Consider the following 143,228-nt stretch of genomic DNA (forward strand, 5'->3'; position numbering starts at 1 on the left):
AGCTCTCCAGAGCAAGTGTGGGATACTTGAGATGCAAAGCAGCCTTGTTGAAGATAATCTGGAGGTGCCTCCAGCAAGTCGAGTAACTGTTGAGTTGACTGCCGTGACGGAGGGCGGAATGGAGGCCTTGGGCAGGACCCGACCAGAAGCCACCGTTGGCCTCCAGCAGTTGAGCCACACTGAGGACAACGCAAGGCCTTTCCCTGCCTTCTCCTCTCCTTAGCATTATCTCCCCCCCACCCAAAAAAAAATCTGTGGCTTTTGTGTCCTTCAAGCCGTTGTCTCCTCCGGCTCTGCCACTTCTAAGCAAGCGGGGCAACCCCAGTAGCCAACAGCTGCTTTCCCCAAAGCTGGGAGACCCTGGCCCTCAGCAGGCAAGCGGAATGGCCGGAACCAGCTTCTTTGGGGTCTGGGTGGCCCGTTGTGTTCCCCCTTCCAGAGTCTGTGCCTTCAAGGCCGCCAGGAGGCCCTTTTTGTCTCTATCAGAGGCTCAAGGGCTTAAAACTGACTGCAACTGCGTGACTGAATTTTTGCGCTGGCCGCAACACGCCTGCATCCTGAAACCAGACACAACGGCATCGCGTTTCGAACACCTGCTCCGGCCTCCAAGACAGCGGTGGCCTTGTTTCAAAGGGGTGGCGAGGGCCTTGTGGCTTCCTTTGATTTTTAGCTCATCCAGGCACTCCTTGGCCTCCACCAAGTGCCAAGGCATTCATTTGCAGCCGGTTCCTTCTGTCCAAGCGGGAGATTGACAGGGCAGAGAAATCCACAAGGAACCCAAAGGTCTGGTGAGTTAGGGACAGGAGATGCTGCGAAAGGACGCTGGTACGGCTTCTCATCGACTGCCTGTTTTGTGATGAGGGGATTTGTAGCACAAGGTGGGGGTGGGGGAGAGCACCATCAATAGAGACTCGGCTTGTGAGCTCAATAAAAAAATTTAAAAAAATCTGATAAATGGGCTGCCGGCCTGTGTCTCTCCTGGCGGTCCCTGGCTCACTTAGGAGTCATAAGAACATTAGAAAAGCCCTGCTGGATCAGACCAAGGCCCACCAAGTCCAGCAGTCTGTTCACACAGTGGCCAACCAGGCGCCTTTAGGAAGCCTACAAACAAGATGACTGCAGCAGCATCCTGCCTGTGTTCCACAGCACTTAATAGGCATGCTCATCTGATCCTGGAGATAATAGGGATGCATCGTGACTAGTCTCCATTTTTACTAGTAGCTTTGGATAGCCCACTCCTCCATGAATATGTCCACTCCCCTCTTAAAGCCCTTCAAGTTGGCAGCCATCACCACATCCTGGGGCAGGGAGTTCCATAATTTAATTATGTGTTGTGTGAAGAAATACTTCCTTTTGTCTCTTTTGAATCTCTCACCCTCCAGCTTCGGCAGATGACCCCGCGTTCTGGTATTATGAGAGAGGGAGAAAAACATCTCCCCGTCCACTCTCTCCATACCATACATAATTTTATAGACCTCTATCATGTCTCCCCTTAACCGCCTTTTTTCCAAGCTAAACAGCCCTGAGCATTTTAACCACTCCTCATAGGGCAGTTGCTCTGGCCCCCCTGATCATTTTGGTTGCTCTTTTCTGCACCTGCGCAACCTTTGCAATATCCCAACGTGGTGCCTGTGAGCACCATGGTGCCTGCTAGTACATTGTAAGTCAGGGCTTGTTATTGACTGCCCTCATTCAAATGAAAGGGTTTTCCGCTGGAGGTGCCGGAGGACTGGTAAGCAGCAGGTCTTTCCCTAGTTAGTGTGCCTTGAAAACCCTACGGGGTCGCCTTAAGTCAGCTGTGACTCGAAGGCACTTAAACCAATCACAACTCCCACAATTGTAGAGGAAAACCGTCATTCCATTGTGGTCCTCTAGGTGGTGACACGTTCCCAAACAAAAATGCTTGCGGGGATGGAAAAATTGCTCCGCAACCTCTAAGTGCCTGCTCTTTCCTCCCTGTGGCGAGGTGTCTATATGTACTCATTTTCAACTTGCGGCTAGCAGCTTTTTTTAAAATAAATGTTTGAGTTATCATATTTTATATCTCCCCCGCAATGTAAAAACCTCCAGGAAAGAGGGACTTTGTTTATGAGCGGCCCCTGGGGTTTTCTTGCTCAAGCCTAGACCGAGGCTGAATGGCCCATTGTGCAAATTTCTGTTTTTATTCATTTTATTTAACATATTTCTATGCTGCAAACTTCAGACGGCGAACAAAGCTGCAATGCCTGCAGGACGCAGGCATCACAAAACCAACACACAAAATAATACACACACAAACCAATATACAAGCCCAATACACAAAAACCAGCACACAAAACACAATTCAGAGCAAGTATGTAAAAGTTTAAAACTGATACACAGGCAAAGACAGTTTACCCTCCACCAGATGCCCTCCAGAACAACACAACCTCACATTCCTTCCTGAAGGCGGTAAGGGAAGGCACCCGCCGCACCTACTCTAGTAGGCCGTTTATGAGAATGGCCTTATCCTGAATCAGACCATTGGTTCGAACCGGCAAGGTCAATCTTGTCTACTCTGACTGGCAGCAGCTCTGTGGAGTCTCAGGTGGGGAGTCTTTCACATCACCTACTTGCCTAGTCCCTTTAACTGGAGATGCCTGGGATTGAACCTGGGACCTTCTGCATGCAAAGCAGATGCTCTACCACTGAGCTACAGCCCCTTATGTGAAGCTACCTTATGCTGAACCAGACCATTGGTCCATCCAGGTCAGTATTGTCTACAAAGACTGGCAGCTGCTCTCCAGGATCTCAAGCAGGATCTCAAGCAGATCACCTACTGCCTGGTCCTTTTAACTGGAGATGTTGGGGATTCAACCAGGGACCTTCTGCATGCAAGGAAGAGACTCTACCACTGAATCACAGCCCCTCCCCAAAGGAACAGGCTTGCTACAGAAAGTTACTGGTTCAATCCTTGGCATTGCCTAAAAATAGAGGATCTCAAGTATCAGCTGCTGCGAAAGACCCTTCTCTGAGACCTTGGGGAGCAGCTGCCAATCAGAGAAGACGTTATGGATCTAGATAGACCAATGGGCTGAGTCAGGAAAGGTTGCCCGAGCCCTCGAGTTCAAGTCCAAGCACCTGCAGTTCAAAGACTCAATTCTCTCTAGTTAAGATTTTGGAGAGTTGCTGCCAGCCAGACTGGACAATATTGAGCTCAATGGACCGAAGTTCCCTGTGGTCAAGGATATCATTTGGGGGCAGGGCCGACAGACCTGTTCCTGTACTGCGTTTCTGCACCAGAGCAACCCAATTTATGCAACAGCAACCACCTGTTTGAGAGTCTTGCAGCACCTTGAAAACTATCTCATGTCTTGCGCCAGGAGATTTCATGGACCACAGCCCATTTCCCAAATGCAAAAAAGCGCAGAGAAAAAGAATGAATTGCTTGATTTGTTTGCAAAGTGTGACCAGGCAATCCTTCTGCCTTTTTTCTTCTCTCTGTATCCAGGAGTTTATGTATATGTGTGGGTCACATGTGCATGTTTTCTCAGCATCTATTTTACAAAACATATCCTGAATAACTGATGAAGCCACGTGCCACATGAAGGAGTAAGTGAACCATGGGATAAGAGGACAAGTCCTCTTATGGATTGAGAGCTGGCTGAAAAATAGGAAGCAGAGAGTAGGAATCAATGGTCAGTTCTCCCAATGGCGGGATGTGAGCAGTGGGGTGCCTCAGGGATCTGTGTTGGGACCGGTGCTTTTCAACCTGTTCATCAATGACCTGGAGTTGGGGTTAAACAGTGAAGTAGCCAAGTTTGCAGATGACACCAAATTATTTAGGGTGGTTAAAACAAAATCGGACTGTGAAGAGCTCCAAAAGGATCTCTACAAACTGGAAGAATGGGCATTAAAATGGCAAATGAGATTCAATGTGAGCAAGTGTAAAGTGATGCCTATTGGGGCAAAAAATCCCAACTTCACATATACACTGATGGGATCTGTGCTGGCAGCGACAGACCAAGAAAGGGATCTTGGGGTGGTAGTGGATAGCTCAATGAAGATGTCAACCCAGTGTGCGGCTGCTGTAAAAAAGGCAAATTCCATGCTGGCTATAATTAGATGAGGAATAGAGAATAAAACTGCTGATATCGTACTGCCCTTGTACAAATCTATGGTGAGACCACACTTGGAGTACTGTGTACAATTCTGGTCACCACACCTAAAAAAGGATATTGCAGAGCTTGAGAAGGTACAGAAAAGAGCAACCAAAATGATTAGGGGACTAGAGCAACTGTCCTATGGGGAGCGGTTAAAGCGCTTAGGGCTATTTAGCTTGGAAAGAAGGCGGCTAAGGGGAGACATGATAGAGGTCTATAAAATTATGCATGGTTTGGAGAGAGGGGACAGGGAGACGTTTTTCTCCCTCTCCCATAATACTAGAACACGGGGTCATCTGCTGAAGCTGGAGGGTGAGAGATTCAAAACAGATAAAAGGAAGTATTTTTTCACACAACGCATAGTTAAATTGTGGAACTCCCTGCCCCAGGATGTGGTGATGGCTGCCAGCTTGGAGGGCTTTAAGAGGGGAGTGGACATATTCATGGAGGAGAGGGGTATTCATGACAGAATGTATATTAGTCATGTTGCATACCTATTTTCTCTAGTATCAGAGGAGCATGCCTATTTTGGGTGCTGTGGAACACAGGCAGGACGGTGCTGCTGCTGTCATCTTGTTTGGGGGATTCCTGGAGGCACCTGGTTGGCCACTGTGTGAACAGACTGCTGGGCTTGATGGGCCTTGGCCTGATCCAGCAGGGCCTTCCTTATGTTCTTATGTAACCCTGCCCTTCAACCCCTAGAAATCATGTCCATCTACTCCCTGGGCCTCAGAGATTACCCAGGCATTGACACACTGTTGAAATACAATCTTCACAGCCAGAAACTTGATTTTGCTGCAGATATAAGGGCATTTTAAAGAAAACGAAACCTGAGTTTTTCAGGATGCTAAATTTCACCTATTTCGTGACTTCCCTTAGAAAGGCATACACACAAGTTTGGATGTTGCCCAGCAGCTGTGAGCTAGAGAGTCCTCAGTTCAAATACTTCCTCACTGGGACGTCTCAAGAGAGCCGTTCTCTCTCGGCTCCATGCCTGCAAAATGGGAATATCATGCCTACTTTAGAGGGTTGTAGTATGAAAGTGGAAAGTACCTTTCCAGACCTTCAGACCCACTGAACATGAGGCCCCCTTACATGCAATCATGCGACAGGAAAAGGTTTGACATCTAAGTGACATGACAGGAAGAGAAGCCAGAATGATGCCCTCGCCAGTGTCAAGAGGGTCAAGAAAGTCCACGGGCCACAGTGAGGCACAAGCCAAGGGTCAGACCCAGGGAAGATCCTCTCCAGCTGCCAAGTGGTCTCACCTCTTCACGCTGTGGCTGCTCTCAGTGTGCATGCAGGGACAGGAGGCCTAGCTTGCTCTCTGTGCAAGCATGCTAGCGGCAGGTCTGAAAGCAGCCAAGAAAAATGGTGGATCTGTAGAAGGGTCCCAACCTGTGGGTTGGAGATAAGTGCAGTAGGGGGCCCAGATGGAGCAAGGGAGAGGGGGACCAGCAAAGGACCTATGGGGCGGTATATGTGGTAGCCAGATAGATTTAAGTATGGCAGCGTGCATGAAAGAAGAAGAAGAGTTGGTTTTAATTTGCTGACTTTCTCTCCCACTTAAGGAAGAATCAAACTGGCTTACAATCACTTTCCCTTCCCCTCCCCACAACAGACACCCTGCGAGGCAGGTGGGGCTGAGAGAATTTGGAGAGAACTGTGACTAGCCCAAGATCACCCAGCAGGCTGCATGTGGAGGAGTGGGGAATCAAACCCGATTCTCCAGATTAGAGTCCGCCGCTCTTAACCCCCACTCTTAAATCACTACACCACACTGGCTCTCATGCATGTCTTTGCATGAGGCTTTGCATGCATGTCTGTTCCCACATGCACCTCTAGGGATCTCATGCTCTGTTAGGTTAAAACTGCCGCCTTATTTCCGCTAACCCCCCAGCTAAGCAGTTGGTAGCCACCAGCCATGAGGGGGTCATTCAGCAAGCCCCAGAGAGAGCCAGTGGATTGCCTTCTCTGACACACCCACCACAACATTCACATCTCCACTTGAGAGCTTTGTTTTTGTGGCTCTCCGCTACAGAGCTGGAGCACAGAAGCAAAGGTGGCATTTGAGTGCTGTGATTAGAACCCCAGACCTGCCTTTTGGCAGTGCCTGGTTCTCTGACCAACCAAGAGATCACCTTGAGGCACCACAACAAGGGCATTCTGGAAACATCACATCCTGGCATCTCTCTCCTGTGTCCAGGCTACTTCTGGGTCCGGAATGGATCTTGCTTTGAACCGCTCCTGATTTTGGGCCTGAAAGGTAGCCATGGGGGATGGAGGGGGGGCAGTGTGGATCCATGTCCCTCCTGGTACCATTTCCCCAACTGAAAATGTTCCCTCCCCACCAGCTTTCAGCCCCGGGAGTGGGGAGAGAATCAATCACAGGATGGGTTGAAAGTTTCCTTAACATGATTAAAAGCAAGTTGTGGAGGACACTGACACGTGGAAACGTTTGGGGGCAGTTAAGACTTCCCTCGGCCAGCACTATGGTCATGAGCCACCAAAGCCCACCCTGGCCCTCCTGAGACCCCAAATTCACACCTTGGCTTTCACTCATCAAACTCTTAACATCATCTGCAGCTGTGGTCTAAAAGGTTTCGGGTTAGGATCTGGGCCACAGAGGTGCCATAGGCAGCCCACTCTCTCACCAATATAGGAGTAATCCAATTGGCCTACCTCGCAGAGCTGTTTTAAGGATTCCAGGAGCAGTGTCTGGGAAACCCTGAGGACACTTCATACTGGCTATCATTAATGTGGAGTTCGACGTTTGAGGTTTGGCAACTCTTGTTTGTGGTGCCAGACTGAAGGTGGCATTTTTCATATCTGTAAATCCTCCCTACAGGAAATGTATGTGAGAGAACTCATCCTGAAGGGCCTGTTCTCACATTACCATGGTTTCTGCCTCCCTATGAACCCAACCCCATGTCGTCCCAGTCTTGCTCCGCACACAGGGCATTTAAAAATGTGCAACCAAACGCAAAATGTGCCGTTCGGCAGTGCGTCTGAGCGTAAATGTTCCAACAAGCTGTTTGCGCAATTTAGCAAGTCTGGCCTTTTTCTCTGTCCTAAGTGCGAGATTTGAGTCTAGTAGCACCTTGGAGACAAACAAGATTTTCGGGGCATGAGCTTCCGAGAGTCAACGCTCCCTTCGGCAGATACAAGTAGGAACGGCGATCCCTCCACGCTTGCATCTATTGAAGGGAGTTTTGACTCTTGAAAGCTCATACCCCGAAAATCTTGCTGGTCTTGAAGGCACTCCCGGACTCGAATCCGTGTCGTCTAATTCTCCCACCCTCTCTGGGCTTCTGTGACGCTAAGCAACGCCTGTGCGAGCTGGCCAGGACGATAGACCAGTGTGCAGTAGCAGCACATATTCCATGTGCCAGTTGGAATCACATGCCATTAGAGAACTCCAAATATCCATAAGAACATCAGAAAGGCCCTGCTGGATCAGACCCAGGCCCATCAAGTCCAGCAGTCTGTTCACACAGTGGCCCAACCAGGTGCCTCTAGGAAGCCCCCAAACAAGACGAGTGCAGCAGCATTATCTTGCCTGTGTTCCACAGCACCTAATATATAAGGCATACTCCTCTGATCCTGGAGAGAATAGGTATGCATCATGACTAGTATCCCTTTTGACTAGTAGCTATTGTCATGAGAACATAAGAAAGACCCTGCTGGATCAGACCAAGGCCCATAACGTCCAGCAGTCTGTTCACACAGTGGCCAACCAGGGGCCTCCAGGAAGCCCACAAACAAGACCACTGCAGCAGCACCATCCTGCCTGAGTTCCAATGCACCTAATATAATGGCCATGCTCCTCTGAACCCGGAGAGAACAGGTACGCCTCATGACTAGGGACCATTCTGGCTAGTAGCTCTAAGGCCTGGGAAACCCTGTGCCAAGAAGATGAGGGCTGCAAGCGTGTGCCTGCAAGAGAAGCGCTCTGTGGGCCAATCCGCCTGCCGCAGGGTCTCCGCGGGGCTCCAGGTCCCCCGGTGCCGTTCCTGGACTCTGCCCCGTGGCACCCAGGACTGCCCTCCCGTTGCCCAAGGGGTGCGTGGCCGCCCCCCGCCGCCCGCATCCCCACGCTCTGCAGCCCTAGGGGGGCTTGGAAGCGAGCCCGGGCCCCATCCTCCTAGGGTGAAGGAAGGGGGGAGCTGGGGGGGCCAGGCCCCCTTCTGGGTCTGGAGTGGGAGGGGAGTGTGCGGGGGGGGTGGGCTTCGGGAGGCCGCTTTGCGGAGCGCTGCTGGGGGGGGGGAGATCCCGGCGGGGGGAGGGAGTCCAGTGGTGTGGGAGGGGGAGAAGGCGCTGTTTGGGGAGGGGGCTGCGGCCGCCCCCTCCGGGGCCCCCTTGGCGTTGGCGGCGGCGCGACCCCCGCCTCCCTCCCCTCCCCGTCCGTCCGTCCGTCCGTCCGTCCCCTGGAGTCCGCTCCTCCCCGGATGATGTCAGCCTGCCCGGCCCGGTGGCTCCAGCCTCCTCCTCCTCCTCCTCCTCCTCCTCGTCGTCGTCGTGGTCCTCCTCCATCCCTGGGGAGGCGGCGGCGGGCGGCATGGCCCGGCTCGGCCCGGCCGGGGGCGGCGGGGGCGGCGGAGGAGGGGTCCCGGTGCCCCTGCGGCCGGAGGCGGCGGCGCCCCCCTGGCTGGCCGTGCTGATGGTGCTGCTGCCGGACGGCGACGGCCCCGGCCAGCCGCGGCCCGGGCGGCGGCGGCGGCGCTGGCGGCGCGGGGGGCGGCGCGGCGGAGGCGCCCCCTCCTCGCCTCCCCCGCTGCCCGCAGACCCCCGCCGCAGGCTGCTGCTCCTCCTGCTGCCCGCCGGACCCCCGCCCGCCCCGGTGAGCGCCCCCCAGCCCTCGCCCCCCGGCCCCGCCGTGCGCTCCTGCGCCCTCTCCCAACCGGGCCAGCCTCGCCGCCGCTCCTCCTCCTCCTCCTCCTCCTTCTTTCTCCCCCGCCCCCCTCCCTCCCTCCCTCCCCTCCCCATCGCTCGCAAAGCAACCGACCCGCCCCAAAGACGCCGCCTCCCCGCTTGTCACCCCCGACACCTCCGGGCTGCCGCGGAGCTGCTCACGGGCAGGTGGCCGAGCAGCCGCTGCTGGCCGGGCGCAGCCCCCCCCCCCCAACCACCCACCCGCCCATTGGAACCAGAGGACCCCCTCCTCCTCCCCCCCAAAAACTTTTGCCGCACGCTCCGCTCGGGGGGGTTGGCTTCGCTTTGGGGAGAAGACCGCCCGCCCGCCCCCCGGTCTCCAGCCCGCCGCCTGCCCCTGAAACGGCTTTTTTGATGTTCTCCATCCAGGAGGGTCTCCCCAGAGGAGGGCTGACCATGAAGGAAGAGCCCCTCAGCGGCGGAGGGCTGTCGGCCGTCCGGTCTTGGATGCAGAGCACCGGGATCCTGGATGCCAACACCGCGGCGCAGAGGTAGGCTGAAGACACCCCCCCCCCTTACCCGCTGCCCCTGCCTCTGGCTTCCCCTGCAGAGGTGCCTTCCCCAGTCGGCAGGCAGGAGAGGGAAAGTCTCTCCTCCTTTTCGTGGGGGACAAGTCTCCTCTTTTGGGATCTTTTCTTAGTCCTCCGGGTTGGGGCGGCGTCTGCTTGCCCTCATCCCATCAGGCTGGATTCGAACCGGCGGCTGGAGGAAGGTGGAAAGCCCTCTCGCTTCTCTGGGGCAGGTGGGTGGGCTCCGCTCCCCGTGGCAAAGTTGCCTTTAGAAGTTGCGCACATTTTTTAAACTGCTGTCGGGTAGCATCTTGCGGCGGAGTGGAAAAGAAACAAGAATCAGGGCTGGGACTGACGGGCATTTTTTGTGCGCGCACCTCCGGCATCTGCCGTTCTATAGATGGATGTATAAAATCCTGGAGCCGGTGTTAAATTTCTGGTTCTCAGGCTGTTGAGAAGTGTTTTTGGAAATTAACACTTTCCGGATGGAACAGGGATATGGTGTTGGGGGAAAGGATGCTGGAGACGTAGGGGAAAACCCCCCCCCCTTGTTTTTTAACACCCCCTTTTGCAGTTTTACAACTCTTAGGCTGTCCCTCCTGCTTGTAAAGTTCTTACTCACATTTGTTGTTGTTGTTGTTTTAAGTACATCTAACTTCCTAACCCTCCTCAGTTTTCCCCGCTGATGTTTCCCTTTTGTGTTGGCTGCCTGGCTGGGCTCCCTTTCCGCACATCCCAAACTCATCTCTCTCTCCCCTATCTGTCTCTTACAATTATTTCTGCTGGTCGATAATCTGGGATGTATGAATCATTTCTCCCAAGGCTTGGACGGGTAGGGGGCCTTGGCTCCTTTTGATTTAAATTGATTTTCTATCGATCTCAAATGTTCCCTGACCTCTGACATCCGATCTCGCTTGACATTTCTTTGAGGTTGGTTAAACAAAGGAAATCGGAATTAAGCGGCAAAGTGGGCGAGCCTAGTGGGTAGAGGCAGCAGTTGCGAGTTTCCCCCCCCCATCCCAGCACATTGAGCACCTGAGATTCACAACCCCCCAGCCTGTCCTTGTCCCCACCACACACACATCTATTGCTGCTATAGGGCTGAGCAGAGCTGACCTGAAACCTTTGTCCATGCCATGTGATGAGGAAAAGGTTCTCTGGTCTCTTTGGGGACATTGGCAAGGGTCTCTGGACACTCCTTGCAAACTGCAAGCCACCTTGAAAATACTGCTGCCTTCTCCCTGGTTCTGGGTTGCTTGTGAAGTCATACTGGGCCTGGAACCAAGTCATTGCAGGGATCCGGACAGCTTCTATCAAGAACTGGAAGCATACGTGATGTAGTACAGTCTGGATTGGGGGAGAAGGTGGCATAGTCTAGCCCGATCTCGTTAGATCTTGGAAGCTGAGCAGGGTCAGTACCTGGATGGGAGACCACCAAGGAAACTCTGCAGAAGACGGTGATGGCAAAAACCACCTCTGCTTCTCCCTTGCCTTGAAAGCCCCTTGGTAGTGCCTTAACGGCACTTACGTCCGTACAGGCTGGATTCAATCTCTGCCCCCTCCTGTTTAAATTGAGTGGCTGGATGCTGCCAAGACCTTTCTCTGCCGGAGATGCTGAAGACTCATTGTCCATCAGACCGTGGACAGGAGAGAGCGAGATGGAATCGGTACTGATCCCATCCTCCTTTCCAGTACAAAAAGGATACGATCACTCTGAATGTCCTCCTGAGTAAGTCCTGCTAGAATGAATCCGGTGGGTAAGAGGACATCCAGGTGGGCCTAGCTGAAACTGCTTTCCAGCTCTGGTCATGTTCTGCCCTCCTGACAACTGCATGAGCTGACTAAACAGCAAAGGGGGTGGCTGCAGCCGAGGCTAGAGTTTTCCTGAGCAGGGATTTGAATCCCTGGCCTCTCCGGGCTGAGCCTCAACTCTTTTGTCATGAGATTTGGGCTCAGGTGCAACCCTGCTCCTCAGTCACTGCTTGTAGCCACCTCAGGCCAAAAACATTGGGATTCAGGCTGAGTTAGCTCCACAGAGATGCCCTGGAATGAGGGCATTCACAACCGGCAGTTTTAGCAGCGTCCAGATCAAATTATAGAGTTTTTTGCCCCAGTGACCTAAGAAGAGGCTTGGAAACAGATTGAAACTGGGACCGAACATGGGAGTGTTTTTTATCATCTTCACAGCTGGCCAGTAACACGGTGGAAAATTTCTCCTGACTGAACTGATAGAACCAGAATACCCAGGATGGACTGTGGAAGAGACAAGCAAGATCCATTTGGACCATGAGGATTCACAGTTTAATTTCCCCCCTTGTTTTCATTTGAACCATCAAGTCTCTATTTATTCCTGAAGAACCTGTTCTAGTTTATTTGGCTTTTTATGAATGCTGCTTCTTAAACCAAAAAAAAAAAAAAACCCTCCAGAATGAAACAGAGCCAGTCCTTGGGAAAGAGGCCCTAAAAACTCTTTTACCATAAATTATATGAAGGTTTTTTTTTAAATCTCTTAAACTTTAGCCTATCATATCCCTAGCCTATCCCATGCAGCTAATATTCAGTTTTTGCATCCCATTTCCTCCTCCTGCTTTCTCCCCTTGCCATATATGTTTTCTCAGGAGTAAACCCTATTTAATTCAGCGATGCTGACACTTTAGCAAGCTTGTGAACCATTTCAAGGCAACTCATTCTATCCTTTCCCCGCTTTCCTCCCCACTCAGATCTGTGCTTCTCAACTGGCTATTTAACCTAGTCTGTCCACCCATCCCCTGGCTCTCCACTCTATCCATTCTCTGTGTTTGTTCATCTGTCCCCGAGATCTGTCCCCCCCCCCCCACATCCACGGCCACCTCTGTTGTATTCTGTCATAAGGGTACCAATCTTGCGAAGCAGGAGATGCGATTCCCAGAACGTAGGGGGTTGATGGAATGGCAAAGAATAGGAAGTTGCATTGCCCTTTCTTAGGGCAGATATCGGTAGCCTGGAGAGAAAAGGGTTAACGACCCCAATTCCATGGGGTGCCTAATGGGGTTCTTCTCCTTGGAAGCCTCCCTTCCCTTGTGTTGAGCGGTCATGCCAGGATATCACGGCCTGAATTTTCAAATAATTTTTGTAGCTGTCCTGTAACTGCTTTCTCTTTCTGATTCCATTATGTGGGATAGTCTTGGGGAGACTTGGCAATTGTGGCACTGGTGGAAGCAGCTGTGTTAATTGTTCCCAACTCTTTCGTCAGTAGGATAACTTTGCCTTTGTTCCCCTGGAGCCAAAGACAGCCACCTTCAATTTCATTCCCAGATACATGAAGACAGGCGATTGGTATTTGAGTGAATTTCACCCTGATTCTAAACTTATTTTCGTAAGCCATTCCCATTAATTTCAATGTCACTGGCTTCAGAAAAGTGCATTTAGTAGCGAGGTTTGTGAATCAGTGGGCATCGAAACAGATTCGTTTGACTGGTGTGCTTTGGGGGCTGGGAAGTTCGGCATGCACCCGTGCAGGTGTTGAACTGGTTATCCAAACTGTGCTTCGCAAGAATGCATCATTCAGTCGCTGTAGGCAGTTCCATGGTGATGTGCAAAATTGTGTGGCTTGTGGCTTGTGGCAAATGATGCTGAGGTTCACTGTGTGTTGAGCATCATTTGGCTGGAAAAACAGAGTAGTTGTGTGAATATGTCTGGAGCCTCAAGCGTTTGCCTTAATTATCTTGCGGATCAAGGTTGCCATTTGGAGCGTCTGCTGCTTCCAATACTTTCCGGCAGTTTGCAGATAATCCTTGCCATTGCAAAAAACAAAAGAAAGAAAGAATATGTAAAACTATGCGAAACTTCAAAAGTGAAAATAAATGCATTCAAGCGCCTACTAATGTAAAAGTTCTTTTTCCTGGTGCACTGGATAAATCAGCAGAAGAGGCCAGGCACTGACAGAAATGGTTTTGGCTGCTCTTACAGATTTTCATGAGCCCTAAACTGTATCTCCTACCTGGTCTACTGAGAAGCCCTGAACATCCTCCCTTAGAGTAAAAGTCTTCTCAGGTGATATACTGCTTAAAATTCTACTCAGCCAAAGAAAAGGGTTTCCAGGTGGGCAGATTTTATTTGCAGATGTGTGGTGTGGATTGGATCCTATTTGGGGAACTGACATTTTTGGTAACAGAATTAATTGCCCAAGGCCGGTTATATCAGGCATGGATAGAAGGAGGGAGGGGGGAAAGGAGAAGACCGTCTTGAGGGGCCCAAGCATTACTTTTTAGCTCAAATTTCTCTTTCATGGGGGTCTCAGTGCAGAAAGATCTCCATGGACAATGCCTGCCCTTTTCTTTAAGACGTTCCTTAACTTTGAGCTACCCTGGATTCATTCACACCCACAGAAGATTTTTAAGGTAAATAGGATTGTCAAGCCCTGTTTGAGCTGAGGGCAAAGTTCATTTGTAACTCTGCTTCCAGTTTCTCCGGTAGCTGGACCGATCAAGTGATCCAAGACACACTTTGGATCCCTATGCTAGGTGCACCAGTGGTTTGTCAAAAAGGTTGTACAGATTTTCCATGGTGATGCTTGTGTTTTAGTGATGGGATTACCTTTTTTGTTGGGCTGCTTGGCCAGACAGTTCAAAAGCTTTGGCCAAGGCAGAATGCCATGGCTAGCATGCTTGTGGCTACAAAGCCCTAGTGCGCCCCATTCTGGTGTTTACATTTATGGCTTTAAATGGTCTAGATCCTGCCTACTGAAGGAGTCCCTGCTCCCCTATGTTCTGTCCTGTATGTTAAAATCAAGCAAAGATGCTTTGCCATGGGGCTCTACCTTTACAACAAAGCAGAGCCTTTTTAGCAGTGGCTCCCTGCTGAAGGAGATCCTTCTGTCCCTGATGCTGTGTGCCTTCGGACACCAGCTGAAAAGCCACCTTGTTATGCCAGGCTGTTGTACGTTGGCGCTGCTGCTGATGGTGCTGAGAGCCAGTGTGGTGTAATGCTGAGAGCCAGCGAGGGGTAGTAGTTAAAATCAGTGGTTTGAAGTGGTGGACTCTGATCTGGAGAACCGGGTTTGATTCCCCACTCCTCCACATGAGCAGTGGACACTAATCTGGTGAACTGGGTTAGTTTCCCTACTCTTCCACATGAAGCCATCTGGGTGACCTTGGGCTAGTCACAGCTCTCTCAGCCCCACCTACCTCACAGGGTATCTGTTGCGGAGAAGGGAAGGTGATTGTAAGCCGGTTTGATTCTGCCTTAAGTGGTAGAGAAAGTTGGCATATAAAAATCAACTCCTACACCACCACCTCCTCCTCCTCCTCCTCCTCCTCCTCCTGCTTCTTCTTCTTCTTCTTCTTCTTCTTCTTCTTCTTCTTCTTCGACTAGTATCTGGGAGACATGGGTTCAAATCCCAACCCATGCCATGGAAGCTCGTTGGGTGCCCTTGGACTAGTCACAGTCTGTCAGCCTAACCTATTTCACAAGGTTGTTGTGAGGATAAAATGAAGGAAAGGAGAATAATGTAAGCCGCTTTGGGTCCCCATTGTGGAGAAAGGTGGGGTACTAATCAATTAATTTAAAAAATAAAATAACATAAACTAAAGGTTGACTGGTCTTGCTTTGAAATCACATTCAGCGCTTTTTTAAAGTTTTGTTGCAGTTTGAGTTTTAACAGTGTTATGGCGGCTTAGCTGTTGTTTTGGATGAAATGTTTTGTAGGAATGTATTTCTTTTTATATATATATATATATAAATTTTTATTAATTTGTATAACACAAAACCAAAACAAACAAATACAATGAAATTAACATAAAAATACAAAAAGAAAATACAAAATACAGAAGGGTATCTATATACCTTAATTATTACATTCATGATTACTAAATTATAAAATCCAAAAAGATACCCCTTCACCCTCCACCCACCTAAAAAGTGACCTTTCACCCGACTTCCAAAGAAGTGTCTAAGTATTTACAATACTTATTAACACAATAATATAAAGTTATTAAAACTAGTTTCTATAACTCGCTAAAGTAGGAATGTATTTCAAACATTTTAGGAGCAAAACAAGAAAAATCGTGCCTCCTTGCGTTCCACTTGTGCTTCTGCCGTAGCCGTGCCCTACGCTGGCACAGCGCAAGGGATGCTGCCGCCTGGGTGACTCTCCTGCCACCTGCCTTCACATGTTAATATCTAAGTAATGACCAGGAAAGAGACAAATCAAGTCTCAGCACTCAAGCTGTGTAGGGCAGCGCTATGGGGAATGTACAGCTCTCTTACCCTTTCTGGGACAAGGAACACATGAAGCTGCCTTATACGGAACCAGACCCTCGGTCCATCAAAGTCAGTCTTGTCTACTCAGACCGGCAGCGGCTCTTCAGGGTCTCAGGCAGAAGGTCTTTCACATCACCGATTTGCCTACGCCCTTTAGCTGGAAATGCCGGGAATTGAACCTGGGACCTTCTACATGCCAAGCAGATGCTCTACCGCTGAGCCCCAGCCCCTCCCCAAAGAAAAAGGAGGGAGAGAATCGCCAAAGGCAGTAGGAGCAGGGAAAGAGAAATGCCAAAGGCAAGTAGGACAGACAGGGTTGTTCTGTTATGTAGCCAGCATGGTATAGTGGTTAAGAGTGGCGGAGTCTAATCTGGTAAACCGGGTGTGTTTCCCCACTCCTCCACATGAAGCCAACTGGGAGACGTTGGGCTAGTCACAGTTGTCTCGGAACTCTCTCAGCCCCACCTAACTCACAAGGAGTCTGTTGTTGGGAGAGGAAGGGAAGGTGATTGTAAGCCAGTTTGATTCTCCTTAAAAGGTAGAGAAAAACGGGGTGTAAAAGCCAGCTCTTCTTCTTATCTCTAGTTTGCATTTCCAGCTGTTCCCTTTCCAGTCTCCGGCTTAAATTGGTTGACAGCCTGTACCACTGTTCACTTTGTTGGCTGACTAAGAAGTGTTACAAACAGCCAAGGGTTTTGGGGAAGGATCAGGGATTTGGATACTTCCGAGTGTGGAAGGACCAGGCTTGATTCAAGTTTGCAGGGCTGGCAGAGGGTTCGTTGGGAAGGGCATAATCGTGGAGTGGATTTCGTAAGGAGAACTGGCTTTTAAATTTGTTTGCAGATTTTTCTTTTGTGCTGCTCCGGGGGGGGGGCTCTTCCCTCTGCCCATGGAGCTTCATAATTATCATAAATCAGCTGTGACTTGCCCGCATTTTTCTCCACCAATAAAAGGTATTACATGGACTTCGCTGTTGTATTAAGGTGTTTATAAGTCTGTCATTGAAGTGAATATGGGCTGCTGTTCAGGAAGGGCCCATGGCTTAGTGTTAGAGCACCCGCCTTGCAAGCAGAAGGTTCCAGGTTCAATCCCAGCCATTTCCAATGCAAAGGTCTAGAAAAACTTCTCCATGCCTGAGACCACAGAGAACCACTGCTGGTCAGAGTAGATGGCCCTATCCATTAGCAGGTAGCTCCATAAGTAGCAGCTCTGGATTAAGAATTTTTTTTATTCTTTCCCTAATGTTTGTGTATGGCATCAAGCCAGAGTAGGCTGGGTCTTCTGTGCTCCAACGCGGCTTACATAGGTCTCCTGTCCTCAATTTTATCTTCACAACAACCCTGTCAGGTAGATCAGGCTGAAAGCATGTGTGACTGGCAACAGCTCACCCAGAGAGCTTCCAATGGCAGTGGGGATTCGAACTTGGGTCTCCCAGAGACCCTAGTCTAATCTTCTAACCACTATACCACTCTGGTAACATGTTTAGACACAATAGAGCTTTGCTTTTCCTGTGTCAGAAGAATTTGGCCCAAGCAGCAGCACCTGTGCCTTAGGGCTGCCAACTCACTTTGGGAAATTCCTAGAGATTTTTGGGGCAAACCCTAGAGAGGGCAGGGTTTTGGGAGAGGAAGGCCCTCAGCAGGGTGTAATGCCATGGACTCCACCCTCCAAAGCAGCCATTTCCTCCAAGGGAACTGGTCTCTGTAGTCTGGAGATGGGTTGTAATTCCAGGAGGTCTCCAGGCCCAACCTGGAGGTTGGCAACCCTCCTTTACGCCCCCGGCAGGCAAGGGGATGGGGAGCAGCCATCTCATGGACCCTAATGGAGCACAGCTGATTTGCACACACGCACACGCTTCCTGGCGGCCTAGCGCCTGGAAGAGGTGGCTTTACAGGAACAGCCCTTTGCCGGTCTCCTTTGCTAGGAAATGCTCAGATTTTCTTCAATAATTAATGGGAGCCGAGCCCAGCCGCTGCTCCGGCGTGCGGAGGCTCGGGGAGCGCAGAGTCATTACCAGCAGTGCGCCTGCCGCCTCTCCTCTCTCCTCTGTCTCCCCACTCCTGCTCGCCTTTAAGGGCCAGCGCTTTGGGGAAATGGGAATAGAATTAAATGCAGGTGCGTCTGCTTGGCAAGGGGAGATGAAGAATTATGGAGCTTTGAGGCAGGAAGTTTCCAGCTTCTTCGGAGCTCTTTCCTGAGAAATCACAAAGAGAGGATTTTAAATGTTCTCTCTCTCTCTTTTTTTTTGGCAAGAGATTCTGGAGGAGCTGCCGGACTCACGTTTCCCCACCACTCTTGAGCAAAGGTGTAGGATTTTAGATGATCCATATTTGTTCTTCTGCTCACAAGATTTGGAGGCAGAATCATATTTTCAGTGCCATTCATTAGCTTTGAGGCAGAGAGGCATGCACAAGGCCACACAGTAGGTTGGTGACAAAGGGAAGATTTGAACACAGCACTTTCCTCCATCACAGCTCCTGGCACTGGCGACCAACACTTCTGATGCTGTCTTGAAAACGCTCACAGTGGCAGCTCAACTCAGCCTTGCAGAGGCCATGGAAAGAAAAAAGAAAAGAGACTGCTTTTATAAAGAGTAAGATTCAAGTTCAGTAGCACCTTAGAGACCAACAAGATTTCCAGGGTATAAGCTTTCAAGAGTCAAAGCGCCCTTTGTGAGATACCAGATGGCATGCGATGAAGGGAGCTTTGGCTCTCGAAAGCTTATACCCTGGAAATCTTGTTGGTCTTTAAGGTGCTACTCTGGGCACATCAAGAGTCCCAGGCACTATGTGTTTAGAAAGTCCATTTTCCTGGGCATGAAGAGTCATGGCTCAGCAGTAGAGCATCTGCTTGGCATGCAGAAGATTCCAGGTTCCATCCCCGGCATCTCCAGTTAAAATGATCAGGTAATAGGGGATGTGAAAGACCTCCGCCTGAGACCCCTGGAGGGCCACGGCCAGTCTGCGCAGACCATATTGACCTTGATGGGCTGATTCAGTAGAAGGCAGCTTCAAGAGGAACCCACTAGATTTATTCATTTGGGGAAGGGCCACGGCTCTGTGCCAGAGCATCCTCTTGGCATGCAGATGGTCTGAGGGTCCGTCCCTGGCATCTCCACTTAGAAGAACCAGGCAGTAGGCGATGTAAAAGACCTCCACCTGAGACCCTGGAGAGCCGCTGCCAGTCTGAGTAGGCAATACTGATCTTGGTAGACCAAGGATTTGATTCAGTATAAGGCAGCTTGTTCTGTGGCACTGTGCTAGAGGGACGAACAGTCTGTCGGAATAAGGCAGTTTCATGCATTGCCATGGGTCATGGAAGGACCGAGACCATATGGTGCAATCTGGGGGGGGGGGGTCACTTTTAGTGTACACACAGCTGCTTCTACTTTTTTCTTTCTTTTCCCAGAGTCACTACTGTCCCCGTTTTAACAGAACATAAATATTGCTCTGCTGGATCAGACCAGTGGTCCATCTAGTGCAGCATCCTGTTTCACAAAGCGGCCAGCCAGTTGCCCCGGAGGGCCAGCAGAAAGGGCATGGAGGCTGAGGCTTTCCCCCAGTGTTGCCTCCTGGCACTCATATTCAGAGCTTGACTGCCTCTGGATGTGGAGGTTCCCTTTAGTCATAATGGCTAGTAGCCGTTGATGGACCTCTTCTCCATGAATCTGTCTAACCCCCTTTTAAAGGAAACAAAAAAGGAGAGAGGAAACCGCTCAAAGACAAGAACAAGGGGTACAGAGTAGCAGAGGTCTAAAAAATAATTGTAGCAGCATAAAAAGGTGTTTATACAAAAAGTTTTGAAGTCCAGTTTCTCAGTAACAAAGAATGATAGACCACTGATTGACCCTCTCCTCCATTAATCTATCTAATCCCATTTTAAAGTCATTTGTACCTGTGACCATGATATCTGCTGGCAGTGAATCCCACAATTTAGAAGAAGAAGAAGAAGAGTTGGTTTTTATATGCCGACTTTCTCTACCACTTAGAGCAGAATCAAACCGGCTTACAGTCACCTTCCCTTCCCCTCCTCCCAACAGACACCCTGTGAGGTAGGTGAGGCTGAGAGAGCTGTGACTAGCCCAGGGTCACCCAGCTGGCTTCGTGTGTAGGAGTGGGGAAACGAATCCACCAGATTTGCCTCCGCCGCTCATGTGGAGGAGTGGGGAATCAAACCCGGTTCTCCAGATCAGACTCCACCGCTCCAAACCACCACTCTTAACCCCTACACCACGCTGGCTCTCTCTATTTCAGTGGTTCCCAACCTTTTTTTGACCAGGGACCACTAGGACTTTTTTGTTCGGTGCAGGGACCCCCAGGTTCAAAATAAAAATTCTGGGAATTTGAAAATAAACTTTAATCATAACTGTTAGTTAAACATTAAACTTCGAATAATATTTGAATATATATATTTTATAATAGATAACTTTTAATTGAAAATATTAATTTATTATGGGTTTATAACTTTGTTTTGCGGACCTTAATTTAGTTCTCGCGGATCCCTGGGGGTCCATGGACCCCTGGTTGGGAACCAGTGCTCTATTTAATCACTCATTGAATAAAGAATTATTATTGCTGTTGTTGTTTATACCCCACCCTCCCCAGCAACGTTGGGCTCAGGATGTCTTACAACAGAATGAAAACATATAATACAAATGCACAATGGTAAAACATATCATATAAAACTATTTAACCTTTCTTTGGAGAGAAGGCATTCTAACCCCTTAGTCATCTTGGCTTCCGTTTTCTGGTACTACAGTATCCTTTTTGAGAGAGAGTTACTAGAACTGTACACATACAATACAAGGGCACTACAATATTACCCTGACCTGGATGGCCCAGGCTAGCCCGATCTCATCCGATCTCGGAAGCTAACTAGAGTTGGCCCCGATTAATACCTGGATAGGAGACCAGCGAGGAATTCCAGGGTTGCTTTGCAGAGACACCACCATTCCGATATTGGCCATTTCATTTTCAAGCTCTTTCCTAATAATCACTAAGAACATTAAAACGTAGGGGCTCTTCCTTATCAGACCAGTAGTCCATTCACACTGCTCTCACACTTACTTACTCAGAACTTAGACAGCCAGCATGAGGCCACCGAGGCTGAAATCCTGCAGGCTGGCCGGCTGCTTGGTTTTCATGAGATTTCAGTGTTCAGTTGCTTGGGAAAGTCTTTGCCCGGTGCTGATTCAGCTCGAATCTGAACTTGGATCCCTATCCCCCAGAGCTTGATAAGGTGCAGAAAAGAGCAACTAAAACACTGGTTCCCAACCAGGGGTCCGTGGACCCCCAGGGGTCCCCGAGAACTAAATTAAGGTCCGCGAAACAAAGTTATAAACCCATAATAAATTAATATTTTCAATTAAAAGTTCTCTATTATAAAAAATATATATTCAAATATTATTCTAAGTTTAATGTTTAACTAACAGTTATGATTAAAGTTTATTTTCAAATTCTCAGAATTTTTATTTTGAACCTTGGGGTCCCTGCACCGAACAAAAAAGTCCTAGTGGTCCCTGGTCAAAAAAAGGTTGGGAACCACTGAACTAAAATGATCAGGGGGCCAGAGCAACTGCCCTACGAGGAGCGGTTAAAGCGCTTAGGGATGTTTAGCTTGGAAAGAAGGCAGTTAAGGGGAGACATGATTGAGGTCTATAAAATTATGCATGGTATGGAGGAGAGAGTGGACAGGGAGAAGCTTTTCTCCCTCTCCCATAATACCAGAACGCGGGGTCATCTGCTGAAGCTGGAGGGTGAGAGATTCAGTGCAGATAAAAGGAAGTATTTCTTCACACAACACATAGGTCAATTGAGGAACTCCCTGCCCCAGGATGTGGTGATGGCTGCCAACTTGGAAGGCTTTAAGAGGGGACTGGAGGAGAGGGCTGTCCATGACTACTAGTCAAAATGGATGCTAGTCATGATGCATACCTATTCTCACCAGGATCAGAGGAGCTTGCCCATTATATTAGGTGCTGTGGGACACAGGCAGGATAAATGCTGCTGCAGTCGGCTTGTTTGGGGGCTTCCTAGAGGCACCTGATTGGCCCCTGTGTGAACAGACTGCTGGACTTGATGGGCCTGGGTCTGATCCAGCAGGGCTTTTCTTACCTTTTGTGAGTGTGCGTGTAGAATAGTTAATCCTGCCTTTGTGAGATACCTGTTCTACAACAGGCATGTCAAAATCAGGTTCTAGATTTTTTTTTTTTTTAAATAGGGTTTCTGCTATATGCTTGTTGGAGTGATCCTTAAACAAAGAATACCTAATTCTTGGGCGTTTGGGTTTGTTCTGAAACCATTTTTTCCCCTCCGCTTTCTGGTGCCTCTGACTTTTAAAGGGTGAAATCTGAGACTGTAATAAATCCAGCGGCCTCCAAACGCTTAACTGGTGCGTCTCATGGTGATAAAATCGGGGTCACGTTTCTTGCATTTTGTCACCCTGCTGGTCCCCACGCAAATCTCTTGCAGCATTTCTCCCCTTAAAAAAAAGCCCTTCCCCTTCCCCATTTCCCAGAAGGGCCCAGGGTTCAAACCTGTTATTTTCCTTTTGTTCCATGCCCAGAGAATTCAGATGCAAAATGCACTGAGCACGTATAAACAATATCCGAAATCCATTTCTTTATTTACAGATGAAAAATTCTAAGTGCCTTAATGGGCATTACTATTACAGGGATTCTGGAAATACCTCCAAGTCTCCACTTTGGAGCTTTAAACTGAAGTGCAGAACATGTGATTGATGTTACAAGAGTCCGGAAATTTCCGAAGAGAAAGCCATTCCATTTACATGTATGTTTGCAAAATATCCCTGGCCAGAATAACACCCAAAACATGCCAGACCCAGAGCAAAAAACAGGATTTCTATAAATTTTTGTGTTTTATTTTTTTGTATAACAACACATTCATATAACTGATAGGAGAGTTGACAATCTCCAGGTGGGGCTTGCTGATCTGATGTATTAACTGATCTGCAGACTACAGAAATCAGTTTCCCTGGAGAAAATAGTCCCTTCCCTCCCCAAACCCAGCCCTCCTCAAGGTCCACCCCCAAAATCTCCAGGTATTTCCCAACCCAGAGCTAGCAACCCTACACCCCTCCCACCTTAGGGTTGCCAACTTCCAGGTACTAGCTGGAGATCTACTATTACAACTGATCTCCAGCCGATAGAGATCAGTTCACCTGGAGAAAATGGCTGCTTTGGCAATTGGACTCTATGGCATTGAAGTCCCTCCCATCTCCAAACCTCGTCCTCCTCAGGCTCCACCCTCAAAATCTCCAGGTAATTCCCAACCCGGAGCTGCCAACTCTAGGCGTTACCCAAAGTTCAGCATGTCTAAGGACCATACTTCCCATGACAAGGAAAATGTGCAAATGGATTTCCTGATGTCTTTAATTTTACTTGAAAGCAGCTGAGGGCCTCCCAGCTTTGATGGCTGCCAGGGCCAATCTAAGGTATTTTGTTGTCGCAAGCAAGGTACACCTTACCCTAGGCTGCTTTGGAAGGTGGATATGGCATTATACCCCACCAAGCTCCCTCCTCTCCCCAAACCCCATCGTCTCCGGGCTCCATCCCCAAATGTCCAGGTATTTCCCCAGCCAGAGTTGGCAACCCTAAACAGCAGCAAAACAGAATGAAAATTACAAGTAAAGACATGTCAAAACAGCAGAGAGGATCTTAGAGCCATGAAAACAATTGTGATAGGGAAAAATAGAGAATTCTGAAACAGTCATGGGATAAAAGCAAGACAAATAAACTGCACCAGGGAAGATGAATTAAAAGACCTGGGATAATTAAAAAACAAACACCAGAATTATATTTTTAATGGGGGAAAGATTTGCAGTATGAGTATTTATTTATTTAGTGATTTATAGCCCGCCCTCCCCAGCCAAAGCCGGCTCAGGGCGGGTAACATCATACAAAAGCATTAATACATCAGTACGGTAATAAAAATCTAAATTTAAAACTATAAAATCCCAATTAAAACTTAAAAATACAGAATTACAGATGGCACCTAACCACTACTCGTATTACGCCCCCCCCCCCGCCTAAATTACAGATGATTTGAAATAGGCTACTTTGAATAGATGGACGTTCAGGTGTGTTCTAGCACAATTAGTCAGGCATAAATACCATTTTTAATTGAGATGCATTTGTTTTGTGCATGAGTTATCAGTTTACTAAACTGTCTGTTACGTAAGCAAAACAGTGCAAGGCAGTTTGCTCTCCCATAACAACGCTTTTCCCTCCCTTTAAAAAATGGTTTTTCCCCCCTGGAATGGCCAGTCTATCTTCTGCACCTCCTCAAAGAGAGACTGCATAATCTAAAGCAGTGGTTCTCATCCTTTTTTTGCTCCATTCCTACTTTTCACCATTGTTCAGAATATAATTCCCCCTTCCCAAGATAGTCTAACTCAAAAAAACAAACTACAATTTTACAGATTGTACATAATCTACAGGACATCACACTTTGCTGAATAGTGGTCCTAATTTCCCCCTCGGAAACCTTAAAATTCCTCCCCGGGGGGGGAATTCCCCCCTTGTTGAGAAAGCCTTTTGGAATCTGAGCACTGGGGTAGCTATTTTCGAGTCCAGTAGCACCTTAGAGACCAAGAAGATTTTCATCGCATAAGCTTTCGAGAGTCAGTGCTCCCTTCGTCAGATACCAGTGGCGAGCACTGGGGTGTTTCTACCCCACACTGCCCACTCCCCCACCATTACGTCCGCATCGTTATCTTCTTCTTCTTCTCATACCAAAATAAATGTTGTTCATTTTTAAAGTGCCACTGGTTTTTGTTTTTTTTAAATTTTGCTACGGCAGAGTAACATGGCTATCCGGGGTATCTGATGGAGGGAACGTTGACTCTCCAAAGCGTGTACACCCTGAGAATCTTGTTGGGCTCTAGAGGTGCTGCTGGACTTGGATCTAGCATGGCTACCTATTTGCAGTCATTTATAGAAATAGACCCTTTGGCACCTGGGCAGAACATTCGGGTGAGACGGTTCTTCCCGGCACTCATTAACATGAGGTCCAGTCAGTTGGGGAGTTCAACTTTCTCTTCCACTGTGGACTCTGCAGGATGGAGACCATCCTAGTAGGTTGTGCCTGTCCATGGTCTTGTCAGTCTCCTTCCCCTCCAGCTGGTAAGAGGAGTGCTTCAAACAAGCCCCACAACTAAGAGTGTTATTTTCTCCCAAATAGCCTGTATGCCTTACAGATCTCCCACCCACCCACTCTCTAAGTTTTATAACCAGACGGACACAAACAAAATGGTTGTGGGTGAGAAGGTAATTTACCTAGGAGATTATACTGAAGGGGAAGAGATTCTCTTGTTGCTCTTCTCTGTGGGTTGAAGGCTGGGAAGAAAATTCGCTTTGTGCTTTCAAAGAGGACCTACTTCCCGTCTGCTTTCCCTGGGCCACTTTTAACTGTAACATAGGGGTTTAAACAGCCTTTTTAGAGGATCTTGAGTAGGGTTACCAACACTGGGTTGGATAAATCTTTGAGATTTGGGGATCGTCACTGGGTAGGATGGGGTTTGGGGAGGGGAACGAGTGGGGTCAAGTGGCATTGAGTCCACCCTCCAATGCATCCATTTCCTCCAGTGGAACAGATCTCTGTAGTCTGGAGATCAGCTGTAACTGTGGCAGCTCTCCAGGGCCCTCCTGGAGGTTGGCAACCCTAGCAAGGATGGTTGAATGAAGTTGTCAAAATTGAATCACCAGATAGTGGGGAATCAGTAACTGCTCTTTTTTAAAAACAGAATTTCTTCTAGAGCCAAAACATTGTTCGGAATCCAGAAATTCAAATCTTTAGAATTACAAAACTTCGCAGCTGATTTTCTGATTTGGGCACAGAGTTACCAGTTTTGGGGATGGGGTTTTGTGTTTGCATCTGTGCTCATAAACCAGTAAACGGCCGTGCATAAAATGGGACCATGTGAAGAACTGGTAGGTCATTAATCATCTGTCTTTTGACTGATTAATTGATTGGGCAATATGCAAATGTATTCAAATGCAAAGCTCTGTCGGTGCCTTTCTGAGATTCCGAAGGAAATACAAGATCGCTTACGGTTAAATAAACAAAAGCTACCAATTATGGCTAGACAGAAAGACTGCTGTTAATGCTCTCATTTCCTACTGACACCTTCCAAAAAAATTCAGAAGTGGATCATTAACTCTCAGCTTCATCCCTGGATTACTTCACTTCCTGGGAACCACAACCTCTCTGTCCCTTTCTCTAATATATGAGAGTCTCATTTGGACCCCTGACTTACTTCCCTAGGAAACAGGGTTGTCAACCTCCAGATGCAGCCTGAAGATCTCCCAGAATAGCAGCTGATCTCCAGACTGCAGAGATCAGTTCCCCTGGAGAAAATGGGTGCTTTGGAGCGTGGCCTCTATGGCATCATATTCTGCTCAGGTCCCTCCCTTTCCCAAACCCCTTCCTCCCTTGGCTCCACCCCCAAAATCTGCATATATTTCCCAAATCCAGAGTTGGCAACTCTACTAGGAAATGATCCTGGCTCACAGTTGAAGCAAGCTAGGGACCTGTTAAGAACATAAGAAAAGCCATGCTGGATCAGACTAAGGGCCCATTAGGTCCAGCAGTCTGTTCACACAGTGACCAGCCAGGTGCTTCTAATAAGCCCAAAAGCAACACGACTGCAGCAGCAGCATCCTGCCTGTGGTCCACCCAGCACCTAACGTAACAGGCCTGCTCCTCTGATCCTGGAGAGAATAGGTATGCATCATGACTAGTATCCATTTTGACTAGTAGCCATGCATACCCCTCTCCTCCATGAACATGTCCACTCCCCTCTTGAAGCCTTCCAAGTTGGCAGCCATCACCACATCCTGGGGTAGGGAGTTCCACAATTTAACCTGTTGCTCTGCTTTGCTCAGGGTTTCAGTTATTTTGGAAAGTATATTTTTCAGCCAAAGCAGATATGAAGCTGGAAGGTCCATAACTGGATCTTCACTAAATTTGTAAAGGGAAACAACAGTGGGGCGGGAAAAGGGGAGGTTTAATCCTCCTTGGTGTAGTTTTGCCACCCAAAACTGAAGAAAGGGGAAAAACCAATAGTTGTCAGTCTGTCTTGTTTTTTACTTTTCCTTCCCGGGTTAATAACAAGCAAGGAGTTAGATTCCAGTCCAGTAGCACCTTAGAGACAAGGAAGATTTTTTGAGAATAAGCTTTTCTTTCCTTCGATACGATGAGGGCAGCTGACCAAGGGAGCTCTGACTCTCGAAAGCTCCTACCCGGAAAACCTGGTTGGTCTTTAAGTTACTCCTGAACTTGAGTCTAGCTGTTCTACTGTAGACCAACACGGCTACTCTCTGAAACAAGCAATAAGTTGTTTCAGTGTGTCAAAAAGGGCATGAGGGTCTCCTAGGGTTGCCAACCTCTAGGTGGGGCCTGGGGATCTGGAATTACCAGACTACCGAGGATAAAATGGCTTCTTTGAACCCCTGTGGCAGTATACCGCACTGAGGTCCCTCCTCTCCCCTACCTCTACTCTCCCCAGGTGCCACACACAACTCTCCAGGAATTTCCCAAGCTGGAAAACTAAATGAATTTTTTGCTGAAAAACTAAATGAATTCTTCTCATCTGTCTTCACTGTTGAAGATACAGGGCAGATTCCTTCTCCTGAACCGAGATTTTGGAGAGGGGAGAATGAGAAACTGAGGCAAATAGTGGTAACAAGGCAGGAAGTCCTAGAACATCTAGACAAACTGCAAACTAAGAAGTCACAGGGACCAGATGGTATTCATCCTAGAGTTCTTCAAGTACTCAAATGGGAAATTGCTGAACTTCTAACAAAGATATGCAATATGTCCCTTCGATCAGCCTCTGTACCGGAGGACTGGAGAATGGCCAATGTAACACCCATTTATAAAAAAGGTTCCAGGGGGACCCAGGAAATGACAGGCTAGTTAGCTTAACGTCTGTTCCAGGTAAATTAGTGGAAAGCATTATTAAAGATAGAATTGTCAAGCATATAGAAGGGCAAGGTCTGCTGGGCAAAACCCAACATGGCTTCTGTAAGGGTAGGTCCTGTCTCACTAACCTATTAGGGTTTTTTGAAAGTGTCAATAAGCATGTGGACAGGAATGAGCCTGTGGATATTGTGTATTTGGATTTCCAAAAAGCTTTTGACAAAGTCTCCCACCAAAGACTGCTAAGCAAACTTCATAGTCACGGGATAAGAGGACAAGTCCTCTTATGGATTGAGAGCTGGCTGAAAAATAGGAAGCAGAGAGTAGGAATCAATGGTCAGTTCTCCCAATGGCGGGATGTGAGCAGTGGGGTGCCTCAAGGATCTGTGTTGGGACCGGTGCTTTTCAACCTGTTCATCAATGACCTGGAGTTGGGGTTAAACAGTGAAGTAGCCAAGTTTGCAGATGACACCAAATTATTTAGGGTGGTTAAAACAAAACCGGACTGTGAAGAGCTCCAGAAGGATCTCTGCATACTGAAAGAATGGGCATTAAAATGGCAAATGAGATTCAGTGTGAGTAAGTGTAAAGTGATGCATACTGGGACAAAAAATCCCAACACATATACACTGATGGGATCTGTGCTGGCAGCGACAGACCAAGAAAGGGATCTTGGGGTGGTAGTGGATAGCTCAATGAAGATGTCAACCCAGTGTGCGGCTGCTGTAAAAAAGGCAAATTCCCTGCTGGCCATAATTAGACGAGGAATAGAGAATAAAACTGCTGACATCATCCTGCCCTTGTACAAATCTATGGTGAGACCACACTTGGAATACTGTGTACAGTTCTGGTCACCACACCTAAAAAAGGATATTGCAGGGCTTGAGAAGGTGCAGAAAAGAGCAACCAAAATGATCTGGGGACTAGAGCAACTGTCCTATGGGGAGCGGTTAAGACGCTTAGGGCTGTTTAGCTTGGAAAGAAGGCGGCTGAGGGGAGATATGATAGAGGTCTATAAAATTATGCATGGTTTGGAGAGAGTGGACAGGGAGAGGTTTTTCTCCCTCTCCCATAATACTAGAACACGGGGTCATCTGCTAAAGCTGGAGGGTGAGAGAGTCAAAACAGATAAAAGGAAGTATTTTTTCACACAACGCATAGTTAAATTGTGGAACTCCCTGTCCCAGGATGTGGTGATGGCTGCCAGCTTGGAGGGCTTTAAGAGGGGAGTGGACATATTCATGGAGGAGAGGGGTATTCATGGCTGTTAGTTAGAATGGATATTAGTCATGCTGCATACCTATTCTCTCTAGTATCAGAGGAGCAGGCCTATTATATTGGGTGCGGTGGAACGCAGGCAGGATGGTGCTGCTGCACTCATCTTGTATGTGGGCTTCCAAGAGGCCCCTGGTTGGCCACTGTGTGAACAGACTGCTGGACTTGATGGGCCTTGGTCTGATCCAGCTGGGCCTTTCATATGTTCTTATGAGTTTGCAACCCTCGGCTGGGGAGTTAAACAAGCTCTTTCAAAATCTCATTGAATTGGTGCTGACAGATCTTTTTGCCTCTGTTCTGCAATAACCCTGTTCTGGTTAGGGGTGTTTTGTGAGCTTCTTATGTTTTTGCTAGGTAAAGGTCTGTGAACTTTATGCCATAGTACCAAAGGCGAGGTGACCAAGGAAGGGGGATCGTAGAGAAATGCTTTCCTGTGGTGTTGTGGTGGCCCTCTCTTCCCACAAGGGCTGTTGAATCTGTGCCTGCATACTTTCTCAAAGAACTCTAAACATTTCCTCTTTGGACGAGCTTTCTTTTTGGCTTTCTTTCAACTGCTGGTGCTCACCTCGAGCCCCTGAGCAGGGGTAGGATAGCATTTGTCAATCAGATTAAAGAACGTGTACATTGGGCACCGTTGGTTGCCCTGTAGGGTTGCCGAAATCGAAGTGGGAGCTGGAGATCTGGAATTACCCCTGATCTCCAGATGACAAAGATCAGGTTCCCCTGGAAAAAAAATGGCTGCTTTGTAAATTGTCGGGGGGTTAATTGTGTTTAGAATGCAAACGAGTCAAATAAAATAAATAAATAAATATTTGGAGGGTGGACTCTCTGGCGCTATCACCAACCGAGGTTGCGGCCATCCCCAAACTATGCTCTCCACTGGCTTTGACCTCCAAATCTCCAGGAATTTCCAAACCTGGAGTTGGCAACCCTCTGTTGGCTTCAATTCACCATTCCCCGGAAGCCAGGCGTAGAGCTGATTCAGAGTCGAGATTTCATCCCTGCCTGGAGAGGGTTCTTCAAAGGCCCGGGGAGGGGGTGGGATGCCAGAGCTCTTGGAGAGCTTTTTTTCAAAATCCTGACAGCGCAACAATCGACATGATAAGAGTGAGAAAGCCCAGGCGACTCTGTTACACGGCACGTCAGATTTTATTACAAGCTGGTTGGAGCTTTGAGCAGCCAGTCTCCCAGGAGAGAACCTGGGGGGATACAATAGTTGGCTCAGAAAGCTCCTGCCAACCTACTCTGAGTGTTGCAGGGAAATTCAGCATTCAACATGTGAGCCTGGCTTCAGAATGGACCTTTATATGTTTGGGTTATTACTTTTTTTTAAATGGGAGGAGTCCTAAAAAAAAACCTCAGGAAGCCAACTCCTGCCCTGGAAGCAAAATTGTTTGCAGAATGCAATGCTGCCCTGTGCCCCAGGCCAGACCATCACGCAGCACTGTGTGCGCCGTTCTCCTAGTAGGGTTGCCAACTCCAAGTTGGGAAATCCCTGGATGTTTGGGTATGATTGGAGGTTTATATGCTAACGCTAGTTATGGCATGCTGGGTCACATAGATCCGGCTGAGCAGGACACTTCTTAAAAGCCCTTGAGTTAATTATTTAGTGCAAGGATCTCTGACATGGTGCTTGTGGGCACCACGGTGCCTGCCGACACCTTTCTTGGCACCTGCAAGAGACACTGAAAGGCAGAGATTTTTCACAACCACTCTTTTCCCACGCTTGACAGAACGGTGATTTGCAGAGCAAAGCATCCAACCTGGCCAAAGCTCAGTGCAGCTGTACTTGTTAGGGCGGTTTTCTAACAGTTGGAGTGGTTCCTTCCTCAGTGGAACAGGCTTCCTCGGGAGGTGGTGACCTCTCCTTCCCTGGAGGTTTTTAAGCAGAGGCTAGATGGCCATCTGTCAGCAAGGCTGATTCTGTGACCTTAGGCAGATGATGAGAGGGGAGGGCATCTTGGCCATCTTCTGGGCATGGAGTAGGGGTCACTGGGTGTGTGGAGGGGGGAGGTAGTTGTGAATGTCCTGCATTGTGCAGGGGGTTGGACTAGATGACCCTAGGAATAAGTACTATTGTATTGAGTGGGATCTACTTCTGAGTAAGCATGCTTAGGATTGCACTGTTGCAGTTGCGCTAGTACTTAAATATTTTCCACTGTCAAAAACATCATTAAAAGCCAGAACGGACTCCAAGATCCTAGAAGGGGGAAGACCTGGGTTCAAATCCCCACTGAGCCCTGAAACTCACCATGTGACCTTGAGGCCATCCCTCTCTTGCACCCTAACCTACCTCACAAGGTTGTCATAAAGATACCCTGTATGCAGGGAAAACCAAATATGCTGCCCAGAGGAAAGAAGGGAGAGTGAAAAATAGCTGGACTGCAGCTGGATTAATTTGCATCATGCGTAAAATAATAGAATGAAATGAGAGTTATTTGATGCTCCTTTGCATTCAGTTGCATCTCCAAAACTTGTTTCCGTCATGCTTGGACAGAACAAGTCTGTTTTCATTTCAACCTGAAAGATTTTGGCTCAGGAAGCAAACACGGAGTCCAGCTCTTGGATCTTGCAAATGGTTGCCTCCCTCCGCCTCGCTTGACTGTCCAATGCTGAATTGTTGGGAACTGGATCTGGCAGCCTTGTTAAAGTGTTCTCAGCTTGGACATGTTCATATTTGGGTGGGGTGGGATGAGTCGTGGGGTTAAACTGGATGTCCGAGAGCTGAACCGTGCGTCCTGGGCTTTGGGGAAATGCGTGTTTTGAAGCCAGAAGCATTGCAAAAATTATTCGGAAGTGTCCTCAGGCGAGCCGTTCCCACTTTAACATACGGACAGGTCTTGCCACTTTTTGAAGACAGCTACACTGATTTCCAGGTTGTTTCTAATCCTGATTCAGTGTGCTGGTTTTGAACCTGAAAGCTTTCAACATTCTGGATCTTGAGTATCATGGTAGTACCATAAAGTTGCAGCCAATTTATAGCAACCCTGTAGAGTTTTCAAGGCAAGAGACGGTCAGAGGCGGTTTGCCATTACCTGCCTCTGTGTAGCACCCCTGAACTTCCTCTGTGGTCTCTCATCCAAATACTAACCAGGGCCAATCCTAAGCTTCTGACATCTGATGAGATCGGGCTAGTTTGGGCCATTCAAGTTACAACCCTGAGTACTATAGAGAGCTCCTTTTATACGATCACCTGACCTCCCCATAGTAGACCATGAGGCCTAGTTCTGCATGCCACCAATTTCCAAGGCCAGATTGTCACCCCCTAGGAGCAGGGTCTTTTCTGCATTGGCCCAAAGGGTTTTGAACTCCCATGCTCAGGAGTCTCAAATGGCACCTTCTCTTGTCTTCTTTTAAAGGCTGGTGAAAGCCATCATGTTCCGCCCAGCTTTTGATTTTCTTGCCATTTGGGTTGTGTGCTGCTCTGACTTGTATATTTTGCTGTAAATTCAAGTCCTGTTTGTTATCACTTGCTTTATGGATTTAGATTTTGGGTTGTGTGCATTTTAAATAGCTGTTTTTAAAAAAATACTTAGTGTAAATTGCCTTGGGGATAGTTTTGATGGAAAGGTGCTATACAGATACTGCGAATAAACAAAATAGATGAAATACCTCGTGACTAAATAATCAGAGTATTAAGTATTCCAGAAGTCCAAAATGAACGCTTGTAGAAAATAAGCATTTTTCACCCACTCTGTAAAACTTTGTACCTCAAAATCTAATTCTTATTTCTAGGAAGATAGTTTCAGAGGGTAGCCGTGTTGGTTTGCAGGAGAAAAGCTAGATTTGAATCTAAGAGCACCTTAGAGATTTTCAGGGTATGAGCCTTCCAGAGTCAATACTCCCTTCAGGGAGCTTTGACTCTGGAAAGTTTATACTCTGAAAATCTTGTTGGTCACTAGAGTGCTACTGGGCTTAAATCTAGCCATTCCTAGGAAATGTTTTTAGCCCCACTTACTAGGGTTGCCAACCTCCAGGTAGCAGCTGGAGAGCTCCTGCTATTACAACATCTCCAGCAGATAGAGATTAGTTCCCCTTGAGAAAATGGCCGCTGTGGCAATTGGACTCTATGGCATTGAAGTTCCCCTGAAACGGGTCACTGGGTTTCAGTTGACTATGCTCTTAGAATTGACCCCTTCCTGAGAAGTGGTATGTTATCTTATTCAGTTAGTCACCTACTAAGCAGGACTCAACTTACTTACTCACAAAAGTAAGTCTTTTTATTGAATAGCTTCAATGTAATAAATATGTGTATATATGTGTATATGCAAGCATTACAGTCTTAAAAGCAATAACAATGTATACAGTAAAGCAAGCAAGTTCTACATACTATTTAGTTTTAAAATCCAATACTTTAAATATAACAGTTAAAGAAGTCTGATTTAGTTAAAAGAATCTGATTCACACTATCTAGAATAGTATATAAGTAAATCAATACATAAAAGGTAAAGGTAAAGGTCCCCTGTGCAAGCACCGGGTCATTCCTGACCCATGGGGTAACGTCACATCCCAACGTTTACTAGGCAGACTTTGTTTGCGGGGTCATTTGCCAGTGCCTTCCCCAGTCATCCAATGCTGTCATGAATAAAGCCGTCATCAGCTGCCTCCTAAAGACTGAGAGTGAGTGGGCCCTGGGGCAGCCACCAAAAAGGCCCTGTCTCATGTACCTGCCAGACACACTTCTTTGGTGGATGGGATAGTCAAAAGAGCCTCTCCCTGTGATCTTAGTCCCTGGGCAAGAACGTATGGGTATGGGTACAGTAAATCATGATAATTTGCTTGTATGGTTTCCAGGCTTTAGGGTTTGACCTAAACGTTCAGGGTATCAGCTTCTTTCCTAATGAAGGAATTCAGTCTCATTTTGAGGGACAGAACCAGTGGGTGGCTGGCTGGCTGGGTGCTTTCTGGCTTGCCATTTAATGTGCTCCCATGTTAAGAAAAGAAGAGCAGCTGTGCCAGATTTGACCAGAGGCTAGAGGTGCAACCTCCAGACTGGGAAATTCCAGGTGGTTTGGGGGTGGAGCCTGGGGTTGGGGAGGGGAAGGATCTCAGTGGGGTAAACTGCCATAGAGTCCACCCTCCAAAAAAGCCATTTTCTCCAGGGGAACTGATCTTTGTTGTCTGGCGATAAGTTGTAATTCTGGGAGATCTCCAGGCCCCACCTGAAGGTTGGCAAGCCCACTATTGGCCCAACTAGTCCAGCATTCTGTTTGACAGAATGGCCAGCCAGATGCCCTGGAAAACCTACAACCAGGACGAGACCAAATCCTGATGTTTTCCCTCCCTCCACCCAGCACCGGTATTCAGAGGGTTACTGCCTCTGGTTGTGGAAGTTCCATTCAGCCATTGTGGCTGATAGCTCCTGATGGAAAATCTCCTTGTAAAGCTAATGAGCAACTTGCAGCAGTGAGTTCCACAAAATTATTCTCTGAGTACGGAAGTGCTTCCTTTTTTCTGACCCGAACCTGCTGCCCATCAGCTTCATTGGGCGTCCATAGTCTTGCCAAGCCAGCATGGTGTAGTGGTTAAGACCTGTGGTTTGGAGCGGTGGACTCTGATCTGGAGAACTGGGTTTGATTCCCCACTCCTCCACATGAACAGCAGAGGCTAATCTGGTGAACTGGACTTGTTTCCCCACTCCTCCACATGAAGGCAGCTGGGTGACCTTGGGCTAGTCACATTCTCTCAGCCCCACCTCACAGGGTGTCTGTTGTGGGGAGGGGAAGGGAAGGTCATTGTAAGCCGGTCTGATTCTTCCTTAAGTGCTAGAGAAAGTCAGCATATAAAAACCAACTCTTCTTCTTCTTCCACGTGGGGCCTGAAGTTCTCCCAGAATTTCACCTGATCTCCAGACAGCATTGCCCCTAGAGAAAATGGCAGCTGTGATGTATAACGTCACATCCCTGCTGAGCTCCCTTCCCAAACTCTCCCCTCCACAGGCTCCATCCCCAAATCTCCAGGAATTTCCCAACCTGGAGTTGGCAACTTTAGATGTTCATCAGATTCCCTGAGCCACCAGGTATGAACAGTCTCTGCCCCCTGCCCTCTTGGTTTAGTGTCTAGCACGGAGGTGATCACGGACAGCCGCATTTGCAATTACCATCAGTCCAATGAACCACATTTCCTTCCATCCCTGGCATGAGTCCTGCACTTTAGGGAGGTTTGCAGCTCACCCATTCGTCCAGCTGTGGCTGTTTCAACGGGGTAACCACCTGCCAACCACATGCCCCACTGGGCAACGGCCTTGCCCACTTTCCTGAAACATGATTCAGGCGGGTAGCTGTGTTGGTCTGCAGTTGAACAGCTAGATTTGAGTCCAGCAGCACCTTAGAGACTGACAAGATTTGGGGGGTATCTGACAAAAGGAGCTTCAGCTGAAATGGGCAGGCACCACATTGGACAAGAGCCACAGGTGCATCATCTTGGGGTATGGGTGGACCATAAGTTAAATATGAGCAGCCAGTGTGATGCAGCGACAAAAAAAGCGAATGCAGTCTTGGGGTGCATCAACAGAGGCATAACATCCAAATCGCACGATGTCATAGTCCCGCTTTACACCGCATTGGTCAGGCCGCACCTGGAGTCTTGTGTGCAGTTTTGGAGGCCTCACTTCAAAAAGGATGTGGACAGAACGAAGCGGGTGCAGAGGAGGGCGACGAGGATGATCAGGGGCCTGGAGACCGAGCCCTACGAGGAAAGGCCGAGGAACTTGGGAATGTTCATTCTGGAGAAGAGGAGGTTGAGGGGGGGACAGGATCGCTCTCTTGAAGTATTTGAAGGGCTGCCACTTAGAGGAGGGCAGGGAGCTGTTCCTGTTGGCAGCAGACGATAGGACTCGCAATAATGGGTTTAAATTGTGGTTGGAAAGGATATTAGGAAAACATTTTTTTACAGTAAAAATTGTTCAACAGTGGAATCAGCTTCCTAGGGAGGTCTCTGGCAGTCTTAAGCAATGCCTGGACAAACATTTGTCAGCGATTCTCTAGGTTGATCCTGCACTGAGCAGGGGGTTGGACCAGATGGCCTGTCTGGCCCCTTCCAACTCTGGGGAAGCCAGCATGGTGTAGTAACCAGTTCTTCTTCTTCGATTATATCACTGCTCTAATATGTCGGGAGACTCGGTAGGTTACTTGCGAGTCTGTCTGGACCGTGACATGTCAGAAGGCTCCTTGGGTGTCAGCACTTGGGTGTCAGCCTTGGGTGTCAGCACTTCCTTCCCGAGTCCCGCATTTCAGGGCTCACAGCCTCAGTGCTGAGTAGCCAACACTGCCAGAGTTTCCCCTACCACAGCAGCCTGCAGCTGTCCCCTGTACAGTTGGAGGGGACTGCACCTGTTGAGACCCTGGGGCGCAGCCCTGAAGGGCAGCAAATCTCTGCGAGAAGAAATTAAGGGGGAAGCAGCTTCCCCTGCTGCTTGTGCATCTAATGGATGCAGTGACAGCTACAAGCCTAGACACCTTTAAAGGGGGATTAGACGGATTCATATAGGACGGGTCTATCAGTGTCTCCTAGCCCTGGGGACTGAAGTTAACCAACACGTTCAGAGGCAGTTAGCCTCTGAATCCCAGTGCCAGGAGGCCTTGGCCTCTATGCCCTGTTGTTCGACCTCCAGAGGAACTGGTTAGTCACTGTGTGAGGCAGGGTGCTGGACTCGACGGACCGCTGGTCTGATCCAGCAGGGCTCTTCCGATGTTCTTGTGTGCAAATTGGGTGTAAGAGCCGAAGCCGCTGGGATAATCCTTCTGCAGTTGGCACGGAAGACCAACAGGTGGCATTGTTTTATCAACCGTGCCCGGGAACGTCACGTTTCGATGAAACCGGGAAGTTTGGGGCCAAGTTTTGCATGGGGGGGGCGGGGGAAGCCCTGCGTGTGGCCATCGATCCGCTGGCTGCTTGTCGCTCACACACGTGGTGTCTGGGTAGAGCCGCATACCATGCAAGAGCGATGTCCGAGGGTCCCTTTCCAACACTGCAAAGAACAGTGAAATGCCACTCGCAGTGGGATGTAGGCTTTTGCATCCTGCCAGGGGTGTGGTATGGCTCCCCCCGCCCGGCCCCGCATGACAAGGTACTGCAGAGTGCATCTTTCAGAGCCTGCAGTGCCCCTTTTTAGGGTGACCAAAAGTGTGGGGAGAGCACAGACAGACCATGACCGTGAGCCAATGCTCTTTCAGAAACGGCTTTTGCTTTATATTCTCATTGTCCAGCTTTATCAGGTTTCTGACTTGTTTATTTGTTTTTTTAAATGTCATCTGTATATATATATTGCCAATTATTGGCTGGCAATGGATTTGCCCTTCTCTGGTCAACAGGTTTGACAGTATTTTGAAGATTGTGGTTTTAATTCATAGCTTCTTATGTATTTTGATGTTTTTTTCTTCTGTTGGTACTGTAAGCCGCCTTGAGTTCCATGAAGTAGAAAGGCAGAAGACGCATTGAGCTACAGCAGAATGGGGCCCATGGTTATGGTATAAGTTTAACATGAGATTGTATTGATTTATTGTAGAACGAAATTTGAGTCCTTGAAGACTACCAACATTTTCCAAGGTATAAGCTTTCATGAGTCAAAGCTCACTCCATGAGTTACATTTTCCAATAAGTCAATGAAGGAGGCTAGCCAGATCTCATTAGCTCTCTGAAGCTAAGCATGGTTGGCCCTGATTAGTACTTGGATTGAGGACTGCCAAGGAAGTCCAGGGTGCAGGCAATGGCAAAAGAAGAAGAGTTGGTTTTTATACCCCAATTTTCTCTACCTTTAAGGAGTCTCAAAGCGGGTTACAATCACCTTCCCTTCCTCTCCCTACAACAGACACCTTGTGAGGTAGGTGGGGCTGAGAGAGGTCAGAGAGAACTGTGACTGGCCCAAGGTCACCCAGATGGCTTCATGTGGAGGAGTGGAGAAAGCAACCCAGTTCACCAGATTAGAGTCCGCCACTCATGTGGAAGAATGGGGAACCAAACCCAGCTCTCCAGATTAGAGTCTGCCACTCATGTGAAGGAATGGAGTATCAAACCTGGTTCTCCAGATTAGAGTCCGCCACTCCTAACCACTACACCACACTGGCTCTCAAAACCCTATGGGGTCACCATACGGTGGCTGTGACTTGATAGCACTTTCCAGCACCCATGAAGGATATCCTCTCTATGGTAACTGATGAAGTGAGCTTTGACTCATGAACGTTTCTACCCTGGAAAATGTTGTTAGTCTTTAGGATGCGCCTGGATACAGATGTCGTTCTGCTATTACAGACTAACATGGCGACCCACCTGAAATGATTTATTTATTGTTGCCCTTCAAAAGAAAAGCAGTTCTTTGCCATTCCATACGAATGAAACTCTTTACGAACCATATCAGTGCAATGCTATAGTATTCCTTCAGTCCTGCCCCACACGCAGGTTGAGAAGACATGGCTTGGAATCCATGCAGAAGACCTCCAATTCCATTCCTGGCATCAGATGCCAGGGCATCTCTTCTGCCTGTTTGTATGGTAGGCAGGCTTTCTCACCCCTGCTTGAGAAGCCACTTTTGCCAATATGCCCGCCTCTCCACGAGGCCCCAAGAGCCTGGCTGTCCTCTCTGGCATTTGGTCAGTCTGCCCAGCTGCAGAGAGTGAAGCGGGCATGGATTGGAGGGTGGCTGTTCTTCCATTTGGGTGCTGAATCTCCTGTTCTTTAGACTTCCTAGAAGGGACCCTGGAAACCTTGTGTGCCCTGACCCACTAGAGGATACCTTTATCCTCAGATTCATCACATGAACTCATAAAGCTGCCTTATACTGAATCAGACCATTGGTCCGTCAAGGCTAGTATTTATGTTTTTATTTACATTATTTCTAGTCCACCTTTCTTACTGGGACTCCAGGTATATTTCACAGAGTGAGTCAATACACTCAACAGGATGGGACATTAAATAAACAATGAAATAGGATTTGGGTTGTAGAACCAACCAGAAGTCTAAAACGCAGAACTGAAGCAAAGCATAAGTATTAACGGTGGTTTGGAGCGGTGGACTCTGATCTGGAGAACTGGGTTTGATTCCCCACTCCTCCACATGAGCGGCAGGGGCTAATCTAATGAACTGGATTTGTTTCCCCACTCCGCACGTGAAGGCAGCTGGGTGACCTTGGGCTAGTCACAGCTCTCTCAGCCCCACCTACCCACAGGGTGTCTATTGTGGGGAGGAGAAGGGGAGGTGATTTTAAGCCGGTTTGATTCTTCCTTAAGTGGTAGAGAAAGTCGGCATATCAAAACCAACGCTTCCTCGCCGCCTTCTTCTTCTTACCATGACACATTAAATGATGCAAAATTATACAATGTGATCCAACCTAAGCAAACTATACACTGTAGTACAGACCACAGTCCCCAATAATTTTTCCAAGTCACTCTGTGAATCATTTAGTACAGTGCAACTCTATTGCCTGCGTAGAAAAGCCTTCTTGAATAATTCAGTCTTTCATAGTTTGTGGAAGGCCAGGAGGGTGGGAGCTTTCCTGACCTCCTCAGGCAGGCCATTCCCAAAGGTGGGGGCCACAATAGAGAAGGCACCCCTATGGGCAGTTGTTGATTTTGCCCAGTTGCAGGTTGGCACGTACAGAGGGCCTTGCATAGGTGAAGAGACTGTCTCACAGATATGAGGGTCCAAGGACATGAAGGGCTTTGTATGTGACAGTCAATACTTTAAACTGAGCCCAGTAAACTGATGGGCAACCAGTGGAGTGACTGTAGAATGGGAGTAATATGGGTGCTTCATCTATCTCCCGATAATAGCTGAGCCGCGGCATTCTGCACCAGCTGGAGTTTCCGAATTGCTTTTGAGGGGAGACCAATGTACAGTGCATTACAGTAGTCTAGTCTCGATGTCACCGTGTCATGGACCTAGGTGGTCAGATCAGCAATATCAAGACCTGGGGCCATTTTTCAAGTTAGGCTGAGTTGGAAGGAAGCTTTTTTTATAACTGCATTAACTTGCTTCTTCATCAATAACGTTGGGTCCAATATACCGTATTTTTCACTCCATAACACGCACTTTTTTCCTCCTCAAAAGTGAGGGGAAATGTCTGTGCGTGTTATGGAGTGAATGTACTGGTATGAGGTCCCTCCCAGCCGCCCAGCGCAGCGGCAGCGGGGCGCAGAGCCGGGTCGCCCCGGGAGCCGGCTAGGGCCGCCAACCAGCTGGGAGGCGGGCGGGCTGCACAGAGCCGGCTGGGCGCGTGCGCTGGCTCGCGCCGTCCCGACAAGATTTTTTCTTGTTTTCCTCCTCTAAAAACTAGGTGCGTGTTATGGTCAGGTGCATCCTATGGAGTGAAAAATACGGTAACCCCGAGGCTCTTAACTGAGTCGGCAAGGGTCATCTGAACCCCATCAAAAGTGGGGGTCATACTGTCCTTGAAGACATCCACCTTCCAATGAAAGTATTGTCTACTCTGACTTGCGGCAGCTCTCCATGGTCTCAGGCTGAAGTCTTTCATATCACCTTTCACCTGATCCTTTTAACTGGAGATGCTGGGGATTGAACCTGGGACCTTCTGCATACCACCCGATGCTCTACCACTGAGCCACGGCCCCTCCCTGTGCTTCAAATGGATATCACAAGATGTAAAGATGGTCAGTCATTTCAATAGCATTGTAGAAGGGTAGATTCTGGGATGAGAGAGCTATTAACAGCCATCAAACATGATAGCTAACTAGAACCTCCATGCTCAGAGACACTCTACCTGTGATTCCCAGATGTGTATGGGGGCAGCAAACACTACACATGAATACATGAAACTGCCTTATACTGAATATGACCATGGGTCCCTCAAGGTCAGTATTGTCGACTCAGACTGGCAGCAGCTCTCTAGGAGGTCTTTCACATTACTTTCTACCTGATCGCTTTAATTAGAGATGCCAAGGATTCAACCTGGGACCGTCTTCATGCCAAGCAGATGCTTTTTCCACTGAGCAACAGCCCCTGCTCATTACATTGCAGCCTCGGATGCTGCTATTATCATTCAGATCTGTCAGGGAGACGCAGATCCAAGTTTTTTGAGAAACAGGTGATATGACATGAGGGTGTATTGGCCTTCAGGTGGTGCATGCCATCCCCTCCATGACCATTAATAGTAGCAGGAGTGGCTAAGCTCCACTTTCTGCCCTTTGGGGAAGTTAAGTTTGTGGATTATTGGACTGGGGCCTTTTGAGCTTTAACCCTGACCTCCTGGTTTGTGTTCCTGAGCTCAGGGTTCAGCCTTGATGGCATCAGAGAAGGTTTGTAAAATGTCTTGTTTTGATAGGCCTTCCAAGAGGAGCCACCTCCTTAGCCTGATTTGACCCTGTTGCATTGACGGTTAATTTGATGTGTCCAGATTTTTTTTTATTCAAGTTGGTTTTGTGACCTGGCTGCTCTTGAGCACATGGATTTTAATTGCAAGGTTTTTTTCACAGTGTGTGATCTGTATACAGTCATGTTTATTCATTTATTATTTATTAAAATATTTATACCCTGATTTTTCACATGGTTCAAAGTGGCTTACAATATAAGTTAAAAAACATTTCCAACTGGACCCATCTTCAGCACGTCTCCAGTTCACTTTGGCTTTTTGGTTACTGATAATGTTCTGGCGAGTTCCCCCTTTGGGCCAGACTGTCCCACTGCCCAGTTCCTTCTCTAAAGATCTCTTTCTTACTCTCTTTCCCTCCCAGCGGCATCGGACTGGCTCGGGCCCATTTTGAGAAGCAGCCGCCTTCCAACCTCCGGAAGTCCAACTTCTTCCACTTTGTGTTGGCCATGTATGACCGGCACGGGCAGCCAGTGGAGATTGAGAGGACGTCCTTCATTGACTTCGTGGAAAAGGACAGAGTAAGAGGCCCGGCCGGGTGTGGCTGCTGTCTGTTCCCTCTAGGGTTGCAAACTCTGGGTTGGGAAATTCCTGGAGAATTTGGGGGTGGAGTTTATAATTCCAGGAGATCTCCAGTTATAATTCCAGAAGATCTCCAGGGCCCACCTGGAGGTTGGAAATCCTACTGTAGTAGTAGTAGTAACAACAACAACAACAACAATAATAGAACAATCTAACAAGGCTATCCCTTTGCAGTCAAAATGCAGCCTTTGGTTTGGCTAATATGGACTCCTGCAGCTTTTCCATTCCTTTCCTTTTTCTTTTCTTTTCTTTGCCATCAAGTCGCAGCCGACTTACGGCGACCCTGTAGAGTTTTCAAGGCAAGAGACGTTCAGAGGTAGTTTGCCATTGCCTGCCTCTGCGTAGCAACCCGGGCCTTCCTTGGAGGTCTCCCATCCAAGAACTAACCTAGGCCAACCCTGCTTAGCTTTCCAGATCTGACGAGATCAAGCTAGCTTGGGCCATCTTGGTCCGGTTTGTCCTGCAGCATCTGGCTCTCCAGGTCAGATCTGCAGTTCTCAGGGGTCAAGCAGAGGAGGGATTTTCCAAAAAGCTGCTAATTCTTTTTTGGAAGAAGCCGGGGACTAAGCCAGGACCATCTGCATGCCGAGGGCGCTTTCCTGCTGAGCTTCAGTATCTCCCAAGGGAACAGAGAGCAGAGTAAATGTCTTTGCTAACAGCTGGACCACCAGAAAAAAATTCAGATGCAAACAGTGCAGGGGGTGACTGCCTTAGGCTGGAAACACGAGGGGGGGGGTCCCTGCTTTTTATTTATTTATTGTTTGGATTTCTATCCCACCCTCAATCCCTGGCCAAAGCCGGGCTCAGGGCGGGTAACAACAATCAATCACAAAAATACTGTAAAACCACAGTACACAACCATTAAAACTCTTAAAACATACAATAATGTAACTGTTTTACTCTTAAAATACACAATAATATTAAATAACAATAGATGTTTAATGTTATGTATTGTTAATTAATATTTAACAACAATATTAAATAACAATTACAATAATATTAAATAACAATAGATGTTAAATCTTAAATAACAATAGGGGAGGGACTGTGGCTCAGTAGCAGAGCATCTGGTCGGCATGCAGAACGTCCCTGGTTCAATCCTCGGCATCCCCAGTTATAGGGACTAGGCAAGTAGGTGATGTGAAAGACCTCTTACCTGAGACCCTGGAGAGCTAATGCCAGACTGAGTAGACAATACTGACTTTGATGGACCCTCAAGGGTCTGTTTCAGTATAAGGCAGCTTCATGTGTTCATGTGTGTTCATGGTGCGCAGTCAAATCCTAGTAGCCGCTGAGGGCCCGGCAGAGCAGACCGTCCCCCACACAATTTAATAGATGGATAAGGTGGAGGAACAGCCCTGGTTAGTATTTGGATGGGAGACCACCAAGGAAGTCCAGGGTTGCTGTGCAGAGGAAGGCACTGGCAAACCACCTCTGTTAGTCCCTTGCCATGAAAAGGGGTCACCATAAGTCGGCTGCGACTTGACGGCACTTTACACACACACAAGGTGGAGGAAAGGGTTGGGAGGCCAGAACAGATGACAGGGCATGTCCCACAGTCAGGCAGGGGGAATCTGAAGGCAGCCGTGGAGGAGGCAGAGAAAGGAGGTTATATGACAGAAGCTGGCAAGGGACAGACTGCAGCTGTCAGACTGTGTGTAAACAGTCCTGGGTTCAAGCCTTGGCATTCCGCTTTGCCAAGCATTTTGGGGCTGGCTAATCTGGTTTACAGAAAATTCCTGCCACTTTTAGGGGAGGGGGTTAAAAGGGTGCTGCTATTAATTATGACAGGAGCCCCGTGGCGCAGAGTGTTAAGCTGCAGTACTGCAGTCAAAAGCTCTGCTCACGACCTGAGTTCGATCCCGACGGAAGTTGGTTTCAGGTAGCCGGCTCAAGGTTGACTCAGCCTTCCATCCTTCCGAGGTCGGTCAAATGAGGACTCAGCTTGCTTGGGGGTTAAGGGAAGATGACTGGGGAAGGCACTGGCAAACCACCCTGCAAACAAAGTCTCCCTTGGAAAAGTCAGGATGTGACGTCACCCCATGGGTCAGGAATGACCCGGTGCTTGCACACAGGGGACCTTTACCGTTACTTTATATTAATTACGACATCAATCTGGTCCGAGATGCTTCCAGTGTACCTCTTGTGCTTTTATTGGGTGTATATGAAATATGAAGCTGCCTGAAATTGACTCAGTCCCTTGCTCCATCAAGGTCAGTGTTGTCTACTCAGACTGGCAGCAGCTCTCCAGGGTCTCAGGTGGAGGTCTTTCACATCGCCTACTTACCTAGTCCCTATAGCTGAGGATGCCGAGGATTGAACCAGAGACGTTCTGCATGCCGAGCAGATGCTCTGCTACTGAGCCACAGTCCCTCCCCTATTGTTATTTAAGATTTAACATCTATTGTTATTTAATATTATTGTAATTGTTATTTGATATTGTTGTTAAATATTAAATAACAATACATAATATTAAACATCTATTGTTATTTAATATTATTGTATATTTTAAGAGTAAAAGTTACATTATTGTATGTTTTAAGAGTTTTAATGGTTGTATACTGTAGTTTTACAGTATTTTTATGACTGATTGTTGTTACCCGCCCTGAGCGATAATGAGACTGACCTGCCATACAGGGTTGTTGTGAGGATTACAGATATGTGAAATGCTTTGCACACTCGGGAAAAGGGCCATTTCTCTTTCTCTGTCCATCTGTCTGTCTGCCGCATTTCTATCCTGTCCTCCAGCCCAGGAGCTCAGAGTAGTGTACATCATTCTCCTTTCCTCCGTGTTCTCATCACAACAACCCTGCAAGGTAAGTAAGGCTGAGAGAGTGGTGGGCCCCAAAATCACCCAAGATGAGCAGGGTTTAAGACCAAACTTCCCCTTGTCCTAGTCCAACAATATGTCATGACAGTGCTATCATCGCTATAATTATTACTATTACTACTACTATTATTGATATTATTGTTGTTGTTGTTATTGTCTTTATTTTTACTTATTTGATTTATCCATAAATTACAATGTTTACAACAGTAAAAGCCAGGCATTTTCAACTGAGCAGCAATAATATTCAATTTGCGGGGATGGGGGGTATAGCAAAGGCAGAGCAGGAGAAGGAGGTGATGGAGATGGGGGGGGCAGCCAGATGGAAGACAGCCGCCCGCCGCCCTGAACCACACGACTGGTGGAACAGCTCAGTTTTACATACCCTATGGAATTGCTTTAGTTCCCACAGGTCCCAAACCTCACTGAACATAGTGTTCCACCAGGCCGGGGCCAGAGCTGGAAATGCCCTGGCTCTGGTCAAGGACAGCCGGATACTCTTTGGGCCAGGGACCACCAGCAGATTTTCTCCAGCTGAGCAAAGCCCTCTTTGGGAGGGTGTAACAGGAGAGGCGGTCCTGCAGGCACGACAGTCCCAGACAGTTTAGGGCTTTGAAGGTCAGTCCCAAAACCTTAAATGGGATCCAGCCTTCAGCCTGATACTGTTGAGGGTGATAATACATCACATATAGAATTTCAGAGCATAGTTCTCCATCATGTTGCCCTCTTCTTCCAGGAGCAGAACGGAGAGAAGACCAACAACGGAATCCACTACCGGCTGCAGCTGCTGTATAGTAACGGTGAGGACCAAGTGGGGTGGGGGGTAGGGGTGAGGTCTCAAAGGCCAGAGAAAGCAGGGCATACTTTTCCAGAGAGCAGAAGACATTTTGGGGGCTGCTCAGGATGTATACAATGATCCCTTTTTTGCCTCTGATCAACAGGTCCTGCAGGTTCTTCCTGCTGCTTGACAGGCCTGCAAAACCTAGTTGACCAAGGGACAAAAGGAATGTCAAGAGGCGCATGTGCATACAGACCCATCAAGAGGAGGGGCTTGTCTAAGGGAGAGACTCTGATGACCCCCCCTCCCAGCAGCCAGCAGAGCCTGTGTGGCATTGCCACGCATGCTTGGACATATCTCTGGGGCTTTACGTTGCAGCTGGCATCAGTGGCTACGCGATCGAAGATGGGTGCTCTTGATTGCAGAGAATGCAGAGACTGGCTTTTTGTGTCCTGCTCTGCTGCCCCCCAGGGTGACCAAATATCTCAGGCTGGCCCTTGCGTCTTTTCTAACTGCCCTCATCGCCTGAGCCACGAGGATTTTTTTCCCCCTCACAAAAGGCGCATCTCCACCTCAGGCTTAAATGGGCTCTGCAGTCATTCTCAGTTCTCCGCAAGGGATCTTGGGACCTCTCTTAGCCCCACTGCCATTGCAAAGTGCTATCAAGTTGCAGCTGATTTATGGCAGGTCCATTGGGTTTTCAAGGCAAGAGACAAAAAGAGATGGTTTGCCATTTCCTGCTTCTGCCATATGCAGTGGACTCTGGACTTCCTCGGTGGTCTCCCATCCAATACTAACTAGGGCCAACCCTACTTAACTTCTGAGGCCACCTAGACATTAGGAAGAATTTTGTAACCGTTAGAGCGGTTCCTCAGTGGAACAGGCTTCCTCGGGAGGTGGTGGGCTCTCCTTCCCTGGAGGTTTTTAAGCAGAGGCTAGATGGCCATCTGTCAGCAATGCTGATTCTATGACCTGAGGCAGATGATGAGAGGGAGGGCATCTTGGCCATCTTCTGGGCATGGAGTAGGGGTCACTGGGGGTGTGTGGGGGAAGTAGTTGTGAATCTCCTGCATTGTGTAGGGGGTTAGACTAGATGACCCTGGTAGTCCCTGGGGGACCCTGGTGGTCCCTTCCAACTCTATGATTCTAACATCAGGTTAGCCTGAGCCACCCAGGTCAAGGCAAGAGACATTCAGAGGTGGCTTGTCGTCATCACCTGCCTCTGCATAGCAATCCTGGACCTCCTTGGAGGTCTCCCATCCAAGTAGTGACCAGGGCTGACCCTGTACTGAGATCTGACAAGAGTGGGCTAGCCTAGGCTATCCAGGTCAGGGCATTGTCAGACTACAGTTCCCAAAACACTTTGGGGGGAAGCTGTGACAATTAAGCTAATATTAACTGTCTAACTGGCTAACAGAACCAGCTTGACGTTAGGAGATATCCCGGTTTGAGTCTTGCCTCTGCCATAAACACAAGCTACCTGTTCTCAGCATCAACACCCTGCCTGGGCTCATCACCCTGGCCTACCTATGAGGTTTATTGTACAGATCGCAGCAGGATAGTACAGGAGATACCATGGAAATGCCAAGAAATAAAGAAGCAACTAGGCAAGTTTGTAGCATAGGCGTGGCTGGAGGCCTGTCGGCTGGGAGGCATCGTCCAGTCCCATTTCCAAATGTGGCTTGTGAACAAAGAGTTGGGAAGGAGTCGTGGGATGGTTGGATCTCTTCCTTTCCACTCCAAGCATCTCACAGTTTCTCTCACTTCCTTCCTTCTCACAGGGCTTCGGACGGAGCAGGACCTCTACGTTCGGCTGATCGACTCTATGTCCAAGCAGGTAACGGCGTCCAGTGCTGGGGAGAGATGCCTGTGTGTGTGTGTGCGCATGTGTGTTACGGTTGCCGGGTCCCTCTTCACCACCAGTGGGAGGTTTTTGGGGTGGAGCCTGAGGAGGGTGGGGTTTGGGGAGTGGAAGGACTTCAGTGCCATAGAGTCCAGTTGCCAAAGTGGCCATTTTCCCCAGGTGAAATTATCTCTGTCGGCTGGCGATCAGTTGTAATAGCGGGAGATCTCCAGCTAGTACCTGGAGGTTGGCAACCCTAATGTGGGTGTGTTTGTGTGTGTGTGTGTGTGTGTGTGTGTGTGTGTGTGTGTGAGAGAGAGAGAGAGAGAGAGAGAGAGAGAGAGAGAGAGAGAGAGAGAGAGAGAGAACATTGGACTCAGCGACATTAAATTTAAGTAGGGTTGCCAACCTCCAGGTGGGATCTGGAGATCTCCCAGAATTGCAACTGATCTCCACACTACAGAGATCAGTTCCCCTGGAGAAAATGACTGCTTTGGAGTGTGACCTCTATGGCATTATACCCTGCTGAGATCCCTCCCCAAATTCTGCCCTCCCGAGGCTCCACCCCCAAATCTCCAGGAATTTCTCAACGTGGAGGTGGCAACCCTAGGGAGGCAGAATCGAGCTTTGGGCTAATTTTTCCTTAACCCTGCTTGGCTTATATGTGCGGCCTGAATGTAAGGTTGCCAACTGCCAGGTGATGGCTGGAGATCTCCTGATATTACAACTGATCTCCAGGTGGCAGATCAGTTCACCTGGAGAAAAAGGTCATTCTGGAGGGTGGACTGGATGGCATTATACCCTGCTGAGGTCCCTCCCCTCCCCAAACCCTGCCCTCCTGAGACCCCACCCCCAAAATCGCTAGGTATTTCCCAATTTAGAGCTGGCAACCGTATTTGAATGCAACCTGGGTACACTGAAGGGGAAGAAAGAGCGTGCAGGCTGCAACCTGAATACATGAAGCTGCCCTATACTGAATCAGACCATCAAGGTCCATCAAGGGCAGTATTGTCTACTCAGACTGGCGGCGGCTCGCCGGGGTCTCAGGCAGAGGTCTTTCACATCACCTTCTTGCCTAGCCCTTTAACTGGAGATGCTGGGGATTGAACCTGCTGCAAAGTAGCTGCAAAATGTCACCAGCAGGGATGGGGGGGGTCTGTAGTGTTGCCAACAGGCCTGGAGAAAAATGTCCCGTCCCTTTAACAGCGGGTGGAAAAAGGCAAGCTAAAGCTTTTTGTGTTAGAGAGGTAAATGGCATCACTTGGAAGCTAAGATCCCATAATAATACCCATAATGATAAGCCTGCCATGAAGAGTGGCTCTGACCTGGGTGGCCCAAGCTAGCCCAGTTTTGTCAGATCTTAGCAGCTAAGCAGGGTCAGCCCTGGTCAGGATTTGGATGGGAGACCACCCAGGAAGTCTTTGCCATTTATTAGGAGGAAGATGTGGAGGGGAGATTCCCTCTCCTGACACTTGCATTTGGAAGGGGGAAGGTTTTCCTCTCCCAGCTTCCCCCCAGAGTGGTTCCAGACTGCCCCACTTGGCCTTCTTTGGCCTGGATCTCAGCCAAGCTACAGTGAGTTCCACCTTCAAAACGGGATCTTGGGGGAAGTGCCCTTCACAGGGAGGAAGCTGGACCTCGCTGTCCCTGCTCACCACCTTGCCAGACATAGGATGCCGTGGAGAAGGAACGAAGGCCACGAGTTTATGGAGGTTTCTCTTGAGACCCATGCAAATGAGAGTGTTTTCACATCCGTGTAGGGGCTGCCCAGGGGACGCAGCCCTCGCTTATAAGTGATAGGGAGATGTTCCACCATCATTAGCACGAGTCGCTGGGGAAGCGTGGGGCAGCCCAAGGGAGGAGTGTGCTCGTTCTCGGCTGTCATTAGCACCAAACACCTCTTTAGCACCAAGCACATGTGCCAGGCCCTGTTCGGAACACAGAGTCCTTTTCCGTTGCTCGGAAAGTGAAAAGGGTGCCGCCCCCAGTTCGGCACCAAAAAACGTACAATTTTTTAATATCCCCCAATGTACTGCCCAATCTATAGGGTCACCAGCCTCCAGGTACTAGCTGGAGATCTCCTGCTATTAATAACTGCTCTCCAACCGATAGAGTTCAGTTCACCTGGAGAAAATGACCGCCTTGGCAATTGGGCTCTAGGACATTGAAGTCCCTCCCCTCCCCCAACCTTGCCCTCCTCAGTTCCCCCCCCCCAAATCTCCAGGTATTTCCCAACCCGGAGTTGGCAACCCTATCACTGTTACACATTATGCAGATTTTTAAAATGTGCATGTATTATTTCCTTAAATATTCTGCAAACAACCCACCCTTTTCCTGTCTACTCAGTTTTTCTGATATCGCCAACCAGGACCCACTTACTGTTGCCATCGCCCATACAGTCGCCAACTTGTAGCGTTGCCAACCTCCAGGTGGGGCCTGGAGATCTCCCACTATCTGATGGCAATGCTGATTCTGTGAACTAAGGCAGGTTATAAGAGTGAGGGCAGGAAGGGATGAGTCAGTGCTCAGCTCTCGTGGCCCTTTCTTATATGCCTAGGATAATGCCAATCACCACTTTGGGGTCAGGAAACAATTCCCCCCCCCCCCGGCCAGATTGGCAGGGATCCTGGAGTGTTTTTGCCTTCCTCTGGAAATAAAGCAGGGTCACTGGGGGAGTGGGAGGTAGTTGTGGATTTATTGTGTTGTGCCAGCGGTTGGACTGTATGACCCTTGAGGTTCCTTCCAGCTCTGTTTCTATTATTCTCTTACAACTGATCTCCCAGCAATAGAGATTTGTTCCAAGGATATGGCTGCTTTGGAGGGTAGACTCCACGGCATTGTACCTTGCTGAGAGCCCTCCTCTCCCCAAACCTCATACTCCCCAGGCTCCACCCCCAAAATCTCCAGGTATTTCCCAACCCAGAACCGACAACCTTACTAACATGTGTCTGTCAGGAGCTCTTCCGTGCCCCACATGAAGCAAGGCTCTTTTTTAAAGGAAAATTTAGAACAGCACAGAACATGTGATTATAATGTCATGGGTCACATGGCGCTACATCACACTGGGGCATTTTCTATGTGTGTGCATAAATATTTTGCTGCTTAGAATCATAGAGTTGGAAGGGGACATACAGGCCATCTAGTCCAACCCCCCTGCTTAATGCAGGATCATCCTAGAGCATCCCTGTCAAGTGTTTGTCCAGCTGCTGCTTGAAAACTGTCGGAGAGGGGGAGCTCACCACCTCCCTAGGGAGCTGATTCCCCTGCTTTATTACTCTCACTGTAAAAAAAAAAAATTTCTAATATCCAGCCAGTACCTTTCTGCCTGCAATTTAAACCCATTTTTGCGAGTCCTGTCTTCTGCTGAGGATTCAAACCTGGGACCTGCTGCATGCCAGGCAGATGCTCTACCACTGAGCCATGGCTCCAGGGTAGGGTTGTCGACTCCAGCTTGGTAAATTCCTGGAGATCTGGGGGCTGTGCCTGGGAAAGCCAGATTTTCGAGAGGGGAGTGAGATCAGCAGGGTTGCGATGCCACAGAGTCCGCCCTCCAAAGTTGCTAATTCGTCCAGGGGACAGATTCTTGTAGTCTGGAGTTGTAATTCTGGGAGAGCTCCAGGCCCCGCCTGGAGGTTGGCCACCCTATCATGGCCAATTCAGATTATTTTGTCACCCCAAGGAAAGTTCACCCACCACCTTCTCTCTGTGCCACCCTAAAGCAGCCACTAGGGTAGGCGTGGTCAGAGAGAGAGGGAGAAAGAAATCCCACATGCCGGTGTACCTCCGCAGTGGGAATTGCCTCTTAGTCCTTTTATGCAGGGACATTTCCCCGTGGTCACCCCCACTGACTGCTTCAGGGCTTCCTTTTGATTAAGCATGTGTCTTCTGCCCATCAGAGGTCACCTAGCTCTCCCCGCGCATTTTGCCCTCATTTTCCAGATTCTGGCTAAAACAGCATCTGGAAAACACAGGCAAAACGTGCGGGGAGAGCAAGGCGACCTCTGATGAGTGGAAAAGGCATGCATAATCAAAAGGAAGCCCCAAAGCAGCCAGAGGGGGTGACGGCTGCTTCAAAATTGGCCACAGGCATGAACTGAGAGTCAACACCAAACACTGAACCTTCTGCAGTTGCCCCCCCCCCTTCAACTTCTCTCTTTCTGTCTGCTCCGTCTTTAGGCTATCATCTATGAAGGGCAGGATAAGAACCCAGAGATGTGCCGTGTGCTGCTGACGCATGAAATCATGTGCAGGTGAGATGTCGTGGACACCTTTTGCGGGGCGAGGGTCTCAGCAATAACTTTTAGTGTTTACTTTTCATGATTGCTATTGGGAATGCTGAATGCAGTTCTGATCACCCAGTCTCTAAATGGATGTCATAGATAGAGCTGGAAAAGATGCAAAGGAAGAAAGGGGGGGGAGTAACTCAGGTGCTTAAGGAAAAACTAAAGAATGTGGGTTTTTTTCAGAAAGGATGTCAGGTTTGGAGGCCATGGCAGTGGCTTGTAAAACTCCACGGAGCATGGAGAATGTGGGAGGAGAAGAGTTTTTCTCTGTGTCTGGAATAGCAGAACTCAGAGGCAGAGGTTTCAGGCAGAGGTCTTTCCCATCACCTGCTACCTGATCCTTTGACTGGTGATGCCGGGGATTGAACCTGAGGCTGTCTGCATGCCAAGCAGATGCTCTACCACTGAGCCACAGCCTCTCGGGTTTTAATGATTCACTGAATGATTTCCTTTTGTCCCTGCTGAATCTATTGCCCATCGACTTCATCGGGTGCCCCCGAGTTCTAGTGTGAGATCTCCCACTCCTTTCACCCAGCCTTGCTCTGATGCGGCAAGAGAAAATTGCCCCGGCCACAGAGCAAGGGAGAGTAAGAGCATGTGGGGGGGGGGGTATCTCCCCTTATCCTTTAAAACGAAACTCTTGTCCGCCCAGTTTTATAGGTCAGTGCAGCCCCTGCACCGGCCATGCGCCACCTGGCTTGGCGAGATCCGTTAGCCAAGCGCCAGGATACAGCAGGTCAATCAGAGGAGCCCAAGCCGAGGCGAGCCGGTGGCTGGGAGCAGGAGCTCGGCTCCTCCGTGTTCCCTGGTGTCCCATTATCGCTCGCCTTGTTTACGACACTCGCTCTTGGTGTTTGTGCAAATTAGCCCGGCTGCCTGGGAGCGAACTTTCGTGGCTAATTGCTCTCCAGGAACCTCACTAACGATCCTGGGGGCTAAGGGAATAGAAAGCAGGGGTAAGTGGGAGTGGGGGGGGCAGGCACCTCCCCGGCTTGGTTTTGTTTGTGCAACCTGGGGTGGAATCGCCGCTCCCAGGAGAATCGGCGAGCTCCCCGTTGTTTATCAGACCCGTTATTAATTATATTTAATGCAAGCAGTGGGACCTGGTTGAATGATAAAAAAGAAAAAGAGAAACCCGTCTGGGAAGAGAGATCTCAAGTATCATGAAGTCCCAAGTCCTCAAGACGCTTTAGCAACAGATGCAAAATTCATTTTTTTCTCCCCTCTTTTCTTGCATCTATGTGAGGATATTGCTTATCCCACGCTTTGGTCATATTTTTAATTTCAAAGTAACACTACGCTCACCACCTTTCATGCGACGGTGCTCTTGTAGCCCCTGCGGAAAACCTCTATGTCCTTTCTGTGAGCTGAAAATGGACTCAGGTGGACCAGTAGTCCTTCCCTGCATAAGGCGGCTTCACGTGTTCAGACGGTTCTCCTTTCGGAGGCTCTGGGCTTGCCACCCTTTCCTGGCAGGGCTCACCTGTCAGTAACAGCTGCATGACAGGAAGGAACTCAACAGGTGTTGTTTTTCCTGGCGCAGAGGTGCCGCAATGAAAGAAGCTTCCCAAGTGGGTTTTTGGCTTGTCACACAACAAAAGTGTCAGCTAGTGACCACAGGGAAATGCACTTTTAACGTTAAGATCTGTAAGAGGAGGAGAAAAAATGTCCTATGATCAACTCCAAACTCACCCAGGAAAGAGGAAGGAATGAAAGGAGAGAGAGAGAGAGAGAGAGGATTTGTCAGGAAAGAAAGAAAGAAAGAAAGAAAGAAAGAAAGAAAGAAAGAAAGAAAGAAAGAAAGAAAGAAAGAAAGAAAGAAAGAAGGAAAGAAGGAAAGAAGGAAAGAAGGAAAGAAGGAAAGGAAGAAAGGAAGAGAAAGAAAAAAAGAAAGAAAGAAAGAAAGAAAGAAAGAAAGAAAGAAAGAAAGAAAGAAAGAAAGAAAGAAAGGAAGGAAGGAAGGAAGGAAGGAAGGAAGGAAGGAAGGAAGGAAGGAAGGAAGGAAGGAAGGAAAGAAAGAAAGAAAGAAAGAAAGAAAGAAAGAAAGAGAAAGAAAAAGAAAGAAAAAGAAAGAAAGAAAGAAAGAAAGAACAGCTTATACATTGTGAGTCTCAGACTGGAGCAAATCAGTGGAATTTGGCCAAATTAAACAAAATTAAATGTCTATAATGCATCATTTCTCTCCCACTAAACCTCAGCTCATTCTGATTATCAGAACACTCGAGTCTGGCTTTAAGGGGGAAACAGAATACCAGATGAGGGCAGTGACCCCACCGGCAGGGTGCTTGTTTTGCTTCTTTAAAAAGAATGCACAGCGCAATCCTGTGCAGCGTTACACCCTTCTAAATCCATGGACTTCAGTAGCCTTACAAGGGTGTAACTCTGCTTAGGACTGCAGTGTCTGTGAGTGGCTTCTTTCAAACAGGCATATCCATTTTGTTTGATTTTTTTCCCTTCCCTTCTTTACCATACACCTGACAACCCACCACTGTATATGCGAACCACCCATACAGAGAAGCATGCGTACAAACCAGCCTTATTCCATCTGCTCACAACTCCTCCCTCCTTGGAAGTGTTTAAGTGGTGACTGATTATTAGGGCTGTGTTTGTAGGGATGCCAGCCTCCAGGTGGGGACCTTGGGATCCCCCGGAATTACATCTCATCTCCACACTACAGAAATCAGTTCCCCTGGAGAACGTGTATGATTTGCAGGGTGGACTCTGGCATTATATCCCACTGTGGTCCCTGTTCTCCCCAGACTGCATCCCCAAATCTCCAGGAGTTTCCCAACCCAGATCTGGCAACCCTACCCCCCCCCCCCACACACATACACACACCCCACTACCATTCCCTGCCTTTGGCCAGGGGGGACGTGGCAACCCTATACTGCACCGTGCAGGGGTTTGGACTGGATGGTCTTTAGGCCCCTTCCAACTTTTAATTCTCTTGCTTGCTTGCTTGCTTGCTTGCTTACATTTATTAGCCTTTCTTTCTTCCAGAGCTCAAAGTGGGTTACAATATACATAAAACACATCAAATAAAATCCAGAAAATATGTTTTAAAAAAAACAAAATTTAAAATCACAGTTTAGCAGTCCTAATTAAATTAATCAAATTCAGTCCCCAATAAAACCATCTTCAGGTGCCTCCTAAAGAGCAAAAGAGAGGGCACCAGGCGCACCTCTCTAGTGAGGTTGTTTCATAACTGTGGGGCTGCCACCAAAAAGGCCCTCTATCTTGTACCCACCAAATGAGCTTATTTCGTCATTGGGACAGTCAGGAGGGCCTATTCCTGTGATCTTAATTCCCAGGCAGGAACATATGGGAGAAGATGGTCCTTCGGACACCCCAGTCCAAAGCCATGTAGGGCTTTAAAGGACAAAACTAACACTTTGAATTGGGCTCAGGAGTGGATCAGTAGTAGGATTGCCAATCTTTAAGTGGCACCTGATCTCCAGACGAGAAAGATTAGTTCCCCTGGAGAAAATGGCTGCTTTGGAGGGTGGAGTCTATGGCATTGTACTCATGAACACATTAAGCTTCCTTATACTGAATCAGACCCTTGATCCATCAAAATCAGTATTGTCTACTCAGGCTGGCAGCGGCTCTCCAGAGTCTCAGGCAGAGGTCTTTTCACATCATCTACTTGCCTAGTCCCTTTAACTGGAGATGCCGGGGGATTGAACCTGGGACCGTCTGCATTCACGTGAACACGTGAAGCTGCCTTATACTGAATCAGACCCTTGGTCCATCAAAGTCAGTATTGTCTACTCAGACCAGCAGCGGCTCTCCAGGGTCTCAGGCAGAGGTCTTTCCCATCACCTCCTTGTCTAGATCCTTTAACTGGAGATGCCGGGGATTGAACCTGGGACCTTCTGCATGCCAAGCAGAGGCTCTGCCACTGAGCCACAGCCCCTCTGTTGAGGTCCCTCAACAAACCCCACCCTCCCCAGGCTCCATCCCCCAAAATCTCCAGGTATTTCCCAATCCAGAGCTGGCAACCCTAACCAGTAGTCAGTGAAATTGCTGCAATATTGGGGTCACAGGCTCCTGATAGCTGGACCCGACCAGCAGTCTAGCCACAAAATTCTGTACTAACTATGCTGCACTACCTATCATTCTGTTAAATTAGCAAAATGAGGGTGGGCAGCCCGGGGAAGGGGGCAAGGTTTCCTACATGAAGACTGAGGCTTGGAAGGGATGCATTCCTTGTTTACTGAAAAACTAAAGGGGAAAAACCTTGTGTGACTCATGACTTAGCTATATGAATTATTTCTGTGGGACTTAGGTGTGGCTAACTTTCTCTGGATTAACGAAAAACATTTTATTTTCAAATGGGGGCATGAGGGAGAGTGACTAAGAGGTTGAAAGCTAAATAAAAACAAATGCCCGTTGCTTTTCTTGGCCCGGAGTTTCGGTGCAGGGTTGCTGTTACTGAGATTTTCCTTTCGTATAATAATACCTGCTTAGCAATTTGGCTAGGAGAGTTTGCTATGAACCCGGAAGTCCTGGGTTCAAATGCCACCTCTGCCCTGAACTCAGTAGATGGTCCTCGATGGACCACGTTCTCTCAACCGCAACACCTCCCTCTGCTACACAGGAGCAAAAAACCTGGCTGGCCTCATAGGCATGATGTCATAATTGTTGTGAGAAGGCAGTGTGGTGTAGTGGTTAGAGAGTCAGAATAGGATCCAGGAGACCCAGGTTTGAATCCACACTATGCCATGAAAGTTTGCTAGGTAACCTTGGGCTAGTCACAGACTCTCAGTTTAACCTACCTAACAGGGTTGTTGTGAGGATAAAATGGAGGAGAGGCGAACATTGTAAGCCGCTTTGGGTCCCCGTTGGAGAGAAAGGCGGGGTAGAAATGAAGTATATAAATAACTAATTACTAAATAAGGGAACATTTGCCTACCAGTTTGAGCCCTGTGGGTGACGGCATGAAAGCTTGCAACTCAAGTGAAGGGGGGAAGAATTACTTTGCCACATTCTTTAGACAGCCATGATGCTTACAGGAGGTAAATCCCAGTGAAACCCGTGAGTCTTACTTCTGAATAAAAGGGTTTTAGGTATTGTATTCTACCAAGGGATATTACACCACTTAAACTTCAAATCCTCTCCTTTTAAAAAAAAAAAAAAGCAAAATCAGTATACTGCTATCTTGGAGGATAATAATACTTAATAATAATAATAATTTATAAAGCACGTTGCACACTTTATCACTTCACTCCTTACAATTATCCTGTGAAGTAAAACCAGGGTTACTTGTTTGTATCCTACCTAGGGTTGCCAACTCTGGGTTGGATAATTCCTGGAAATTTGGGGGTGGAGCCTGGGGAGTGTGGGGTTCAGGGAGGGGAAGGATCTCAGTGGGGTCTGATGCCATAGAGTCTTCTCCAAAGGAGCCATTTTCTCCAAGGGAACTGACCTCTCTAGTCTGGAGATCAATTGTCATTCCAGGAAATCTCCAGGGCCCTCCTGGAGGCTGGCAACCCTGTCTGTGAACAAAGCCTGTGTTTTCCTTCTGGGAAGAACGTGTGCCCAAGCTACTTCTGTCCCATGGAGAACGGCCCTTTGGGGTTCGCCCTTCCCCTGCACAGCTCAGGCGCAGAACCTTGGCTCAGCCCCGGGCTGCACAAATGATGGTGGCAGGTGGGCATAAGGTGGGCCTCTGAACTGTTGTCAGCCTGACCAGGTCTGAGCTGAGCAGCCCTTGTGCCACGGGGGCTCAGGTCCTCTTGCTCCAGAGCAGAAGCCCACTGAGAGTTTTCCTGGTGAGCGAAAGGGCTGATCCACCCTTACAGCTTCGGGGCCCAGATGTTTTTTTGACTCTGTCTTTCTCCCCTCTGCAGCCGCTGCTGCGACAAGAAAAGCTGTGGCAATCGCAACGAGACACCTTCCGACCCCGTCATCATCGACAGGTAAGGGGTTCCCGACCTCGTTCTCTTTTGCCTCGGGATTTTTCCAACCGTGGTGCTAACAGTTGAACTGCTCAAAAGTAGTCAGCAGGCTGGGCACAAAGAAGGAGCGATCTGGATCCCTGTGCACCCAGAACAGGCTGCAGCTCAGTAGCAAAGCACATGCGCAGCCTTCAGAAACTCCCAGATCCAGTCCCCAAGGGTCGCAGGAGGTGGGAACGGGCAGGGAACCCATCTGAAACTTCTCTGTGCTGGTCCCACTTAGAGCAAAGCAACACTGGGCTTGCATTCTGATGCAAGACAAGGCTTGATTTCCTGGAAGTCTAGCTCACCCTTCTACTGAATTCTCAGTTTTCCCCACCCAGGTTTTCCACTCTTTGGGCGAAAACGCATGGTCGCTTTATCCTCCTTTAATCCCTGTATCAGCCAGGATTCAGCCAGGATTGAACGCATGCGTTTCGCCTAATGTGCGTTCGATCCTGGCTAAAACAGGGATTAAAGGGGGATAAAGTGACCATGCATTTTCGCCCTTTGTCTCCCGGAGGACTAGAAACTTGTGAGATTTTTTTTTCTCAAACAAGTGGGAGTTTGGGGTTTTTGGGTTAATTTTTTTGTATTTTTTAGGATGCTGACTTCCACTTCAGATACTAGTTTCTCTGCTTATTCAGTCTGACTGACCAAATAGGATTGACCAAGTCTGGAGACCAAGTCCTATGAGGAAAGGCTGAGGGAGCTGGGTATGTTTAGCCTGAAGAGGAGAAGACTGAGAGGGGATATGATAACCATCTTCAAGTACTTGAAGGGCTGTCATATAGAGGAGGGTGCCAAGTTGTTTTCTGTTGCCCCAGAAGGTCAGACCAGAACCAACGGGTTGAAATTAAATCAAAAGAGTTTCCATGTAGACATTAGGAAGAACTTCCTAACAACTAGAGCGGTTCCTCAGTGGAACAGGCTTCCTCGGGAGGTGGTAAGCTCTCCTTCCCTGGAGGTTTTTAAACAGAGGCTAGATGGCCATCTGTCAGCAATGCTGCTTCTATGACCTTAAGCAGATAATGAGAGGGAGGGCATCTTGGCTGTCTTCTGGGCATGGAGTAGAGGTCACTGGTGGTGTTGGAGGGGGGAGAGGTAGTTGTGAATTTCCTGCATTGTGCAGAGGGTAGGATTAGATGACCCTGGTGGTCCCTTCCAACTCAATATTCTAAGTTGGTTCCGGACATACAGAGACCTGCCTGTAGACGCAACTCTCCCCACGCTGTCCTACACATGCCTAGCCCTTCTTGTAGGCTCTTGGATGTCAGACTCCTTGTGTGACACCCTCGGATCTAGGTTTCTGTGCACTCTTTTCTTCTTGAACACAGCCCCCCCCCAATTCTCTTCCCCTCCCCAGCTGTCCTCTAGCCCTGCTACATGTGGCGGTGGAAAGCACCATTAAGTTGTAACCAACTTATGGCAACCCCAGGGGGATTTCAAGGCAAGAGATGAGCAGAGGTGGTTTGCCATTGCCTGCCTCTGCATAGCAACCCTGGACTTCCTTGGGGTCTACCATCCAATTAATAACCAGGGCCAACCCTGCATATCTTCCAATATCTGATGAGATCAGGCTAGCCTGGGCCATCCAAATCAGGGCAGTAATTAAGTATTTTAAATTGTCAACTGACTTATGGTGACTCCTGGTGGGGTTTTCAAGGCAGGAGACATTCAGAGGTGGTGGTTTGCCATTTCCTGCCTCTACGGAGCAACCCTGGACTTTCTTTGTGATCTCTCATCCAAGTAGTAACCAGGGTCGACCCTGCTTAGCTTTTGAAGTCTGATGAGATTGGGCTAGCCTGGGCCATCCCCATCAAGGCAGGAGATGTTCAGAGGTGATTTGCCACTTCCTGCCTCTGCATAGAAACCCTGGAATCCTTTGGTGGTCTCCCATCCAAGTACTAAGCAGGGCCGAACCTGCTTAGCTTCTGAAGCCTGATGAGATTGGGCCAGCCAGCACCATCCAAATCAGGGGATGCTGCTAAATACCTCAAAGCAAATGCTACATAATTTAGCCCATTGATCTGACTCAGGATACATAAAGCTTCTCTATGCAAATATGGAACTGGGGATCAACTTCAGCCTCCTGCAGGGGAGCTACATATGTCACCATCTAGGGAAGTGAAGAACCACTGGAAATTAATTTCCAGTTCCCCTGGAAGCACCGTATCTCTAGGCCTAAGATCCATGCTCCCTGACCTGGATGACCCAGGCTAGTCTGATCTTGTCCGTTCTCAGAAGCTAAGCAAGGTCTGCCCTGGTTAGTATTTGAATGAGAGACCACCAAGGAAGTCCAGGGTTGCTATGCAGAGGTAGGCAATGGCAAGCCACCTCTGTTCATCTCTTGCCATGAAAACCCCAAAAAGGGGTCGGCATAAGTCAGCTGTGACTTGACGGCACTTTCAACAACCAGTCTATCAGTCCTGACCTGGATGGCCCAGGCAAGGCCGATCTTGTCACATCTCAGAAGCTAGGCAGGGTCGGCCCGGGATAATACTTGGATGGGAGACCAACAAGGAAGTCCAAGGTTGCTGTGCAGAGGAAGGCAACGACAAACCCCCCTCTGTTCATCTCTTGCCTTAAAAAAAAACTGTGAGGTTGGTATAGGTCGGCTGCAACTTGATGGCACTTTCCACCCCACCCCACCCCCACCCCACAAGAACTGTGATCTGGACAGAAGACAGACTGACCTTCTGTCCTTCCAGAAGATGTCTGGAGTTGTTTCTGGATTGCATGGGGGAGGTGACACAATGACCCTCTCTCTGAGCCCGAGCCGAAACTATTTGTCTGCCTCTTTCCTGCGCCCTTTGTCAGCATTTTGTGTGTGTGTGCGTGCGTGCGTGTGTGAGTGTAAGTCACTTTCCCCATCTTTCGGACAATAGGGCCAGCGGGATGAGAGTGGTCCTCCCATTTCAGCACATCCCGGTGGCAGTCGGGGTGCCTTGATAACACATTGACATTTCCCGGGCTTTTGTCCACTGCGATAGTATCGGCGCGACTGCAACAGGGGCCCGGTGCAGTGGGAAGGCGGCCTGTCACTCAGCCCTTCGGAGAGACAGCCGGTGGCCGATGGAAGAGAATAGGGACTGACAAGCCGGCGTGGAGATTAGGAGGAGAAGAATCAAACCCATTACAGTCTGTCTGGTCAGCAGCCATTGTATGCGCCGATCTCTCAGCTGCTCCTTTGGCCAGATGATGTACACACACACACACACACACACAAGCACACGCACACTTTCCACCCCAGGCAGGGCACTAAAAAACAGAATCAGCCCTCCGGAAGTTAAGTTGCTTGATCTGGTTACAGACCAGGGAGCTGGTCTGTAACAAACCAGAGGGCCATCTAGACTCTCCGCCGCATGGCACACACACGGACTTGCTCAGACCTGTCGGTCAGTGCAGTCCAGACCACAACCGTGCCATAGACTGAGAGCTGAGCGCACCTTAGAAAAGCACCCAAAGAGGTATCCCTCCAGGGAACTGAAGCGAGCGACCTAAGCGTCTGCTTACGAAGTGTATTCGTTTTCTCTCAAGGAAACCCACGTTTCCAAGATTGTGTCTGATCCGAAGAGAAAGCAAACAGGGAGGATTTTCGATTGCCACAGGATGTTGGCATATCCCACTGCCACCAATTAAGTGAGATGTATTTATTGAAATGTTAAAGTTAATTGAGTACACGCTCAGAGTTAAGAGTCATACAGCCCAAAGTTTGGCTGGTTGTTTCAAATCCATACAATGTTTGGAGCCTTCCTCCCCATTGCCTTGAGTGCCTCTCCTCTGTGTCCATTTCCTTTTCCCCTTTTCCTCCCCCTGCGAGGTTTTCTGGCCCTTCCCCTTATGCCGTCATTCCTGTAGAGCAGGCCTACTTCCGACCTTCTTTCCTAAGGCCCTGTTCTTTATCCGAAGAGCCCTGCTAAATTAGACCAGGTGTCCATCTAGTCCAGCATCCTGTCTCACACAGTGGCCAACTAATTCCTCTGGAGGTCCAACAACAGGACATAGAGGCCGAGGCCTTCCCCTGATGCTGCCTTCTGGCACTGGGATTCAGAGGTTGACTGCCTCTGAATGTGGAGGTTCCCTTTAGTCTCCATGGCTAGTAGCCACTGATAGCCCTATTCTCTATGAATTTATTGATTTCTCTTTTAAAGCTTTCTATGCCTGTGGCCATAACTACTTCCTCAGGCAGCGAATTCCACATCTTAATCACTCTCTGTGTAAAGAAGTATTCCCTTTCGTCTTTTCTGAATCTGTTGCCCATCAGCTTCATTGGATACTGTCGAGTTTTAGTATTTTGGGAGAGGGAGAAAAAGTTCCCTCTGTCAACTCTCTCCATCCTGTGCATCATTTTATAAACTTCTGTCTTGATCTGCTACCTTCTTAGGTTGCTACCTGTTTCTTTCCCAGGCCCTTTGACTCTTCATTCATATGTCCTTCTGCCTGCCCCATCTTGCTGCTCAGCCAATAGCAGCCAGGGACTTGCTGCCCACCCCTGCCTTTCTGTGACATAGGGGCAGTTCAGCCAATCATCACCAAGAACCTGCCACCACCAAATCCCATTGTATTTACAGCAGAGATAGGTGTAACTGTGACACAGGCTTATCAGGTGTACAGGTGAGAGCCAGTTGGGTGTATCAGCTAAAAGGACCAGGGAGAGTTGGGTTCAAATTCCTGCTTAGCTATGAATCTCATTGGGTGGCTTTGAGCCAGTTGCTGCCTTTCAGCCTAACCTACCTTCCTTGGAGATAGATCACAATGGGTAGCCGTGTTTGTCTGTAGCAGCTGTGACTCACGAAAGCTCATACCCTGCCAGAAATTTTGTTAGTCTTTAAGGTGCAACTGGACTCTTGCTCTTTTCTACTACCTCCTATGGTTGTTGTGAAGTGGAGGCTTGTGTGTACCATCCCGAGCTTCACACACAGAGGCTAGGATACTGATCATTTCAGTGTGTAGCTGTGTTGGTCTGCAGTAGAACAGCTAGATTGGAATCCAAAAGCACCTTAGGGACCAACGAGATTTTCAGGGTATGATCTTTTGAGAGTATCTGACAAAGAGAACTTCGACTCAAAAATTCATACCCCGGAAATCTTGTTTACAGTGCTCCGGCAACCTAGAATATGGATGTGGTTGATAGATATCGACAGTCAGCAGTCAGAATAATCTTTCCTTGGAAACTGCCTCAAAAGCTGACGGCTGACCGACTGGATAGACTTTTTATATATAAATAACAAATTATAATAAGATCAGAGCTTCTGTCGCCCTGACTGCCAGATGTTGGGGATTTGCAGTTGAAGTGGAATTGGTGGGTCAGTGAGTTTGCTGGCAGTGCTAAATGGGGCGTAAGAACCTAAGAGCGGCCATGCCTGATCACACCTGCAGCCCATCTAGTCCAGCATCCTGTTTCCAACAATGGGCAGTCAGAAACAAAAGGGAAGCCCACCATAGGGCTCACTGCTCTCCAGCCGCTGGCAACCAGAAGCTCCAGGTCTCCAAACCTGGAGGCCCTATTTGGCTACTGTGACTAGCAGCCAATGAAGACTGGGGGCGGGGGGGGGGTATTTCTACTACCCTAGCCTGCCCCTTCTTCGGCTGTCCTACCTGTTCTTGCTGTCTGCTGAAGGCAGAGCCAGATCCCACCCTGGGGTCGAATTGGTCCACCTTTCTTTTATTCTCTGCTCTTATGACAACAATCTTGAGCACAAACTGTTCCAACAACATAACAACAGCAACAAAGAGTAACAATAATAATAACAATAAATACGCCTATGACAACTAGGGCATCAGGTTGGTCAGATCTATGTAACTGCCAGGATGATATTATGATCGCTTCCAGCCAAAAGGGTCTGTAGTTTACGATGGGCTGGAATGCTAACTAGAGCCTTTAGAAAGGGAGAGACAAACATAGTCCTATGCCTATGAAATTCTGGAAAATCTAATAGACAAGGGAGCAAATTGTTCCACCTATATTCTTAGTGGTGGTGATGCAAAGTGCCGTCAAGTCTCAGTCGACTTGCGGTGACCCCATTGGGTTTTCAAGACAAGAGGTGTTCAGAGGTGGTTTGCCATTGCCTGCCTCTGCATAGCGGCCCTGGACTTCCCCGGCAATCTCCCATCCAAGTACTAACCAGGACCGCCCCTGCTTAGCTTCTGAGATCAGACGAGACTGGGCTAGCCTGCATTATTCTTGCACTACATCCTGTCCTCTCTGTGATCTGTCCTTCCGTTGTGTTCTACCAACGTCTCTCTCGGCATTCATTCCTTCATGGGCAGCCATGGTGGAAGACGGGGGTCCCTCTGCCCTACACCCTCCTCTCCCTCATCCTGCCGTTGTTCCCCTTCGGTCCTGATCGACGCCCAGCCCCACTGGTTTAGAGAGCCCGATAAGTGCCCTATCAACATGTTAATCAAATTACTTAGGAGCTAAAATTGACGCTTTTCATTAATTATACAAGATTATTCTAATTGCAAATTCAAATTTATGCACTTGGAACAGAAGGTGTTCAGCAGCGTGGCTGGGAATTTGCATGTTAAATGGGGAGAGTGGTACATTATGGATGCTAATGTATGCACATTGTCTTTATTTTTAACTCCCCGGGCCTGTATCCGCCGCTGCCGCTTAAGGAGGTGAAGAAGTCCGACGTGTGTTTATTATTATATCTTTCTCTTGTCTCTTTGCCAAAGTCATTGGCACCAGAGAGGAGGGCAGAGGGCATGGCAGAGGTGGGGGGGAGGGGGGTTGCTAGATCACTGTCAGTCTTGTATTGGGGAGGGGTACCCACTTATCTCTCTCCTTCACTCTCTCTGTCTGTCTGTCTCTCTCTCTCTATATATATATATATCTTTCCTCCGCCCTTTCACCATTCCTTCCTTTCCTTGATTACCACCTGCAAGGAGATCAGGAACTCCAGCCAACTTGCGTCTTAAGTCAGCAACTCTCGTTGCTTGAGATGGTTTTACTTGTGTGATTAATCTCCAAAGTTGTGCTTGTTTATTGGGGGGGGGGGTGGAAAAGGAGTCTGGCTCAAGTTTTTGTTTTTGTTCAGGTTCTATCCATCTGGCATATTTTTTTCACCTTTCCTCCAGATGCTCAGAGCAAGATTTGCCATTTTCTTCTCACAACAACCCTGCAGGGGAGGTTAGGCTGAGAGAAAGAGAAAGAGAGAGCGACTGGCCAGCATGAGAGCCAACGTGGTGTAGTGGTTAAGAGCGCCGGACTCTAATCTGGAGAACTGGGTTTGATTCCCCACTCCTCCACATGAGCGGCAGACTCTAATCTGGTGAACTCGGGTGGTTTCCCCACTCCTGCGAGCCAGTGTGGTGTAGTGGTTAAGACCAGTGGTTTGGAGCGGCGGAGGCTAATCTGGTGAACCGGGTTGGTTTCCCCACTCCTGCACACAAAGCCAGCTGGGTGCCCTTGGGCTAGTCACAGCTCTCTTAGAGCTCTCTCAGCCTCACCTACCCCACAAGGTGTCTGTTGTGGGGAGAGGAAGGGAAGGTGATTATAAGCCGGTTTGATTCTTCCTTAAATGGTAGAGAAAGTCGGCATATAAAAACCGACTCTTCTTCTTCTTGTTCATATGAAGCCTGCTGGGTGACCTTGGCCTAGTCACAGTTCTTTCAGGACTCTCTCAGCCCTTTCTACCACACAAGATGTCTGTTATGTGGGGAGAGGAAGGGAAAGCGATTGTAAGCTGATTTGAGTCTCCTTAAAAAAGTAGAGAAAATCGGGGTATAAAAACCAACTCCTCTTCTTCTTCTTCAAAGTCATCCAGCACATTTACTAGCTGCGTGGAGATTTGAACCCAGGCCTCCCCACTCCTAATCTGACACACTAACCACTACATCATGCTCCCTCTGTGCATGGAGTTTGTGCTGTGTGTTTGGCATAAAAACAGCTTGTGGGTCTTTTCTTTTCCTGCAAATTTGCCAGTTTTCTGCAGTTTCAGAACTGTGCATGGACTTCTAAAGGCTGTGCAGCATTTCATTTCCCTTATTTTTCAAAGGCGCTTCTAGTCCTCATGGGGGTTGGCCCTGGGATTGAAACAGTTGGATTTGGCTTTAAGAATATGTACCAGTAAGGCTGGGCTACGTTAGATCTACACTGCCTCTACATTAGCACCCACGGCCGTGGATGACTGCTTGACAGAGGCAGAAGCCAACGCAGGGGGGTACCAGGAGGTGGGCGAGTACAAGGGGTCAGCAGGCAGAAGGCAGGCCAGGAGAAAGGATCAGCAGATTTCTGGACGCCCAACAAGCTTGGGGAAAGGAGGGCCAGAAGGGACCCAGCAAGGCAAAGAGAAGGAGAGCGAAGGAAAGAGAACAGGCCAGTTTCCTGCCATGGATTCCCTTCCCTGTTTATCAGCTTTTCATCCATCTCCCTATCATGATATCCAAAGTGACACCCAGTCAAATTTAAATGCAGTAAAGGGCACGTGGAATGTAATCAGCACTTTGTAAGGAGATACGTTAAAGGGAGCCATCATGGTGTAGTGGTTAAGAGCGGTGGACTCTAATCTGGTGAACCGGGTTTGATACCCCACTCCTCCACATGAGCAGCGGAGGCTAATCTGGTGTACTGGGTTGGTTTCCCCACTCCTCCACATGAAGCCAGCTGGGTGACCTTGGGCCAGTCACAGTTCTCTCCGAACTCTCTCAGCCCCACCTACCTCACAAGGTTCTGTTGTGGGGAGAGGAAGGGAAGGAGACTGTAAGCCGATTTGATTCTCCTTAAAAAGGTAGAGAAAATCGGCATATAAAAGCCAACTCTTCTTCTTCTAAAGTGGTTCCAGGAGAACTGAGCCAAGCAAGCATGCCAATAAAGCCCAGCGACCATTCAGTTATTTTCTCGCAAGACCCATCTTGCCCCACCGCATCCAAGCAGGCGACTTAGGAGTGTTCTCCACCCATTCAAGCATAGGAGGTTTGTGTGACCCCAAAAGGGCTCACAGGGCAACACATGGGCTCCCTGTACCTCAGCCGTGGCCTTGCCTCCAGTGGCCCCCCATCCCCCTTCTTTTTAAAGAGTGAAGCATTACACAAATTGAGGGGAGGGGCTGTGGCTCAGTGGTAGAGCCTCTGCTTGGCAAGCAGAAGGTCCCAGGTTCCATCCCCGGCATCTCCAGTTAAAGGGATTAGGCAAGTAGGTGATGTGAAAGACCCCTGCCTGAGACCCTGGAGAGCCGCTGCCAGTCTGAGCAGACAATACTGACTTTGATGGACAAAAGGTCTGATTCAGTATATGGCAGCTTCATGTGTTCATGTGTTCAAATTGGGCCTCAGACTTGCCATTGTCAGGTTGGGAAATTCCTGGAGATTTGGGGGGTGGAGCCCGGGGAGGGCAGGGTTTGGGGAGGGGAGGTATAATGTATGGCATTATACCTCATTGAAGTTCCTTCCCTCCCCAAACCCTGCCCTCTCCAGGCTCCAAATCCCCCAAATCCACAGGAATTTCCCAATCCTGAGTTGGCGGCCCCGTCAGCATGACCCACTCGCCCTCCACCCAGAAATCAGGGCACCCAACACTCCTCATTCCCTGCCATAAGCCAGATGTGAACATTTGGAGACATACATAGCTTGCTGCACTGTGTTTAAAAACACATGGGGAATGGGGAGGGAAGGAGCCAGGGTTGCCAGCTCTGGGTTGGGAAATTCCTGGAGATTTGGGGGGTGGAGCCTGGAGAGGGCAGAGTTTGGGGAGGGAAGGGACCTCAGCAGGGTATAATACCATAAAGCCCGCCCTCTAAAGCAGCCATTTTCTCCAGGGGGACTGATCTCCGTAGTCTGGAGGTCAGTTTCAGAGGGTAGCCATGTTGGTCTGCAGTCAAACAGCTAGATTCGAGTCCGGCAGCACCAACAAGAGTTGGGGGGGGGGGGTATGAGCTTCCAAGAGTCAAAGCTCCCATCGTCAGAAATCAGTTGTAATTCCAGGAAGTCTCCAGGCCCCACCTGGAGGCTGGCAACCCTAAACTGTGAGCCTTTGTGCCACTTGGTTTTGCAGCCATGCATGGAGGTGTGGGGCGCATACCTGATTAGAACGAGTTTCGCCTCTCTCCCTCTCCATCCCGGCCTCTCCAGAGTGCGCACGGCTCGACTGCCGCCCATCAATTATGGATGCTAGGATGACAATTATAGGACCCTACACAAGCATCCTAAATATTTCATCAGCTTGGAAAGCTGCAGGGGAAGGGATCGTACTCTCTGGCTGCCGTCCGTTTTCTCAGAGGCTGCCGATCTCTGCTGCCGGCTTCGTCTCTCCCTCACCCTCTTTCCCAGCACATTCCTAGAGATCCTTGGGCATGTGGCAAGCACCCTGGGCCAGCCCCAGGGTTCTAGCCACCCCAGATTACTGTGCCAGAATCCGAGGGGCATATCCCGGGACACCTCACAGTGATGCAAAGGGTGCACACAGTTCGAGTCACTCTGTAGCATTCAAGGGATGCCAAGTAGAATCATGGAATCATGGAATCATAGAGTTGGAAGGGGCCATAAAGGCCATCTAATCCAACCCTCTGCTTGAACACATGAAGTTACCTTATACTGAATCAGACCTTTGGTCCATCAAAGTCAGTATTGTCTACTCAGACCGGCAGCGGCTCTCCAGGGTCTCAGGCAGAGGTCTTTCACATCATCCACCCACCTAGTTCCTTTAACTGGAGATGCTGGGGATTGAACCTGGGACCTTCTGCATGCCAAGCAGATGCCCTCCTGCTTAATGCAGGATCAGCCTAGAGCAGCCGGCTACTGATGGAGCAGGCAAGGCAAGGTGTGAGCTAATTTTCTTGGTCCCTTTTCTTTCTATATTTCTTTATCCTTCTGACAATTCTGTTTCGGTTCTCCCCTTTTAGTTTTCTTGCACTACACCAGCATGGTTGCCAGCATGGTGTAGTGGTTAAGAGCGGTGGTTTGGAGCAGTGGACTCTGATCTGGAGAACCGGGCTTGATTCCCCACTCCTCCACATGAGCGGTGGAGGCTAATCTGGTGAACTGGATTTGTTTTCCCCCTCCTACATATGAAGCTAGCTGGGTGACCTTGGGCTAATCACAGCTCTCTCAGCCCCACCTGCCTCACAGGGTGTCTGTTGTGGGGAGGGGGAGGGAAGGTGATTGTAAGCCGGTTTGATTCCTCCTTAAGTGGGAGAAAAAGCCGGCATATAAAAACTACTTCTTCTTCTATATGGTATTTGTATGTTCAATGTACATAGCATGTATGATATACATGTGGTGCATTGTGCTGATTTCTCGGGTTGCCTACGTCCAGGTGGGAAGAAAAAGGGAGACTCATGCCAAGTATCAAGACTGTAGAAAAAATAGTGGCACCAATGACTAAATGGATACAGCAATCAAAATTCTTTCTATATTCAATTCTACAAAATTGATTGTTGTATCCATTTAGTCATTAGTGCCACTATTTTTTCTACCTCCAGGTGAGACCTGGAGTTCTCCTGGAATTACAACTGATTTCCAGACCACAGAGATCATTTACCCTGGAGAAAAGAGCCACTTCGGAGGCTGGACTGGATTGCAGTATACCCTCCCCAAACCCTGTCCTCCCCAGGCTCCACACACACACACACACCCAAATCTCGCTGTCGGCTACCTTATGGAGGCACAGAAAACATCAGACAATTGATATGTTTTATGGGGGGGGGGCAATATTTGGACAAATCCTGGGTTTGATTCATATTTTTAAAAGCATGCCACCAGTAAACAGGCTAACAAAAGTACGACAAACTGAGATGAGATCTCTGGGGATTGGGGGGGGGGCAAAGATGAGGAATTCTAGAGAAATGGTCTCTCTCCAGCAGTGGGAGGGCTGGCTGTAGTGTTGCCAATCTCCAAGGGGGGCTGGCCTGGAGATCTCCTGGAATTCAAATAGTCCCCAGACAAGAGAAATAAGTGCCCCTGGAGAAAGTGGCTGCTTTGGAGGGTGGACTCTTTGGCAATGTACTCTGCTGAGCTCCCCAAACCCCACCCTCCCCAGCTCCAACCCTAGAGCCTGGCCCCAAGGGCCCCCTCTGGTCTCGCACCTTTTCGTGTCTTGAATTGCAGCTCTGCCTAATAAAATGTGACAAAAGAAGCAATGCCAGGGAAAATATCTCTCTCCCCCCCAACCCTCCGTCAGACTGCTGTTAAGGGTCCAGGAGCTGTGGGCATGAAAGCACTGGCCAGGATCGGGGGGGGGGGGGAGAGATACTTCGGTACCTCCGTGAGGAGGTGCAACTCTGGCTTGCAGACAAAATCAGTATTGAGCAGCAGCAGTCCGTCCTGGACTCCTGCCTTTCCCCCCAGAGTCTCCCCCCCTTCCCCTGGGCTCAGATATCTCCAGGGTTAGTATTCCCTGATTGATCGCTCTCTGCAGCAATATAGCCCATTAGCTGCCTCAAAGGCAGCTGGGGATCAGTTACCAATCAATACCCTCTTAAGCAGAGAAGGATGCCTTCTCCTTAAAGGGGCCGGCACGGAGGCCGGGGATGTGAGAACTGGAAGAAGGCATCCCAGTAGCTCAGCACATGGCTTGGGCGGGTGCACAAGGGCCAGGAAAGGTGTGTTTGACCTAACCATCGAACTTGCGTGGACACTTGTCCTCATAGTTGTGGGAGAAGCTTAGGAGCCAGTGGGCTCTGCCTGCTGCAGTTTGTAGACTTAAAGAGATGGTCAGTTGATGCGATACTGGGGGCTGAACCTGGAAACACCTGCAAGTGACGCTTCTCGCTCTGCTGCCAAGCCACAATCCCGCACTGAGCTCACAGACAGCGGCGTGGTTTGAACCAAGGGCCACAAAGTGACTCAGCATTTCAGACGACCCAGCCATGCTTCGGGGACCCTGGGTTGCCAACCTCCAGCTGGTCTCCCAGATCCTAGTCTGGCTCTACACCACACTGGCTGTGTGTACTCATGCAGTCGTAAGGGGAGCCTTCTGGATCGGGCCAAGGGTCCATCCAGCCCAGCGTGTTCATTCTAAAGGGCACAGCCAGATGTCTTCCTTAAGTAGTAGAGGAAGTCGGGAAGTCGGCATGTAAAAACCAACTCTTCTTCTTCTTCTTCAGTGGCCAACAAGCACCGTGTTTGGGACTCCTGCTGTAGGCTCTCCTCCATATAAGATAGTTTTCTAGGTACCTGCGGCACAGTGAAGTTAGAGCCTTGAGGAGATGCTCGGAGATCCGTGATCAGATCCTCCAAGTGCTTCATGTGCGTCTTTAGATCAAGAGCCTGTGTGGCAGCTGTTTGCTTTGAGGAAATGCCTGGAAAAATCTGATCTGAAATCTTGTAGCATCTCATCCACACGTTGGCCTGCAGCTCCCGGTTTGAGCCCATGGTGCCGGACCCTGCCCTCTTGGTAACTGAGTTGTCCTCCTTTGTCTTCTTCTAGATTTTTCCTCAAGTTCTTCCTCAAATGCAACCAGAACTGCCTAAAGAATGCCGGGAACCCCCGAGACATGCGGCGCTTCCAGGTGAGACGCTCCCCCTCTGGGTCGGCCCCTAAGAACAAGCCCCACTCCAGCCTCTTTTCTTACTGCCCTCCCTGTAAGCCAGGGGTGGGGAACCTTTTTTCTGCCAAGGGCCATTTGGATACTTATAACATCATTTGCGGGCCATACAAATTTATCAACTTAAAAATTAGCCAACCAATACGTTTCTCCATGGCCCGGGTGGGAAAGGGTTAACACAGTTTCTTGGGCGGTCCTAGCAGCTCCATAGCTAACGACTCTTCTGCAAGGGGGAAAAAGACTCCTTTTCTCGGCAAAACAAACTCACATCTGCCTTGAATAGAGGCTATTCCTGTCCGCGGGAGGGGGCTGATCGCCAGTCTTAGATCCTTCTGATCTAGAGATCTGCCAGGACCTATGAAGGGCCAGACCAAATGACTTCGCGGGCCTTAAACGGCCCCCGGGCCTGACGTTCCCCACCCCTGCTGTAAGCCGTGTCTTGGGGCTCGCGCCTACGAGTCAGATCTGCTCCAAATGAACCTTGTTCTGCCTTGGAGATGAGCTGATCTCCAGGGAATGGGGAGGAGGGGGCCCCTGGCTGTGGTTTTGGTGCAGAGACATTTTCAGCGGGCCCTAATAAAAAAAATAGAGGTGGATGTGAGCTCTAAAGGGTGAAGGGTTTAGAGTTTTAGGGTTCAAACCCACCACCTGAATTACCAGTTAGTCTGTGTATCCATCAATGTCTATCAGTCTGTCTGTGAATCTGTCTGTCTACCTGTCTGTCTGTGTCTATTTGTCTTTCTGTCTATGTCTGTCTGTCTGAGCTCTCCAAACCAAATTAAAAGGGGTGCTGTGTTCCTTTGATTGCATCTTTTGACCCTTGTATTCGCCAGAATTCGGGAGGCCATCTGGTGGGGTGCAGGGATTGTTCGCATAATGGTACTTCCCCCTTTGCACATCGGTCCACATGTGACTGAACCCGATTCCAAAAGAGTCCTGAATTTATCTATTTAGAGCATTTTTTTTGTAACCAGCCTTTCTCTGACACTGGGCTCGAGGCGTATTGCAATGATAATTTAAAAATATGCAATTTGAAAATCCATCAAAATGAACAAAAATCTATGATTAAAAATGAAAAACGGGGAAGATGGCTGAGGTGCAGTAAGCCCGGACTCACCTGAAGCCCTTGCCTTCCCTGCGGCACCCCTACCATAAGCATGCCTCCTTCCTCTACCTCCAGGCCCCACTGGTTATAATTACAGGCATCTCATTTGTATAAGATCCCTGTGGGATCAGGTTAATGGACCTCCTAGCCACACATCCCATTTCTTACAGTGGCTGGCCTCTGGGAAGCCACCAAGCATGGTGGGATCGGGGCCGCCAACCTCAGCCACTGGCGTTAAGTAGACCCCCACTGGCCATAAGAGAGAATGTCTGAGCATGGGCAGAGAGCATTGCCTGCACCACAAAGCAATGGCAGTCCACTCCCAAGCAATAAAGGACACGGTTTCCGGGGCTGAGCCCGTGGCTCAAAGTCAGTCTCCCTTCTGATGCTATTGAATGATTGGTTGACTGATTTTATACCCCGCCTTTCTCCCCACAGTGGCTTACATCATCTTCCTCTCCTCCTTTTTATCCTCAGAACAACCCTATGAGGTAGGCTAGGCTGAGAGAGTGTGACTGGCCCACAGTCACCCCATGAGCATGCTTGGCAGAGTGGTGATTCGAACCCCGGTCTCCCAGATCCTAGTCTGATGCTATACCCTGCATTTCTCCCCAGTGGGGACCCAAGTGGCTTACATCGTTCTCATCTCCAATTTATCCTCACCATAACCCTGTGAGGTACGCTAGATGCAAGGGGTGTAGCTGGCCTGAGGTCACCCAGCAAGCATCCATGGCAAAGTGGAGGATTTGAACCAGCGTCTCCCAGATCCTAGCCCTGCACTCTGACCACTATACCACACCCTGGAAGGGGGACCTGCGGGGGCCAGACCCTGTCTGTATTCCTCTGTGCGGCCCCTGTGACCCTGTGGTGGTGCGGAGTCCAAAGGCCACACCCCGAGGAGCCGCTGTCTCCGAAGGGGGCCACGGCTTCCACTCCCCTCCGAGCCCCCGCTGATCCTTCTGCCTGCTCCCTCATCACGGTGGGTGTGCTCGACGGCGGCTCCTCCAGCCGCCCGCCCGGCACCCGCGCTATGCAAATCGGCATGGCTGTTAATCATGTAAAAATGTCACAATTACCATATCGTTACAAGAGGAACCTGATGATGAAGCCGCGTGGCAGCCAGCGCTGCTCAATGCCTGGGGAGTCCCCTCCTTGCCCACCGGCCCAACAGGGAAGAAGAAGAAGAAGAGTTGGTTTTCATATGCCGACTTCCTCGACCCCTTAAGGAAGAATCAAGCCGGCTTACAATCCCCTTCCCTTCCCCTCCCCACAACAGACACCCTGTGAGGTAGGTGGGGCTGAGAGAGCTCCAAGAGAGCTGTGACTAGCCCAAGGTCACCCAGCTGGCTGCATGTGGAGGAGTGGGGGAACCAACCCGGTTCTCCAGGTTAGAGTCCGCCACTCCAAACCACTGTTCTTAACCACTACACCACGCTGGACCCTTCTGCCGCTGGGTTGCCAGTCTCCAGGTGGGGCCTGGAGATCTCCTGGAATGACAACAGATTGCCAGAAGGCAGAGATCAGCTCCCCTGGAGAAAATGGGTGTACTCTGTGGCATTATACAGATCTCTCCCCAGGCTCCACCTCCAAAATCTCCAGGAATTTCACAACCCAGAGCTGGCAACCCTATGAGTGAGTCCACACCCTTAGGCACCCAGCCCAGGTTTCTGTGGCTAAAATGGGAGGGAGAATAACGCGTGGGCTGAAAGATGGGCTTTACTCATGCGTGTGCCCCTGAGGGGTTCCTTCCCCCAATATCAGATTGCCTTCACGTTTCAGCCATTTTTGTTGATGATGTTCCCGATTTGTGTGTCTCTTTTACATAATTCTAAGGCAAATGTATGCCACTTATGTTTGTCAGACGCCGAAATTGGATTGCATACGTTTAACTAGCAAAAAACACCAGGACGAGGGAACAGGGGGAAAGGGCGGTTCGATTCGCACAAAGGAGAAATGAACTTGAAACGGGATTTTCGGGTCGGAAGCGCAGCAGGATGAGAAAGTCACAGTCATCCCTTGTACTTTTCGACAAACGAAAAGTATTTGTTTCAGTCACAGTAACCAGGGTTGCCAACTCCAGGCAGGGAAATTCCTGGACCTATGGGAGGGGCGGAGTTTGGGGAGAGAAGGGACATCAGTGGGATATAATCCCATAGCATCCACCCTTCAAGGCTGCCATTTCCTCCCGGGGAACAGATGTCTGTCGTCTGGAGATAAATTGTAATTCCAGGAGATCTCCAGGATGGTAATCCTAATTTATCAAATTTGGAGGTTGGTAACTCTAATTTAGGAACTCGTTTGCAAACTTGCACACACCCCTCCTCTTTGCTCTTTTGTCTTCCTCACTGTCTGAGGAAACCTGGGTGTTTTCTGTGGGGCCGGAGTGTTTTCTGTAGGGAGGGTGGGGGTTTTGAGGTTTCCTCTGCAGGACTCTCTGTGAGAGCCAGCGTAGTATAGTGGTTAAGAGTGGTGGTTTGGAGAGGTGGACCCTAATCTGGAGAACCGGGTTTGATTCCCCACTCCTCCACATTAGCGGCTCAAGCTAATCTGGTGCACTGGGTTGGTTTTCCCCCCTCCTGCACATGAAGCCAGCAGTGTGACCTTGGGCTAGTCACAGCTCTCTTAGAAATCTCTCGGCCCCACCTACCTCACAGGGTGTCTGTTGTGGGGAGGGGAAGAGAAGGTGATTGTAAGCCGGTTTGATTCTCCCTTAAGTGGTAGAGAAAGTCGGCATATAAAAACCAATCCTTCTTCTTCTCCCTCTTCCTCTTCCTCTTTGTGGCTCTCTGGCAGTGTTCAGCACTGGACCGGCTTAGTTGCAGCAAGAGAACTGTGTAATGTGCTTCTTTCGTAAACTTTGTAAAGAGCCCAGTGCATTGATGGCAGCGCCAAACGAATCAATAATGCATTAAAATTCACACGCTGCCCTCTTAAAGAAGGTCCACATAGAATCAAGCCCTCCCCGCATTCATTAGCTGTTGGGGAGAAGGGCGAAAGCACTCTGCTTCCAACAGCCGGTGCCAAGGGGCTTTTTCACGGCTGAAGAGACCCTCCCCCAGCATTCTCATGGCCCCCAAGAGGAGAGATCTTCAAACATTAATGTAAGCCTAGCCCTCTCCTCTGAAGCAGCCATACTTCGCCACAACTAAGCTCCCCTGATTAGACATGTAGTAGGATTTCTCTTCCCTCCATGCCTGCCTGCCTTCCTTCCTTCCTTCTTTCCCTCCCGTCCCGTCCCATCCCATCCCATCCCCTAGCCTATAACCAGGACACGGAGGCCAAAGCTTTCCCCTGTTCTTGCCCCCTCCCAGCCAGTGGTATTCAGAAGGTTACTGCCTTTGGACATGGAGGTTCCATTCTGTTAAGCCGACTGAACTTCTAGTCCTAACTACAATCTCCCTCCCTCCTCGTCTCTATGATCCTGGCCTTGTTTACCCCCTCTGAGGTGGCATCCAGCTTGCAGCCAGAGAAGTAAGAAATATGCTAGAGTGAGACCTCTATGAACCCCTCTGGCTATGAACCCCTCTGGATGGCAATAGGGACGTTGTTAGATGCCCATATGAGAATAGCCATCTATGTATGCCATCACCAGTTAGGGTGGCGAGCAGCAGCTGAATGCCAGGAATGCCAAGAGGGCAGCATCAGGACCCAATTGATGAGTTCCTTCCTCCATCCCCTCTCTTATTTCTTCTTCGTTTTCTGTTTTCTTCCCCTTCTCTAATTTTGCATAAGTCCTTCGCAATTCCCATCAAAATGGGGATTGGTGTCTTTTCCCAGGGAGAAAGGGAAAAAAACAACTTGGGGAGGGGGGATCGAGCTGAAAAACAGACCAGGGGAAGGGTTGAGCACCCCTTCCCACTACCCTTGCTCAGGTCAAGAGAGGGTGGGGGCTTGAATGAAAAAAACAGCCCAAGGGAAAGGCTCTGCTGGCCCCTGCTCCAGTCGAGATCACATCTGCTTTTCACCAAAACAACACAACAACAAAAATCCAGTGGTGTTAGTCTGTTGTAGCAAAACAAAACAAAAATCTAGTGGCACCGTAAAGATGAACAACATTTATCCTATGAAAATAGTTTCAGGTGGGTAGTCGTGTTGATCTGCAATAGATGAGCAAGATTCGAGTCCAATAGCACCTTAGAGACCAGCAATATAAGCTTTCGAGAGTCAAAGCGCCCTTTGTCAGATACATTTATTCCAGTACGAGCTTTCGTCAGAAAGAGCTCACTTCTTCAGATACAATGGGAAGTAACAGACTCCTTTACCTGCAATGTTCTGCACAAGGGATGTAAAAGAGTTTCTTTCTTCCCATTGTATCTGAAGAAGGAGCTCTGTCTCATGAAAGCGCATACTGGAAAAATGTCGCTCTTTAAGGTTCGCCTCTTTGTTGTTTTTTATGAAAAAAAGACACGCCAGCAGGTAGTTGCCTGTGACTAGTGTAACATGTAGTTTGGTCCTTACCCTTGTTAGAAGAGAGGAGTATAAAAGCAGTCCAGACCTTGAAGAACCGTATCAAAGAGGTTCTGGGGCACAACTTCTTGTAACCCACTGCCAAGTCCCCCTTCCAGCTGGTGGAACAACCTGAGCATCAAGGTGTGAAATCCTCCATCCTTTTCAGACCAGTTTTTTTAGCACAGCCCTAACATCTCTTCCTTCTTCAGGTCGTGGTGTCAACGACAGTCAACGTGGACGGCCACGTCCTCGCAGTGTCCGACAACATGTTTGTGCACAACAACTCCAAGCACGGGCGTCGGGCACGGAGGTTGGACCCGTCGGAAGGTAGGTCCCTTTTAAGAACACAAGGCGCTCTTGCTGGATTGGGTCCCATCCAGCCGGATGCCTCTGAAAGATCGCAAGCAGGGCATGAACCCATGTCATATGTTGTTCAGGGCATGAACCCATGTCATATGACCCATGTCATATGTTGTTGGAATTGGGTATTCATAGATTTACTGCTCCTGTGCTTGGAGGTTCCATTTATTTATTCTAGCTAATAGCTGTTGATCGGACGATTCTCCTTTAATTTTGTGTCCCATAAAGTGCTTTGGCTGAGACAAGGAACAGCCTGTTCAGTCCAGCATCCTGTTCCTACAGCTGCCACCCAGGTAACTGTGGAAGGTCATAGTCCATGAATAATAGGCATGCCCCCTTTGGTTTTGTCCTCACTGTATGGCCGCACGGCATTCTAAAGTCTTACTGAAAGCCTCAATATCTGGTTGTAAAACAATAAAAATTCCCCCTTTCTCTTTTATAGAAAACACAGGGCGGCAATCGTTAATTAGTTCAGTCAGCAAATTAATCAGCTAAAATTGGTTGCTTAGTCAGCTGAGACCAATTTTAGAGCAGGAAATTTCAAATCCAGGGGAGGAGAACAAAGGACCCCCTTCTCTTGTGTTTGGGACAGGTTTTGGGATCACTGTGATATGGAACTAAAAAAGGACATATTACTTTTGGACAGTGAGCAAGAGTTTGGGGGTACAGGATTGGCAACGAATGCCCTGCTCCCATTATCTTTAAAGGTGTCGTTATTAAGCTTCTGGAAATGTGCGCATATGCTTAGATTTTAAGGAACTGATTGAAAGCCTCAGAGGCAGACAGTCAAAGAAATTGGCGGACCCCATCTGATAATGAATTATTGTTAAAAATTATAACGCTGAGACGATAGTTATTAATCAAAATTACAAACTTTATCTAGTCTATAGGGAAAAGGTAAAATGGGAAATTCCTGATAAAATAATAAACTCCTAAGCTCTACACATAGTTGGCTTACTAAAACATTAGGTTACATACCAACAAGCAATCAGGCGCGGCCGGCAAGTGGCTATATGACTGAGTTACACATTAGCCATTTTACTAAAATCTCTACAGGAAAACCAACTGAGCTCGTTAACCAACTCAAAGAATGATGTAATTCAGATTGGCAAATCAGTTTGTCAAACACACCAAATAATACATAGGATTGGCTAAAAGCCAGATTACACTTCGAGGTCAGGTCTATGATGTTGCTAAACAAATACATTAACCCCATAATGACTAAAGTTAGATCTTGACTATTACAACAGTTATCACTCATATGCCCTCTACTTCAGCCGCTCAACTTGATAGTGGATCTCTGTCTACAACAATGAAAATGTTCGCAGTCTGGGGACAAAAACTCAATGTAATATCTGTTTGTTGCTGTAATTATTGTTACGATTGATGAGCTGCTGGAATCTCTGTTGTCATTTTAGTGTGGGAACACCCATCTGCCCATTGGTTTAAAAAGCAGCAGCAACCATCATACTACCGTTCCTGCGTGCAAAAAGCTAGCACTTCACGGAGAAGGCTTCTGACTAGTTATCTCCATGCAAGAGCTGATTGGCTAGCCACTAAGGCTGCGCATATCGATAAACCCAAACCGAAAATATTCCCGAAAAAGGCCTTTTGGGCTTCTTTTGGGTTTAATTTAACCTGAACATTGAAACTGGGAATAAAGCTGAAGCCAGATAGCCGATCGCCGAATCAGCCGAATGGGGTCAACCCCCTCCTCCATAGAAAAGCATTGTAAAGTTTACAAAAGTTACTTTTCTATGGAGGAGGGGGTGACCCCTTCGGGACCCAAGAGAGGGAGAGGGAGAGGGAGTTTTATTATGGGAGAGGGAGTTTTTCTCCCTCTTCCATAATACTAGAACACGGGGTCATCTGCTAAAGCTGGAGGGTGAGAGATTCAAAACCGATAAAAGGAAGTATTTTTTCACACAATGCATAGTTAAATTGTGGAACTCCCTGCCCCAGGATGTGGTGATGGCTGCCAGCTTGGAGGGCTTTAAGAGGGGAGTGGACATGTTCATGGAGGAAAGGGGTATTCATGGCTATTAGTTAGAATGGATACTAGTCATGCTGCATACCTATTCTCTCTAGTGTCAGAGGAGCATGCCTATTATTTTGGGTGCTGTGGAACACAGGCAGGATAAATGCTGCTGCGGCCGTCTTGTTTGGGGGCTTCCTAGAAGCACCTGGTTGGCCACTGTGTGAACAGACTGTTGGACTTGATGGGCCTTGGTCTGATCCAGCAGGGCCTTTCTTATGTTCTTATGACCCCATAAAATTGGACCCCCTGGCCCACTCTTCACCAAACGTTGGGGTTAATGCAAGGAGAGTCCCTTGAAGCTGAAAATTTGGAAACTCTACCTCCAAAATTGCCCCCACAATAGCTTCAGAAAAAATCCCCATATACTAAAATGGGCCCGAATTTCTTTTGTAAACCCAGAAACAAAGCCGAATACCCCTTTACCAGTATGGTTATTCGGCTTTTCCAGGGTTTACCAAAAAAATAATAAACCGAACCTGAAATTTACCGAATTTTTTTTTTTGCACAGCTCTACTAGCCACCGCTGGTGCTATCTGCTCATACCATATTGCCTGCTGACGGAACGTGCCTGTCTCCGTGGCTCTCTCCTGATTCTTAGAGCTAAGGATAAGAATTTCACTCACACACACCAACTGCCCACAGCAACAGCCAGCAGTTCTGCCTGATCCACAGTAAACTGCTCCACCTTCTGTTGCTGCCTTATATGCTAGCTTTCTACCTGCGTGGAAATACAGCAAGCATTCTGGTGATACCAGTCCATGATATTATACTACATTTAATTATAATATTCCCCCATCCCTTCTCCTGAAACCTCAGGGCAAGTATTCACAGTGTCACCTCTTTTTTATCCTCACAACAGCCCTGTGAAGTAGGTTAGACACAGGGAGGGTGAGCAGCCCAGTTAACCTCCTGGAGGAGTGGAGATTTGAATCTGAGTCTCCCCAGTACTGGTTTGCACTCTAAGTGTAATGAGAGATTCTCTCCTGCATCCAGAGGATCTGAACTAAACTATTTCAAAGAGTCCACCAGGATTTATCTAAACACTTTCAAAGAGTTCGCCAGGATTTATCTATTAAAGGATAATTATCAACCTTTAATTCTGATACAAAGGAGTAAAGGGGTGAGTTCGGTTCTTTGAACTTTTAACCAGCAAACCATACAGAAAACCTGTAGAGACGTTTATCTTTCATTGAGAAAAGAGACTGTTCTCTTTATTAAATAAGACCAAAGAAAATACAAGCAAATAAAAATTAATCCTAAAGTTACTGTGAAGATGAGTCTAAAATTGATCACATTGTTCCTCACATTGCTTAACCGTATTATAGCATGTAATAGTTTAAAAGGCAAATCAGGTTTCACCCTTTTGTCTCACTGCTTGTAGAGATTATCAAAAAAGCCCAAGTTACACACCCAGAAGTCTCACCTAGTCTTCTCCTGAGGCTTCCATCCAGAGAAATCTGCTTTGCTTGTCCCAGGAGTGCATATTTATAGGAAAAATATCAGTCTTATCCTTTTTCTAAATCTGTTGTATTGTAATCATGTGATTATTATCTAGATAACTGATTGGTTCGTAACTTAAGTACGAGATATTCAACGTAAGCGCAAATAAGCCAATCAGCATGTCCATATGAGTGACATCTGATATAGCAAGATAAGAAGGCCGGTCTCAACTCTGAACCTCTATTAAAAAGCAATTCAACTAACTTTTCTGTAACTGCTTCTATTAACTGGCCAAGGTGAAAGTAACTTTAAGCAAAATGAGTTCACTGACAGTAGACAAGTGCTTGGACTCTTAGTTAGCTTGCAAACTCACCAAGAAAATGTTAGGGAAACCATCTCTACCACTACATAAGCAGTACACTGCATGTCTCTCTGGACCCTAGAATTTTGCTCCGACCTCCAATCGCAAAGTGAGGAAGGAGGGCAGGGTCGATGGCTCAAGTGGTAGAGCATCTGCTTGGCATGCAAAAGGTCCCAGGTTCAGTCCCCGGCATCTCCAGTTATAAGGTTCGGCAGTAGGTAATGTGAAGGACCTCAGCCTGAGATTCTGGGGAGCCGCTGCCCGTCAGAGTAGACAATACTGACCTTGATGGACTAGTGGTCTGATTCAGTATCAGGCAGCCGTATCTGTTCAAGTGAAATGCAGCCTCCTTATGCGCACATCCCACGCTTCCCTCCCCCCGCCTGATGAAGAGTTCTGTGCTGCTCTGAAGCTGTCACGATGCCTGTTTTGTATCTCGTTTCCTCCATGATACATCAGTCCCCTGTTTTCCCAACTCTCCCTCCTCACCATCCGTGTCTGGTGGACCCCACTCTCTTCCCAATGTGCTCGCTCACCCCGGTCCTTGATTCTCTGCCTTGTCTCTCCCCTTCCCATCTGAAGCCGCTACCCCCTGTATCAAAGCCATCAGCCCCAGCGAAGGATGGACCACGGGAGGCGCCACCGTCATTGTGATTGGGGACAACTTCTTTGACGGGCTGCAGGTGGTCTTCGGCACTATGCTGGTGTGGAGCGAGGTGGGTCTTTGAGGGCATGTTCGCAATAATGCATGTGGCTTTCTCTATAGGGCAGGCGTCCCCAACCTTTGGAGCCTGCGGGCAACTTTGGAATTCCAACACAGGATGTTGGGTGCAACCACAAGATGTCAGGGAGTTACATCGTACATAATTACAATTGTCGAAGGCTTTCACGGTCAGAGTTCATTGGTTCTTGTAGGTTATCCGGGCTGTGGGACCAAGACGACGGTCACACAGCCCGGATAACCTACAAGAACCCATATTTACAATTGTAACTCTTCAACATTTCAGGCAGAAGATTTTTTTAACAGGGTGCCTTTTAGAATGAGCATACGGTTTAAACATATTTTCTTCAATACACGCAGCTTGCCTGCAGGTCACACAGGTCACCTTTGTGCTGTGGGGGGCATATGACGAGGGAAGGGGTGAAGCAAGGCACAATATATAATGTACAATGTTTATCTGGTACCCTGTCACGTTGATGGTGTGTGCCGTGGTGGCAGCTGCTGCCAAAGCAACATTTTTTAAAATCTGCACAGTCAGTGAAATCTCCAGTGGTCAATCAGAAGCCGTCCTGGGCAAAAGCTCCACCCGGCCCCGTCCACTGTCTAAAAACACTTGATGGATACCAGGAAAGGTGTTGTCAGGCAGCATGGTGCCTTTGGGTACCATGTTGGGGGCCCCCACTGTAGGGAATCCTGTGAATTGTAATGGGAGGGGTCTAAAAATCACTACGAGAAAATTGTCTGCATCCTTATCAAGCCACAGATCCCCAAATTCTTTGGGAGAAGCTGTAGCAGATGAACTATTGAATTATTGATTGCCTTTTTAACCTGCTTTTGAGCCAAAGCCTCTTCCAGCAAGAAATATGAATATAATTAAAAATGGGCTTAGGGAAGCCGCTCTTTGTGCCTGGGTCCAGGCACCATGGAGGGACTCCTCTCTGCTTCCTCTTCTCCCTCCAGCCTCAGGAATGACAGTTAGTATCTGGGGTGGGGGGTTTCTCAACGGAGGCAATGCAATCACTCCTCTGATCGAACGGCAATTTGATCGCCGTTTGCAAGCAGCATCCTCAATCACTGAAATAAGTCCAGGGTGTGTGAGCCCCCCACCCACCCGGAGCAGCCAGAGAAGGCCGTTTGGAGAATGGAGGGGTGAGCAGCCCTGGCAGCAGAACAGTTCAAACCACTGGGAGATGACACAGGGGAGGAACAGAACAGGATCTGATGAGATCAGGTTAGCCTGGGCCATGTAGGTCAGGGCACTCTACATAGACAGGGTCTAAAACAGCAGCAAATGAGAAAAACTGGTCTCCACCCAAAACCCTGGAGAGCCCTTGCCTGGCAGGCTGCGCTCACCAATGGCCTGAGTCGGTATAAGGCAGAAGCAAATGATCTCCAGTGCTTCCTCCTTCCACCATTGCTCCCCCTCTGGCACACTTTCATCTAACCAGATTCCCCTCCCTGGGAGGGGAGGGACTTCAATGGGGTAATAATGCCATAGAGTCCACCTGCAAAGAAAGAAATACACCTTAAAAGGACATTTTCTAGTGAACTTTGCTTCAATACTTACTAGTTAAATAGCCTGCTGTGCTGCAAAGAAAGAAATACACCTTAAAAGGACATTTTCTAGTGAACTTTGCTTCAATACTTACTAGTTAAAGGAATTATTTGCTTACTTACCTGTTGAAACATCCTGTAAATAAGAAAAAATACACTTGTTGTTGGCAATATATGGTGTTGGTGGTTATATTACCACATACTGTAAAGATTTAGCCAGAATATATTTGGCATCATTTATGGCTGGATTCCTGTACTGAATTTCTCATCCTTTGGTAATTGTACAGAGGTGTCTGATTTTTCCTTCACCACCTGGAGGTTGGCAATTCTAGAAGCAGTAGCTAGTGTGGTGTAATGGTTAAGGGCGGTGGTTTGGAGCGGTGGACTCTAATCTGGAGAACCAGGTTTGATTCCCCACTCTTCCACATGAGCGGCAGAGGCTAATCTGGTGAACCCGGTTGCTTTCCCCACTCCTACACATGAAGCCTGCTGAGTGACCTTGGGCTAGTCACAGTTCTCTTAGAGTTTGATTCTCACTTAAGTGGTAGAGAAAGTCAACATATAAAAACCAACTCTTCTTCTTCTTCTTCTTCTCTGACAGCTCATCACACCGCACGCAATCCGTGTCCAGACACCCCCGCGGCACATCCCTGGGGTGGTGGAGGTGACGCTCTCCTACAAGTCCAAACAGTTCTGCAAAGGAGCACCGGGACGCTTCGTCTATACTGGTAAGGGAATGTGGGGGATTTATTTATGCATTTATTTTTATTTTACCTTATGCGTTTCTCACTGATGATAATTTCAGGCGGTAGCCGTCTTGGTCTGCAGCGGAACAGTTAGATTTGAGTCCAGTAGAACCCTAGAGAGCAACAAGATTTTGAGGGTATGAGCTTTCGAGAGTCCAAGCTCCCTTCTTCATGTACTGGCGATGGGACCTTGGGCTCTCGAAAGTTCATATCCCAAAAATCTTGTTGATCTCTAAGGTGCAACTGGATTCGAATGTAGCCTTTCCCACTGAGGCTCAAGGCGGATCACAAAGTGTGGGTCAAATAGAATCAACAGGATGGGGTATCCAAGAAATAGTGCAACAGGGTTTGGATTGCAAAAATCTGAGAACAAGCAGAAATCTGAAAACAGAGCTGAAACAAACCTGACGCAAAAGCATTTACGCACAATTTGTGAAATGATGCAGAATGAGGGATCGCCTTGGCTATCCAACACAACATGGTCTTGGGTCTTCCAGGTATGCTGTGAAATGGTCAAGGATGTTCCATGGGTCTTTGAAGTAAACTCAGAAATGTATTTACTTTCATATTTATTTATTTATTTATTTTATACCCCACCTTTCTCCCCAGTGGGGACCCAAAGTGGCTTACATTGTTCTCCTCACCTCCATTTTAGTTTCACAACAACCCTGTGAGGTATGTTAGGCTGAGAGTACATGACTGGGCCAAGGTCACCCAGCAAGCTTCTGAGGCAGAGGAGGGATTGGAACCTGGCTCTCCCTGATCCTTTCCTCTATTTTATTGTCACAACAACCCTGTGAGGGAGAACAGGCTGAGATGTGGGACCAGTCCAAGTCGCCCAGCAAGCTTCCACGAAAGAGTGGAGATTCAAACCTGGGTCTCATGGATGCAGCCCTAACTGCTTCTCTTCTTGGGGTAGGGGGGGAGAAGGACTTTGTATAGCGAACTGAAGCCCTTCCCTCCAACCCCCAGGACTTAGGGTTGCCAACCTCCAGGTGTGGCCTGGAGATCTACTGGAATTATAACTGATCTCCAGACTACAGAGATCAGTTCCCCTCAAGAAAATGGGGCCTTTGGAGGGTGGACTGGATTGCATTATACCCAGCTCCATCCCCTCCCAAAACCCTCCCCAGACTCCACCCCCAAACCTCCAGGAATTTTCCAACCTGCAGTTGTCAACCCTACCAGGAATTTTCCCTGAACGTGTATAATTTTATTGAGGTTTTCGAGCCATAAGGAAAGCTGCAAAAATAAAAATTCCAGAGGATGCCTTCTGTGCCCAGTGCCAAATCCCATGCTTACGTGAGACTAGGGTTGCCAGCTCCGGGCTGGGAAATACCTGGAGTTTTTTGGGATGGAACCTTAGGAGGGTGGGTTTGGGGAAGGGGAGGGACTACAATGCCATAGAGTCCAATTGCCAAAGTGGCCATTTTCTCCAGGTGAACTGATCTCTATCGGCTGGAGATCAGATGTAATAGCAGGAGATCTCCATCTGCCACCTGGAGGTTGGTAACCCTACTCAGGACAGTTGGGGCGTTCCCCAGTACCAGTGGTTGTCACTCCACAGGCACCTGTGAGGAAGCATCCCCATTCTTCTCGTAGTGCACACACTGTGACCTGGGCTTTGTGAATCCTCCTGCCCTGATGCAAGATCGGTTGGCCCAGGTATCAGCCACCTGTGTGGCTCTGTTGTGCGGGGATCGAAAGCCAGTTGAGACAGACAGGGATGAAGGCCGCAGCACAGATTTCCACAGAGAGAAACCAAAGTGCGTTGTCTTCCAAGGAGAACATGGTGGGCCCATTTGCACACTCTCCGCACGTGCTGCTGACGACCCTCTTGGGGTTGGAGGAGCAGGACTCAGCCTCTCTGATCTTTCAGCCATGCTAATGCGGGGAGGAGGGAGAGAGATCTCTCTCCTCCCTTCCCCCTCTGTTCTCCATTTCCAACTCATGCATTATCTATGCATATCGACATGAAGCAGAGGAGCCTGGATGGGGAAAGCAGGGAGGGCAATTGATAGAGATCCCCCCCTTTGCTCCCTCTATTCCCTCTCTTCCTCTCTGAACTCCCAAATCCTGCCATCCTTAGCCTCTGCCTCCAGATCTCCGTGAATCCCACCCCCCTCCCAGTTGCTAACTGTAGAGATGCCAGCTCTGGGGGTGGGGGGAATACATGGAGATTGGGGGGGTGGAACCTAGAGAGGGTGGGGTTTGGGGAGGGGAGAGACATCAGCAGGTACAATGCCGTAGACTCCACCCTCCAAAGCAGCCATTTTCTCCAAGGAAGCTGATCTCTGCCCTGCGGAGATCAACTGAAATAGCAGGAGCTCTCCAGGGTCCCACCTAGAGGTTGGCAACCCTATAGGTGAATACAGGACGTGCAACTGAGGTATTCTTCCTTGTCTCTCATGCCTGTTATTAACCTCCAAAGTGGGCAACACAAATTGTATATTGGGGACCACCCAAATTGTATCTTGGGGACCACCCTAATTGACCCCTGCAAACTCTTGTGGTGTGTCTGACCTTCCCCAGGAACAGGCCCATAAGCAGAACAATTTTGGGGGGGTGGGGCGGGGCTGGAGCATCAGCTCCATAACTCAGCAACAACTTAAAGCCCAGCCTTCTGGTACTGGGAAGTCATTCAGTTATAATATAGGTAACCGGCAGTGGTCAAAGACATTTCCATTTTTTTTCTTCCCCACCCGTCAAGCTTTGCCCTCTGGGTCAGGCCAAACCATTCTCTCTTCCCAGCAGCCAATCAGATGCCCCCCAAGAAGCCCAGCACTGGCCTTTGATCTCACTGGTAGACTTTCCCTGTGCCTGGAAGCTCTGTTTAGCTCTCACAGTGAACGGTACCTTTTCAGCCCAGTAACAACTCACAGAGCCGTTTGCTCCAAATGCTTCTTGTGGATTATGTATGTTTGTAGTTGCCGTCAAATCACCCCAGCAACAGACTTTCAAGGCAAAGGCGAAGGCGAGGTGGTTTGCCATTGCCGTCCTCTGCAGAGCCTTCCTTGGTGGTCTCCCATCCGAGGGAGGGATTGTGGCTCAGTGGAAGAGTATAAGAACATAAGAAAATCCCTGCTGGATCAGACCGAGGCCCATCAAGTCCAGCAGTCTGTTCACACAGTGCCCAACCAGATGCCTCTAGGGAAGCCCACAAGCAAGACGACTGCAGCAGCATTTATCCTGCCTGTGCTCCACAGCACCTCATATAATAGGCATGCTCCTCTGATCCTGGAGAGAGTGGGTATGCATCATGACTAGTATCCCTTTTGACTAGTAGCCATGGTTAGCCCTCTCCTCCATGAGCATGTCCACTCCCCTCTTAAAGCCTTCCAAGTTGGCAGCCATCACCACATCCTGGGGCAGGGAGTTCCACAATTTAACTATGCATTGTGTAAAGTAATACTTCCTTTTATCTTCATTTGCTTTGCATGCAGAAGATCCCAGGTTTAATTCCCAGCATCTCCAGTTAAAACGAAACAGGAAACAGGTGAAGTGAAAGTTCTCTGCCTGAGACCCTGGAGAGCCATTGCAAGTCTGAGTAGACAATACTGGCCTTGATGGACCAGTGGTCTGATTCAGTATAAGGCAGGTTCACACAAGGGGCTGTGGCTCAGAAGTAGAGCCTTTGCTTGGCATGCAGTAGGTAAAGTGAAAGACCTCTGCCTAAGACTCTGGAGAGCTGCTGCCAGTCTGCATAGACAAAACTGGCCTTGATGGACCGAGGGTCTGAATCAGTAGAAGGCAGCTTCATGTGCCCACACTGACCCTGCTTAGTTTCTGAGATCTGATGAGATCAGGCTATTCCACGCTGTCTTCCCTCTTGTGGATTATAGCTCCTGAATTGAAAGAGAGAGATTTTTTTTCTCCCCTTTTTAAAAAGCACATTATTCAGGGAAGAATGCTTTAGAGTGGGGCGTGTCCACACATCAGTGTGGTTACATCCTGGACCAAAAGCGGACCAACAGAGACCAGCTATATAAATCACTATGTACCTATGAGATTACAGCAGCCATTCGTAGCACCCCACCCCCCACACCACCACCATGCACTAGAGCAGAGGCATGAAATTCAGCTAGGACTCTGCCCCATAAGAACATAAGAAAGTCCACGCTGGATCAGACCACGGCCCATCAAGTCCAGCAGTCTGTCCACACAGTGGCCAACCGGGTGCCTCTAGGAAACCCACAAGCAAGACGACTGCAGCAGCATTGTCCTGCCCTCCTCAGCCGTCCCTGGAGCACAACCTCATGGCGGTATCCATGTCCCATTCCCCCCTTCTTGCATGGATAATCCTGTGTGCCATGGCCTGTGAAAGGCCTACCGGTGGGGGAACAGGGAGAAAATCAATACCCATTACTGGCGCAGGAACGGCTGCCCAGAACTGGGGTTTGCAGCATATGTTTACGCTAAATCAGGCAATCTATCTTCATCTCAGCGGCCGTAATGAAGCGCCAATCTGGGGGTGGGGGGAGGGAGGGACCTCTTGCTTGCTAGACGACAGGCAGGTTAGGGGGCATCCTGGATCGAGACTTTTCAGGAGGGAGGTGGGGCAGGGGAGAAGAATGAAGGGGTGGTGGTGGAGGAAGAGCGGAAGAGAGACGCATGCCGGGGATGGCTAATGCTGTTATCTAGACGCTAGGTGGAAGGCAGCCAACTCTGCTTTGGCATCTTTTTGCCGGGTGGGGCTGTCTGGGTAGCTTTTGATTTTTAAAAAAAGAAAATTAAGAAAAAAGATAAAGAGAGTCTTGTCTGCTGAGTGGATGGAGATGGAAGCAATTTGATTTAGCAGCTGTGCAGAAGCGTGCTGGGCAGTTTTGGGTCCCAACCTGGATTTCTCAAAGCAAGGAATGGGAGTCTTTTGGCTCCCTTAAACGCGACCAACATTTTATTCCAGCATTAATTTGTGTGGACTAAACTGTGCTCCTAGTCTGTGTAAGCTTATGCTGGAATAAAAAAATTGTCGCCTGTAAGGGGTCCTGGTATCTCAGTGTGAATAAATTTGCCTTTATTTCTTTATATCCTGCTTTTCTCCCCACAGTTGGGACTCAAAGCAAGAGTCAGCGTGGTGTAGTGGTTAAGAGCAGTGGTTTGGAGTGATGGATTCTAATCAGGGGAACCGATTTTGATTCCCCACTCCTCCACATGTGACCTTGGACTAGTCACAGTTCTCTTAGAGCTCAGCCCCACCTTCCTCACAGGGGGTCTGTTGTGGGGAGGGGAAGGGAAGGTGATTGTGAGTCTTCCTTAAGTGGTAGAGAAAGCTGTCATATAAAAACCAACTCTTCTTCTAGTACATCCCCTGCATTTTCTTACAACAATCCTATGAGATAGAATGGCCTGAGAATGTGTAACAGGCCCAAGGAAGCTTCCATGGTAGAAGTGGAGATTCGAACCCGGGTCACTCAGCATCCTAGTCCACCATTCTATGCACCACTCCACATTTTGTGGATTGTCTCATCTGATATATATTTTCCCCTTTCTCCTTCGCTGCAACTCATATATACCTCCAATTTGAACTAGACTAGACTGAGGGTGTATCACAGCTTTGTATAAGATTAATTCCGTCTCCCTGGCCTTTTATGCAGGGACATTTTCCCGCGGTCACCTCCACGGATTTCTTCGGTGCTTCCTTTTGATTATGCATGTTTTATGTGCCAGTCAGAGGTCGCCTCACTCTCCCCCCGAATTTTGCCTGAGAAAAGTAGAGAAACAGAAAAGTAGAGCTGGAAGGTGCCTCAGGGGTCATCTAGTCCAACCCCCTGCACAGTGCAGGAAATTCACAACTACTTCCCACACACACACACACACACTCCCCCATCGACCCCTGCTCGATGTCCAGAGGAAGGCAAAAAATCCACCAGGATCGCTGGCCAATTTGGCCTGGAGGAAAATTCCTTCCTGACCCCAATGTGGTGACTGGCATTACCCTGGGCATGTAAGAAAGTAGAAATAATGAAAGGAAAGGAAATCAGCAGGCCCCTGGTCTACACGCCACATTTTATCTTGCAGAGTTCTTTTAAACAAATTCAAAATTTGCCATCGGGAGTTGAAGCAGATTTCTATGACCTGTATAAATTGCACGTGTGATAACCCCCCGCCTCTGTAATTTACCCAGCTTCTTGTGAGAAATAATGCAAGTACTCCCATCTAAGCTCTGGTACTCCCAGGTGTATTTTTGTAGTCCTGAGCACTAGAAACCTTTTTAATGAGGTATTGCAATTCACCGGATGGGCCATGATCAGAGGAGGGGGATAGCTGTACAGAAACATAGCCCTAATTATTAGAGGCACATCTCAGTAGGTGGACGAAATCTTACGGATGCTGTAAAGAGTTTTGCCGCAACGACTACCTAATTTTGGCCTGCTGCAATCCCCATCCGCTCGACTCAAACCTCCTCTTTCTCTCCACCCCTAGCCCTGAATGAGCCAACCATTGACTACGGGTTCCAGCGCTTGCAGAAGGTGATTCCGCGACATCCCGGTGACCCTGAGCGCTTACCCAAGGTAAGGACCTGTCTGCTTTTTCACGATCCTGGAAACAATCATGACAAGCAATACCTGCTTTGTAAGAGGTCATTTGTAAGTCAGATAAGGTTAGAATGGGCAGCAGGACAAAACATTCTTCAGTTTGGCCCTATGAAAATTAAGGACTCTGGTTTGTTTTGCTGTTGCTTTTCACATATATTTAAGAATGGGTTCAGAAGAAATACACGGTTGCACTCCAGAAACACTCAGAATGTGTGTGTTTCAGAGGGGAGAAAAACAAGGTGCGCTTTTTAAAATTATAAACCAGATGGGCTGTAAGAACATAGTAAGAGCCCCTACTGGATCAGGCCAGTGGTCCATTGAGTCCACCATCCCATCTCACGCAGTTCCTCTGGAAGCCCAGCAACAGGGCATAGAGGCTGAGGTCCTCACCTGATTTTTCCTCCAGACGCTGGGATTCAGAGGTACAGTGCCTCTGAACGCGGAGGTTCGCTTTAGTCCCGATGGCTAGTAGCGACTGCTAGACCTACCCTCTGTGAATCTGTCTAATCCTCTTTTTAAAGCTGTCTCTGAGAACATGAACATAAGTACCTAAGAACATAGGCTACACAAACCCAGTTTATAGGGTTATGGTTGTGCTTTTATTTCAATGTATTTATTTATTTGTTAAAGGTATTTGTATACTGCCTTTCCCTAGTTCTGGCTCAAAGCCATTTTTTTCGATAATGCAACGAATGCATCTAGGCGTCTCTTTATGGCCATCTCTTTAGGGAGGGTCCCCTGTAGAGCGCTTGATTTCCATGCAGAAGATCTCCAGTGGATAAGATCTCAGGCAGACAGGCTTGGAGCGATGCTGCCGGCTATGTGTCCGGAAGCAGCCTAGCCACCAGGGGCTATACAGACAGATAATCTGGAGCCAGCTTTCGGTGACGGGCAGCAGCTTAGATAGCTTTTGAGAAGGCTAGAGACCTGGTTGGAATGCCAGACTAAGACCTGGGGAGATCTGGTTTTAAATCCCAGTCAGCCATAAAGCTCACTTGAGCTATCCATTCCCTCTCAGCCTAGCCTACCTCACAGGATTGCTGTGGGATTAAAATGGAGGAGAGGAAAACCATGTACGTATTCTGTAGATGCGTTTTGCATTTGCATTTATTTATTGCATTTATTTATCCTTCTTTGCTTCCCATCATTGGGAGTCAAAGCAGCTTAGAACATTGTTCCTTCTTGCTGCATTTTCTCACAACAGCAACTCTATGAGGTAGGCCAGGCTGAGAGATTGTGATGGGACCAAGATCACCCAGAGAGCTTCCATGGTAGAAGTGGGGTTGGAACCTGCGTCACCCAGGGTCCTGGCTCTCCAATAGATAGAGACAACAGCATGATGATAGCTTCAGTGGAGCCTCCACGTTTCGAAGCAGTGTGTTTTTTTAAAAAACAGCTGCAGAAGGAACAACAGAGAGGCTTCCCTGTGGGCTGTTCTCTGATGGAATCAGGGTGCAGGACGAAACAGGCCTCCTTGCTAGAGCTGCTACTGGCCTCCCTGAGGATCTGAGTAATAATGACAGACACAGGCCTCAGATGTGAAGGACAGGAGTGGATCGGCCCCTTATGCTGGACAGCGACAGGCGTCTCCCTTGAGCGCCAGCATGCAAACCCCTCGATTAGTTTTGCATCTTGCATCGGTTCCGACGATCTGTCCCTTTGTTCCTCTCACTTCTGCCGTCCTTGGCAAAGAGCAGAGAACGTCTCCGGGCGGAGAGCAGCTGTTGCCAAGAGGGAGGGCCTTCAGATGGAGAGTGACAGCGGGAAGCGGGATCCAAATTGGAGCCATTTATCACGGCCTGACAGGCGGTCCCCACTGCTGCCGCCTGCTTTCACCGCGGCGGCCTTTGCGCCCAGCTCCCTGTTCTCGTGGCAGCACTTAATTTCGACACCGAGAGAGTGCTTGTATGTGCGCCATGGCCCGAAGCATCCTTGGGAGCTGCTTCCACTGCCCAGGAATGTCAGCATCAGACTGTCCAGGCTGGTGAGGAATAGACAGCGTGGTGTAGTGGTTACGAGCGGTGGTTTGGAGCAGTGGAGTCTAATCTGCAGAACCGTGTTTGATTCCCCACTCCTCCACATGAGCGGTGGAGGCTAATCTGGTGAACCGGGTTGGTTTCCCCACTCCTCCACATGAAGCCAGCTGGGTGACCCTGGGCTAGTCACAGCTCTCTTAGAGCTGTCTCTGCCTCACCTACCTTGCAGGATGTCTGTTGTGGGGAGGGGAAGGGAAGGTGAGTGTAAGCCGGTTTGATTCTTCCTTAAGTGATCAAGTCGGCATACAAAAACCAACTCTTCTCCTCCTCCTTCTCCTCCTCCTCCTCCTCTTTCCAATGCCAGTTGCATCCAGATTCCAGCAAACAGGACAAGAGCGTCCTGGGCACAAGAGCGTCTGGTATGTCACCCCAGCTGCTCGGGAGTAGACTGCCTCTGTATAAGCATGTTCCATAGAGCCACTAGCAGAAGGAGAAGGCAAGCAGGTGTGGAGTGGCCAACCTCCTGGTGGGGCCTGGAGATCTCCTAGAATCATAGCTGATCTTCAGGCTACAAAGATCAGCTCCCATAGAGGAAAAGGCTTCTTTCAGTGGTGGACTCTATGGCATTATACCCAGTTGAGGACCCTCCCCAGGCTCCACCCCCCCCCCAAATCTCCAGGAATTTGCCAACCTGGAGTTGCCTAATCTGCAGGTGCCTAGTAGCCCCTGCTACTGCCCCTCTCCTTCCTTGCTGGGGCTGGCAGTGCCAGCAAGTGAATCAGATGCCCCCTGCTGCTTCTTATCACCCAGCCACACTGGTAGCTAATGCCATGCTTGAAAATTTGTGTTATGCATGGAAAGGGTACAGGTATTGGGTAGTGCCAAGGGCTGCAGTTCAGCAGGTTCCCTGCACTTTCTCCCTCATACCCTCTAGCTCAGGGTGTCAATTTGGATTGCCAGCTTCCAGATGAGGCCTGGAGATCTCTTGGAATTACAACTGATTTTTAGACAACAGAGATCAGGTCCCCTGGAGAAATTGGCTGCTTTGGAGGGTGGATTGTATGGCATGATGTCCAGCTGAGGTCCCTGCCCTCCCCAGGCTCCATCCTCAAATCTCCAGGAATTTCCCAACCCAGAGTTGGTAACCCTAGAAGTGATGAGGTTCTTGGCATCTCAGTGTTCAGGAGTCTGCAGGTGGCACCTCTGACTAGGTGGAGGGTATCACCTGCTCATGGTGGCTGCTGTCAGGCAGAGGAGCCCAGGGTGGTCAAAAAATTGGCAAACCTACTTTCTCTGGTAGGCCTGAATGATCTCAGTGTGTATCCCAGTGAAGTGTACGGACCCTCGCCAACAGGGAATTTCCCCAGCAGAGGTGAGCTTTGACAGAGGGTCCCTTTTCCCACCCCGGGAAAGCTTTATTAATTGTGACAACGGACCTCTGTATCCGCCGAGCGGCCTGCGATTTCTCGCTGCCTTCCCAAAGGCTTCCGGGGGGGGGGGCTTTCACCTTGGCCAGCCATTCATCATAGTTAAGCTACTTGTCGTATTGGGGTATGATGAAGCAGACCCCCCCTTTCCTCGGCCCCCCACCCGCCCATGCATCATGCAGAGCTGACAACAGGTACACATGGTAATCGTGTGCGCCCTTGCGTTTAACTCCATCCTGGCCAGTGCAGACAGAAGGGTGTTGTGTCTGTCTTCTTCTTGTCCTGTGAGTGTTCAGTGGGAGTTGGACTTCAAGCATCCAGGGCAGTGGAGAATGGAATGACTCTACAGCCATGAGGTCTAGAAACTTCTGTTTTGGATTTATTTATTTATTTATTTTGCATGGGCGGAATTGTACGGCTCATGGATTTACTGGGTGGGGAGCAGTATAGTTAGCCTTTCAGAAAACAAGTTTCAGTAGTTAGACTTTCAGAAATAGTTTTTCAAAGATAGCTTTTCAGAAAACAAAGTGTCTAGACCTCATGGCTTTAGAGTTCATTTGAGGCACCGTTAGTGTTAAGATGTGGTGCAGTCAAGTTGCAGCCAACCTGTAGGGGGTTTCAAGGCAAGAGATGTTCAGAGGTGGTTTCCCATTGCCTGTCTCTGCATAGTAGCCCTGGACTTCCTTGGTGGTCTCCCATCCAAGTACTCACCAGGGCCGACCCTGCTTAGCTTCTGAGATCTGAAGAGATTGGGCTAGCCTGGGCTATCCAGGCCAGGGCTGATAAATTGCTGGTAAAAAGTGCTTGCAAATCCTAGCCAACTTAAGGCAACCTCATAGGATTTCCACAGCAGGACACATTCATAGATGGCTTGTGATTGCTTGTCTCTGCGATTGACCCTGGACTTCCTCGGTCTCCCATGCAAGTACTAACCAGGACTGATCCTTCTTTGCTTCCAAGATCTGATGATATCGGGCTAGCATGAGCTATCCAGGTCAGGGCCAAAGGTATACAGAGATGGTTTGCTATCGTCTGCCTCTGCATAGCAACCCTGGACGTCTTTGGAGGTCTCCCATCCAATTACTAATCAGGGCCGACCTTGCTTAGCTTCCAAGATCTGATGAGACTGGGCTAGCTTGGATCTTCTAGGTCAGTATTAAACATAAATGTTCATCTTTACCCATTCAGGGCCATCAGTGTACACCCCACTTTACAGAGGTATGATAGCATGGGTACTGCTGTGGTGGAGCAGACTAACTGCCCCATCAGCTCTGCCTGGTTAGCAAGCCAAAAGGCTCTTTGCAAGTTGGTTATTATGGGATTAGATGCCCCTGGGTCCTGTTAACCCCCGGCATCTGGTAACAGACTTAACAATGACTGTCCTAGCTGATAGCCACTGAAAGACCGCCTTGTTCCATTTCAAAGACATCCTCCTCCATTTCCATTCTTTACCTAAGCAGCTAGTTTAGACCGGCGACAGACAATGGGCTTTCAGAGAGTTTCGTCTGAGTGTTGTGCACACTCCTGAGTATACCTTTTTGCTTATGGTCAAGCAGGTGTCTCAGGCTTTTCTGTTGCTTTAAAAACCCATCAAACCTGTTTGGCTATGATAAAAGGAAGTGTTCAGGCCATGAGAAACAATGCCTCTTAGCGAACCTGTGGGGTTTTCAAGGCAAGAGACGTTGGGAGGTGGTTGGCCGTTGCCTGCCTCCGGGTCACGACGAAGCTTTGACATTCTGAAAATCTTGTTGTTCTCTAAGGTGCTACTGGACTCGAATCTATCAGGACTCCAGATGTGATTGAATCCTGTTCCCACTGGGGTTTAGTTCACAAATGTGCCAAAAGAGGGGAAATATCACCTTTGAAACAACCCAGGTTTTTACCTTCCCGGCATTATTTGGACTTCAGCGCCGAGGAAATGGTTCCGTCCCGGAGGGCAGGCGGTTGACTGACCACCCAGCTATTGTGTCCCTCTTCCCCGCTTGCTGCTTTCCCCCAGGGACAGCTGGGTGTTTTATGTCACCTCAGTGGGAACTAAACACACACTAACAGGCCAGCAGTGTGTGTGTGTGTCCCCCCAATCGCTCCATTACCGTATTGATCGAGGAGATATTGCAGAAGACAGAAGAGCAAGCGCCTCTGATTGCCAGCACTTAGCTTGACAGCAATCCAATAGCCTTGGGATCCTGATGTACGGCTGCAGCCGGCAGGCAGGGTCTGTTTGGGGGGTGGGCAGGGCTGGGGGGGGGGAGAACCAAGTATCAAATGGAACCAGGCAACTGCTTGGTCGGATGGCTCGCTGTGTGTCCAAGGGGCCAGAACTGGACATATTTCCGGCAGCCCAGGCTGGGGTCCTCAACAGTCGCTGTCAAGTCAGTGCATGGTGTAGAGGTCAGAGTGTCAGACTGGGGATCTGGGAGACCCAGGTTCAAATCCTTACTCTGCCACAGAAGCTCGCTGGGTGATAGGGCTGCCGGCCTCCAGGTTGGGTCTGGAGGTCTCCTGGAATTGCAGCTCTTCTCCAGGCTACAGAGATCCGTTCCCCTGGAGAAAATGGTTGCTTTGGATGGTGGACTCTGTGGCGCTAGACCCTTCTGAGGCCCCTCCCCAGGCTACACCCCTAGATCTCCAGGGATTTCCCAATCCGGAGCTGGCAACCCTACTGGGTGACCTCGGGCCAGTCGTACACTCTCAGCCTGACCTACCTAACAGGATTGTTGTGGGGATATAATGGAGGAGAGGAGAACGATACAAGCCACTTTGGGTCCCCATTGGGGAGAAAGAGTATAAATGAAGTAAAAAATTAAACAATCCACCAAGGAGACGTCTACACCACATGTTTCAAAGCACTCTGAAACTGGTTTAGCAATCCCTCTGAAAACTGGGGATTCAGCCTGGACACAAAACAGTGAAATGCTCTGCAAAGACCTCCCTCGCCACTTTCCCACTGCCACACTTCCCAGAGACCCTTCCCTGGGACCTGCCCCATGCAAAGGTCTTGGAAAGTGGTTTGAAGTTGCCATGTAAATGGGCCCCAATATTTAGCCTCCAGTCAGTGCAGAAGGCAGAAGTCAAGGTATCTTTCATGGGCAGATCTGCAATAGATGGGGAAAGGAAGGCTGGAGAAAATTTTAGGGTTGGGTACCCAAGGTTGGGTGAAAAGAAAATATATATAAGTCTATGTATAAATACTGAAAGTATAATTTATTAGAAGTGCTATGTAAAAGTTAAAATTATTTAAAAGCAATTCTTTACTAAGTTGATACCTGCACACATAGTATATGAGAGACTTATACTAACCAGTATTACAACAAGAACCTATTATACCAGATGTTTGAGTAATTGGGAATAGAATTTACAACATATACACATGCCTGGTTGGGTTTGAACTGTTTGTATTTGTATTCATTAATGTATTTCTGTAAATGTGAGCAGGTTTACAAAGGGTTTTAATTAACCACTGATGAAGGCCCCATAGGCCGAAATGCATTTGGTATGTGGTTATAGTTATCAACCTCAGGAAATGCCATTGTGCTATTTTAATGCTTTTAAATAATTTTAACTTTTACATAGCGCTTCTAATAAATTATACTTTCAGTATTTATACATAGACTTATATATATATATTTTTCAACCTTGGGTACCCAGCTTTTGTTTTTAGGTTGGGTTTTATTCCCCTCCTTTTTTTTTCTTCCACGAAAATGTTAGAGTTGCCAGCTCTGGGTTGGAAGTTCCTGGAGATTTGGGGGGTTGGAGCTTGGGGAAGGGGGAGAGCTCAGCACGGATGGGATGCCATAGAGTCTACCCTCTGGAGCTGCCATTTTCTCCAGGGAAACAGCTCTGTTGTCTGGAGATCAGTTGTCATTCTGGAGATCTCCATCCCCTGCCTGGAGGATGGCAGCCTTACCAGAGATTGAGCAAGGGGTGGGGGTCAGATAGAAGTGGAGTAAGGGGGTCAGGAACAGTTTAGCTGAAGGTTTGGCAGACAAGTCAGCTCTGGAAACCTAGTCCTGAAGGGTGATATGAGGACACAGTTTAGGTGTGGGGGGTAGAAGGGTTGCTAAATGCTCCCCCCACCTGTTGCTGTTCTCTGAGTCCTGCCCGCCTTCCCCCAGCCTCTGTTGCCAAGTTGGAGCACCTGATCTAATGGTTCATTTGGTTTTTTTTCGCAGCAGAGAGAAAAATGGCAGGAGCCTGGACATGCAAGGGAGATGCTGCGGGTCAGAGGGAGGGCTGAGCATAGGGTTGCCAACTCTGGGTTGGGAAATACCTGGAGATTTTTGGGGTGAAGCCTGGAGAGGGAGGGGTTCAGGGAGGGGAGGGACCTTAGCAGGGCATAATACCATAGGGTCTAACCTCCAAAGTGGCTATTTTCTCCAGGGGAACTGATCTGTTTCATCTGGAGACCAGTTGTAATTCCGGAAGATCTCCATCCACCCCCTGGAGGTTGGCAACCCTAGCTGAGCACCTTCTAGAGTTGCCAGCTCCTGCTGGGAAATACTTGGAGATTTGGGCATGGAGCCTGGGGAAGGTTGGATTTGGGGAAGGGAGGGACCTCAGTAGGGTATAATGCCACAGAGTTCCCCCCTCCCCGCCAAAGCAGCCATTTTCTCCAGGGTAACTGATCTCCCATCATCTGGTGATCAGTTGCAATTCTGGGAGATCTCCAGGCCCCATCTGGCAGCTGGCAAGCCTATCCCCACACATGCCACTTTTCCTTTCCAAATTGCACCACCGTTGGCACAGTTTTTTAGACCTGGATCTCCACTGAATGCCTACTTTGGCCCTTAAGCCAGAGCATAAAAGAGGGAGGGAAACAGCCAGGCGAACATGACCAGGTGGGGAGGGAGGTTGACAAGAGATATAACTGGTGCTGATCTTCCAGAGCCATAAGAGTGGAGTGGGTAGAGTGAAAAGTGAATTGCAGACCAAAAAGTGAATTGCAGCGAGAATCTGTAGTGCATTTGGCTTGGACGTTTTGCTGGGACCAAGGAGGGGGTGTGTGAAAGAAGGAGAGAGAGAGAGAGAGATGAAATGAGACACCCGTGCGTCGAGCATTTCCCACACGCTTTTCTATTGAATGCAGCCGGCTGTGGCTGTCTGTAGCTTCATTTGCAGCCAACGTTTCTCAGCTGCCCATAAATCAGCCGAGGTAGGGTACTGACCTACAGCCCACCACACCACTGGCGGATACAGACATGCTTGGGGCCGCCACATGGAAAGTTGTTCAGGAGCCATTGGGAAATAAGTGTGTGTGTAAGAGGGGGTGGTGGGGAGAGAGAGAGATGTTTTCTAGAGGAAATATGCCGACTGCCTAGTCAAGAACATTTCCAATTCTGATGCACAGAGAGGAGAGGTCTGTCGGAAGGTCTGTGGAGGCGTTTTCACATGTGTGCCTTTGTCAGAAATCAGCTCCTGAGCATAACTGCACCAAAAGTACTCTGTTGTTGTTGCAAAAGTTTCCGGAGGCCTTGAAAAAAGCCTTCCCTTTTCGGCGAACGGAGCCCGTTGTCCTTGACTAGTGTGCAGAGGAATCCCTGCTGGTTGCAGAGGATTGTCAAAGGTGCGCGCCCTCAGTTGAAGCCAGGGCTGGCCTGACCCTTGGGGCCTCCCCTTGCCCGACCTGAAGTGCGAGGGTGACTAAGAATATGTCTGGCATCATGTGTTTGTGGCTGTGCACTGCTCAGTGACTGGGCGCAACCTTCCCTCCAGGGCACTGGTTCCCAACCAGGGGTCCGTGGACCCCCAGGGGTCCGCAAGAACTAAATTAAGGTTCCGTGAAACAAAGTTATAAACCCATAATAAATTAATATTTTCAATTAAAAGTTCTCTATTATAAAAATATATATATTCAAATATTATTCTAAGTTTAATGTTTAACTAACAGTTATGATTAAAGTTTATTTTCAAATTCTCTGAATTTTTATTTTGAACCTTGGGGTCCCTGCACCGAACAAAAAAGTCCTAGTGGTCCCTGGTCAAAAAAAGGTTGGGAACCACTGCTCCAGGGTTCCCCAACAAGGAACCTTTAAGTTTTGGGGGAGTCTGGGATCCATTTGCTGGGCGCTAACAGCATTCACTGTGGGACCCCGGATTGGGGGGAATCCTGACTAATGCAGGAAGGAGGAAGAAGCAGCAGTGGTGGGGTTGCCAGGTCTGGATTGGGAAATACCTGGAGATTTTGGAGGTGGAGCCTGGGGAGGGTGGAGTTTGAGGAGAGGCAGGACCTCAGCAGGATATAATGAAATAGAGTCCACCCTCCGAAGCAGTCATTTTCTCCAGGAAAACTGATCTGGAGATCAATTGTAATAGTGGGAGATCTGCAGGTTGGCAACCCTAGGTTGGGAGGTGCCATCAAAAAAGCAGCAGGATTGAACAAGAGGTGAATATTCACCCTGTCGAAGCATGTGAAGGTGTGTGTGGGGGGGGGAGAGACTCGACCCCATAGAAATTGCCAGTTACTATCCCAGAAAGATGAAAATGGAGACATTTGGAATGCCTCTGTGCCTAACAACAATGCACAAAACAAGATTGGCTGAAGCAAACCTGCGATTTCTCTTCCAAATTCTCTCCCATATAAAAAGAAAATCTTCCAACAACATACAAGAGGCCAAATGTGCCGCAGATCCTGATGCACAGAGGAGAAAAGAGATTCCAGCCCTGTAGCCCCCATCAATGAATTGATCCTTTCAATGCAGGATACGTTCTCGTATACATGCTGAATAATTCAAAATGCCCACACATGTAATCCCGGCCCAAATGGTCACACTCTGACAGCAAATAAAGCCATGGAGGACTGTCAGGGTGCAGAGTAGGCTTGCCAACCTCCAGGCGGGGCCTGGAAATCTCCCAGAATTACAACTGATCTCCAGATACGGAGATCAGTTGCCCTCAATCAAATGGCTACTGTGGAGGGCAGGCTCTATGACATTATACCCCATTGAGATCCTTCCCTTCCCCAAACACCACCCTCCCCAGGCTCCACCCACAAATCTCCAGGAATTTTCCTACCTAGAGTTGGCAACCCTAGTGCAGAGAGAGGGACAAAACTTGGTTTTGGAGGGTGACTGTTTGGGCCAGCCTGGTTTCGGCAGATTTTTCCAATGCATAGCCAAGTGTTGTGTAGTGGATAGAGTGGCCAACTGGGGCCCTGGGAGATCTGGATTCAAATCCCTACTTCTGCAATTGAAGATTGCTGGGTGACCTTGGGCCCATCACAAACTCTGGGCCGACCTCACAGGGTTGGTGTTGTGAGAAAATGGAGGAAGGGAGAACAATGTTCTATGCCACTTTGAATCCAAACTGCAGGATGTGTATGTGTTAAGTGCTGTCACGTCGCTTCCGACTTATGGTGACCCTATGAATCAGTGTCCTCCAAAACGTCCTATCCTTGACAGCCTTGCTCAGGTCTTGCAAACCGAGGGCTGTGGCTTCCTTTAGAGAGTCCATCCATCTCTTGCTGGGTCTTCCTCTTTTCCTGCTCCCTTCAACTTTTCGTAGCATGATTGTCTTTTCCAGTGACTCTTGGCTTCTCATGATGTGACCAAAATACGACAGCCTCAGTTTAGAAAAGCAGGATATACATAAATAAATGGCAAGGAAAATTCCAAGATCGGTGTTGACAAAAGAAAGGACTGGCAAAAAGGTCGCAGGGGGCGGTTGCTGTTCCCCGAGGACCAAAGAAATAGGATATTCAGCATCTTGGCTGTCTCTTTTCGCCCACAGGAAGTGCTACTCAAGAGGGCAGCTGACTTGGTAGAAGCGCTGTACGGAATGCCGCACAATAACCAGGTAGGCAGCACAGCCCTCCGCAGCAGGGATGTGTTCGGTGGTTCTGGGGGAGATCCAGACGACCGGACTTGGAGGGTTTGCAACCAGGGTCTGACTCTGTGCAGTGGAAAACGGGAAGGCCTGCCCTCCTCCTGTCTTCAGTCATTCCCAATCCAAATTGGGGGGGGGGGTCCTGGGGAAAAACGGGATTCGGGTACGTTGTTGAGCAGTGTTGGTTTGACAAGGGAGGCCGCTATCCCTTGCGAACACCACCTCTTCCTGCCCCCCCTCCTCACTCCCACCGCAGTGAAGGGTGGAATCTATGACATTATACCCCACCAAGGTCCCTCCCTAAACCCCGCCCTCTCCAAGCACCCCACCACCACCACCACCAAATCTCCAGGAATTTCTCAGCCTGGAGCTGGAAAGCCAAGTTGCCAACATGTCGCTTATCAAGCAATTGTCCCCTGGGCATGTCCCCTTCAAGTGTTTGCGGTCTAGAATAACTGAGTGACAGATAGGGTTACCGGCTCTGTGTTGGGATATTCCTGGAGATTTTGGGACTGCAGGCAGGGAAAGGTGAGGTTTGAGAGGGGGGGACCTCAGCAGGGTATAATGACATAGAGTCCACCCTCCGAAGCAGTCATTTTCTCCAGGGGATCCAATCTCTGTAGTCTGGAGATCAGATCATTCTGGGACATTTCCAGGCCCCACCTGGAGATTGGTAACTGTAGTGACTGAGCAGTGAACTGTTCAGATTTCACCTCTGATTTGACCCCACTAGGTGATTTTAGGCAAGTGGCTATTCTGTCAACTTTATTACTCCTGCCTGCAGTATGGGGAGGGCAGTAACATCCAACCTTGCAGGGCTGTTGTAAGGATTCATGATGTCATATATGCTCAAAAGCATTGAATGCAAAGTGAAATTCTTCATGCATCCCGAGCCTCTGACTTCACAGTCCCTGGTCCATCCTAGGGGCTCAGTGGCAGAGCATCTGTGTTGCACACAGAAGGTCCCAGGTTCAATCTTCAACATCTCCAGTTCAAAGGACCAGGTAGCAGGTGATGTGAAAGACCTCTGCCTGAGACCCTGGAGAGCCACTGCCAGTCTGACCTTGATTTACCAAGGGTCTCATTCAGTGTAAGGCAGCATATACTCATTCAGTATAAGACAGCTTCCAGGGAAATGCTGATTGCCACTTTGAGGGCAGAAAGGAATTTTCCTCCAGGCCAGATTGGCCAGGGATTCTGGAGGTTTTTTGCCTTCCTCTGGGTATGGAACAGGGGTTACTGAGGGAGTGAGGGGGGGAGGTAATTGTGAATTTCCTGAGTTGTGCAAGGTGTTAGACTAGATGACCCCTGAGGTCCCTTCCAGCTCTATGCTTCTATGTTCAAGCACCCTTCCACCAATTAGGTCTGTGCTCAGATCACAGTATTTGCAGTGGAGAACTGGGGGTATTTTCCAGCGCCCGAGCCCCCGATCATACCGAGCATTTTACGTCCCTCGAAATTATATTCTTTTGCCAGTAATTATTTCCATATTTTGGACCTCGTTGGCTCCCCCCTCACCTTCTCCTCCCCACCCCCCAGTCTTGCAGGGAGCTGGCTGGGCCCATACAAGGTCCTGGCTCCTAGGCATACATCTGTTTGTCATTAGGAATTCCAGCGCTGTTAAGTAACAGACTTCCAACGGCCCCATCCGCCCTGCACCCCCATAACTGGGCCCAGCCGGTGTTTTCACGGCTCAGTAGCGGTTAGCTCCACCTGGACGGATATTGCTGCGGTCTCGTGGAGGCGTTGGGTCACGCCATCACGTAGGAGGCATTTGGCTGTGCTCTCCAGTTTTTGTTTTGCTCTCCGAGTCCCCTTTGTTTTGCCCATCTCTTCCCAGGACGGAAATCTTCCCCAAGTGGGACATCCTGGTGACCAACAAACATCAGTCCCAGGGTCCTCAGCGCTGGGTTGGGAAATTCCTGGCGATTTGGAGGTGAAGCCTAGAGAGGTTAGGGTTTGGGGAGGGGAGTGACCTCACTGGGGTACAACGCCATAGATTCCCCCTTCCAAAGCAGCTGTTTTCTGCAGGGGGACTGATCTCAGTAGTCTGGAGATCAGTTGTAATCCCCAGAGATCTCTAGGTCCTACCTGAAGGTGTGCAACCCTATTCAGCCCCCCACCCCACCCTTCTTGGGGGATGGGAATGGTGGACTTGCAAATGGAGCTAGTGTTCTTTTCCTTTCCAGGACATCATCCTGAAACGGGCAGCGGACATCGCCGAGGCCCTCTACAGCATCCCGCGCAACCCCAACCAGCTGACCTCCTTGGCTGGGAACCACGCCCACTCTGGCATGATGGGGGTCAACTCCTTTGGGAGCCAGCTGGCTGTCAACCTCAGCGACTCCCAGGGCTCTGAGCAAGGTGAGCAGCAGCTGAGCCGTGAGTCAGGTTGGGCTGAGAAATACCTGGCAATTTGGGGGTGGATCCTGGGGGGACAGGGTTTGGGGAGGGGAGGGACTTAAGTGGAGTATAATTCCATAGAGATCATCCTCCAAAGCTGCGCTTTTCTCCAGAGGAACTGATCTCCGTAGTCTGGAGATCACTTGTAATTTCCGGGGATCTCACCTGGAGATTGGCAACTGTAGAAGGGGTGCCTTTTTTCATGGCACCTGTAGTCTGGAGATCGGGGTGCCAATTCTGGGTTTGGAAATTCCTGGAGATTTGCGGGTGGAGCCTCAGGAGAGCGGGACATGGAGAGGGGAGGGACCTCGGTGGGTTATAATGCCATAGAGTCCACCTCCAACTCAGCCATTTTCTCCAGGGGAACTGATCTCTGTAGACTGAAGATCAGTTGTAATTCCAGGAGATCTCCAGGTCCCACCTGGAGACTGGCAACCCTAGAAAGAGCTCCTCTTTTTCATGGTGGGGTCTTCTGAACCCTCCAATGAACTGGTTTTGCTGAAGCAACTTCCCCTCCAGTCCCATTACACACACACACACCGTGTCTCATCCTGAGCCCCACATTTCCTTACACTATCTTTGTTGTGATAACAAAGAGTCCAGCAACGCCCTCAAGAACGAATGCATGTTTTGTGCCCGCTTCACCGGATGCAATATAATAATTTGATTCCAGGGATCCTGTCTTTGACCTCAGATAACCAGGTGGCATTCCCTTTACTGCAGCCCTGGCAAAATGCCGCAGGCAGGCTTCAGGAACTAACAGCTGCCACAAGCCTAAGGGATACCAGGGACAGGTGATGGCTCCATTGCATTCCCAGCTGATCAGAAACCTGCAGGGCTCAGAGCCAATCTGGCCGTTGGCTTCCGAAGGCAAGGGAGCATCAGCTGGAATCACAGGGCCTAGTTAAATTGTGGAACTCCCTGCCCCAGGATGTGGTGATGGCTGCCAGCTTGGAAGGCTTTAAGAGGGGAGTGGACATGTTCATGGAGGAGAGGGCTATCCATAGCTACTAGTCAAAATGGATACTAGTCATGATGCATACCTGTTCTCTCCAGCATCAGAGGAGCATGCCGATTATATTAGGTGCTGTGGAGCACAGGCAGGATGGTGCTGCTGCAGCCGTCTTGCTTGTGGGCTTCCTAGAGGCCCCTGGTTGGCCCCTGTGTGAACAGACTGCTGGACTTGATGGGCCTGGGTCTGATCCAGCAGGGCCTTTCCTATGTTCTTATGACCATTGCACAAGCAAAGGCTACATGGGGGTGATTGGCCAGAGACACTGCTCTCCATTTCAAGAAGACTCTTCCAGAGTTGCTGGCAGTGGAGCTAGATGGGCTATCCTAACACAATTTCTGTCAGGGTATGAGCTTTCATGAGCCATGAAGCGGCCATCGCTGGCCTAGACAAAATGCTTTGCAGGGTGCCCATGTGCAGACATGGCGATGTGGTACTCATAAGCTGAGCAGAAAGTGCTCTTCTCTTTCGTGTGGTTCTGATCTCTCCCTCCTCTGCTTGCAGGATACACACGCAACACAAGCAGCGTCTCACCGCGAGGTTACGTGCCCAGCTCCACCCCACAGCAGAGCAACTACAACACCATCACGTCCAGCATGAACGGTTACGCCAGCACCGCCATGACCAGCCTCGGGGTGCCTGGGTCACCCAGCTTTCTCAACGGCTCCACTGCCAACTCCCCCTATGCTAGTGAGTTTCTGCCTCCGGTCAGCTGTACACGCATTCTTAGTTTTCATGCCCATATTTAATCTCTTGTTCTGAAAAATGCAAGTGTCTAGACTTTCTGATTGGGAAGGTGAGCTGGGACACGTGTGGATTTGGGGAAATCGTAGAATCATAGAGTTGGAAGTGACCACCAGGGTCATGTAGTCCAACCCCCTGAACAATGCATGAAATTCACAACTACCTCACCACCACCCCCACAACCCCAGTGACCCCTACTCCATGGCCAGAAGATGGCAAAAAAACTCTTCAGGATTCCTGGCCAATCTGGCCTGGAGGAAAATTGCTTCCTGACCCCAAACTGGCAATTGACACTACCCTGGGCATGCAAGAAAGGGCCACGAGATCTAAACACTGATGCAAACCTTCCTGCCCTCCCTCTCATGATCTGCCTAAGTTCATAGAATCAGCAGTGCTGACAGATGGCCATCTAACCTCTTCTTAAAAAGCTTACCACCTCCCGAGGAAGCCTGTTCCACTGAGGAACCGCTCTGACTGTTAGAAAGTTCTTCCTAATGTCTAGACATAAATTCTTTTAATTTAATTTCAACCGTTGGTTCTGGTCTGACCTTCTAGGGCAACAGAAAACAACTCGGCACAATTCGCAACTACCTCCCCCCTCCACACCCCTAGTGACCAGAAGATGGCCAAGATGCTCTCCCTCTCATCATCTGCCTAAGGTCACAGAATCAGCATTGCTGACAGATGGCCATCCAACCTCTTCTTAAAAACCTCCAGGGAAGGTTTTTATTTGTAGGAGTGGGGAAACCAACCTGGTTCTCCAGATTAGCCTCCGCCGCTCACGTGGAGGAGTGGGGAATTAAACCCGGTTCTCCAGATCAGACTCCGCTGCTCCAAACCACCACTCTTAACCACTACACCATGCTGGCTCTCTGAGTTTCGCAGGGCCTGTAAGATGGAGATGTTCTGCCAGGCATACTGGTGAAGAAGAAGAGTTGGTTTTTATATGCCAACTTTCTCTGGCACTTAAGGGAGAATCAAACTGGCTTACAATCACCTTCCCTCCCCCTCCCCACAACAGACACCTTGTGAGGTAGGTGGGGCTGAGAGAGAATGACTTGCCCAAGGCCACCCAGCTGGCTTCGTGCATAGGAGTGGGGAAGCAAATCCAGTGAGGCAGCAACGGTGAAAAGAGCAGGTTGGCCTCCCTTTTCTTCCCTCTTGGTCCTTTCCTTCCTCCACTCGTTTCTTGTCCCTTTTGCTCCTTCCCTTATTAGTCCTTATTTTCCTGGACCTCCTTTGTCTCCACTCCCTGAGGATTAGATCACCTGGCCTTTCTGTTATGACTACTATGGGGCCTTCCACACTTTTAGAGCAGCGGACTCTAATCTGGAGAACCAGGCTGGTTTCCTCACTCCTCCACATGAAGCCTGCTGGGTGACCTTGGGCCAGTCACAGTTCTCTCAGAACTCCCTCAGCCCCACCTACCTCACAAAGGTGTCTGTTGTGGGGAGGGGAAGGAAAGGCGATTGTAAGCCAGTTTGAGAGTCCTTAAAGGCAGAGAAAATCAGGGTATATTTCTTCTTTGAAATATTTATGCAGTAGGTTAAATTAGATAGCCATCTTTAATCTATGTATTGCTTATAATTTTGTGTTTTAGTTCATGTTTTAATTATACTATATGATATGTATTGCTGGAAGATGCCCTGATCCCAGCTTGGGCCTGGAAAGGGCGGGGTACAAACTGAATAAAATAAAATAAAAATAAATCCTTGGCATGACCAGTGAAAAGGGTCAGAGAGTGGTGCAGAAGTCCCTGGACAAGATGCTGGCAGTCTGAGTAGACAATATTGATCTTGATGGCCCAAGGGGCTGATTCCGTATAAAGCAGCTTCTTATGGAAAGGCTTTATGGCTCAGTGGTAGAGCATCTGCTTGGCATGCAGTTAGAAGGACCAGGGATTAGGTGATGTGAAAGACCTCTGCCTGAGACCCTGGAGAGCTGCTGCCAGTCTGAGTAGACAATACGGATCTTGATGGACCAAGGGGCTGATTCAGAATACGGCAACTTACCAGGTGTTCATGTGAGAGGTTTGGATGGGAAGACTGAGCCTTCTTTTTTTCTGGGATGTGAGCTCTGCTCCCCCACTCACCCCATTCCTGTCCCTAACCAACTTCTGCCCTTCTTGTCTGGCAGTCATGCCCTCCAGCCCGCCACTGGGGGCCTCCTCCATCGCCAGCTCCTCCACACCGGCAGGGGTCTTCTCCTTCTCCCCCGTAAACATGATCTCTGCCGTCAAGCAGAAAAGCGCCTTCGCTCCCGTGGTCCGGCCACAAGCTTCCCCGCCCCCAACCTGCACCAGCGCCAATGGGAACAGCCTCCAAGGTGAGTTGGCCAGGGGAACGTTGGGATAGAAGTCACGTTGGTGATCCCGGGTCAGAACATGGCCAAAGAGAAGCCACCTCCTTTTCCTTCCAAAAGATCCACTCTGCTAATTGGCAGCAGGAGGCATCTGCTCTGAATGAAATCCCCGTGGTCGTAGTCTCAGGCCCAGACTACATGTTACGGCAGCCACAGGTCCAACCCTTGGCCGCTGGCGCCATTCTAGAGGGAAATTCAGCCGTTTAAAAATGGCCACAAGGGCCCGTTCCTGATCAATCCTAAACCAGATATTAAAAAAATAACATCAGACCCTTGCGGCAGTACCAGTCAGTTTTCAAGGGCTGAACCAATCATGGGAGGGCTGGCACTTGAAAAGTTGTGGAGGGAACAAGATCACCTGGGGCCAATGCAGGGCAGGCCCAATCAGGACTGGATGCTCGCAGCAATTTTTAAACTAATATCTTTTCCTCTAAAATTGTGTTATCAGCCACAGGTTGGACCTGGGGTTGCCGTAACGTGTAGTTTGGCTCTCAGCCCTTCTTCCCTTGCTTCCTCTGCTTGGGGGCACCTCTCAGACATCCCATCACCAAGCAAGAGATGCATTATTTAACTGCACTGTTTGCACGCCACTCTCTCAAGAAACATTTCCAAGGAAGCCTCCGATGGGACTAAAATTCAGCTAGCCAAAAAGAGCAACGGCAGCCGGCCACAAGCCCATTGCCTCCACCAAATGCAGCTAAATAAACAGCGGTAACAATTGAACAGAGCCCCACTTTTCTCCTCAGGGGTGACCCAAAGTGGCTCACATCACTCTTTTCTCCTCCGTTTTGTCCTCACAACAACCCTGTCAGGTAGGCTAAAATGAGCGAATGTGACTGGCCCAAAGGCACCCAGCCAGCTTGCATGGCAGAGTGGGGATTTGAGCCCGGGTCTCCCTGATCGCAGTCTGGCACTGACCACTGCACCATGCTGGCTATGCCGACAGATGAGAAAGAGGGTCAGAGGGAGTTTCCCCCCACAGGGGACAGTGAGTGACAGGGAGGGCCTCCGGGCCTCCCCAGCTGCAGTTTTTGGGGCGCTGCCGATGCAAACTCTCCAGTCAGCCTATACACTGTGTAGGGTTGCCAACTCCAGGTTGGGAAATTCCTGGAGATTTGAGAGTGGAGACTAAGAAGGGTTTGGGGAGGGGAGGGCGCTCAACAGGATAAATTGCCGCACACTCCAAAGCAACCATTTTCTCCAGGGGGATGGATCTCTGTAGTCTGGAGATCAGTTGTCATTCTGGGAGATCGCCAGGCCCAACCTGGAGGTTGGCAACCCTAACACTGTGGGTTATCTTTATAAAAAAAGGGTGAGGGTTGGATATGCAAGATATGAAGAGGGGAGGGTGAAATCCTTTCTGGCCCCTATGCAGAGGCATCAGCCTCTGTCGTGATGAAGCCTCCAGCTCCTGTTGGCCATGGCCCAGAGCGGGTTCCCTTTTCCTCCAGATAGGACCGGCCGGTCTTTCGGCTGAGCTGGGCCCTGAAGTCAACCTTGGCTCTTTCGGGACAGCTTTTCGCCCTTGCTTTCCCCGTGACCTCACTTGCTCTCGCTTTCCCTCCTGTTTATACGTGTTTGCTTTCTTTCCTTCCCTTGCCCTGGGCTGCTGGTTGCTTGGTCCTGCAAAACAGATCAAACCTTTGAGGACTCAGACAAGTTTCACACGCCATCTCGGTCGCTCCAGGGACTGGCTTATTCCTAATCACAGTATGTTTCTTCTCTCGTTCTCTCGCTTCTGTCCCACCCTCTCTTGGTCACCTCTCCCTCTTTTCCCCCTCCTCTTGCCGTAAGTGGCTGTGACACACACACGCACCCCAAGGTCTTTGCTCGGGTTTCAGCCAAACTTGGGGATGGTCAGATCTGCCGCTTGCTAGAGTGGCAGGCTACCAAGGGCTGAGCATGAATTCAAAAGCATTCAAAAGACCTACAGGCGATGCCTCCGTCTCCCACCCACCGCTCCCTGCTGTGATCTCCTTGGCATTTCTCATCTCCATGAGGACCACTGTGCATTTTCCACAGGCGCGTTCAGAGCATGGGGCTAAAACAAGCTGTGCTTTCCCCCCATCCCAGGCCTAAGGGTTAAAGCAGGGGTCCCCAAGTGGGAAGACGCACACGCCCATCACCTGAGCCTTGGTCAACTGCCGTCTGTATCCAGATTTACTGCATTAGTAAATCAAAAAGAAAATGTGGAATTTATGGGAGAATGGGAGGCATGGACAATATACGGCGTTAATGAATTTAACTTGGGAAATATTAAAGGTTATGTTTTGATCTAATTCAAATGATCCAAGTAGAAAAAATATTGTGTGTGTGTAAAGTGCCGTCAAGTCGCAGCTGACTTATGGTGACCCCTTTTTGGGGTTTTCATGGCAAGAGACTAACAGAGGTGGTTTGCCAGTGCCTTCCTCTGCACAGCGACCCTGGTATTCCTTGGTGGTCTCCCATCCAAATACTAACCAGAAAAAATTTAGATTATAAGAAAGTGTGATATATAGTTAAACTTATATATGAAATATTATAATGAATTAGAACTTAATTACAAAGGGAACCTCAGATATATAAAATAGATAGAGGAGGGGAGAGGGGAAGTCAATAAGATAGAATTATTTTGTAGCGATTAGACAAAGATTGTTTATGTTATACAAATATGTTAATTGAATGATGAAACTAAATGTGATTTAAGTGGAAAATTTAAAAAAAATTAAAAAAAACCTGCCGTCTGTATCCAGACTGGCTCCCAAATAGGCTTGCCAGCTCCAGGTCGGGAAACACCTGGAGATTTTGGGGGTGGAGCCTGAGGAGGGCGGGGTTTGGAGAAGGGAGGGGCTTCAACGCCATAGAGGTCAATGGCCAAAGAGACCATTTTCTCCAGTTGAACTGATCAGTTGTAATAGCAGGAGGAGATCTCCGGGGCCCGCCTAGAGGCTGGCCATGCAAGCTCCTTCTCCCTCCACTGACAATGACCTGCTGCTTCTTTTCTTCACAGCCTTGTCGGGTCTCATCGTCCCGCCCATGTGAGCAGGGAACGCCTACTGAGCCTTCAGGATGGACGGACCAACCGACTGGTGCTCCCCCTGCCCCTTGGACTGAAAGGGCGCGGGCGTTGCTTATGAGATTCGAACTCTTCCCCCGCTCCTTCTAATTCGGCTGCACTTATTTTCAAGAGGCTCCCCCTTCTGGTGGGAGGTTGACGTGCAGCGGGACAAGCCAAGCGGGGGCCATCCCCAGCCAAGGCCATGAGGTTCCCAAGGCCATGGGGGGGGGGGGACACTTTGTCCTCAAGGAGGATAATGATGTTGGGGCTGGATGGGAGTTTTTGGGGGGAACTCTGCACTGCCACCCTTCCCTCTGGGAGTTTCTTTTGCTTCCTTCGCCGCCATTTCTCCCTGCTTTGGTTAAAGAATGGCAAACAAAAAGATTCCATCGTCCCAGCTGGCTTTCCACTCAGGTAGATTTGCTCCCGCCATGAATAGAATATTCCCTTTAAAAAGTGTATTGTTCATAGCTCTGGGTTCCCCTGTTCCGCTGGAGAGATGTCTCTTTGAGAAATCGACCCTGTGAGCCAGGACTCCTGGGGTCTTTATTCCTGGGGTCCTGGGTCCGCGTCCCAGGAAATGAGATGGTAAGCAGATTGGAAGTACAGGAGATTTCTCCGTCTTTTCCTGGAAATGCCCCTCCAAGCAAGATGGCTTCCATCGGGGCCAACTTTCACTAGCCTCCATGGTTTTAGCCAAGCTGGAGATTGTTTTTGAATGAGGAAGAAGGCTTTAAGGAAAACAGAATCATGATTCCGAAAATGACCTTATCTTTTTCCTCCCATCACCTTTTCTTTTTCAACCTGGCTCTGCCTTCCGACCTCGTGTAAGTAAACATAGATGAAATCCACCAGTACAATGGGGCATGGCCTGAAGCAGGAGTCCCCAATGTGGTGCCCGTGGGTGCCATGACACCCACCTACACCTTTTCTGGCACCTGCCGAGTGTTTTTAGAAAGTGAGTGGGGCATGTAGGGCTTTTGCCCAGCAAGGCTTCTGATTGGCCACAGGAGATTTGTTTGGCTGGGAAGATATTTTAAAACGTTGCTTTGGCAGCAGCTGCCACCACAGCACAAGGATCCCCACTGAGTTACGGAAGTTAAGCTGTGGCAATCATTTTGTGGCCAACTCCGCCTCCTGCAGCAGCCATGCCGTGTCAAAAATGTGCCCACGGGCTCAAAAAGCTGGCCTGGAGCATGCCTGTGAAGTAAGACCATGGCAAGGAAAGCCAATTTCTGGTGCCACTTCAAACTCCTCCATAGGCAGCATTACCCAAAGGCACGTGGCCAGAAATCATGAATTTCACACATGTCTCGAGGTGCTTGGTCAAACTGCTGCCTCAAGAAAATTGCTAACTTCAATTCACTCAAGGCATGAGTGAAGACATCCTTAGTTTCTGGGTTAACATCTGCTGGAATCCCGGCAACACCCATCAATTCCAACCTTGGCTGCATGCTCTTCCCAGATGTTCCAGATGTTGCTGTGCCCACCCACAAATCCCCAGGAGGGTTTTTCTCCACCCTCTTCTGCCTCGCCCCATTGGCAACCACACCACACCATTGTCTCCAGTTCCCGAGAACAGAAAAGGGATGAATCAGCAACATCTTTGCACATTAAGTTATCTGAGACTGCTGTTCGCACTAACAGCTGACTGCTGTTGGACAAACCCTTACGGGGGCTTCTGTCCTGGGCTGGCATTGTGAGCATCATGAGACTGGATCTGTATTGCAGCAGTCAGTAGCAACATAGATCACATCCTTCCCCCGTCCCAGGTGTGCCTTCCCTTAGTACGGCAGACCTGGGCTTGACAAGTGATCCATCCGATCCATACCTTTGCCACTTACCTCTGTTAAATCCGTTGCAGAGAGCCTTGTTTGGCACATGGAAGTAAACCCCATAACTAGGATTTCTTGAAGCCCACCTGAGTAAAAGAGAGGAGAGAGCAGGAAACACGGGCCTGCGTGCCTGTTGGTTCATGTGAATGTTAGCAATAGAAGGCCCATTCCTACTTTTCCTAGAATCCCTCTCTCCCCTGAACAGAGAAAAGACTAGAGTAGAAGAAGGAGGCAAGATGCCATATCCCCCACCGTTATTCTCCTTGGTTAGGCTTGCGCTGGCAAATGGCACTGGTTTTATGCCCCTTTTGTTATCAAGGCATTCCCCCCAAAGAGAAGGGTCGTCTGATGAAAATTGAGATCCCAACTCCCCCTGCCCAGTTTTGAAGGCATTGTGGCTCAGTAGTAGAGCATCTGCATAGCATGCAGAAGGTTCCAGGTTCAATTCCTGGCATCTCCAGTTTAAAAGATCAGCTAGTAGGTGAAACGAAACACCTTTCTCTGCCTGAGACCCTGGAGAACTGCTGCCAGTCTGAGTAGACAATTCTGATCTTGCTGGACCAAGGGTCTGACTTAGTAGAAGGCAGCGTCATTTGGGGAGGGTCCATGGCTCAGTGGCAGAGCATCTGTTTTGCATGCAAAAGTCCCAGGTTCAATCCCCAGTATCTATTTTAAAAGATCAGGTAGTAGGTGATAAAAAGACATTTCTTTACCTGAGACCCTGGAGAGCTGCTGCCAGTCTGAGTAGACAATACTGACCGTAAGGGACCAAGGATCTGACTCAGTAGAAGGCAGTTTCGTGTGTTCATGTGAGCCGGGGCAATTTTTTGAGCCACTCTGGTTTTTCACTCAGGTTTGCCCAACCTGAAAACCGGGATCCCTAAAGCTGGTCGGCTTTCTTCACACAGCCCAAGTGATGGGGCAGAAGAAAGGCAGGCAGGAAAATGGGTTGCTGCCTTCTTCACGGTTCATTCAGCTGGAGAGATGCACTCATGAAAACCTCACACAAAGCCACCGCCCACCCCAGCAGTGGGATTACGACCAAAAGGAAGCAGAAGAACCACTTCCCGGGTGTTTCTCAAAACAAATTAATTCACAAACCAACTTGGGGGGTTTTATAACAAGGAAAAGCCTGATTTCTATTTTTTCTTCTTCACATTTTGGGATGACATTTTCCTCCTCTAAGGGATTGCAGATCTTGACAAACTGCAGGTACGCCGATTTTTTTTAATCACTTATTTTTTAAAACATCTTTTTTTAACTGAAACCGTACATTGTGTTTTTTAAAAAACTTTTTTTTTTTTTGTAAAAAAGAAAATGAGATTCAAAAACTGAGGGTGAATTTGGCTGGTAGCTCTCCTTCGACGGCCTCAGTAAAATCATTGGGAGAGGCTCCTGTTGATTTCAGCAGGGCCAGTTCAGGAGAACCGCCTACCGAACTGGGTCCTGGAATTTTAGGGCATCCTCTTTCCACCTCCCACATTTATTTTTCTAACATTATTTCTAAGTGGGAAGAAGGGAAGCGAAATTTTGTAAATAAAGATTACGGGAAACAAATAGCCCCCGAAGCTGGGATTTCATCCCACCCACTGGGGTTTTTATTCACTGTGTATTTATCTTGTCGTATGGAGAGCTGTTCTCCTTTCTCATGGTTTCTTTGGTATATATATATTTTTTATTTTTTACATTGTCTGTTGTATGTCCTGTGACAGCTGTTGTACAATAGCTATGTTGATAAATTACTGGCTGCACTGTTTTTCAATGTAAGCACATGTAAATGAACTATTACCTTCATTTCTTAGGAAACGGGCCCTAGAATATATATACCTCCTGCACTTGCCTTTTGAGAAAGTCCCGTTTTTTGTACTCCTTGCCGCAGTCTCTCAAGTCAAAAGATCCAGGCTGTCTCTTCTCCATCCTGCCCACTTGGGTATCCTCTGTAAGCACACCTGTTTGGGGTTGATTCCTTCGAATGAGGGAACTCTAGCGAATGATTGTGGGTCACAAAGGAAGGGAAGGAGAGGTATGGTCTAAAAAAATTAAGTCACCCTCATGCATGGATTTCATGACCTAGGAACAGAGAGATCCCACGAGAGAAGCTCAGCCAAAATGTAACAGTGACGTCCACTGAAAAGAGGGAGTAAAGTTTCTCTTACACCATTCTCCCCTCCTCCATTTTAATCTCACAACAACCCTGTGAGGTAGGTTAGGCTGAGAGTATGTGATGGGCTTAAGGTCACCCGGCAAGTGGGGATTTGAACCCGGCGCTCCCAGATCATAGTCCAACACTCCAACCACTACACCACACTGGCTCTGGGATTCCCCGATGCAGGCTGACCTACAGTGATCGAGTGCCAGAGAAGTCCAGAAACATCACAGTTGCAGAGTTGATCCATGGGCTGTCTGACTGGGCCAAAAGGAGGGCTGCACACGGGGTTTCCAATTCCAGGCTAGGAAATTCCTGGAGACTTGGGGGTGGATCCTGGAGAAGGGAGGGACCTCAGTCTGGTATAATGCCATGGAGTCCGTGCACCAAAGAAGCCATTTTCTCCAGAGGAGCTGATCTCAGTACTCTGGGCATCAGTTGTAATTTCAGGAGATCTCCAGGTCCCATCTGGAGGTTGGCAACCCCAGGACCCAGTGTTAACAGCAACCCTTTCGCTACAAGAGGGGCTGTGCTCCTAACTCAGGGTCTGATGCAGGGGAGGAGGGGGCTTAGTCCCAGGAAGGGCCATGAGATAATATTTCCATTGAGAATTCCGGTATCTTCAGCAACTTGGTTACAGTCATATATTCAAAAGGCATGAGGGGGTGGCAGAAGAAAGAAGCAATCCTGGTTCAAACTGGAATCGATGCAGCTCCCAGATCCAAGAAGCCTCAAGCTCCGGTGTCTGTTTAACTCAAGCATCTGTTTGCAGATTTCCCACAAATGGAATCCACTCCCCCCCCCCTCCAACCCTGGATGCACAGTCCCTCTTTTGGGAAACAATCCCAGGTTTTGTTTTGGTTCCCCCAAGCTCCTGCTTCACCAAGAGATAGGATGGAAAAGGCAGCCTGAGCAGTAGCCAGGTTCCTTTTGGAGAAGGGAGAGGGGCTGTGGCTCAGTGGAAGAGCATCTGCTTGGCATGCAGGTCACAGGTTCAATCCCTGGCTTCTCCAAGTGAAAGGATGAGGCAGTAGGTGATGTGAAAGACTTCCCTCTGAGACTGCTGCTACTCAGAAGAGACAGTAGTAACCTTGATAGACCAAAGGCCTCACAAGATAATTGTCATTAGCTAGAGAAGGGCTGTGGTTCAACGGTAGAGCATCTGCTTTGGGAGCCAGCATAGTGTAGTGGTTAAGAGCAGTAGTTAGGAGCAGTGAACTCTAGAGAGCCGGGTTGGTTTCGTCACTCCTCTACATGAAGCCAGCTGGGTGACTTTGGGGTAGTCACCATTCTTTCTTTCTTTCTCAGCCCTACCTATCTCACAAGGTGTCTGTTGTAGGGAGAGGAAGGAAAGGAGATTGTAAACCGGTTTGATTCTTCCTTAAGTGGTAGAGAAAGTTGGCACATAAAAACCAACTACTACTACTCTTCTTTTTCTGCTTCTGCTTTGCATGCAGAAGGTCCCAGGTTCAATCCCCAGCATCTCCAACTGAAAGGACCAGGCAGGAGATGAAGTGCAAGACCTTTCCCTGAGACCTGGGAGAGCTGCTGCCAGTCTGAGTAGACAATACCGACCTTGAAGGACTCAGGCATGCTTCTGGTGCCTTTGGAGCAATGGTGTCTGATTTCATGGATTAGAGTCCAATCTCTTCTCCAGGGGCATGAAGTGCTATCCTCAGTTAGCAGAGGGACAAAAGACGGCCAGAAGGCCTCTAAGCAGTACCTTCAGTGCGGTTTCTGTGCCAAGCACAAAGCATTGCAAGATTAAGCACGGCGACAGGATCAGCCATAATTTGTAATAATTAAATTGTGTAGCCTTTGGGCCCTACTATATGCAATCTGTCCTCTGTGTGTGTATGTGTGTGTGAATCTGATGACTGAGGATTTCAAATGAAGATGCTGCTGCACTAACCTGGCTACCCTTCTGGAATATATAAGGCCATGTTGTTCTGAGATGTGTGGGTTAGGTGGGTCTTGTAGGGTTGTGGTGTTAAGCACCAAAATAAGTGTTAGTTTGGTTGTTTATGCATGGGTACTTTCACTCAAGTTTGCCCCCGGTCTGACTCAGTTGTTTCTTGAAGTTATGCATGAGTTTTCTGTCCATTAGAGATGACCTCGCAGCCGGCCCTCACAAATCCAGAGTCTTCCTGTTCCTGTTAAAACCCAGTTCTTCAGTCTCCCCTGGGATCAGCCCAGGTTGAATCATCCACATCTCCATGCATAAACCAAAACGTGGGATAGGGGAGCTGGTGGGGGGGTTGACATTTTTCTCACAGTAAGCACTACAGCCAATTACAAAGCAGTGTTTAAAGGGGCAGGGACACAAACGCTTTCTGATCTCTTTCTTCCGGACCAGAGTTCTTTCTGAGCAGACATTCACATAAGAAAGGATTTTAGAACCATGCTTGGGTTTCTTCCCCCCACCCCCGTTACTTTTAAAGAGCACTGGTTTTCGAAAATGGGTTTCTGCCAGGGGGAGAGGGGAGCACTACAGCCAATTACAAAGCAGCATTTTCAAGGGGCGGGGAGACGCTTCTGGATTTGAGCGACGTTGGATTCGCAACGGGAAAGTGTGGGTCGAGTGAGCATCGAACCCCAGGTAAAGCTCCCATGTATAAACAACCTTTGACTCCATCCCACCCTACCAGATCTTACAGGACAAGAAGTGGGGTTGCCAGCCACTAGGTGGATCCTGGAGATCTCCCAGACTGACAACTGCTCTTCCGATGAAAGAGATCAGTTACCCTGGAGAAAATGGCTGCTTTGGAGGATGGAGTCTATGGAATCATATTCCTGGTGAGCTCTCTCCCCTCCCCAAAATCTGCCTTCCCAGGCTCCATCCCCTGAAATCTCTAGGAATTTCTCAAACCAGAGCTAGCAAACCTAAGGAGAAGACAGACACACCCTAACTGAAATTCCACTGGAAAAGTTTTCCTGTCTGTCCCTGCCCAGAGGGTAAAGTCTTGCAGTGCCACCCAGAGCACATTTACCCGGACATAAACCCCACTATGTGCATAGAGAGCCATGCATCTTAGTGTGCCTCGTGCTGCAGCATTTGGGGGAAAAGATGGTTGGGAGCCCACAGCCTTTCAGACTTCTGTGGGTGGAAGCGTCAGTCTGAACTGGCCAAGCTGGTATTTAGAGGTCTCCCTTATCTCATCAGCCAAGGCCCTGAGGTTCCGTTCTTGCAAGAGATTCCCTGTGAGGCGGACATCTTTTCCCCAGGCCCAGATGAGTAAGGCCAGGGTGTGACTGATCAATGGGGAGGGGAAATCACTCTGCACATGCTCAAAGCAACTCACTGCTTCAGTAGTGCCTCAAACCGTCCTCAGTTGAGCGCTAACATTGAAAATAAGACCTGGGTGACAGTCCAGATGTGCCTTGGCTTAATTTAAGGGCAGCCTGACAGAAGCCACAAGAGTGTGCTCAGATGCTGGAATCCCATGCCATTCAGCCTGCCCTGTGCTCCAAAGACATCTCTAACCAGTAAAGCCACAGTTTGCATAGACTGAGCCACAGTCAGTGGTCTTTTATGCAGGGACGTTATCCTGCGGTCACCCCCACCTACTTCTTCAGGGCTCCCTTTTGATTATGCATGCCTTTCCTGCCCATCAGAGGTTGCCTCGCTATCCCCACACATTTTGCCCACATTTTCCAGATTCTGGATAAAACAGCATCTGGAAAACACGGGCAAAACGGGCAGGGAGAGCGAGGCGACCTCTGACAGTCGGAAAAGGCATGCATAATCAAAAGGAAGCCCCAAAGCAGTCGGCAGGGGTGACCGCGGGGAAATGTCCCTGCATTAAAGGCCATCTGAAGCAGGCTTCAAATGAATATCCTGTGGCCGCTAGATCACAACCGTCTCTCAAGATTGTAGAACTTCTATTTCCAGAATCGCGAGCTAACCAGAAATGACCCCCACGCACACAGCCTATGCCTTTACCATCAACTGGATTTTTTAAAACATCTTTCCATAGCATGGAGATAATAAGCACGCTCACTTGCTCTCAAAAGCACAGGAACATGAGCCAGCAAAGTTGTTTTCTGTTGTCCCGGAAGGTCGAACCAGAACCAACAGGTTGAAATTAAAAGAGTTTCTGGGTAAACACTAGGAAGAACTTTCTAACAGTTAGAGCGGTTCCTCAGTGGAACAAAGCTTCCTTGGGAGGTGGTGGGCTCTCCTTTCCTGGAGGTTTTTAAGCAGAAGCTAGATGGCCATCTGTCAGCAAAGCTGATTCTATGACCTTAGCAGATCATGAGAGGGAGGGCAGGAAGGGTTGCATCAGTGTTTGGCTCTCAGGGAGGGTTGCCAACCTCCAGGTAATAGCTGGAGATCTACTATTACAACTGATCTCCAGCCGATAGAGATCAGTTCACCTGGAGAAAATGGCCACTTTGGCAATTGGACTCTATGACATTGAAGTCCCTCCCCTCCCCAAACTCCATCCTCCTCAGTCTCTGCCCCAAAAACCACCCACTGGTGGTGAAGAGGGACCTGGCAATCCTACTCTCGGGACCTTTTCTTGCATGCCCATGGTAGTGCAGATCACCACTTTAGGGTCAGGAAGTAGTTTTCCTCTAGGCCAGATTGGCCAGGGATCCTGGAGGGTTGTTTGTTTGCTTTTCGCCATCTTCTCAGCATGGATTAGGAGTCATTGGGGGTGTGGGAGGGGAGGTAGTTGTGAATTTCCTGCTTTGTGCAGGGGGTTGGACTAGATGACCCTGGTGGTCCCTTCCAACTCTATGATTCTATTATTCTAAATAAATTGACATCCCAGCTGGATCTTTTCTAAACTCTGCAATTCACCAACACTTAGTATATGTTCCATGTGCACCCGCAGATGTTCCATAGGTACCCACATAAGCCCTAGAGGCAGCAGAAAGTGGGTAGAAGTGTGCACAGAGGTGTGTCCAGTTCAAGACGAGGTCAGGCATGGGGCTTGGTCAATGGGAAGATTCCAGAATGTTTAGCAAAGAAGCCAACTGGAGGAGTGAGGGAGAAGAGGTCCCGAGAGGGAAGGAGGAACCTGTTGGATCCCTGCTTCCTAGCCAGAAAGTTTCCATAATTTGTCTGCTGATGATTTGCAGGGGCAAAGGAGCTGGCACACTCACAAGCAATGAAGGGCCAAGGAAGTAGAAAGAAACCATAGCTAGGGATTCAAACAATTTTGACAGACGCTTACCCTGCCCTTGAGCCCAATGATCAAGTGTCTACATTTCTGTCTCAGTTTTTGATTTGCATGGAGATGCATTCTCTGTCTTTCATAGGGTTCTTGTCATCTGAACATTGTAGCAACCTAGAGTCAGGAAGTTGACTTTGATTTGTAGGGTTGCCAACCTCCAGGTATTAGCTGGAGATCTCCTGCTATTACAACTGATCTCCAGCCGACAGAGATCAGTTCCCCTGGAGAAAATGGCCGCTTTGGCCATTGGGCTCTATGGCATTGAAGTCCCTCCCCCTCAACTCCGCCCTTCTCAGGCTCCGCCCCAAAAACTTCCCACCAGTGTCGAAGAGGGACCTGGAAACCCTATTGATTTGTAGAACAGCTGAGGTCTCGGAAAGCCTACTTCAGGGCTCCCCAACGTGGTGCCCCTGGGCACTGTGGCACCCGCCAACACTTTTTCTGGTGCCCACCAAGTGTTTTTAGGAAGTGGGTGTGGCCAGGTAGGTCTTTTGCCCGGCAAGGCTTCTGACTGACTATTGGAGATTTGATTGGCTGTGCAGATTTTTAAAATGTTGCTTTGGCAGCAGCTGCCACCACAGGACAAGGGTCTCCACTGTGTGACAGAAGTTAAGCTGTGGCAACGATTTTGTGGCTGGCTCTGCCTCCTTTGGCAACCATTTTGTGGCTGTGCCCACCAGGGAACAAACAACAGCCCTGAACCGTGCTAGGGGATGAGAAGAGGAGTGTGGCCAAGAGAGTCCTTAGGGCCCAAAGGAGAAGGGATGTCGGGGCATGGAGTAGAACAGAATTAGGGGAAAGAGGCCAGCGGAGCGACTGCAGCCTTCTTCTCCACACTGTTTTCACAGGTGGCTTGGCAACAGCCTCTCCACATCCATAGCACCTCCCTGGTTCTAGTCAGCAGATGGAGACCTTATCCTTGGCTCGCCGGGAACACCTTAGCCAGAAAGCACCTCTTGTAGTGTAAAGCACTGTAAAGCAGAGTAGAGGGGAGGAAATTGAGGCAGAGGCTTGGCTACACTCCTTCCCCACAAACACTTGCAGCAAAGGAACAAAGCAAAGGTTTTGCTTGCATATGCTGGCAGGCAAGTAGCAGAAACTTTACCCTGGGTGAGCCTGCCTGCCCTGCCAATGTAAAGGTGCACAAGCAGAGACTTAAGGCTCCACCATACCAACAGTCAAGCAAACACACACAAATGCACATTTTGGAGATTAGAGAGATCAGTAATGCTCAAGGAACAAATCATTCGTTGATACATGAGACAACTAGTGATTTAGGATCTGAGAGTTCAGATGTGGTGGAGACAGGTCAATCAAACCCCATGCTAAAACCTCCCACCCTCTTGATTTAAGATTAAAAGGTTTGTCTGTGTAGCCAAATCCCCAGAGGGCTGCCAGCTGGTGGGATGTCTACCCAAGGAGGTGGATATCACATCTGGGAAAGGCTGACAAAATTTCACCCAAGTCCAACAGTTCCAGTAGACTAACTGATGTGCGGAACAACCTGTACATAGACTCCCCTCAAACACATTTCCATTGGCTCCTGAAAAGCCCACCTGACTAAGGGAGGGGAATGAGCCCCAGATAGACTGGGGTGCCTGGGTGCCAGTTTTCAAATAAATCATACAAAAAAAAACCCCTCCCAAGCAAATAGTCTTTGTCTAGTACTGTCTTGCATGTGGTTACCTGATTTAATTCTGTGTACATATCCACTGCGTGTCACTGGCAACCAAGATCAAGTTAATTCATGCCATTTTATTTGATATTACTATGTATGGGTGTGAAAGCTGGACAATGAAGAAAGCTGATAGGAGGGGAGGGGCTGTGGCTCAGTGGCAGAGCACCTGCTTGGCATTCAGAAGGTCCCAGGTTCAATCCTCGGCATCTCCAGTTAAAGGGACTAGGCAAGTAGGTGATGGGAAAGACCTCAGCCTGAGACCCTGGAGAGCCGCTGCCGGTCTGAGTAGACAATACTGACTTTGATGGAGCAAGGGTCTGATTCAGTATAAGGCAGCTTCATGTATTCATTCACAGTGGGTAGCCGTGTTAGTCTGTCTGTCTGCAGTAGTAGAAAAGAACAAGAGTCCAGTAGCACCTTAAAGACTAACAAAAATATTTTCTGGCAGGGTATGAGCTTTCATGAGCCACAGCTCATTTCTTCAGAGGAAGATCTGAAGAAGTGAGCTGTGGCTCACGAAAGCTCATACCCTACCAGAAAATATTTTTGTTAGTCTTTAAGGTGCTACTGGATGCTTGCTCTTTTCATGTATTCGTGTATTCTTTTGAAATGTGGTGTTGGAGGAGACTGTTACGGATACCGAGGACTGCCAAAAACAACAACAAAGTGGGTTATAGATCATATCAAGCCTGAACTGACCGCTAAAATGAGTAAACTGAGGCTGTCATACTTTGGTCACATTATGAGAAGACAAGAGTCGCTGGAAAAGACAGTCATGCTAGGAAAAGTTGAGGGCAGCAGGAAAAGAGGAAGACCCAGCATGAGATGGATTGACTCTATAAAGGAAGCCACAGCCCTCAGTTTGCAAGACCTGAGCAAGGCTGTCAAAGACAGGAAATTTTGGAGGACTTTCATTCATAGCGTCGCCATGAGTCGGAAGTGACTTGATGGCACTTAACACACACACACATCCACACTGCTGGCACAAGAAGAAAGGTCTCTGGTGGGCCTAAATAGATTCTAGTCCAGTAGCACTTTAGAGACCAACAAGATTTTCGGGGTATGAGCTTTTGAGAGTCAAAGCTCCTTTTGTCAGATGCGAAGGGAATTTGACTTTTGAAAGCTCATAGCCCAAAAATCTCGTTGGTCTCTAAAGTGCTACCGGCATCAAATCTAGTGGTTCTACTGCAGGCCAACATGGCTCTACCCTCTGAAACTATCTTCATGGTGGGCATAAAGTATCTTAGAGGGCCATAGGAACCAGATCTAGCTTGCCGTTGTATTTATGCATATCTTTTCCCATTTGCCATTGCGGGATTCTGTCTGAGTCAGGGTGGACTCAACTTAAAACTGTACTTATTAACGACCCCCACTCCATCCCCATCTTGCTTCTTTTTGTAGTTAATAAATGTCTTTGTTCTTACTTGGAAGAAGCAGTTGCTATATTTTCTTCTGAGTTCTCTTCCCAGGGGGGAAAACCCCTCAGTTCTGCTACCCTAAGGAAGCAGGGAAGGATTTAACTTTGGGTCCCACACGCTGTCATTCTTTCTTTTCCCTGTACAAGGCAAGTGAGACCCCTGTCCAGGGTCCTGAATCAGCAGACAGGTGTAGCTGTGGATACCTGTTATGTTTAAAAGCATCTTAAAGTGGGTACCAGGGAGGGAAGGTGGCATGGTATAGCCCAATCTAGTCAGACCTTGAAAGCTAAGCAGGTTCGGTACTTGGAAGGGAGACAACCAAGGACAACTCTGCAGAGGAAGGCAATGGCAAACCACCTCTGCTTCTCGCTTGCCTTGAAAGCCCCTTGCTGAGGTCGCCATAAATCAGTTGTAACTGGACAGCACTTTACACACACATAAGAACATAAGGAAAGCCCTGCTGGATCAGACCCAGGCCTATCAAGTCCAGCAGTCTGTTCACACAGTGGCCAACCAGGTGCCTCCAGGAAGCCCACAAACAAGACGACTGCAGCAGCACCATCCTGCCTGTGTTCCACCACACCCAAAATAATAGGCATGCTCCTCTGATCCTGGAAAGAATCATGCGCGCGCGCACACACGCACACACACAGGAGGAAGAGAAGGGAGGGAAGGAACCATGGTATAGCCAGATCTCATTAGATCTCAGAAGCTAAGCAGGATCAGTACTTGGAAGGTTGACCACCAAGGACAACTCTGCAGAGGAAGGCAATGGCAAACCACCTCTGCTTCTCACTTGCCTTGAAAACCCCTTGCTGGGGTCACCATAAGCTGCTGGACTTGATGGCACTTTACACACACACACACACAGCAGCAGGAACTTCTTTCCCCTCTCCAACTTTATGGGGGGGCTCCCAAATCCTTTGCCTTACACCCCAACCTGAAGGCAAACACCTCCCTCAGTTGACCAAAGATGGCTTGCATCTTGTTATTCATGAATTCACCTCTTTACAGGACTCCTTTAGAATGAAGCTTCTCATTTGGGCAAGCGGAGCAAATCTTGCTTCATCCCTGCCTTACCTTGCTGTACACCGCTACTAGAAGTGTCTTTTCTCCTGGCCAGACTCTGTTACAAAAAGTCAGCTGCTTTGGAGGGTGGACTCTATGGTGTTATACACAGCTGAGGTCCCCCCACTCCCCAAACCATGCCCTCCCTGGGCTCCACCCACAAATCTCCTGGAATTTCCCAGCCCAAAGTTGGCAACCTTAACACACACACACACACACACACACACAATATCCAGGAGGAAACTGGTCAAGGTGTGTGTGCTTTTCCCCCTTAAAAGACAACCTTCCTAGCCAGCAAGCTGATGAAATATGAGAGTGAGACCCAAGCAGGAAAATAAAAGCTAGCAAGGCAGCAATCGGAAGGCGGGGAGGAGAGGATTTTATGGGCCCCCACCCTCACAGGCCGTGCTGCTAAAGAACTAAGCCAGGTTTCCTTCTTTAAAATGCTTTTAGCAACCAGCTTTATGGGCCTCTCATGGTACATGAAACAGGAGAAACTCTAAACAGATGGATCAATAAAAAGCCTTCGGTACGGGTTGTCGGCTATAATGGCACCCCTGGCCACAGTTTCTGAAATGTACACACATGTACATGATCTTACAATCACACGTGCACATCTCTCAACAGTCATGTACAAACAGAAATACCATTCAAGTTCCAGAAAGGGAAGCTGGGTGAAGATTTAATTATTATTTTTTTTACCAAATTCTTACTGGCATAGAAGAAATAGCCAATTATGTATGTTGATCATATATGACACTCTGTACCATCAGTCCACAATGTGGTGCCCACGGGCAGCATGGCACCCACAGACACCTTTCCTGGCACCCAGCAAGTTTTTTTGGAAAGTGGCTGGGGTTTTTCATCAAGTCTTCGGATTGGCTGTTCAGATTTTTTTAAAATGTTGGCAGCTGCTGCCACCATAGCACAAGGATCTTAACTGTGGGATTTAGGGTTGCCAGGCCCCCACCGGGGGGTGGAAGACCCCCTGCTCTGGGGACCCTCCTCCTGGTGCCAATCTGCTGGCCAGTGGGGAACTTACTGGCAGCCTAGGCCTGCGTTACCATCAACGTGGCCGATGTCACTTCCAGCCTGCACCAGATGTGACATCATCACATCACTGGCAATGCAGGCATGCTCTGTTATTTGGGCAAAAACTCTACGGTAAAAATGACTTACCACAGAGTTTTTGCCCAAGTCCCAGAGTGCCCCTGTCTCGCCAGCAACGTAATTTGATGATGTCCACCATGCGCTGGAAGTGATGCTTCTACATCGCTGGTGATGCTGGCCTACACTTCTATTGGCTCCTAGTAAATCCCCCCACCCCCCACTGGCTACCAGGGGGCACCTTGCAACCCTGGTGTGACTGAAGGTAAGTTGTGGCAGTCATTTTGAGGTTGAGTCCGCCTCCTGCGGCAGCCATTCTGTGCAAGCCACTTTGCAGCTGTGCAAATCCACCACAATGGATTGCCAGCTCTGGGTTTGGAAATACCTGGAGATTTTAGGGGTGGAGCCTGGAGTGGGGAGGGTTTGGGAAGGGGAGGGACTTCAGCAGGGTATAATGCCATAGAGTCTGCCCTCTAAAGCAGCCATTTTCTCCAGGGGTCATCTGGTCATCTGGAAATCAGTTGGTCATCTGGAGATCAGTTGGTCATCTGGACCAGAGCTTGGTCATCTGGAGATCAGTTGTAGTAGCAGGAGATCTCCAGGTGCCGCCTGGAGGTTGACAACCCTAACAGTGTCAGAAGTCCAAAGGTGCAATAGGGTTGCCAACTGGGTTGGAAAATTTCTGAAGATTTGGGAGTGAACCCTGAGGAGGGCAGGGTGCAGTTGCAATAATTTTGGGAATGCCCCACGATAGGTACAGATTTGTTTCTGGGTTCCCAAATAAGAGACCAAAAGAATGAGGAGTAGTTCAAACAGCTTTACTCTAAGGAGCAACTCCAGCTGGTCCATGCAAGTGCTCTCATCTAACTGAACATGTTACCTTAGGGAAGGTCTTCAAATTAACACACTAGACTAGCATAAGGGAATATCTTGAAATTATATGTTCTATCACAACAAGATTTGGTACCAACAGCGTGTGTGTGGGCGAGAAAAGGGACAGCTTTGGGAGGGATCAGTCCTGTTGAGCTTGTGTAAGTGAGGGGGGGGAATCGGAAGTAGAGCCAGGAGTGTGTCTTGAACGAGGCGCGAGAAGAGCCCGACCGCTTGTAAAAATAAATGAGCTCCAGGCATTCTGGCCGGTCCAAGTGAAATCCTGTTAATAACGGGAAGGCTCAGAGCCAACCAGGCCCATAAAAGGGGTGGAGGGGAGCGGGTGTGTGGAGTCAGCTTCATTGCACCAGTGACCCATGGAGCTGCTGGGGTATCATGGCATTTGAAAACAGGGGCCCTGGGAGTGCATGAAGCCATCAGGGCAGACCCTTGGGTCATTTTGCTCAGTGAGACTGGGTGGGCACACTTCTTGAAGGACCCAGACTTTGAGTGCTGGTTTTGCTGTTGGCCTTAAGCTGAAGCCTGGGGCCTTCTGCATGGAAAGCAGTGTGGCTCTACCTAGGGTTGCCAACCTCCAGGTGATGGTTGGAGATATCTCGCTAGTATAACTGATCTGATAACTCTGATAACAGCAGAGCCTTCGTCCATCATCTTCCAGACCTCTTGGAGGATGGGAGATGTGCCACAAGATTGAGGAGGCTGAATGTTATACCAATTTTCAAAAAAGGGAGGAAAGATGACCCAGGAAACTACAGGCCAGTCAGTTTGACCTCTATCCCAGGGAAGATACTGGAGCAGATATTAAAGAGATCGATCTGCAAGCATCTGAAGAACAACTTGGTGATTCAGGGAAGTCCTTGCCAGACCAAACTTGTTTCCTTCTTTGATCAAGGATGATCAGGGGCCTGCAGACCAAGCCCTGCGAGGAAAGGCTGAGTGAGTTGAAAATGTTTAGTCTGGAGTAGAAGAGGTTGAGGGGGGATCTAATTGCTCTCTTGAAGTATTTGAAAGGCTGTCACTTAGAGGAGGGTAGGGAACTATTCCTGATGGCAGCAGAGGATAGGACTCGCAATAATGGGTTTAAATTGTGGGAAGAAAGGTACTGGCTGGATATTAGGGGGAAAGTTTTTTACAGTAAGGGTTGTTTGACAGTGGAATGGGCTGCCTAGGGAGGTGGCGAGCTCCCCCTCACTGGCAGTCTTTAAGCAGCGGCTGGACAAGCACTTGTCAGGGATGCTCTAGGCTGATCCTGCATTAAGCAGGGGGTTGGACTAGATGACTTGTATGACCCTTTCCAACTCTATGACTCTATGATTCTGTGATTCTGTCTCCAGATAGAGATCTGTTCACCTGGAGAAAATGGCCATTTTGGAAGGTGGACTTTTTGGCATTCTACCCCACTGAAGTCCCTCCCCTCCCCAAATCCTACCCTCCTCAGTCTCCACCTCCAAAATCTCCAGGTATTTCCCAACCCAGAGCTGCCAACTCTACCACTCAGCTGTGGCTCCTCTCCAAAGGGAGAACCAGGCAAGCATGTGCCCGCCAGCTCTCACCCTGGGTTCACAAGGGTAGCCGCATCATATGATGTCTCTATGCCAGAGGCACACATGTGCATTTATGGCACTTACGGGAAATCACTTAAACCAGTTAATGTTGAATGATGCACTTCCAGTCCACTTTCAATGCACTTTGCCACTGGATTTTACTGAGTGAGATGGCAAAATCCACTTGAAAACAATCACTAAGTGGATTGAAAGTGCATTATTTGGCATGTGTGAAAACACCATTAGTCTTCCCTTGTATGACCAAATGAGACAGTGTTGTGCCAAATATAGTCAGACAGACAGACAGACAGACAGACATAGAAACATAGAGCTGGAAAGAACCTCAAAGGCCATCTAGTCCAACCCCCTGCACGATCAGGAAATTCACAACTACCTTCCCTGCAGTGACTCCTGCTTTATACCCTGAGGAACAGACAGATAGACAGAAACAGGGAGAAAGAGAAAAACAGTGATAGAGAGATAGAGAAATATGCCTTTTATGCATGGCTGCTTCCCTCACGGTCAACCCCTACCCCCCGAATAACTTCAGATCTTTGTATGGATTATGCATGCCGTTTCCGACCGTCAGTGGTCGCCTCGCTCTCCCCCTGCGTTTCTCTGCATTTTGCCCACATTTTCAAATCTGAGATAAATCAGGTTCCTGAAAAAGGCCACAGAGAGACAGAGAGATAGATAGAAACAGAGTCAGATAGACAGACAGATAGATATCTCGGATTTGGGTTGTTTTCAAAATCCAAGTCAGATTCCTGAATCTTAGAGTTAGGAAATCAATTCCAACAGTCATTCTTTCGCTTGCTTGCTTGCCTGCCTGCCTGCTTACTTATTTACTTACTTACTTACTTCATTTATACCCTGCCTTTCTCCCCAAATGGGGACCGAAGGCATCCTACCTCGTTCTCCTCTCTTTCATTTTATCCTCACAACTACCCTGTGAAGTAGGTTAGGCCGAGTGCATGACTCGCTCAGAAGTAGTGACTGGGGAGAAAGGTGATATCTAAATGAAGTCAATGAATAAAGAACCCCTGCTGATGCCAAAGAGGTGGAGGAGCCATGGGCACTGTTTAGGGTGGGAGAAGCTCACCCCACCTTGTCCAGGGTGCCCCCCCCTCAACCTAGATCCAACAGTGGGGGTCATTCTGAGACCACCAAAATCTCTACGCAGCCCAGAAGGCACTTTGGACACCCCCTCCCTGCTTTTGTTTGCTTTTGTGTGCAGACGGGATGAATAACCACCGCCGTGAGAAGGGTGTGCGCACGCAATACCCTTGAGCAGGATGAGGTATTTCCAAACACAGGGGCTGAGAGAGGAAGGAAGCCGGTGCATGTTTCCAAGCTCAGCTGCAGCTGAGAGGGTCTCTCTGGGCCTATCCTGTTCTCCACACCCCCTCGCTAATAGCTTTGCAGCTGCAGGTTCAGTTCTGGGCTGTAAACATGACTTTCTCTCGGCTGCCGTTTGCATTGGAAATCAGACAGGGTATTTGCGTGGGGGGGGGAGCGCATGAGTCCCCATTTGAGTAACTGGTCATTTTCCAGTGGTGACCTTTGGATCTTGAGAGGAGGGTTTCTACACACGCTGAACACTCACCCAGCCTTTACTGGGATACTATGGGATCTTGTGGAAGAAATCATGCTAAAAAGCTTATATGTCTTCTTTATTCTTGGGGACAGTTCCTCAAATAGGGTTGCCAACCTCCAGGTGAAGGCTGCATAACTCCCAGAATTATAACTAATCTCCAGACAAGAGAGCAAGTCTATGCAGAATCTTACTCAAGTCTGTTCAATGGGGTTTGGTCTCAGGACAGTGATCCTAGGATGACACTGTTAATCCATTTCACAACCAAAGGCAGAGGGACAAATGACAACAACCCAGACAGTAGCAATAGCTGCATTTAAACTAGCTTAGATTTTCTCGTTTCAATGAGGCTAATCTGATTTGAATCCAGTACTTCATCCTAACAATGTGGTTGTTTCTATGAGAGATCAGTTCCCCTGGAGGAAGTGGGTGCTTTGGAGGGGGCACTCTTTGGCATTACACCCTGCTGAGATCTCTCCCCTCCCCAAATCCTTTCTTCCCTAGGCTGCACCCCAAATCTCTAGGAATTGCCCAATCTAAAATTGGCCACCCGACCAAAGGCAAAAGTGTTCAAACTTGCTCAAACGTTGTGGTCTGTGCGCTCTGCAAACTTCCATCCGTTAATCCCCCAGCATGTGGGAGATTTCCATTACTCATAGGTGGGGGAAACGTCACTTTGCACATGCCTAGAGGCCCTCTCATCATTGTTGCTTCACATGCTCCCAAGCTAAGACCTGACATTTGAAGGAAGATGTGCTATGGTGGCATATTGTTATGTCAGTGAACCTCAGAATTTGGCAGGGGGGTGCTTAAAAATACCAACATTTGATGGGGTGGGGGGATTTAGGAGAGAGGGGGAATGTAGTTCTAACATTATCATCCATATGACTATTGAGCCTCAACTTTCCCTAAAAGCTAAGATGACTAAACTGAGGTTTTTGTACTTTGGTCATACTATGAGAAGATAAGACTCACTGGAAATGACAATAATGCCAGGAAAAGTCGAAGGAACCAGGAAAAGAGGAAGACCCATCATGAGATAAATTGATTCAATCACAGAAGCCATAGCCCTCCATTTGCAAGACCTGAGCAAGGCTGTTAATAATAGGGCATTTTGGAGGGCATTGATTCATAGGGTAACCATAAATTGGAAGTGATTTGAGGGCACTTAACACACTCACATTGAGACAACCTAATCTGGGGAAAATTTCCCTGCATATGTCCCATGGAAATGAATGGGTCTTCAATGGAGCTGGCGCAAAATAACTTTTCAGCGGATTGGGCCCAGAACTGAAATCCATCTGTCAAATACATTTAGATGTGCCAATGGAGATCTGTCCATGCAAATTTTGCTTAGGAAAAACTTGATCCAAACACAAGAGTCGAATTCAATCTCCACTGCCCCAACATAACCTTTTGCTTTTCTTTCTTTCTCTTTTGTTAACAGAAGACAATATAACCAAGCCCCATAGCTGTTTCCCTTCATAAATTCTGCTGACCTCTCCAGGGGAATAAATGTATCCGTCATTTTATATATACATATAATACGCTCACATGCTCACAAGAGTATGTACGCTTGTATAAATATGATTTATGGGAATATCAAAACCATCTGTGGAACAGACCAAGGGGCAACAAACAGGGGAGCTGAATGTTTTGCCACGGCATCAGATTTATGGCATGACAGCATGGGATGCGCTCGGTATAGGTTGTGTGGGGCGTGGGGGGGTAGGTGCACTCTCCTTTTGCACATGATTGTGTCTCCTAAACACACCTGCCCCACGCTTCCAAAGCTCATTTACTCAACGGTGTTTCCAGCTGCTAAGTCAGCACAGTAGAGTGGCAATTCCCTCACCCCAAACCTGATCTTTTTTAGCCGAATGCAAGAATAGGACTTCAGAAGCACCATTTTGGAATGGGCTGTCCTAGATTCAGGTGAACTACAAAAAAGGATTTTTCCACGATGGCATTCTGATATGGCATTCATTGAGGCAGGATGGGATGGTGGACAGTGGCTTAGAAGGCTTACAAAGGAACATAAGAACATAAGAAAAGCCCTGCTGGATCAGACCGAGGCCCATCAAGTCCAGCAGTCTGTACACACAGGGGCCAACCAGGTGCCTCCAGGAAGCCCACAAACAGGACGACTGCAGCAGCATTGTCCTGCCTGTGTTCCGCAGCACCTATATAAAAGGCCTGCTCCTCTGATCCTGGAGAGAATGAATCATGACTAGTATCCCTTTTGACTAGTAGCCATGGATAGCCCTTTCGTCCATGAACATGTCCACTCCCCTCTTAAAGCCTTCCAAGTTGGCAGCCATCACCACATCCTGAGGCAGGGAGTTCCACAATTTCACTGTGTGTTGTGTGAAGGACATTTCTGAGCAGGAGGTCTATCAGTGGCGATTTGCCATGGTACATTACGTTGCCCTATATTGAATCAATTCATTGGTCTATCAAGGTTTGGGTGGGGTGGGGAGAGAAACCTCAGCAGGGACCTGATGCCATGGAGTCCACCCTCCCAAGCAGCCATTATTTTCCCCAGGGGAACGGATCTCTGTAGTCTGGAGATCAACTGTAAAATGCAGGAGATCTCCAGGCCCAATGTGGAGGTTGGTAAGCCTAAATGGAGCCCCCCGCCATTCTCCTCTCCAATCTCTAGTAAGAAATTCAAAACAGGAGGGTCCAGTTTACAGGGTGGGGGGAGCTGATGATGTCATTGCTTCATGCTGCGGGCCCAGTTTGGAGTTTGTCTTAACATTCAAGGTATCTAGAGAATATCTGCAAAATTAGTCTGTTTGTTTTGGGTTATTTCCAGATCAGATAGAGGGGGGGGGATGTGTCCCTCCTTAAAGTTATGGGATTCTTTCATCATCGTGTTCTGTACATGGATCGTTTAAAGCACTCCCAGGGTTGTAGATGTGTGGGAAGGGCAGTTTTTGAGACTTTCTTTATAGGGGAGTTCTGTCTATGGGTTTGGCTCCAGGCAGTGTATCACTTTTTAGATTTTATTTGGAATACACTGGATACCCTGAGTCAAGAAGTGGCAGTCTGGGAATCAGAGCAGTGGGCCAGGACATGGATAATGCTAACTAGGGTTGCCAACTCTGGGTTGGGAAATTCCTGGAGATTTGGGGATAGAGCTTAAGAAGGGCAGGGTTTGGGGAGGGGAGGGCCCCCAACAGGATATAATGCCCTAGAGTCCACCCTCCAAAGCAGCCATATTCTCAAGGGGAATGGATCTCTGTAGTCCGGAGATCAGTTGTCATTCTGGGAGATCTCCAGATCTCCCACCTGGATGATGGCAGCCCTAGTGCTAACCCAGACCTTGGTGTAACCTCAGTGATTTGCTCGTTTTTTGGCAAGAATTGTCAGCCCATTGTCAGAATTGCGTTCTGCTATGGGACCGCACAGCAATGCACACTTTTGGCTTCATTCTAAAACATTGGTTATGTTTCATTAAGGCAAATTCAGAAAGTGGGGAAAAGCAAACGTTCCTCTGTGTGGGGCTGAGAGAGCTCTAAGAGAACTGTGACTAGCCCAAGGTCACCCAGCTGCCTTCACATGCAGGAGTGGGGGAAACCAACCCAGTTCACCAGATTAGAGTCCGCCACTCATGTGGAGGAGTGGGGAATCAAACCCGGTTCTCCAGATTAGAGTCTGCCACTCTTAACCACTACACCATGCTGGCTGTCAATGATATAGTCCATGATCCCTTTATAAGAGCCCTGCTGAACCATTCCATTATAGCTTGGACCTATTTCCTTTGTTGAAACGCCCTCTTGAACACATCTGTGTTATGTAGCTTGTAGAAAGACAGAAGCGTGGGAGCCTTCCTGACCTCAGGCAGGCTGTTCCACAAGGTGGGGGCCACAACAGATAATGCCATGTGTGTACAGGCAATTGTGTATCATGCCCATTGGCCGGGTGGCACCTTCCAAAGACTCTGCTGGGATGAGTGAGGGCTGTCTTGGCAGAGCATAGGGGGAGAGGCAGTCATGCAGATATGAGGGTCAAAGGTTTTGGTGCGATAGGCAGTACTTGGAATCGAACCCAGTAAATGATGGGGAGCCAATGGAGTGACTATAGAATGGGTGTAACATGTATGCGCCACTGAGCTCCCAATAGTAATTGATCTGCAGCATTTTGTACATACCAGCGTCTCCAAGTTGATGTGAAGGGCAAATCCAATTAAAAGCAATCTGTGCCTGCAGAATCATGGGCCTGCACCTGCCACAAAGTACTCAATGATATCATGACTTGAAATTCATCTTAAGAGAAGCACTGAACTGGCTGGGGGCATGTCTCATACTAACAGCACTTTGAAACCTTTTTGCAATGTTGGCTAATGCAGCACATCAAATACAAGAGAGACCTTGGAACCAGATATTCTGTTACATACTCCTTGGCAGCAGGCATTTCCAGGGGCTATGATACAAGGCTCCCTTTCCTTCCGCTTGAGGGACCATTCCAGTCATTTTGATGGCGTGGGTTCCTGTCCCACCCCTGACACCAACTTGTGATAATGAGCAGGTGTCAGCAACCAGTTATGCTCACAGCAAAGGCTTTATTGAACTGTAGGCCCAGAGAGGTGGAGCTCTGTTCCCTTAGAACCCTTCCCCCTAAGAACAAGCAGAAGCGCAGCTGAGTTGATTGGACACTTCTTTAATGTTGGAGGGAATTTGGCATGAATAGAGTCTGTAACATTTGTCTGAGTTGGGGGAATCTCAGCTCTGAGCATTGCCAATAACTAGGGAAAGTTTCACCTGTATTGTCGAGGCAGGCAGCGGCAGAAAGAGATCCTTGATGCCTTCTCTGCCATCTGCTCTGTCTGATTAAATGGAAACATCTCCCATGCCTCCATCTCAGGATCAGGTGTCTTTTGAAGAGGTGTTCTGAATTTCATCCAGGGGGAGCGGACCCTGCTGGGACAAGCCCAAAGAGCTCTCCCCAAGGAAGTTGTGCTGGAGAATTGTGGGAATGTGGCCTCTCTGGGACCTCTGATTGCCGTACCTGACCTCATATCCTGGCTGGAAAAGGTGGGAGAGCTGTCTCTCCTGGGCTTTGATGAAGGTGAGGGATTGACAGCAGGAGGTGTGTGGTGTCCGCCAATGAAACAAAAAAGCATCTGCTAATGGAGAAGAAGGATACATAATCAGATGTGAATGACAACTTTGAATATTGTAATGCTCTCAAGAAACAAAACAGGAAACATTCATATAATGGGAGGAGTAATTCCAGTCCTTTAAAGGGTGGTGACTCTCATGAAATCCTGCAAATTCCAAAAATACAGAAAAAAGACAATAGGAAGAAGTGCCCTGCAAGCAAGGAAAAGTACATGTGCAAGAAAGAAAAAAAAAATATATGCCTGAAGTGTGGGGAAAGGTTTGGACAGAAAGGCAGCCTAATGTTCAAGGATATAATTCACTCAGGGGAGAAACCATATAAATGCCTAGAGTGTGGAAAACCTTCCATGAGAATGGAAACCTGACTTCCCATCAAAGAATTCACAAAGCAGAGAGAGACCATATAAATGCCTGGAGTGTGGGAAAAGTTTCACTCACAGATCAAACTTCAGTTCCCATGAAAGAATTCACGCATGGGAATAACAATTTAAATACCTGAAGTGTGGAAAAACCTTCAGTCAGACTGGAAACCTTCCTTCTCATCAAAGAATTCACAGAGGAGAGTGACAACATAAATGCCTAGCATGTGGGAAATGCTTCATTCAGAGATCATGCCTCAGTTCCCAGGAAAGAATTCACAGAGGGAGAAACCATATAAATACCTAGAGTGTGGAAAAACCTTTAGTGTGAATAGAAACGTAACATGAAAATATTCACACAGTGGACAAACCATATAAATGTCGAGTGTGGAAAAAGCTTCTATCAGAGATCATACCTCAGTTCCAATGAAAGAATTCACACAGGGAAGAAACCACATAAAGGCCTGAAGTGTGGAAAAATCTACAGTGAGAATGGAAACCTTACTTCCCACCAAAGAATTCACTCAGAAGAGAGGCCATATAAATGTAAGGAGTGTGGAAAAAGCTTCATTCAGAGATCACACCTCAGTTCCCCTGAAAGAATCCACACAGGAGAGAGACCATATAAATGCCTGGAGTGCGGAAAAAGTTTCATTCACAGATCATACCTCAGTTCCCATGAAAGAATTCACACATGGAAATAACCATGTAAATACCTGGAGTGTGGAAAAACCTTCAATCGGACTGGAAACCTTCCTTCCCATCAAAGAATTCACAGAGGAGAGAGACAACATAAGTGCCTGGAGTGTGGGAAATGTTTCATTCAGAGATCACGCCTCAGTTCCCAGGAAAGAATTCATACAGGGTAAAACCATACAAATGCCTAGAGTGTGGAAAAAAAACTTTAGTGTGAATAGAAACGAAACATGAAAGAATTCACACAGTGGAGAAACCATATAAATGCCTTGAGTGTAGAAAAAGCTTCTATCAGAGATCATACCTCAGTTCCAATAAAAGAATTCAAACTTGGAAGAAACCACAGAAAGGCCTGAAGTGTGGAAAAATAGTGAGAATGGAAATGAAACCTTACTTCCCACCAAAGAATTCACCCAGGAGAGAGAACGTATAAATGCCTAGTGTGTGGAAAATTCAGAGATCACACCTCAGTTCCCCTGAAAGAATTCACATAGGAGAGAAACCATATAAAGAAATCACACAGGAGAGAAAGCATATAAATGCCTGGAGTGTGGAAAAACCTTCAATCAGAGGGGAAACTTTACTTCCCACCAAAGAATTCATACAGGAGAGAGACCTTATAAATGCTTGGAGTGTTGAAAATGCTTCATTCAGAGTTCCCCTGAAAGAATCCACAAATGGGAGAAATGATATAATGCCTAGAGTGTGGAAAAACCTTCAGAGTTAATAGAAACCTTATTTCCAATGAAATAATTCACACAGGGGAGAAGCCATACAAATGCCTTCAGTGTGGAAAAAACTTCATTCAAAGATCATACCTCAGTTCCCTTGAAAGAGTTCACATAGGGGAGAAACCATATAAAGGCCTGGAGTGTGGAAAAACCTTCAGTGAGAGTGGAAACCTTACTTCCCACCAAAAAAATTCACACAGTAGAGAGGCCATATCAGTGCCAGGAGTGTGGAAAAACTTTCATTCACAGATCACACCTCAGTTCCCATGAAAGAATTCACACATGGGAGAAACCATGTAAATACATGGAGTGTGGAAAAACCTTCCATCAAAGTGGAACTCTTATTTCCCACCAAAGAATTCACACAGGAGAGAAACTTTAGAAATGCCTGGAGAGTGGAAAATGCTTCATTAAGAGATCACACCTCAGTTCCCCTGAAAGAATTCACGCAGGGGAGAAACCATAGAAATACCTAGAGTGTGGGGAAAGTTTCATTCAGAGATCCTACCTCAATTCCCATAAAGGAATTCACACATGGGAGAAACCATATAAAGCTCTGAAGTGTGGAAAAACCTACAGTGAGAGTGGAAACTTTACTTCCCACCAAAGAATTCACACAGGAGAGGGACCATATAAATGCCTGGAGTACGGAAAATCCTTCAGTGAGAGTGGAAACTTTACTTCCCACCAAAGAATTCACTCAGGAGAGAGACCAAATAAATGCCTGGAGTGTGGAAAAACTTTCATTCACAGATCCCACCTCAGTTCCCATGAAAGAATTCACACAGGGGAGGAACCATATAAAGGCCTACACTTTAGGCCTTTATATGGTTCCTCCCCTGTGTGATTTCTTTCAGGGGAACTGAGGTGTGATCTCTGAATGAAGCTTTTTCCACACTCCAGGTATTTACATGGTATGGAAACCTTACTACCCAACAAAGAATTCACGCAGGAAGGAGACCATACAAATGCCTGAGGTGTGGAAAACCCTTCAGTGAAACTGGAAACATTACTTCCCATCAAAGAATTAACTCAGGAGAGAGGCCATACAAATGCCCAGAGTGTGGAAAAATCTTCATTGAGAGTGGAAACATCATTTCCCATCCAAGAATCCACACAAGAGTGAGGCCATATAAATACCTGGAGTGTGGAAAATCCTTTGGTGTGAGTGGAAACCTTACTTCCCAGCAAAGAATTCACTCAAGAGAGAGGCCATATAAATGTAAGGAGTGTAGAAAAAACTTCATTCACAGATCACACCTCAGTTCCCAATAAAGAATTCACACAGGGGATAAAACATAGAAATTCCTGGAGTGTGGAAAACCTTCAGTGAGAGTGAAAACCTTACTTCCCATCAAAGATTCACACAGGAGAGAGTCCTTATAAATGGCTGGAATGTGGGAAAAGGTTTGGACAGAAAGGCAGCCTAACTTCCTATAAAAAGTTCATAGAGGGGAGAAAAGATATAAATGCTTGGAGTGTGGGAAAGCTTCCATAAAAGAGGAAATTTTACTTCCCATCAAAGAATTTACACAAGGAGAAACCATCTAAATACCAGGAGTGTGGAAAAAGCTTCAGACAGAGTGGGAAACTTAGCATCCACCAAAGAATTCACACAGGGGGAAAGAAATATAAATGCCTGGAGTGTGGAAAAAAATTCAACTGCAATGGAAGCCTTACTGAGGGACCTAGTCCCATAGAGATGTGGGTCTTTCTCTGAAAGAATTCATGGGTTTGGACTAAAACCTGGAATTGAAACTCAACACTTATCGGTAGCCATTGATATAGCTGCAGAATGTTTTTAATGTGCATATTTTACCTCAAGCCTCATAGTAATTGACTTGTGGCATTTTCTACCAACTGAATTTTCTGACTTCAAGGGCAGGCCCATGTAGAGTGTGATACAGTAGTCTAGCTGAGTGTGGATGGGTGTTGCTTGGATCCACATGGCTAGATGGAACAAGTATATCTTATGAACTGCCTTCATTGGATAAAAATAGTATAAAATATGGTAAGCAGAATCTGATGACATCCATGATTGCACATTAGCCTGTGTGGATTTCCCAGTTGGGAAATTCCAGGAGATTTTGGGGTAGACCCCGGGCAGAGCACAGTTTGGGTAAGGGAGGGACCTCAGAAGGATAAAATGCTGTAGAATCCACCCTCCAACACAGCCTTTTTCTCCAGGAATCCAAACTGTATCATCTGGAGATTAGTTATAATTCCGGGAGATGCTCCAGGCCCCACCTGGAAGTTGGCAACTCTACTTGGGAGGACTGTCAGATGCCAGCAGGGATAGACCCAAAAACTCATAGAGCTGAGCTCTGCTGCCTTTGGAGGATACAGACTGAAAAGTTCCTGAGGCTGTCTCATCAATCAAAGAAGCTCCTTTGGTGGGTAGATGAGAAAGGGCCTTTTCAGTGGCATCCCCACAATTATGGAACAACCTCCCCAGGGAAGTGTACCTGGCCCCCTTTCTCTTGATCTTTAGGAAACATCTGAAGATGGTTTTATTCATGATAGCATTTGGTCAGTTCTTCTGCCCACTAGCAGTTTTAAATTATCAATTTTAACCAGTGGTTTTTATGTATTTCGTTGTATTTTATTGAGTTTCTGTAAAGTACAAAGGCATCTAATTATGTTTGCCAGGTCCCCCTTGGCCACCAATGGGGGACTGGGGGTGAGGGGTAGAGTTGCCAGCTCCAGGTTGGGAAACTCCTGGAGACTTGGGGGTGGAGCCTGGGGAGGACATGGACCTCAGTGGGATAAAAAGCCATAGAGTCCACCCTCCAAAGCATCTCTGTTCTCCAGGGGAACTGATTTCTGCAGACTGGAGATGAGGTGTAATTCTGGGGGATCCCCAGGTCCCACCTGGAGGCTGGCATCCCTACATCTAATAAATGTTTGGAATAAATTAAATAAATAAACATTCCCCACCAGGGCTGTGATCCCTCTTGGGGATCCAACATGCATTCCCAGGAAGCCTTCCCCACACATGGTAGCAAAATGCAGCCAGCCGCTCATCTCTCAGACCTGGAAAAACTGCATGCTGAGAAATGGTGTTAATACTTAATAGTGTTACAGTGCCAATGAAAAACATTTAAAGAGCTGCACTACTCAGAGGCAAGCAACACAGGGCAGGACGTTGCAACAAGAAGGAAGGATTGAGGGGAATAAGGGAGGGGAGTGCTTAATGGCACATGTGTTCTCCTTTCATACCACTCCCACTGTTGTGGGACTACTCGTGGCTTTCTCACCACTTCTTGCATCATCTTTAAAACCTCACACCCAAGCTTTACGATGCCACAGCGCTGCACATCTCTGCTGGTCCCCTTCAGTCCTGAGACGGCAGCTTTTTGCTCTTCAGCACCTTCAACTCACTCCCTTAAACCTGAGCCTGCCATAAAAGCCACCTGGCTGTTTTACAGAGTCCCCTGGGCCCACGAAAACACTCTGGCTTCCACAGTCACAGGCACTTGCCTCCTTTTCTGCTAACCTGTGGAGGGCTTGCTGCTTGGTGTTTCTTGAACACTTGCCTGGCCTCGTAATTCAAGAAGGTTGCTCCTGCCGTGGCCGTTTACAGTGCCGAAGAGGGCAGGGGTGTTCCAGCTCGAGCTGTGATTCTCTCGGAATTACAACTGATCTCCAAAGCACAGAGATCAGTTCCAAGCCAAATGACAGTGCAGGTGGAGATGCCAAAGACCTCCCTTGCTGGGATGTTGAGACCTGGGAGCAAGCTGAACTAGGGTTGCCAGCTCCAGGTTGAGAAATACCTGGAGATTTTAGGGGTGGAGCCTAAGGAGGGCGGGGTTTGGGAACGGGAGGGACTTCAATGGGATATTATGCCACAGAGTCCACCTTCCAAAGCAGCCCTTTTCTACAGGTGAACTGATCTCTGTCACCTGGAAATCAGTGGTCATCCCAGGAGGTCTCCAGCCACCACCTGGTGGTTGGCAACCCTAGCTGAACCTGAGCCCTTGTGGTACATGGGGGCTCCTCTGATGCCTGAAGAAATCCATTGAGTAGGGGGGTTGGCTAGGGCTTGGCCTCATCATCTAGGGGGGCTGTGTACGTTGAGGACCTCTCTCCCAGCCCAGATGGGAGGAGGTACGTGAAATGTTGGCCACTATCATTGGCAGGCAGGGTGGAGCATCTAGATTGGCCTGGTTGCTATAAATACAAGGAACCTGGCCACCCTCCCTTGCCAACATGGCAGTCCGTCCTATGGCTCCAGGTTTTTTCCTAGCATTGCACAAGGGATCTTCAGAGGCTCTGAACTGGAGAACCTGCCTTTCAGATCCAGCTGAGGCCAGGAACATGCATGAAGCTGCCTTACACTGAATCAGACCCTCTGTCCACAAAGTCAGTATTGTCTACCCAGACTGGCAACTGCTCTCCAGAGTCTCAGGTGGAGATCTTTCATCTCACCTGCTGCCTGATCCTTGTAACTGGAGATGCCGGGACCATCTGCATGCCAAGCAGGTCCTCTCCCACTGAACCACAACCCCTCTCCAAAGACTCTAACCCAATTCTAAGGATGTGTTTCAGCTAGGGTTGCCATTTCCAGGTTAGGAAATTCCTGGAGATTTGGTGATGGAACCTGGAGAGGGTAGAGCTTGGGGAGCAGCCTCAGCAGGGTATAATGCCATAGTCTCTCTCTCCACCATTGGAGGTGTTTCCCAGCCCTGTGGCCAGAGAATTGAGCCTGGGACTGTTGACATGCATAAAGAGCCAAGGCTAGGATTGCTGACCTCCAGGTGATGACTGGAGATCTCCCGCTATTACAACTGATCTCCAGGCGACAGAGATCAGTTCACCTGGAGAAAATGGATGCTTTGGAAGGGTGGACTCTATGATATGTTATCCCATTGAAGTCCCTCACCTCCCCAAACCCCACGCTCCTCAGGCTCCACCCCCAAAATCTCCAGGGATTATCCCAAACTGAAGCTGGCAACCCTAGCCCTGGCATTTAACCCACCTTGCCATTCTCTGTAGCCAACCACAGTTCCCTAGAACTTCCAAAGGTTAAGTCACAATAAACAGCTCAGGCCAAGATGTGTTTCTTCCCTCCAATCCCCCATGCCACCCCCATCAGCTGCCGTTGTTGTAACAGCATGCTGACATGCAGCCTGTGTTTGTGGTCTCAGTCGGAGATGCACAAAGGGATTTCCCTGGGGGAGGCAACATGGCGAGTTCAGCAAAGGCAGGCAACAGATGCTCACAAGCCGTGCGCCTTACACCTTCACCAGGAACTGCCAGCTCCCTGCTAACAGCCAAGCCAAGGAGCATGGGTTTGTTTTCTGACTTCTCCTGGAAAGATGGGCCAATCCTCCGGATTTGTTAAAACAGTCAGTGCAATGCCAGCCTTCCTTCCTTTGCAGGCCAAGGCCTCAGTGTAGCTCATCAAGGATCGGAAGAAGGGTGTGAGTAGTCTCCAGAGATACCAGGGAGGAGCGGAATGAAGAGGACTGGATGAATTGCTAGAGATCCGCAGCCTTCCTGCCCCAAGTTCTGACTTCAAATCAATCTGTAAATAGAGTTGCCAACCTCCAGGAACTAGCTGGAGATCTCCTTCTATTACAACTGAGCTCCATCTGATAGAGATCAGTTCCCCTGGAGAAAATGGCCACTTTGGCCATTGGACTCTATGGAATTGAAGTCTCTCCCCTCCCCAAACCTTGCCCTCCTCAGGCTCCGCCCCAAAAACCTCCCGCCGGTAGCAAAGAGGGACCTGGCAACCCTACGTATCTGTAAATTGTGCACACACTCCCAATGCCATCATGCTCTCTGGGCATTCCACCAAATCATTGCTCCACCCAGTCTTCCAAGTCCACATTCCCTGTCTCATCACTTCCTCCCAATCAAGCTCAGCCCTCTTGTGTCCCTTGACCCAGAGGGTGTTTTTTTTCCCCCATCCACAATTCTTCTCGGTCTCTCCAGTCCTTGGTTTTATACTTCCTCCAGCCTTCCCTCCTGACACGCTGCCCCCTCTTTGCAGCCACTCTGCCCCTAGGTGACTTAGGGTTGCCTGGAGGGCTCCTAGAATTACAACTGATCTCCAGACTACAGAGATCAGGTTTCTTCAGCTGCGGCAGCCTGGATCACCCTCTGGGCAGACCTGTAGATCTCAAGCAGACTAGAAATCTTCAGATAATTAAAGGATCAGGCCAGGCCTGAGTGCACTTAAACATGTACACTTGTGGTCAGTTTGGGGCACTGCAGTTCAAGAAGGATGTAGACAAGCTGGAACGTGTCCAGAGGAGGGCAACAAAGATGGTGCGGGGTCTGGAGACGGTCCTATGAGGAAAGGTTGAAGGAGCTGGGTGTGTTTAGCCTGAAGAGGAGAAGACCGAGAGGGGATATCATAACCCTCTTCAAGTACTTGAAGGGCTGTCATAGAGAGGAGGGTGCCAAGTTGTTTTCTGTTGCCCCAGAAGGTTGGACCAGAATCAACGGGTTGAAATTAAATCAAAAGAGTTTCTGTCTATTAGGAAGAACTTTCTAACAGTTAGAAATGGTTCCTCAGTGGAACAGGCTTCCTCAGGAGGTGGAAGGCTTGCCTTCTTTGGAGCTTTTAAAGCAGAGGCTAGATGGACATCTGTCAGCAATGCTCATTCTATGAATCTAGGCAGATCACGGAGAGGGAGGGTAGGAAGGGATGAGCCAGTGCTCGGGTCTTGTGGC

The 143,228-nt window shown here is 48.6% G+C and overlaps 2 protein-coding genes across 3 annotated transcripts in view; both read left to right on the plus strand.

Annotated features, from left to right (window-relative positions):
* Positions 1-223, plus strand: part of LOC130482886 (RING finger protein 145-like) — a 19,590-nt gene extending 19,367 nt beyond the window's left edge. The window contains exon 10 of the mRNA XM_056855763.1: positions 1-223. This exon is cut by the window's left edge and continues 530 nt beyond it. Within this exon, the coding sequence (XP_056711741.1) occupies positions 1-223 (223 nt within the window).
* A 9,184-nt stretch (positions 224-9,407) lies between these two features.
* EBF4 (EBF family member 4) lies at positions 9,408-111,214 on the plus strand. 2 transcript variants are annotated; one of them, XM_056856006.1, is made up of 17 exons: positions 9,408-9,544; positions 41,700-41,856; positions 45,481-45,544; positions 47,304-47,359; positions 51,542-51,615; positions 57,501-57,569; positions 70,960-71,041; positions 76,841-76,958; positions 81,413-81,546; positions 83,707-83,833; positions 90,275-90,363; positions 101,516-101,581; positions 103,801-103,975; positions 105,531-105,716; positions 107,907-108,095; positions 109,766-109,841; positions 111,121-111,210. In XM_056856006.1, the coding sequence occupies exons 1-16, from the start codon at positions 9,408-9,410 to the stop codon at positions 109,834-109,836; spliced, it is 1,794 nt and encodes a 597-aa protein (XP_056711984.1). In that variant the 3' UTR covers positions 109,837-109,841; positions 111,121-111,210. The 2 variants fall into 2 exon arrangements, with proteins under 2 accessions (XP_056711984.1, XP_056711985.1); XM_056856007.1 differs by lacking the exon at positions 109,766-109,841 and having other exon boundaries at positions 111,121-111,214.
* The last annotated feature ends 32,014 nt before the right edge of the window (positions 111,215-143,228 follow it).

This window comes from Euleptes europaea, chromosome 9, assembly GCF_029931775.1.
Source record: "Euleptes europaea isolate rEulEur1 chromosome 9, rEulEur1.hap1, whole genome shotgun sequence".
In the NCBI taxonomy this organism is placed as follows: domain Eukaryota; kingdom Metazoa; phylum Chordata; class Lepidosauria; order Squamata; family Sphaerodactylidae; genus Euleptes; species Euleptes europaea.

Bases quoted from the DNA above. Each gene is read 5' to 3' on its own strand.
- EBF4 (XM_056856006.1), top strand. From the start codon at position 9,408: ATGTTCTCCATCCAGGAGGGTCTCCCCAGAGGAGGGCTGACCATGAAG. The intron at 83,834-90,274 runs GTAAGGGAATGT...CTCCACCCCTAG, and splicing joins GGGACGCTTCGTCTATACTG to CCCTGAATGAGCCAACCATT. The intron at 105,717-107,906 runs GTGAGTTTCTGC...CTTGTCTGGCAG, and splicing joins TGCCAACTCCCCCTATGCTA to TCATGCCCTCCAGCCCGCCA.